Source organism: Hyperolius riggenbachi, chromosome 1 (assembly GCF_040937935.1).
Source record: "Hyperolius riggenbachi isolate aHypRig1 chromosome 1, aHypRig1.pri, whole genome shotgun sequence".
NCBI lineage: Eukaryota > Metazoa > Chordata > Amphibia > Anura > Hyperoliidae > Hyperolius > Hyperolius riggenbachi.
The window spans coordinates 229,182,177-229,326,355 of record NC_090646.1 but is presented as its reverse complement, the minus strand read 5'-3'; the positions used below and the strand labels follow the sequence as shown (position 1 = coordinate 229,326,355).

The 144,179-nt window shown below is 45.1% G+C and overlaps 1 protein-coding gene across 1 annotated transcript; it reads left to right on the top strand.

Moving 5' to 3' along the window:
- The first annotated feature begins 53,208 nt into the window (after nucleotides 1-53,208).
- CYP2U1 (cytochrome P450 family 2 subfamily U member 1) lies at nucleotides 53,209-118,009 on the top strand. Its single transcript, XM_068231222.1, has 5 exons — nucleotides 53,209-53,777; nucleotides 100,312-100,947; nucleotides 107,548-107,709; nucleotides 110,156-110,323; nucleotides 112,933-118,009. Exons 1-5 carry the CDS (start codon nucleotides 53,273-53,275, stop codon nucleotides 113,109-113,111), a joined length of 1,650 nt encoding a protein of 549 aa, XP_068087323.1. The 5' UTR covers nucleotides 53,209-53,272; the 3' UTR covers nucleotides 113,112-118,009.
- Nucleotides 118,010-144,179: the final 26,170 nt, after the last annotated feature.

The window sequence follows — 144,179 nt, the reverse complement described above, 5'->3', positions numbered from 1 at the left end:
TTATCCACCGAAGTGGCAAGCACAGTCAGAGGATCAGTGCGTGATTCCATAGTTTTGGTGGTCTGGCGTTCTGTAACGCTCGGTGAAGCACAGAGAGGTCTGATTACCGGTGACCTGCAGCGTCACGGGGAATACAGACGTATACTAGATTATATGTGATCTGCAGTATCACCGATAATCCAATATACTAGCTAACCTCTGTTCACCGGAGTAGAGTGTAGTGTTTAGGTGTAACAGTAACACTTAGAGGACTAGGCCTCAGTACAGTAAGACGTACTGTACAGATTACTTCCGCAACCCTGAGCTCTCCAAGACGGGAGGAGTCAGACTGCTAGCAGGAAGTATCTTCTGAAAGTCACCCTCAGGCGGAAGGGTTACTAACAGAACGAGGAACCTCCTCCAATGGTGAGGTCGGTTCTCGAGGTCGGACAAGCCAGGTCGTACACACACAGACAGATAAAGTACAAGATCGAGAGGCAGAGGCGGAGTCAAAGTACAGGCAGGGTTCGGCAACGGGGTATCAGAAATATCGGAGTACAAAATCAGGAGGCAGAGGCGGAGTCAAGGTACAGGCTGGGTTCAGCAACGGAGTATCAGAGATAACGAGGTACAAGGTCAAGGTTCAGAAGGATAGTCGAGGCAGGCAAAGGTCATAACAAATAATCACAATCAAACTAGTACTTTAAGCTATCAACAAATCTAGCTTAGTGTAGGATTACAGCTCCAGCTGGTCCCGGCACACTAACGGATCTGACTAACGGATCTGGGTGCTCCCACGTATGTGAACGCAACGCCAGACAAGGAACAAATGAACAGCTAGCAGTATAAATACATATCCTCTCTCCAGCACCTCCCTAAGTGCTGGACCAATGAGGTGTGGAGCCAGGATCAGCTGACCAGCCTGGTCAGCTGACCCCTTCCTTGCTGCCATATATCCCCTGCCTGAGTGCGCGCGCGCGCGTCACTCTAAAACTAGAGGGACTACGAGTCCCAGCCAGCGCAGCCCCGCTCAGCGGTGACTCCGCAGCGGGGACCTGCGGGCTACTCGCCGCACCCAACGCGGCGGTTTCGCCGCGTTCTGCGGCCTCATGCACGGAGGCAGCCGCCTCATGATGCGAGGAGGCGGCTGCCTCTCCGTGCGAGACAAGGCTGAGTGCGGAAGGAGCCGCCCGCCGCCGGCTCATGGCGGCGGCTCCTCCGCGCTTTCTCACACTAGGCTTTCTTCTTCCATTTGGAGTCTCTAGTTGCCATTGAGGCCCTAGGTGATCTCATGCCTGCAGTAATGAAGCAATGAAACACACCCGAGTACAGTAATCGGCTAATCGCAAACACCTGTGAGGATAATTATCTCAAACATTATAGTGTCCAGAAATGAAGGGGACTATGTACAATAAAGTGTTGTAATTTCTATATTGTAAATGCAAACACTATTTAAGTATGGAATGTGCACCTTAATTACGTCTAAATTATTTCTTTTAAACCTTTACACTGAGGGGAAATGGGCTAAATTAAAGAAAAAAAATCATTTTTGTACCAAATATTATGGAGGTCACTGTATGTAATTTTTCTATGTAAATTGTTTATGCACAGTAATTTTGTAAGTTTTAGTTTACCATACAAAGCAAAAACTGGACGTTTGCGGGATCTTCAAATTAAGCCTATAAATGTGAGAATCATAATAGTGATAAGTCCAATACGGTATCACATCAGTTTCCTCTGTGCAGATGGATCATTTTAAAAAAATTGGTTTGCTAAGCCCTTTCTACACTCTGCAACATTTTTTAAAAAATCCTAAGATTGGGTTTTATTTTCCAAGTGTATTTCGCTTTGATATTCAGAAGTTGATAAAGCTATCAAGTCAGCAGACACAGAATAAATAGAAAGTGAAAATAAAATTAAGCCTGGTACACCCAGAGAGTACAACTAACACTTAATTTACTGATTCTGTCTGCAAAATGTTAGCCTATAATTGTAGTAAATAATCTTATGATCCATCTGCTCCCTCTAGTGGTAAAATGAGCACACTACTATAAATTGTACAGTTCTTAAATAATACTAATGTCATGGTGACCCAGAACCTCTAGGAGATAATTTACATATTCAGGAGTGATGCATTGTGGAAACCACAAATGCATTCTGTTTTAAGAAGGCACAAATACTGAAATACATTTTAGTTTTGCTTTTTAAATAGAGGGCTTTTTGGTTTCTTTTAGCCTTTATTACTTTTCTAGTGGTTCTGGTTCACCATGAGCTATCTTGTTATTAGGCCTCTTTTCCACGAACTGTTTACAGGCAGTGAAATGCCTCTCAAACTCTCACAACTGCTTGCTGCTGTCTGGTAACTGCTCACTGCTGCCTGGCAACTGCTTCCTGAGCACACAGCTCAACAGTTCATGGAAAAGAAGCCTTACTTAGGACTGGTCCATGTCCATTTGAATATCAAACATGACACCTACTGTTAAGGACCTGAAAGTCCAAAACAGCTGTGTGCATGTTAGATTGCTGTGTAAAATTCATTAGCAATAGGCTCACAATACACCAGTGGTTCTGGATGTGCAGGTTTGCTTTCAAGGCCATAAAGAGATGATTTGCATATTTAGGAGTGATGCATCATGGGAGACCACAGTTGCTCACTTAAAGCTGAATCATTGCAAATACCTTTGTTTTAGTGGCTGGATAGTGTAATTGTTAAAGGAGTCATCAGGTGGTTTTAAAGGATACCCAAACTGACATGTGACATGATGAGATAGACATGTGTATGTACAGTGCCTAGCACACAAATAACTATGCTGTGTTCCTTTTTTCCTTTCTCTGCCTGAAAGAGTTAAATATCAGTTATGTAAGTAAATCGTTCAGAAACAGCCTTATCAGTCCACCGACAGCGCGTACACACGCGCATACTGTCGACTAAAGACCGCCCAGCGGCAGGGTCCGTAACCCGTCGTTACATTTGGTAGTGCGTGTGTCTGCACCTTAAGAGCATGAAAGAGATAAAAAGGGAAATTTCTTATCAGTGAGGGTCACACTGTAGTCACTTCCTGTCGGGACTGAGTCAGCCGCTTACATACATGATATTTAACTCTTTCAGGCAGAGAAAGAAAAACAGGAACACAGCATAGTTATTAGTGTGTTTGGCAATGTACATACCCAAGTCTATCTCATCATGTCACATGTCATTTCGGGTATCCTTTAAGAACAATAAGTGCTACTTACCCAGGGCTTCGTCCAGCTCCAAGCTTCCAGCATGTCCCTCGCTGCAGCTCCGCGGTGAGCCATTCGCCTGTGAAGCTTTCCGGTCCCCAGCGATGACGTCAGGCCGACCTGGAGGTTGTAGGCGCTGTACAGGCCGACCTCCAGGACTTATTGTTCTTAAAACCCCCTGATGACTCCTTTAAGGGCTCTGCCTCTAACACAGGAGACCTGGGTTCAAATCTTGACTCTTCCTGTTCAGTAAGTTGACACCTATTCAGCAAGGAGTCCTTGGGCTAGACTCCCTAACACTGCTACAGTACTACTGTCTACTAAGTATGCCCTTGTGGCTGCAGCTCTGGAGCTTTGAGTCCACCAGGAGAAAAGCACAATATAAAAGTTATTTGTCTTGTCTTGTTAAGAAACAAAAAATATATTTAAGAAGCCAAAATTACAGTAAAAGTGAAGTAAATCAGGCCGATCCAAAACACAATTTATACTTATTCAACAAAATACAAATTGATATGTATCAGTCCCAGTCCTGCTACAAAATGACCCACTGTTATGGTATTGTATAGCACTGTAAAGGAGCCTAATATCTTTTTTTTATTGAACACAAATACAAATTCCATCATGCTTAGTTATGGTCAGTGCTACGTTTGTGTCCATTTGTGCTGCAACAACCTACAGACATGAAACTGGTATGGGTGGGTAGTGCTGTACATGTGCTCATTTGTGCTGTAAAAATCATCTTTCTATCTTTTATAGTTTTTGAGATATTCACGTTTTTATAAAGGTCAAACGTTCGCCCCTTACAACATCGCAAAGGCTGAGTGAGCCTGAGTGAACTTTTGACCTCTATAAAAACTTGAATATCTCAAAAACTATAAAAGATGGATGATTTTTGCAGCACAAATGAGCACATGCACAGCACTACCCACCCATACCCGTTTCAGTACGGGGGATGGGTGGTGATGTTATTGTTTTGGAAATAATAAATGCTATTATCTTCAAAATGAAAGCAGCACAAATCTGTACTGGGGGCACATGCATCTACTATCTACTGGTATACTGAGAAGAGCTACCTATACTGGGGGGGCATGGTACATTTGCTACCTATACTGATGGGGCTATCTTGTATTGTGGGCACATCCAGTTACCTACAGCATCTTTAAGATCATGCCATTCATATAATCCTAAGCCTGTACCCATGTTACAGCATACTGAAGGGCACATCTAACTACCTATACTGAGGTGGGGGCACATCTGCTAATTATACTGGGAGAGGCCACATCTGCCTGTGTTGGTGGGGGAGGTTTATGCTACCTATATTGGGGGCGGGTACATAATACTGGGGTCAGTGGCGTAGCTAAGGAGCTGTGGGCCCCGGTGCAAGTTTTACATGGGCCCCCCCCAAGCACTCTAAACATAACAATTAATACGGCGCACCAAAACCTGCCAAGGACAACCCCAGTGTCAGAGGTGCAAGAAGGGGTTGGGGAACAGTGTGTTAAGGATTACTACTATTCAAAGCATCTATAGAAATGATTATTACCAGCACAGGACCAATAGAGAGCTAATACTGTGATAGAGGGTGGACCCTTCGGGGCCCCTCTGACCCAAGGGCCCCGATGCGGTCGCTACCTCTGCACCCCCTATTGCTACGCCCCTGACTGGGGTCACATCTGCTACCTTATCTGGTGGGAATTAACTGATACCAGGGGCACGTCTGCTACCTATACTGGGAGGAGCAAACTAATATTGGATTCAACTCTAGTTACCTAATATTTTTGGACACCTCTGGCTACTCAAAGTAACCAAGGAAGTCAAAGGTAGCCCCCAGTATGTACACCACTAGTATTAAAGTGACCTGAGCACTAAAGAACCTCCCCATAAAGGAGATTCGTAATGGTGTGTATCACGAGAGGGCAGAGGTTATGGGGGGATGAGGGAGCATCATTATTTACCCATGGGGTGCTGCTCCTCTGGATAGCAATCTTGCCTTGCAGCCAGGGCACTATCTGCATGGAGTTAGTATGATCTCCCTGTGTCTGTGTGGGTTTCCTCTGGGAACTCTAATTTCCTCCCACATCCTAAAAACATACAGAAAAGTTAATTGGCTCCCCCCTAAATAGGCCCTAAACTATGATACATACACTATGTGATGCATACACAGACATGTGACTATGGTAGGGATTAGATTGGGAGCTCCTCTAAGGGACAGTTAAGACAAGACAATAGTACATTACTATACAGTGCTGCAGAAGATGTCAGCGCTATATAAATACCAAAAAGTAATAATATGTATAATAGTCTGTGGATGGAAGTGCACTTGCATTCATGCATGTTATAATCCAAACATTTGTATAGCACTTTTCTCCTGTTGGACTCAAAGCGCTCAAGAGCTGCAGCCACTAAGGATACGCTTAAGAGGCCACCCTACAATGTTAGAAAGTCTTGCCCAAGGACTTCTTACTGAATAGATACTGACCCTAGCCAGATTTGTTTTTTTGTTGTTTTTTTTTTTTTTTTGTAATTGAGATCTTCTATTGTCGCTGCTTCAGGTAGCTGTAGGTGACACATGCTGAGTTGTCTAAAGACTTGTTTACACCACGTTCCAAATTATTATGCAAATTATTATGCAAATTATAATTCCCTCTGATTTTTACAAAATAATGGATGCAAGTAGCAGTCAGCATCATCTTTTAGTCATCAACTATATCATTAGAGCATAAAACAAATGTTACTGAACAAACCTCCTCATGATAACAGGATTTATAAAAAAAAAAAAAAAAAAAAAACTAAAAATCCACTGTTCCAAATTATTACATAGTTTAACTGAGTTTTAAAACATTTTATAGGCTGTAGGGAACTGAAAATGGTGATTTGTTGAATTTGCAGCATTGGGAGGTTTACATTAGGTAAATTGACTATAATCAAAAGCTATTTTAACCACTTCACCACTAAGGGGTTTTACCCCCTGAGCACCAGAGCAATTTTCACCTTTCAGCGCTCCTTCCATTCATTCGTCTATAACTTTATCATTACTTATCGCAATGAAATGAACTATATCTTGTTTTTTCCGCCACCAATTAGGCTTTCTTTAGGTGGGACATTATGCCAATAATTATTTTTTTCTAAATGTGTTTTAATGGGAAAATAGGAAAAATGTGGGTAAAAAAATAATTATTTTTCAGTTTTCGGCCATTATAGTTTTTAAATAATGCATGCTACTGTAATTAAAACCCATGAAACGTATTTGCCCTTTTGTCCCGGTTATAAAACCATTTAAATTATGTCCCTATCACAATGTTTGGCGCCAATATTTTATTTGGAAATAAAGGTGCATTTTTTTCATTTTTGCGTCCATCCCTAATTACAAGCCCATAGTTTATAAAGTAACAGTGTTATACCCTCTTGACATAAATATTTAAAAAGTTCAGTCCCTAAGGTAACTATTTATGTATTTTTTTTAATTGTAAATTTTTTAATTTTTTTTTAATTACAAAAAAAAAAAAAATAGGGAGTGTGGGAGGTAATGAGTTAATTTTATGTGTAAAAGTCATTTATTTGTATGTGAAAAATGTGTAGGGTGTAGTTTACTATTTGGCCACAAGATGGCCACAGTAACTTTTTGTTTTAATGCGACCTCCAAGCTTCCTTCCGGAAGCTTGGAGGAAGTATAACGAGGCTGGACACGTGAGTTTTTTCTCACAATGATCGCGCTGCCCATAGGAGAGCAGCTGATCATTGCGGGGCTTAGATCAACGAACGGGAATGGATTTTCCCGTTCATTGATCTCTGGGCGAGCGGGCGGCGGCGTGTTTACTAGCGGCGGGCGGCGTGTTTACGAGCGGGAGCGCGGGCAGCGTCGGGAACGCGGAAAGTACGTGTTTCTCCGTCCCTGGTTGTTAAAGGATGGAAAAAGGGGCGGAGAAATACGTACGCGCGGGGGTAAAGTGGTTAATCAAAAACGTCTCAACAGGTCAAATTGTTTATTAACATAGGACCAGCACTGTTTCTAGGGGCGGGCCAGGTGTGGGACCGCCATGAGCGCTGTGAGGGAGGAGGGCACAGTGATGGAGGGGGAAGCCGCGGCCACACTAAGACTCTGCCACGTGGAGGGGAGCCCAACTTCTCCCTCCTTCTGCCCGGGGTCCCCCTCCATACTTCCCCCTCTTTGCAGAGTTTAGCACAGCAGGAAGCCCCGTATGCGCCACTCACCTCCTTGCCTGCTCCAGTCGCTGCTCACTTGCCACTGATCTCCATCTGCATAGCCGCTGATACACTCTGCGGCAATGCAGCCGGAAATCAGTGGCTAGTGAGCATCGTTTGGAGCGGGCAGGGAGGTGAGTTGCGCATACGAGACTTCCTGCTGCTCATACTCTGCAAAGAGGGGGGAGCATGGAAGGGGACCCCGGGTAAAAGGAGGGAGAAGTCGGGGCTCCCCTCTAAGCGTCTGAGTCTCAGAGTGTCTGCAATTTAGCCTAGAAACTGCCCTGCATAGGACCCTTATTTGATAGCAGCTTCAGAATTCTTGCATCCATTGATCTTGTGAGGTTTTTGAGCGTTTCTGCTTGAATTTCTTTGTAGGATGTCAGAAAAGCCTCTCAGAGCTGATGTTTGGATGTTCACAAATCACATAAACAGCAAAGCACAGTCCTTTCCCAGGGATGACAATACTCTACTGAGCACTCCAATATTAGCAATCCTCTCCTCAGATGATCACCATCACCACACCCAATAAGAAAGGGTCTCACTCTCTGTTGAGACCACCAATATGGTCTAGTTGCACTTTGGGGTTATTCCCTGGTCACCCCTGACCACCTCGACCTTTGTGCCAAATCTCAGATGATCAACCTTAAAATCCTTCTTCTATATGACCGGTGCCAATACCTTCAAAGAAATACTTAACATAGCGTAATACTCGATTGCACTTACAATTTTACACAAGTTAAAACGGGCATTAGTTTTATCACGGGCTCTCCCCCGTTTCGCTGGCATCTGGAGGGCTGTCTCGATAGCTGCAAGCGTGAGGTGGATACCGTCTTCCACGCGCACAGCTGCCCACTCCTCACTGGCGTCCGATTGTATTCCCTGCACTCCGCTGCCACTTCCTGGGTACCACCCGACTAGTTTCGTCTTTACAACTCATCAGGAGCTGGTGCCCAGAGTGGCTAGGAGTGCTTATGATGGCATCATGGCCCTCCCCTTCCTCTTTCCCGCCGTCCAATTGTAGAGAGCAAATATTGTGCGTAACAATGAGGCGCAATGCTCAAAGTCGCTCATTCTCATGCGTATACCGCCTACACCCCATTAAAAAATGTATTTTAAAATTATACATGATTGTGCATACCCAGCCTGCTCTATATTACCTACATACAGTGTCCTATTATACTTAATTACACACAGTTTACACTACGCCCCAATCTAATATATACACTCATTTGTTTTCCTGCTGCCATTCTATACCCTACACATATAATTTTGATCTGACCATGCATGGTCATATTTAGAGCCCAGCATTCACCAAAATGAGTCCGTTTACAATATTCCTAAACATACATAGCCAAAATATACCCCTCACATCAGGCATTTACATTATGTACACTGTACATACGTAAAAACTTACTGGATCTACCAATTTCATATCTTAGCATTAGCCATACCCATTCACCTTAAACCCCTATAGCTCCATATTAAAATATTCATGCAATCAACATATGTTCTAATTGTGGAAACCCTTTACAATATCATTACAGTATATATAAAAACTATAAACCTTTACAGGGTAGTTTTCCTATGATTCTCCCAGAAAGTATACCAAATCCATATCAATATTTAACCACCCCGGTCTCAATGTTCCCATCTCATATATGTATCTAATTTCTTCTTGTGATATCTTTCTAACCATATCAGTCCACTCCATGCTGGTTTGATTTTCTTCAATGCCCAAAAACGACATAAGCATTTGGTCACAGCTGTGTGATTGTTTGAAGTGTGTAGGGACGCTATGATTTTCTTTTCCTTTTTGTATGTTTCTTGCATGCCCCCCCCCCCCCCGCCCCCAGTCTTTCTTTAAGCTGTATGGTGGTCCTGCCGATATATCAATACCTGCAGGGGCACCAGAGTAGGTAGATTACATACCTATCATTACATGTTATGAACTGTTTGATTTTTATTTGTCGGCCATTAGCATTTGACATAATCTCTTCAGTTCTTACTGGGTTGCATTACTTATATGCCTTACATTTGCGGCATGGGTAGAAACCCTCCTCCTGCCACCGCTGCATTTCCCATGTTTTTCTGGGCGGCTCCAAACAGCTAGGGACCATCAAGTCCCTCAAATCAGGTGCTCTTCTGTAAATGAATCTTGGTGTAAGGAAACGCGGAAATGCCGCCGTCTCTCAAGGTGAGGCGGCTGTTTCCGCGTCCAGCATGGCGTCACAACGCGGAAAAAACGCTGCATGCCGCATAGGCAGTGCGGCGGAATCCGCATTGGGAACGGCGGAATCCGCATCAGAGGCGGCCCCCGCACTAGATACATTGCATGACAGTACTGATGTGGCTGGGACTGATAGTCCACCAAGATTCAGACTTACACGCGCGCGAGCAGAGAGGCAGAGTTTAAATAGCAGTTAGAAGGGTGTCGGCTGACCAGCTGGGTCAGCTGACAAATTCCACTGCTCTCATTGGACCAGCAATTAGGGAGGTCCTGGAAAGGTCCTAGAGTATATATACTGCTGGCTGTTCACTTGCTCTTTGTCTGGCGTGCGATCACATATGTGGGAGCACCCAGATCCGTAGTCAGATCCTTAAGTGTGCCGGGACCAGCTGGAGCTGTAATCCTACACTTAGCTAGATTATTGATAGCTAAAGTACTAGTTTGATTGTGATTATCTGTTATGACTTTTGCCTGCCTCGACTATCCTCCTGAACTCTGACCTTGTACCTCGATATTTCTGATACTCTGTTGCCGAACCTTGGCTCGTTCCTAGACTCTGTTTCTGCCTCCTGATTTTGTACCCCGATATATCTGATACCCCGTTGCCGAACCCTGCCTGTACTTTGACTCTGCCTTTGCCTACTGTATTTGTACTTTATCTGTCCGTGTGTGTACGACCTGGCTTGTCCGACCTCGAGAACCGACCTCACGATTGGAGGCGGTTCCCAGTCCTGTTAGTGACACTTCTTCCTGAGTGTCACCCTCGGACTTTCCTTCCTACTGTCAGTCTGACTCCTCCCGTCTTGGAGAGCTCAGGTCTGCGGAAGGAATCCGTGCAGTTCTCCTTGCTGCACTGAGGCCTAGGCCTCCTAGTGTTACTGTTACACCAAAACACTACACTCTACTCAGGCGAACAGAGGTTAGTTTGTATATCGGATTATCGGTGAGACTGCAGATCACTTATAATCTGGTATATATCTGTATTTCCGGTGATACTGCAGATCACCGGTAATCAGATACTCTCTGCGCCCACCGATCGTTACAGAACGCCAGACCCAAAAAATGCAAATGGACGCACATACTGACCGTCTGGGCGCACTTGCCACTTCGGTGGAAAGCATCAACCAAGTGCTGGGTAGCCACAAGACTATGATTAATGTCCTGTCAGGCTCTGTGCAAACCCTCCAGACGTCAGTTGATTCAGTGCGATCCTCTCCTAGTACTGACATACGTATGCCTGTACCTGATAAATTTTCCGGCCACAAGTCTGACTTCCGGAATTTCAGGAGTAGAGTGTTATCGTATTTCGAGTTGAGACCCCGATCCTCGGGTACTGAGACCCAACGGGTCACCTTTATTAAAACTTTGCTGTCTGGTGACTCCCAGTCATGGGCATACAACCTGCCTTCTACCGATACTGCTCTGACCTCGGTAGAGGAATTTTTTAAGGCCATGGCCGTAATCTACGACGACCCTGACCTTGCTGCATCCTCTGAGCGGAAGCTCAAACTTTTACGGCAAGGCAGGGGTCCAGTCGAGGATTACGCGGCCGAATTTCGTAGGTGGTCAGTTACGGCCAGGTTTGGCACTTATGCCCTGTTAGATTACTTCCTCTCTGGGTTGTCGGATGAGGTCTCCGACCTAATGTTAAGCCAACCCGAACCCAAAACAGTCGACGAGGCCATCTCATCGGCCATTCGAATCGACCGTAGGCTACGCCATCAGAGACAGACTAGGGGCAGTCATCGGCTTAGGCCGACCTCTTACACAGTGCCTCCCGCTGCACCCCTAGTAACTCCGTCTCCTTCTGTCTCATCATCTCCGGTCTTGCCTCCACCTGAGCCGATGTAGATCGGTCGGTCTAAGTTGACCCAAGTGGAGAGAAGACGGAGATTGTCGGAACAACTATGTTTATACTGTGGTGAAGGGGGGCATAGGGTACGAGACTGTCTCATTAAGCCTAATAAGGATAAGCCGGGAAACGCTACCGCCTAGGAGTGATAAGGGGTGACACCCTAGGCGCCCAGCTCGCACCCCTGAAAGAAAGACGATTGCTCCTCCCCTGTACGATTACATGGGGGGACAAATCTGAAGCCACGGAGGCCTTTATTGATTCAGGCTCCGTGGCTAACTTCATGAGTTCCGAATTTGCAGAGAAGTTGGACATTCCTCTCACCCCAGTAAAACCACCTATCCAGGTTACTGCCGTGGACGACTCCCCGTTACAAAGGGACCGTCCGCTGTCCCAGACACCAGAGGTGGAAGTCATTACTGGGGTACTGCATAGGGAGAATTTACGTTTTTTTGTGTTACATATGACCACCTCCACCATTGTCCTAGGTATGCCTTGGCTGCAGCTTCATTCGCCACAGATTAATTGGGCGACAGGACAATTAACCAGTTGGTCAGACTTCTGTTCCCAACAGTGCCTAGGAAAAGTGGTATTAGGTCAGACCAAGGTACATGTGGAGGGTGTTCCCGAGCAATACTCCGAGTTCTCGGATGTATTCTGTCCCAAGGCTGCTGATAGGTTACCTCCTCATCGCCCTTTCGATTGCCCCATCGATCTCCGTGCCGGTTGTATGCCCCCTAGGGGTCACCTGTATAATTTGTCTGGACCAGAGAAGGTGGCTATGCAGGAGTACATCCGTGACAATCTGGCCAAGGGGTTCATTCGCCCCTCCCGCTCGCCTGCAGGGGCCGGTTTCTTTTTTGTTAAGAAAAAAGACGGAGGTCTTCGACCTTGCATCGATTATCGGGGCCTAAATAAAATCACGGTGAAGAATCGTTATCCGTTGCCATTAATAGACGATTTATTCACGCAGGTCACAGACGCTAAGATCTTTTCAAAATTGGATCTGAGGGGTGCATACAACCTGATCCGCATTAGAGAGGGCGATGAATGGAAGACGGCCTTCAACACACCCGATGGGCATTACGAGTACTTAGTGATGCCCTTCGGGTTGTGCAATGCGCCAGCCGTCTTCCAGGAATTGATTAACGAGGTATTCAGGGAGGTGTTGGGTAGGTTTGTGCTTGTATACCTTGACGATATACTAATTTACTCCAACAACCTCTCCGAGCACAGGGTCCATGTCAGATTTGTGCTAAACAAGTTGAGACAAAATCTGCTGTACGCCAAGTTGGAAAAATGTATTTTTGAAGTTACATCTGTCGCCTTTCTGGGGTACATAATCTCCACCTCGGGCCTGTCTATGGACCCTGCCAAGGTATCCGCTGTTCTGGAGTGGCCTCAGCCGGTGGGGTTAAAGTCGTTGCAACGTTTTCTGGGTTTTGCAAACTATTATAGGAGGTTCATAAAGGGGTACTCCACCGTTATTGCACCTCTCACCAGTCTCACTAGGAAAGGGGCGGATACTACTCACTGGTCGCCTGAGGCCCTACAGGCATTTTCGACCTTGAAGGAGCTGTTCTGCACAGCACCCATACTAAGACACGTAGACACTTCCTTCCCTTTTATTGTTGAGGTAGACGCCTCAGAAGTCGGGGTGGGGGCTGTGCTGTCTCAACGTTCAGGCTTACAGGGTAGATTGCACCCATGTGCCTATTTTTCTCGGAGATTCTCTCCAGCAGAGAGAAACTACGATATAGGCAACAGGGAACTCTTAGCCATTAAACTAGCCTTTGAAGAATGGCGTCATTGGTTAGAAGGAGCGGAGCATACTATCACGGTTTTTACCGACCACAAGAATCTGGAATACATCGAGGGGGCTAAGAGGTTAAGCCCTCGTCAGGCTCGATGGTCCCTGTTTTTTTCAAGGTTCACATTCGTGATTACGTACACCCCGGGCAGTAAGAATACTGAGGCAGATGCGCTATCCAGGTGCTTTGAGCCAGAAACAGCACGCGCCTCCGTCCCGGAGACAATTGTTCCGCGAAAATTGGTGCTGGCTGCAATTGAGACTTGGGAAGACTGGAAGGAGACGTTGAGCCCCTTCCAGCAGGACATCCCGGAAGGGAAGCCTGAAGGGGTCATGTTTATTCCCTTGCCCTTTCGTCTTCAGATCCTTGAAATGTTCCACGCACATAAAAATGCTGGACATCCTGGAGTTGCCAGAACACAGGATCTTGTAGCCAGGTGTGCCTGGTGGCCTTCCCTGTCTGTTGATTGCAGGGAATTTGTTAGGGAATGCGCAGTATGTGCTAAGAGTAAACCCTCCCGGCTGGCACCTGTCGGTACCTTACAGCCTTTGCCCGCCCCAAGTGAGCCATGGACCCACTTGTCCATGGATTTCGTGGGTGAGCTCCCCAGGTCTGAAGGCATGTCGGTCATTTGGGTGGTAGTCGACCGCTTCAGCAAGATGGCCCATTTCGTGCCCTTGAAAGGACTCCCCTCGGCTCAGGAATTGGCCGACCTATTCATCATCCACATTTTCCGGCTGCATGGCATTCCGGAAAACATAGTGTCGGATAGGGGAGTCCAATTCATTTCTAGATTCTGGAGGGCATTTTGCCACCAAATGGGCATGAAGCTGTCTTTCTCGTCCGGCTACCACCCACAGACTAATGGCCAGACTGAAAGGATAAATCAGTCTCTAGAACAATTTTTGAGATGTTATGTTGCGGAGGCACAAGACGACTGGGTCAGATTTTTGCCCTTCGCAGAATTTGCTCAAAATAACTTGAGAAATTCCTCCTCCGGATTTTCGCCTTTTCAGGTGGTAACGGGGAGATCGCCCAAGTTCTCCCCCTTGCCAGTTGCCTCCTCTCCGTTTCCAACCCTGGAAGCCTGGCACAGGGCATTTAAAGTCATCTGGGGGAAGGTGAAGAGTAATCTGGAAAGGGCATTCCAGAGTCAAAAGGGTCAGGCTGACAAAAGACGCTCATTGGAGTGGAAGTTCCAGCCAGGAGACTTGGTCTGGGTGTCCACACGTCACTTAACCCTGAGACAGCCCTCAGATAAACTGGGCCCCAGGTTTGTGGGTCCATTTTCAGTGGCCAAGAAGATCAACAACGTTACGTATTCCGTTGATCTTCCCGCCAGCATGCGTGGGGTAAAGTCCTTCCACGTATCCCTGCTTAAACCAGCAGTCCATGTGGGTCCCATTCCTCCTCCTCCTGTGGTGGTGGACGACCAACCTGAGTACGAGGTAGAAAAGATATTGGATTCACGCATGGTACAGAATTCGGTACAGTACCTCGTACATTGGAAAGGGTACGGCATTGAGGAGAGACAGTGGGTACCGGGTTCACGCATGCATGCAGACGAGTTAAGGAGGGAGTTTCATGCCTTACATCCCGAGAAACCTGGTAGGAGTTGTCCGGAGTCCACTCCTCGGGGGGGGGGGGGGTACTGTAAAGAAACGCGGAAATGCCGCCGTCTCTCAAGGTGAGGCGGCTGTTTCCGCGTCCAGCATGGCGTCACAACGCGGAAAAAACGCTGCATGCCGCATAGGCAGTGCGGCGGAATCCGCATTGGGAACGGCGGAATCCGCATCAGAGGCGGCCCCCGCACTAGATACATTGCATGACAGTACTGATGTGGCTGGGACTGATAGTCCACCAAGATTCAGACTTACACGCGCGCGAGCAGAGAGGCAGAGTTTAAATAGCAGTTAGAAGGGTGTCGGCTGACCAGCTGGGTCAGCTGACAAATTCCACTGCTCTCATTGGACCAGCAATTAGGGAGGTCCTGGAAAGGTCCTAGAGTATATATACTGCTGGCTGTTCACTTGCTCTTTGTCTGGCGTGCGATCACATATGTGGGAGCACCCAGATCCGTAGTCAGATCCTTAAGTGTGCCGGGACCAGCTGGAGCTGTAATCCTACACTTAGCTAGATTATTGATAGCTAAAGTACTAGTTTGATTGTGATTATCTGTTATGACTTTTGCCTGCCTCGACTATCCTCCTGAACTCTGACCTTGTACCTCGATATTTCTGATACTCTGTTGCCGAACCTCGGCTCGTTCCTAGACTCTGTTTCTGCCTCCTGATTTTGTACCCCGATATATCTGATACCCCGTTGCCGAACCCTGCCTGTACTTTGACTCCGCCTTTGCCTACTATATTTGTACTTTATCTGTCCGTGTGTGTACGACCTGGCTTGTCCGACCTCGAGAACCGACCTCACGATTGGAGGCGGTTCCCAGTCCTGTTAGTGACACTTCTTCCTGAGTGTCACCCTCGGACTTTCCTTCCTACTGTCAGTCTGACTCCTCCCGTCTTGGAGAGCTCAGGTCTGCGGAAGGAATCCGTGCAGTTCTCCTTGCTGCACTGAGGCCTAGGCCTCCTAGTGTTACTGTTACACCAAAACACTACACTCTACTCAGGCGAACAGAGGTTAGTTTGTATATCGGATTATCGGTGAGACTGCAGATCACTTATAATCTGGTATATATCTGTATTTCCGGTGATACTGCAGATCACCGGTAATCAGATACTCTCTGCGCCCACCGATCGTTACACTTGGATGGTCAGGTATGATGTCCCTCAGAACATGGTCAGCCCCCCGTATACCCCAATGCTTCTTTACTATCCTCTGGAAATTTCTATATTGACTTATGATGGCTGCCTGATTATTCCTTTCTTCAACCCCCCTTCCCTCCCCAAAAACCAACTCCCTTCTTTCTCTCTGTGCAACTCTATCTATTTCCCTATTTAATTCCTGCTCCCCATATCCCCTTTCCAGAAATCTACGCTTCAATATCCTGCTTTGTTGTTCAAAATCTTCCTGTGTAGTGCAGTTCCTTCTCATACAAAGGAACTGCCCCCTAAGGACATTTTTTATCCAATTAGTGTGATGGTTACTGCTGCTAGTAGGAATATATACATTTCTATATGTGGGTTTAAAAACACTTTTAGACCTCAATTCACTACCCCCTTTGTTAAGTTCCAGATCCAGAAAGAAGATTTTGTGGGATCAGATTTCACCGTTAGTGTTATATTCTTATCATTCATATTGAGTTTTTCAATAAATGTGTGCAATTCCCTTTCACCTACCCCCCATATCAAAATCAAACCATCTATAAATCTTACCCATATTTTTATATTCTCCCCATGCTCCCCACTTACAAATGATTCCTCCCACCTTCCCATAAACATATTCACCAAACTTGGGGCATAACTGGCCCTCATTGCACATCCCTTATGCTGTTTATAGAATACCCATTGGTGCCAAAAATAATTTTTTTCCAAAGCAAAATCCAACAGCTTTAATATATAGTCTATCTCATCCTTATGCATTCCTGTTTTTGAGGGTGTGATGCGCTGACAATGGTTTCTGATGTAAAACCAGCCTTCCTCATTTTGCTTTTATCTATGCTATGAGTCAGCCACAAATCCTTTAACAGTATGAAGATCATGCTTAAAGAGGAACTCCAGTGAAAATAATGTAATAAAAAAGTGCTTCACTTTTACAATAATTATGTATAAATGATTTAGTCAGTGATTTAGCCCATTGTAAAATCTTTTAAATCCCTGATTTACATTCTGACATTTATTACATGGTGACATTTTTACTGTTGGCAGGTGATGTAGCTGCTGCATGCTTTTTTGGCAGTTGGAAACAGCTGTAAACAGCCATTTCCCACAATGCAACATGGGTCACAGACAGGAAACTGCCAGGAGTACGTACTCAGAGTTTCTTGTGGGCAGGGTTTCACCCCAATATCAGCCATACAGTTCCCCCTGATGGTCTGTCTGTTTGTGAAAAGGAATACATTTCTCATGTAAAAGGGGGTATCAGCTACTGATTGGGATAAAGTTAAATTCTTGGTCGGAGTTTCTCTTTAAGTTTTCGTGAAATATAAAGGATTTCATGCACCTTGTCCAAGGCATTACACTATTTCACACTTTCTGGCAGTAGAGAGATCGTTTTTCTTTCTTATATTGCTTAAAAATGGTGGTCTGCTTAATAATGTGGAACACCCTTTTTTAGTATTTTTTTCTTTAATTGGGCTCACCTGGCAAACTAGTTATCAGAGGTGCCTGATATTGATTTCAGTGATCAAAAGAGCCCTGAGACACAATACCATCCATGAGTTTAATTGAAGAACAAAAGTTTAATCTTTTGGACACAAATACAATTTGCATAATAATTTGGAACACAGTGTATTTATTCAAATAATGGCCTTGCTGGAAACTTCTGTAGCCTCAGATAGGACCATTGTGATCTAGGCTTTTCACTCACCTAATGACGCAGGAAGATGGATCACAGCAGCGTTCCCGGATCCATCCTCCTGCCGCCAGGTACAAGAGGCAGCACACGATGGGCACGAACGAGATTTCATACGATCGCGGCACTTTCACCAATTTTGTTAGAAAGCACTACAGTTTATAAGTTAACCATGTGGAATTTAAGTCAGGTTAAAATAAACAACATAGGAGTGTGCTATTCCTCTGGTTGGTACTATACAATCAATACATAAAATAGTTATAGTGCTCATCCAAAAAAAGGTCCCTTTTCATATAGAAGTTCTTGCACAATTTAATGCTCATCTTATGCACTCTGATCCAGGTTAATTCAACCACTCACCCAGTCGGTGTGACCACTATTAGGGCCCTTTTCCACCAGCGCGTTTGCGCTGGCTGAATCGCAAAAACGCAAACCGCTAGCGATTTTACAATCGCTACGGTTTGCTTTTTAACATAGGAATCGCGGTAGGTCATTTCCACTACCGCGATTCGTTTTTGTCAGGAACGCGAACGCGCGGCGGAGCGATATTTGCCGCGATTTTGCTATGCAGTGCATAGCATACCAAAATCACGGCGGCGAACGTCGGGGAATCGCCGGTAATTGCGATTCAGCAATCGCTAGCGTTCAGCGTGAACGCTAGCGATTGCTGGTGGAAAAGGGCCCTTAGACTGGTCAAAGTGTGTGCTATGCCAGAATATCTCAAGCACAGCCCCAGTTGATTGTACTGCTTCAGTGTGTGCAGGATGGCCTCAGGGTGAAACAATGTGGCTCCAATGTGAGCAAGAGCAGGGGCGTCTCTAGCCATTTTGTCACTCCAGGCGAGAATACCTGTGGCGCCCCCCCCCCCCCCAAATGAAAATAATCATAAGGCAGCAATGTTTCACCATGAAATAATCGTAATGCGCCAATGTTTCACCAAAAAATAATCGTAATGCAGCAATGTTTAACCATAAAATAATCGTAATGCAGCAATCTTTCACCAGAAAATAATCATAATGCAGCAATCTATTATCAGAAAATAATCGTAATACAGCAATCTTTCACCAGAAAATAATCGTAATGCAGCAATGTTTCACCATAAAATAATCGTAATGCAGCAATCTATTACCAGAAAATAATTGTAATGCAGCAATCTATCACCAGAAAATAATCATAATACAGCAATCTTTCACCAGAAAATAATCACTATGTGGGGAGCAGTCACCAGAAAATAATCGCTATGTGGGGAGCATTCACTAGAAAATAATCGCTATGTGGGGAGCAGTCACCAGAAAATAATCGCTATGTGGGGAGCAGTCACCAGAAAATAATCGCTATGTGGGAGCAGTCACCAGATAATAATCGCTATGTGGGGAGCATTCACCAGATAATCGCTATGTGGGGAGCAGTCACCAGATAATCGCTATGTGGGGAGCAGTCACCAGAAAATAATCGCTATGTGGGAGCAGTCACCAGATAATAATCGCTATGTGGGGAGCAGTCACCAGAAAATAATCGCTATGTGGGAGCAGTCACCAGATAATAATCGCTATGTGGGGAGCAGTCACCAGATAATAATCGCTATGTGGGGAGCAGTCATCAGATAATCGCTATGTGGGAGCAGTCACCAGATATTCGCTATGTGGGGAGCATTCACCAGATAATAATCATTATGTGGGGAGCAGTCACCAGATAATTGCTATGTGGGGAGCATTCACCAGAAAATAATCGCTATGTTGGAGCAGTCACCAGATATTCGCTATGTGGGAGCAGTCACCAGATAATCGCTATGTGGGAGCAGTCACCAGATAATCGCTATGTGGGAGCAGTCACCAGATAATCGCTATGTGGGAGCAGTCACCAGATAATCGCTATGTGGGAGCAGTCACCAGATAATCACTATGTGGGGAGCAGTCACCAGATAATCGCTATGTGGGAGCAGTCACCAGATATTCGCTATGTGGGAGCAGTCACCAGATAATCGCTATGTGGGGAGCAGTCACCAGATAATCGCTATGTGGGGAGCAGTCACCAGATATTCGCTATGTGGGAGCAGTCACCAGATAATCGCTATGTGGGAGCAGTCACCAGATAATCGCTATGTGGGAGCAGTCACCAGATAATCGCTATGTGGGGAGCAGTCACCAGATAATCGCTATGTGGGAGCAGTCACCAGATATTCGCTATGTGGGAGCAGTCACCAGATAATCGCTATGTGGGAGCAGTCACCAGATAATCGCTATGTGGGAGCAGTCACCAGATAATCGCTATGTGGGGAGCAGTCACCAGATAATCGCTATGTGGGAGCAGTCACCAGATATTCGCTATGTGGGAGCAGTCACCAGATAATCGCTATGTGGGAGCAGTCACCAGATAATCGCTATGTGGGGAGCAGCCACCAGATAATCGCTATGTGGGAGCAGTCACCAGATAATCGCTATGTGGGGAGCAGTCACCAGATAATCGCTATGTGGGAGCAGTCACCAGATATTCGCTATGTGGGAGTGTTCACCAGATAATCGCTATGTGGGGAGCAGTCACCAGATAATCGCTATGTGGGAGCAGTCACCAGATAATCGCTATGTGGGGAGCAGTCACCAGATAATCGCTATGTGGGAGCAGTCACCAGATATTCGCTATGTGGGAGCAGTCACCAGATAATCGCTATGTGGGAGCAGTCACCAGATAATCGCTATGTGGGGAGCAGTCACCAGATAATCGCTATGTGGGAGCAGTCACCAGATAATCGCTATGTGGGAGCAGTCACCAGATAATCGCTATGTGGGGGGCAGTCACCAGATATTCGCTATGTGGGAGCAGTCACCAGATAATCGCTATGTGGGAGCAGTCACCAGATATTCGCTATGTGGGAGCAGTCACCAGATAATCACTATGTGGGAGCAGTCACCAGATAATCACTATGTGGGAGCAGTCACCAGATAATCGCTATGTGGGAGCAGTCACCAGATAATCGCTATGTGGGGAGCAGTCACCAGATAATCGCTATGTGGGAGCAGTCACCAGATAATCGCTATGTGGGAGCAGTCACCAGATAATCGCTATGTGGGGAGCAGTCACCAGATAATCGCTATGTGGGAGCAGTCACCAGATATTCGCTATGTGGGAGCAGTCACCAGATAATCGCTATGTGGGAGCAGTCACCAGATAATCGCTATGTGGGGAGCAGCCACCAGATAATCGCTATGTGGGAGCAGTCACCAGATAATCGCTATGTGGGGAGCAGTCACCAGATAATCGCTATGTGGGAGCAGTCACCAGATATTCGCTATGTGGGAGTGTTCACCAGATAATCGCTATGTGGGGAGCAGTCACCAGATAATCGCTATGTGGGAGCAGTCACCAGATAATCGCTATGTGGGGAGCAGTCACCAGATAATCGCTATGTGGGAGCAGTCACCAGATATTCGCTATGTGGGAGCAGTCACCAGATAATCGCTATGTGGGAGCAGTCACCAGATAATCGCTATGTGGGGAGCAGTCACCAGATAATCGCTATGTGGGAGCAGTCACCAGATAATCGCTATGTGGGAGCAGTCACCAGATAATCGCTATGTGGGGGGCAGTCACCAGATATTCGCTATGTGGGAGCAGTCACCAGATAATCGCTATGTGGGAGCAGTCACCAGATATTCGCTATGTGGGAGCAGTCACCAGATAATCACTATGTGGGAGCAGTCACCAGATAATCACTATGTGGGAGCAGTCACCAGATAATCGCTATGTGGGAGCAGTCACCAGATATTCGCTATGTGGGAGCAGTCACCAGATAATCGCTATGTGGGAGCAGTCACCAGATAATCACTATGTGGGAGCAGTCACCAGATAATCACTATGTGGGAGCAGTCACCAGATAATCGCTATGTGGGAGCAGTCACCAGATATTCGCTATGTGGGAGCAGTCACCAGATAATCGCTATGTGGGGAACAGTCACCAGATAATCGCTATGTGGGAGCAGTCACCAGATATTCGCTATGTGGGGAGCAGTCACCAGAAAATAAACCTGTAAAATGAGGAAAAAAATAACTCACCTGGCCGGCCCCTGACGATCCTCCAGCGACGATCCTCCTGCAGCGGCAGCCAGTGTGAATCTCCCACGCTGACAGGCTACGGCAAGATGGCGCCCGAAGCCCTGTACTGGAGACACAAATAGTCTCCAGTGCAGGGCTTCGGCAGCCATCTTGCCGTAGCCCTGCTCAGCTTCCGGGAGTGGGTTGCGGGGATTTCACCCGGACTTAAAAAAAAAAACGTCCGGACACCCCGGACAGGTCAGAAAAAAAGGAACTTTCCGGGGAAAAGAGGACGCCTACGCCTGGTCACCCTAGCCAGGGGGAACCAAGGATGCTGCACAGAGCCGCAGACAAGCCAGGGGGCTCAGCAGGAGGGCAATTAGGATCCGGCGGCGAGTCATGCTTGCGGGGGCGGAGCTCAAGAGAATCAGAGGACCCGAGTCATGCGGCTGGCCGGCTGCTGCTATGAAGAGGGGGCTGGCCAGGCTAGAGGAGGAGGAAAAGGGTGGGACCAGAGCTTGCCAGCGTCATGCCTATTGGCTGGGGGAAAGCATAGAGGCGGCATCAGCGGCGGAGCTCGTGGTTCATCATGTAAACAAACCATGGGCTCCAAGTTGTCACACACAGTGTGTAGTAGCGGCGAAACCTCCCCCCGCGGCGGCGCTCCCCCCCCCCCCCCTTCTTGCCGCTCCAAGCTGTTGCCTGGCTTGCCTTACGCTAGGAGCGCCCCTGAGCAAGAGGACCTCAGAATGAAACACAACCTCTCATAGCGTGATTCCATATTAAAACTTAAAATTTTATTATAAATCATGGCACTTTGTGAGGGAGTCGTCAGGGATTTTAAAGATCTGATCCACCATAACGGACGGTTGTTATCGACACGTGTCACCAAACGTCATTCGTGTAATTGTGCTGTGGGCACATCTGGCTACCCACACTGGGTGGGGGGGGGGGGGGCAGCACACCTTCAAACAGTCCTCTGTGCAAGATCACGTCTGTCTGACACTGACAGACCTCTTCTTCACAAAGAAGTTTTAGAGAAATTTAGGTACAGCCCTTCCCTCGTCACATCACATCAGGCATGGCCTCCAAAGGACAACGGAATGTCACCATTTCGGACGTACAACACGTCCTTTCTCAAGTGGTAGGTAGGTACCTACTATTAGCACATCTGGGTACCTAAGCTAATGGTGGGACATGTACTTATGTGGGGGAAACCTATTGCTGGAGGCACAGCTGGCTACCTATACTGGGGGGCACATCTGCTACCTATACTGGGGGACGCACATCTACTACTTATACTGGGGGAGGAACATCTGTCTACCTATGTTGGGGGAGGGATCCGCTACCTGTACTGGGTGGGGTACCTAACACTGGGGCCATGTCTGCTACCTTATCTGTGGGGGGGGGGGGGGGGGTGTCTAATACTAAGGGCACATTTGCTACCCATACTGGGTGGAGCAAACCAATACTGGGGTCAACTCTAGTTGATTGTGAGTGGATTGTACTGTATGGTGCAACAAGCAGTGAGAGGAGCTGGAGATACTGCCTGAGGCCGTGCTACGCAAATCATTCCTGTCCTGAAGGTAAACAGAAGGATGAACTGATACATTTTGTATCACATTTTTTTTTAAAGCAAAAGAGACTGAAAGTATTGCATCTAATGCAGTGGGTTCCCTAGTGAGAGATAATCAGGAACCAGCCGTGGCCCCTGCCCAGTCCATCACTATTCCTCAAGGAGCAAGTTTTGGACTGCTGTAGCCAGGATGTCAGAGAGTGGGTGTTGGACTGTAAATCACAGACCATTGAGGAAGTTGCAAGGTTAGCGGATAGTTTTATTGTATCGCAGATGTTTTACGGCAAAGAAAGCCCACCTTGGAGAAGAAAGGCAGCAGGAAACACAGCTATTAGAGATCAACTAGCAACCTCTCAGATGACCAGTTTTTCCAGAGGAAAATTCGAACCAGGGACCCAGCGCTGCAAGGCGAGAGCGCTAACCACAACGCCACTTTACTCTATGGCAGTGATGTGCCGCGACTGGCGCCGATCGTGGGCGTTTTGCTATTAGCACCAATCGCAAAACACGTTACACCCTAGGCGGGTTTTTTAAGAGGACACAGAGGCATGTTCTGTGCACAATCACATGCCGCCGTGTCTCTCTATTGCTGCCGCTACTCCCCCTGGGGTCTGCTGTGCCCCCCTGAAAATACTGCCAGCTCTTCTTCTTCTAGCTAGCCTGATGTTTATGTGGCAGCCTGTCAATAATTTTTTCCAGCATTGCCTCCCCCGCCTCCTCCATAGCGTAGCTCCCCCTGCTGCTCTCCGCCTTGCTGGCTTCCTCCTATCAGAAGCTAAGCCGCGAAAGAGGAGTACTTCCTGGGTTGAGGCTTAGCTTCGGATTGGAGGAAGCTAGCGAAGTGGAGAGCGGTGGGAGAAGCTCAGATTTAATAAATCCGCCTTAGGTTATCTTTAAAGGGACACTTAAGTCAAACAAAAAAAATGAGTTTTACTCACCTGGGGCTTGCAATAGCTCCCTGCAGCTGTCCAGTGCCCTCGCCGTCTCCCTCCGATCCTCCTGGCCCCACCGGCAGCCACTTCCTGTTTCGGTGACAGGAGCTGACAGGCTGGGGACGCGAGTGATTCTTCGCGTTCCTGGCCACAATAGCGCCATCTATGCTGCTATAGCATATATCATATACCATATAGCAGCATAGAGGGTGCTAATGTGTCTGGGAACGCGAAGAATCACTCGCGTCCCCAGCCTGTCAGCTCCTGTCACCGAAACAGGAAGTGGCTGCCGGTGGGGCCAGGAGGATCGGAGGGAGACGGCGAGGGCACTGGACTGCTGCAGGGGGCTATTGGAAGCCCTAGGTGAGTAAAACTCATTTTTTTTGTTTGACTTAAGTGTCCCTTTAATAAAGCGATGATCGCGATCGCTCTGGAAGTGTCTAGTGATTTTAACGTGTTAATCGCGGTAAAATCACTTGCGCAACACTAGCTTTTTGTGCTTTTCAGATGTGAATGTGGCCTAGGCTCTCACTCCGAGGTCCAACTCACTAGGCAGGAAGACCAGTCTATTTGTGCCCCTCCTTTTCCCCAGCCCTCCCTGTTTATTGGCTGAAAGGATTTTAGGGCAAGTTGGAATATTTTAGTCCACATTTTAATACTGCTGGAGTGCTGGAGAGGCAGTTTAACTTTTATCTGCAGGCTGCACTACTGTAATTCTGGGTACACACGGTACGATTTTTCGTGAGATTTTCCGACCCAAACGTTTTTTCCCGCTTGATTTCGCGCTTGATTCTGCACTCGATTCTCTTATCTTCACTCGTTTTTCTTATCTTTTTCCATTGTTAAATCGAGAATCGATCAGGAGTAATATCGGACGTGAGGGATTTTATCAATTGGATGCATCTATCGCACGGAAAATTGTACCGTGTGTACCCAGCATAACACAATTGCGTTGTCCCTAGATAACAGAGTTTAATATGCCCCTGGATACATAAACCTAGAAACCATGGTCCCCTAGATATTAGGATTAAGTAGTCATGTTCTTCAAAATCAAATAAATCAATAGTCACCTGCTTCCAGATGAAAGAATAAAGTAGTCACATGATTCCAGATAAAATAATCAAATATTTCCATGCCTCCAGATCAAAGAATCAAGTAGACACGTGCCTCCATATAACTCCTCAACTTGTTAAGTAGTTACAAGCATCCAGATAAAATGTTTAAATAGTCACACACCTTCAGATAACATAATCAAGTGATCAAGTAGCCATGTGCCTCATGATAAACAAATTAAATAGCCAGGTGCGTCAATATAAAAATAATTAGATAGCCCTATGTACATAAATTGAGTAGCCATGTTCCCCTGATAACAGTATTAATCTGATCTGAGGTCTGGGTGATGGGAAAGCACAGAGGCATCACTGGGTTCACCTGTTGGTCTAAAGAGCTATAGGGGGAGGGGTTTGGCAAACCAGTAATATTACTATGCAATGTCTTGTACAGTTTGATGTTTCTGTAATGTATCATGTTTATTTTATATCCTGTTTTGATGCCAGCTATTTTAATTGAGATCTTCTATAGATGCTGCTTCAGATAGCTGTAGGTGACACATGCTGAGTTGTCTATAGACTTGTTTACTTATTGAAACAATGGCCTTGCAGGAAACTTCTGAAGCCTCATGCTGGGAACACATGATGAGATTTTTTTTCGGCAGATTTACAGGCCGATCGTTTTTCTGATCAAATTCCATTCACTTCTATGAGAAAATTGATCAGAAAAATAATTAGACCTGTCGGAAAGTATCTATCGAGCCATCTATCTGCCCCCCAAAAAACCCATTGGGCTTGATTCACTATGCGGTGCTAACCTACTTAGCACGTCTAAAGTCTTTAGGCGCGCTAACCAGGGTGCTAAGTAGGTTAGCACCGGTTTTCTCAATCAGATCGCGCGCAAAGTGTTGCGCGCGCAAAGTCCTATGCGTGCACTAAGTCCCATAGGCTTTAATGGGCACTTCGCGCGGAGCGCCCTGCGCAGTACGCGCATAAAGTTTTACGCGCGTAAAGTTTTGCGCGCGAAAAGATTGTTTAGACGTGCTAAGGGGGTTTTCACAGGCGTGCTAACAGTTAGCACCGCTTTGTGAATCAAGCCCATTATGTATTACCAGCATCGAGTAAGACCATTGTGGTCTAGGCTTTTCTGGAAGCCTCTGTGTAATGTTGGGAATACACAAAGGGCTTGATTCACAAAAGAGTGCTAACTGTTAGCACGACCGTTTTCGCGCAAATTTTCGCATTGCGCTCGCTCACGAATTTTTGCACGAAACGATACCGGTTTTGCGTGCAAACGCGAACGTTTTGCGTGAAAATGATATCGATTGTGCACGAAAATTCACGTTTGCGCACGAAAAACGTTATCGTTTCGTGCAAAAAATTGCGATCGTGCGCAATGCAAAAATTTGTGCGAAAACGGCCGTGCTAACAGTTAGCACTCTTTTGTGAATCAAGCCCAAAGAGTGTTTTTGGTAGATAACTAAAAAAATCCAATCAGACCTGTCAGAAATTTGAGGGAGAATTTTGCTGGAGTTGTTAGTAAACAGGTCTTTTTTTAGTCTTCTATGGAGTCTTGGAGTTTTTACTACTGTGCAGGGCTGGCTTTACCATAAGGCACTTTAGGCACGTGCCTACAGGCGCCTGATGATGGAAAGGTGGCTCAATGCCCTCCCCTAGTGCCTCCCTTATGCAGGGTCTCGAACTGATCCAAAATGAGGTTACTCACCCAGCTCTCGGCATTCCACTGATGAGATCTCCCTTCAGTAGGGGGCACCAATAGCTACTTAATACTGAGGGTACCTGTGACTACGTAATGCTAAGGGACACCTGTAGCTACCTATGACGGGTAAGGGAAGTAGAGGAAAAGTGACAGCCGGGCCAGCCAGCCAGCACACTTGTGTTGCATTCAGCTGGGGTTTGTAGATTCATGGAGGGCGAAGTCTAGGGTGCCAGGACATCTGTGCCTATAGGCTCCTGTAAATCCGGGCCTGCTACTGTGTGGTATGATATGGAGTTTTTCTACTGCTTGGAAAGGAATAAATGATTATTACCCAGCTGTCGGTCTGCTCACGGTGTGTGAACCCTCATCCGTTCACATGGGGAGGTGTTTCTTTTTTTTTTTTTAAACAGTGCTCAGGTCACTTTAATACTAGGGGGTGTACATCTGGCTAATCCTGGGGCTACCTTTTACTTCCTAATTCTTGGGAACATCACTAGCTACCTAATATTCTGAGGCACCTCTGGCTAGTTAATGTAATTACCTGGCTGGTGTACTGGAACAGCTGACGGTATTCTTTGACCAGATTATTGTCTCTGATGGACAAGTCTTTAAAAATAAAGTAATGGATGTAAGTTCTAAAGTGTACCGAGGCGTTTAAAAAAAAGTTACTTACCCAGGTAGAAGGAAGTCCTCATTGCTCCCATCATTGTCACACACGGACTCTCTGAACATATCAACGAGGGCCGTACTGTGCCTGAGTGAGTATGGCTGCACCTGTGCAGTGGGCCAAAGCCACTTGTCCACATCCACACAATCCTTGTCCAGGCAGGTGCGCCCATACTCACTAAGGGCCTGTACACACTGCTGTGCTTGCGCTGCGCTTTTCAAATCGCATGCGTTTTTTAATCACAAGGTCTTTTGAAAAATAATGAAAATCGTGAAGACCTGTACACACTGGTCCGATGTGCTTGTTCTATGCTCATGAAGGCTTGCGATTTAAAAATTGCATGCGATTTTAAAAGCGCAGAGCAAGTGCAGCAGTGTGTACAGGCCCTAAGGTGTAGTATGGCCGCGCTCATGCACAAAGAGGAGCATGGCTACAAACTTTCAGAGGGTTTCAGGCAGCCGTGGTCTCGAGGAGGACCTATAAAGCCTCTTGAGAATAGAGAGGTTTCCCATTTTCTTAGGTAGTTATTGTTTTTTCTTCCTTTTAAATGCCTGAGGGCCCTTTCGCACTGGGTGATGGGGTGCTGTAAATTTACTGCACCCCACCGTAGCAGAATTAAAGTTTATGGAGTAGTTCACACTCCCCACGTTGCAGTACGCTGTTCCGGAAGTGCCCTAATGCACGTCCATACCTACGTTGCCGCGCAGATCCTGTGGCGACCTGTGGCGATCTGCATCAGACTGGAAATCATGTAAGTTAATGGTAACGTGTGTGTATTTTAAAAAACTGCCATTTTTAGCATGTGCGCAAGCATATATTAGCAATCATCATCAATTGCCCAACAGGAAGTGTGTCACTTTCTGCTTGGCCAGATGCCAGATGGGGATTACCGCTTACTAACGCGGTAAACCTCGGAAGGCCTGTTTTTGTCGCTGCAGTGGCCGCACTGCACCGCACCGCCAATCTGCAGTGTGAAGCTGGCCTCGGGTTCACATTAAAGCATGAATTACAGTTTTTATTGAAAATGAAATAATTCTGTATTTTTTAAGAATCCAAGAAAAACTTATATTTTAATGGACTTCAAAGACATTACATCCATCTGAAACCTCTATTGTTGTTGTAATTGCTATATTGTTTCAATTTTGGGACCCTGAAACTATTTAACTACTTGAGGACCGCGGTGTTAAACCCCCCTAAAGATCAGGCCATTTTTCCCTAATTAGGCAACTGCAGCTTTAAAGAGAATCTGTATTGTTAAAATCGCACAAAAGTAAACATACCAGTGCGTTAGGGGACATCTCCTATTACCCTCTGTCACAATTTCGCTGCTCCTCGCCGCATTAAAAGTGGTTAAAAACAGTTTTAAAAAGTTTGTTTATAAACAAACAAAATGGCCACCAAAACAGGAAGTAGGTTGATGTACAGTATGGCCACACATAGAAAATACATCCATACACAAGCAGGCTGTATACAGCCTTCCTTTTGAATCTCAAGAGATCATTTGTGTGTTTCTTTCCCCCTGTTCTCATGCACTGAAGTTTCAGGCTGCTCGTTTCTTCCTGCAAACAGCTTTGCCCTTGTCTGTAATTCTTCAGTATGTGAAAGCCCAGCCAGCTCAGAGGACGATTTATCCAGCTTGTAAAAGATAAGAGAGAAGCTGCTCTAATCATAAATAACACACAGGCAGTGTGCATAGAGGGGCCTGGAAGGGGGAGTTCATAGCAGAACCACAACACTGAAGAACTTGGCAGCCTTCCAGACACAGGCTGACAAGTCTGACAGGGGAAAGATACATTGATTTATTACAGAGACAGTGATAGTATAAAGTGCTGCAGTAAGCCAGAACACATTAGAATAGCTTTTTGAACTTGTAGGATGATAAAAAACAGGATGCAATTTTTGTTACGGAGTCTCTTTAACCTCCTTGGTGATACATTTCTGTCTGGAATTATGTGTCAAAAGCGGTACATTTTTTTCAAGAATTTTAAACCTCCAATTCTTAAAGCTAGTGGGAATCCACACCTAAAAATAAAATAAGTCAGATACTCACCTAAGGAGAGGGAAGGCTTGGGTCCTAATGAGCCTTCCCTCTCCTCTGCCGGTGCATCGGTGCTGCTCTGGCTCCCCCGTTCACATCCCCCGCCGAGGGGACTTCTGAAGTCTTTCAGAGCCGAGTCCTCCCGAAGACAGGCGGCTCCATACTGCGCACGCTAGAGTTCGTCATAGAGGGCGCTCGCGCATGCGCAGTGTAGAGCGACCTGTCTTCGGGAGCACTAGGGCTCCCGAAGCATTTCCGAAGCCTTCGTTCGGCGGGAAACAGTGGTATTTGACCGAAACGGTCGAATACCGCTACGGGGGAACCAGCGCAAAAGCGGGAACCGGGACAGGTGAGGGAATGCTCTATGGGACCCAGAGCCTCCCTCTCCTTAGGCGAGTATCTGACTTTTTTATTTAATTACGGGTTCCCATTCACTTTAAGTCATAACTCACCAAAATATATCAGAATAGGCCTGGTAGACATTCTTCATATAAATAAAATACTGGAACACAATTTTGTTTAAATAATTTACTTTATCAATAAACTGAAATAATAGCAAAACTATACAAATAAGGCAGCAGATTATATATACAGTATGTACATGCAGTACAGTATATACCTAGTACACCTCCCGTGTGTGGTATATTTTAAAACGAACGAAACAGTGCGACATTACAATCCGGGCAGTAGAATCTGGTTTCTTTCCGGACTTTCTTGCCCTTGCTATCAGTCTTGCTGCAGCCTACAACGCACATCCTCGTTAGTGTAGCTTTTTTTGAAGTGGGAGGTATGTGCTCCGTAAAATGACAGCCAGTGAGGCGCTCAGGATTCACAATGTACGATGCACGGCGCCCAACTCTTGCATCTGCTGTTGTCGTCTGGTACTTGATGCAGATGCATTCACACATTTTCCAAATAAAATCTGCATGCGTAACTGGCCTGTCACTGCGTTGTTTGAACAAAAGGAACGCATTCCAAAGGCTCTGTTCTAGCAGATGACGAAATATTTTTTCATAATATTTCTTCTGCTGTTTGCGGACTGCAGGGTAGAACGTCATCGCCGGGTCAGCTCTGTCCACCCCACCCATTGTATTGTTGTAGTCCAGGATGACTTGGGGCTTGTCAAGGACTTTGCCTCCTCGCGTTCTGGTGGTGATAGATGATGCATCATGGACAGTGCTAAGCACACAAACGTCCTTCTTGTCATGTCAGCGGAGTGCCAACATTTTTCCTTTCTGCCAAGTCACAATGTCCCCAGTTTCTAGTTTTAGCTTGGCGAAGGCTGTTGGCATTTCTCGCCGGTTGGGCCGAACAGTGCCGTAGGCATCAGTTTTGTTTCTGATGACGATGTCAAAAAGTTCAGGGGAAGTATAGAAGTTGTCTGTGGTCCCAGTATCCCTTGTTCATCAAAGGCTCCACCAAAGTCAGCACAGATTAAGTCGCCAGTCCAAAGCTGTTGAAAGCAGGTTTACATTTTGTCCCTTTTCCGGTATAGATGACGCTATTCCATATGTATCCCGTTGATGCCTCGCAAAGCATATAGGACTTGACTCCAAAGCGGGCCCTCTTTAATGATATGTACTGTATCCGGGATAGTCTGCCCTTGTAGGCCATCAAACTTTCATCCACACTTATGTCCCTCTCGGGTACATACAGTAAGTGTTCCTGAAGTTTTCCACCGCCAGCTGGTAAACCTCCCAAATTTTTTTCAGCTTTGGTGCAGGGTGGGTGGACTCGTCGAAGTTGGTGTTGTCCGCAAAGTGCAAATACTTCATGAGTCCAAAACAGTACTCCGACATTACCGTGCCAAAGAAGGGGGTAGTGATAATCTTGTTTGTAGAGCAATACCACTTCTGCAGGGGCTTCCCCACCACCCCTTGCAGAATAATTAGTCCAAGGAATAGCCACAGGTCCTCCTTGGTGACCGGCTCCCACGTCCTGCTCCGTGAAAAGGGCCCTTGTGGAGCACCCAGTTCTTCTGTGGCGTACCGGTTCGTCTCCACCACGATTTTGTCAATGACAGCGACATTGAAGAATAGCTGCAAGTACACCAGGTAGTGTCTATTGCGCACCACACCCGTGCATCACTAACCTCAGTGTCGGTGGTGATGAAGTCACTGTCGCTCTCCGACTCAGACGACAACACGTTACCAGGTGTGTCACTGTCAGTGGAGTCCGCCAGCGACTGCAAATCAGGATTGCTGTCCTTGAACTCCATCAGCTCTCCTGGGGAGAGACGCCTTGAGGCTGACGCCATAGCCAGGGGCGTAGCAATAGGGGGTGCAGAGGTAGCGACCGCATCGGGGCCCTTGGGCCAGAGGGGCCCAGAAGGGCCCTCCCTCAACTACAATATTAGCTCTCTATTGATCCTGTGCTCATAATAATCACTTCTATAGATACTTTGAATAGTGGTAATCCTTAACAAAGTGCTCCCCATCCCCTTATTGCACCTTTGACACTGTAGTTGCCATTGGCAGATTTTGGTGCACCGTATCAATTGTTATGTTTAGAGTGCTGGGGGGGGGGGGGCCCATTGTAAAACTTGCATCGGGGCCCACAGCTCCTTAGCTACGCCACTGGCCATAGCAGGTGAGGGGCAGGTGACAGGCAGTGAGAAATCAAATCCAATGCAGAGGCAGCAGGCAAAGAGAGTCGTTGTAATCCAGGCAGAGGTTGGTACAGGCAGCAGGCAAATAGAATAGTCGTAATCCAAGCAGAGCTCAGTTCAGGCAGCAGTCAAAAAGAATAGTCGTAATCAAGGCAGAGGTCAGTTCAGGCAGCAGGCAAAGAGAGTAGTCAAGATCCAGGCAAAAATCGGTACACGGGTAATTAATCAAAAAACAGCACATCAGCAGATCAAAGAGCTCACAGGTCACAAGCAGGGAAGCAAATGGCTACTATGCATTGGATACACATGTATTTCATACATGTGTATCCAATACATGCACAATTAGGGCCAATCAGAGCCTGTCATTTTAAAAATGTTAAATTTCCCTCCGCCATGACGTCACGACACCCAACGTCACACCGCTGACACCGCCGCTCCGCTCCTCTGATTGGCCGCCGGGTCCCCGGATGAAGAGCGGGGCTATGGGGATCCCGGCGGCCGGAGAATGCCCGCAGATCCTGGGGGAGAGAGGCTGGATTTCCTGGAGTCTCGCTGCACAGAGCTGATGGCGCGCGGGACTCAACAACTACAGGTACAGCGCTGACTGCACTGCCCCGACCTGAGTTCAGGCTTACCAGTTGCAGCACTTTTTTACTACCCCGAGCTCAGGTCGGGGTTGCCGCCAAGCTAGCTGCAGGGCCGCACAACTCAGCACAGAAGTGATCACCCGCCGTTTTCTCCCCACCAACAGAGCTCTCTGTTGGTGGGGTCAGATCGCCCCCCAGTAGTTTATTTATTTTTTATAAATATTTATTTTCTTATTTTTTATTACATTTTCTTGTTTTTTTTATTTATTTTTGTTTCCCCCCCTCCCTCCATCCCAGAGTCAGCCTATCACAGCGATTGGCTGTGATAGGCTTCAGCCTTTCACAACAGATCACTCCTGTGTCCCCCAGGGGGACAGCTGTGTCCCACGGCTGTCCCTAGTACAGTGCTGTCTTAGATCGCAGCACTGTACAGCCTAATTAGACAGCAGTTTCGTCGTCTAAAAGTCTCTGAGCGGTGATCGCTGCTGGGAGATTGAAGGCTGAGCGGAGCTCCGCCTTCCAAGCGAAGATGCCCCATAGAAGGCCGTTTACGTCTAAAGGCCTGCCCCTGGCCCATAAATGGCAACTTCAATACAACTCATAAAATGTAATTTTGCCTTCTTAAAGGGAAGGTCCAAGCAATTTAAAAATAAAAAATCCACTTACCTGGGGCTTCTTCCAGCCGCCTGCATCCGTCCTGTGCCCTCGCCACAGCTCCAGTCCTCTCTGGTGGAGATGCCGACCTCACCAGTTCGGCTTCTTCTGCGCTCCAGCATGCGGCTCACTGGTCACGCTGATGTCATCCGGACTGCATAGCGCAGGTGCAGAACTACTGCGCCGGCGCAGTACAGGCGGGATGATGCCAGTGCGACTTGCGCAGGCGCAGTGGACATCCCGCGCCGGAGGGGACCCCCAGCCATTGGCGATGAGCGGAGCTGTGGCGAGGGCACAGGACGGCTGGCAGGGGCTGGAGGAAGCCCCAGGTAAGTGGATTTTATTTAATTTTAAATATCTTGGATGAATCCTTCAAAACAGTAGGTATTTGCAATAACTCAGCTGTGAGCAACTGTGGTTTCCCAGGATGCATCACACCCGGATATGCAAATCATCACCCCTGAAAGCCAGACTACACCTCCAGAACTGCTGGTTTATAGTGAACCTGTAGCTAATGAAATACAACTCAGAGTTATTTCCCTCAGAAATACCACTTTGTCCAAACTTGAAACCCAATGCACATTCAACAAACAATAGAGGAAGGCACAGACTGGAACTCCCTGAGAAGGTCACAGCCTGTGATACTGGGAATGGGCAATGAGAATTTTTTTACATCCATCCACTTATCAAGGAGTTTACACACAGACAAAAGCAAGCTTTGCAACTCATTTCCTGCAGAGGAGTAGGAAAACATTTAACCACTTGAGGACCCACCCTTTACCCCCCCTTAAGGACCAGCGCTAGTTTGATTGATCTGTGCTGGGTGGGCTCTGCAGCCCCCAGCACAGATCAGGGTGCAGGCAGGGAGATCAGATTGCCCCCCTTTTTTCCCCCCTATGGGGATGATGTGCTGGGGGGGTCTGATCTCTGCTGCCTGCGAGTGGCTGGCGGGGGGGGGCACCTCAAAGCCCCCCTCCGCGGCGAAATGCTCCCCCTCCCTCTCCTACCTGGCCCCCTTTGGTAAGCCGGGCTGCACAGGACGCTATCCGTCCTGTGCAGCCAGTGACAGGCTGTCTCCTGTCACATGGCGGCGATCCCCGGCCGCTGATTGGCCGGGGATCGCCGATCTGCCTTACGGCGCTGCTGCGCAGCAGCGCCGTACAAATGTAAACAAAGCGGATTATTTCCGCTTGTGTTTACATCTAGCCTGCGAGCCGCCATCGGCGGACCGCAGGCTATTCACGGAGCCCCCCGCCGTGATTTGACAGGAAGCAGCCGCTCGTACGAGCGGCTGCTTCCTGATTAATTAGGCTGCAGCTGGCGACGCAGTACTGCGTCGCTGGTCCTGCAGCTGCCACTTTGCCGACGCACGTTATGAGTGTGCGGTCGGCAAGTGGTTAAAGGGAATGTCCAAGCAAAATAAAAAAATGTGTTTCACTTACCTGGGGCTTCTGCCAGCCCCATGCAGCCATCCTGTGCCCTCGTAGTCTCTCACTGCTGCTCCAGTGCCCCGCTGGCAGCTTTCTGACCTCGGAGGTCGGCGGGACGCATTGCGTACATTTTTACGCATTCCCGCTAATGCAGGAACATTAACACATACATTTTTACGCATTACTGGTTTAATGTGTAAAAATGTATGCATTAAACCAGTATTGCGTAAAATGTATGTGTTAATGTTCCTGCACTAGCGGGAATGCGTAAAAATGTACGCAATGCGTCCCGCCGACCTCCGAGGTCAGAAACCTGCCAGCGGGGGACTGGAGCAGCAGTGAGAGACTACGAGGGCACAGGATGGCTGCATGGGGCTGGCAGAAGCCCCAGGTAAGTGAAACACATTTTTTTATTTTGCTTGAACCTTCCCTTTAAGCCCGAGGATTTAATTTAAGTTTATACTCAGACCATGAAAATTACCAAACCACTGTTACAAATAACAAGCTAGTCTTGTGACATGCACAATCTTCTAACAGGAATTGTAAAGAGAAAGACAAGCACAACTTTGCAGATACCGTATATTCATTTCTCTGATCAGGAAGTTTGCAGTGGGAGGGCTTGTTATGAGCCAATCATTGTTCAGTGTATTGTTTGGCAACACACAAAATATCAAATGGGCATCCTCAGCATCCCCTTACATGTGCACATCCCTTGCTTGCACTCCAGTACAAGCTAGTCTGACTGTCTGCAAGCTGACACATCATTGCATTCCGGCCGTTCTGGAAGAGTGTTTAGCAATCACGGACAACAAAGACGATTTGCATATTCAGCTATGATGCACTAGGAGACACCTCAGAGCTCACTCCAATCTGAATTATCGCAAATACCTTCTGTTTTAAAGGACCACTATTGCAAAAAATGGTAAAATTTAAAATACATGTAAACACTTTTAAATAAGAAGTACATTTCTTCCAGAGTAAAATGAGCCGCAAATTAAGTTTCTGCTATGTTGCTGTCACTCAGTGGCGTACCTAGGGCATTTGACACCCGGTGCTGGGTATTAAAAGACACCCCCCCCCCAAAAAAAAAAAAAGTGGGTGTGGCTATAACCTGCGGCGCGTGCTATGGGAAAATGGCGCCTGAAGCCCTGCACTGCAGACTCAAAGTCTCCAGAGCAGGGCTTCAGACGCCATTTTACTGTAGCCCTGCTCTGCCGCAGCTGTGGGCTGCTGCTGTCAGTGAACTGACACGGCGTCTATTAGACGCCGAAAGTCAATTCACGCTGGGGGGTGCTTTAGGGGTGCTTGGAGAATGGCGCTGCCATTGCCCCAGTATAGTTGCCCCCAATATAGCTAGTATAGTTGCCCTTAGTGTAGGTAATATAGTTGCCCCCAGTATAGCTAGTACAGTTGCCCACAGTATAGCTAGTATAGTTGCCCCCAATGAAGTTAGTATAGTTGCCCCAGTATAGCTAGTATGGTCGCCCCCAGCCAGTATAGCTAGTATAGTTGCCCCCAGACAGTATAGCTAGTATAGTTGCCCCCAGCCAGTACAGTTAGTATAGTTGCCCCAGCCAGTATAGCTAGTATAGTTGCCCCCAGCCAGGATAGCTGCCCCCAGTATAGCTAGTATAGTTGCCCCAGCCAGTATAGCTATATAGTTGCCCCCAGTATAGCTAGTATAGTTGCCCCCAGTATAGTTGCCCCCAGTATGGCTAGTATAGTTGCCCCCAGTATGGCTAGTATAGTTGTCCCCAGTAAGGTAGTATAGATGCCCCCAGTAAGCTAGTATAGTTGCCCCCAGTGTAGGTGCCCCCAGTATGGCTAGTATAGTTGCCCCCAGTAAATTAGTATAGTTGCCCCCAGTAAGCTAGTATAGTTGCCCCCAGTGTAGGTGCCCCAGGAGTGGAAAGCAGGGCTAGATGGAGGGGTTGTGGAGGGGTCCCTCACCTGGGACCCCTCCTTCTGTCTCTCTCCCCCCTCCAGCATAGCGGCTACAAGTGCGGGGCGGCCGGAGGCGTACAGATAATTACTCACCTAATCTCCGAGATCCAAGCGTCATGACATTACAGGTCTCCGCCTCCAATGCCGCCCACTGTGCTTCCGCTAATCAGGAAGCACAGTGGGCGGCATTGAAGACGGAGACCTGTAACGTCATGACGCTGCGCTCCACGCTTGGAACGCGGAAATCAGGTGAGTAATTGTCCATACGCCCCCGGCCGTCCCGCACTTGTCGCCGCTAATTTTTGGAGGGGGAGAGAGAGGCAGAAGGAGAGGTCCCAGGTGAGGGAGGGGGGGGATATTTCCCCCCCTCCCCACCGCTGCCTCCACAGCCCCTCCTTCTAGCCCTGCTTCCCCCTCCTGCTGTGCTGCTGTGGGGGGTCGTGGCGACACCCCCCTGGGTGTCTGTCACCCGGTGCGCCCCGCCCCCTGCGCTCTATGGTAGGGACGCCACTGCTGTCACTTATAGTAAGTAGTAGAAATCTGACAGGACCGACAGGTTTTGAACTAGCCCATCTCCTCATGGGGGATCCTCAGGGTTTTATTTATTTTCAAAAGCACTGAGTGAACGGCAGTTGCTCCGTTTAGCTGCCAAAAGAGTGTTCAGTGAGCAGGGAGGCTAGCCACAGTGAGTGTCTTTATAAAGAATAAAGGCCATGCTGAGAATCCCCCATGAAGAGATGGACTAGTCCAAAACGTGTCGGTTCTGTCAGATTTATACTACCTACTGTGAGGGCCCATTTCCACTATCGCGAATTCGCATGCAAATTCGCATAGCAATACAAGTGAATGGGACTGTTTCCACTTGTCAGGATTCCTTTGCGTTTTTCTGTGCAGAAAAAATTCGCATGGCAGAGCCATCAGAATTCGCATACCGCTATGCGAATCACATACAATGTATTTAATAGGAAATTCGCATGCGGTTTGGGTGTGCGAATTTTCATGCGAATTCGCATAGAAACAATGGAAAATCACACCAGCACTGCCATGGTTAATTTCGCATACATCGTCATCCATGCGAATTCGCATGAAAATTCGCATAGATTCGCATGCAAATTTTTACTGCGGCGATTCGCATCGTACAAGTGGAAATGCAGCCTTAGTGACAGCAACATAGGAGAAAAGTAATTTATGGCTCATTTTACTCTGGAAAAAGTGTACTTCTTATTCATATGTCTTTACAAGTATTTTAAATTTGATGATTTATGCGATAGTGGTCCTTTAAGAAAGCAAACCTCTGCTTTTGTACACCAGTGTACACTAAAACCCCCATTAATCAGCGCCAACGCAGATTAGCGGATGCTGGATATTGGAGGTTTTACTGTATTTATATTTATGTATGGTTAAAATTGGGCCCAGACAGTGGCGTAGCAGAGGTTATGCAGAGGATGTGAATGCACCAGGGCCCCTGGAGCTGAGGGGCCCTCCTCCAGTCACTGCATTAGTTTTTTATCTGTGCTATTGTGGTAATGATGACCTCTATATGTGTTTTCAGTAGTAGTAATGATTAACCTCTTGCCGACCGCGTCACGCCGAAGGGCGTGGACGCGGAGGCAGCCCCAGGACTGTCTAACGCCGATCAGTGTAAGGTCCTTGGGGCGTGGTTTGTGGGCGATCGCGCGCGCCAAACATCCCAGCTCTGATGGCGGACACTTGTTACTGTAAATAACGGGTTGACATGTCTCCATTTTAACAACAGTATTGCAATTATATTGGATTATGATTTGAGACGCATATAAGAGATTTTAACAACTTACCAGTAAGTAAAAGCACACTTTTCCTCCTGACCACAAACAAGTTTTAATGCAGGAATCTTAACCTCTTGAGGACCATGGTGCTAAAACCTCCTAGTGACCGGGCTAATTTAAGTTTAATTGGCCACTGCAGCTTTAACTGCAGGGCCATACAACTCTGCACACAAGTGATTTCCCCCCTCCTTTTCTCCCCACCAACAGAGCTCTGGTTTTTTTGCTATTTTATTGCTATTTTACTTCTATTTTTTTTCTAAATCCCCTCCCTCCCCCCAGCCGGCCAATCACGGCAATCGGCTGTCATAGGCTTCTGCCTATGAGAGCCGATCGCTCTCTTGTCCCCCAGGGGGACAGCTGTGTCACACGGCTGTCCCCAGTACAGCGCTGCTGCTGATCGCAGCACTGTACATGTAAATACACGGCGGCAGGGGAGCCTCTAGGCATAAGCAGTACAGGCCATTGCCTGGAGTGCCATTGGTCCTGGGGGCGCCATGTTGCTGGATTAAGCCACGCCCCTGACAGAAGCCACACCCCATGACTAAGCCCCACATCCATGGGTGTTCTGCTTAGCGTAAGTTGCAGGCAGCTGCCACTGTGTCCTTCTGTGCCTTGTACATTCTCCCCCCCCCCCCTTTGTGCCTCCTTCTGTCCCTTTTGTGTCTCCTTGTGCCTCCTTCAGTCCCTTGGGCCGTGTCTGACCCCCTGTTTGTCCTTCTGTCTCCCTTTATGCCTCCTGTCTCCCTTTGTGCCTCCTTCTGTCTTCATGTGGCTCCTTCAGTCCCCCTGTGCCACCTCTGCTTCTTTCTGTCCCTGTTATGATCATGTCTGCAGCGTTTACTGCTGGCTGCAGTGGTATTGTAACCCAAGCAGTTCTGATGTCATTGCATGCATTTTCTTGCATAGTTTGGTTTGCATTTAAACTAGTTGCTGATTCCATCTGCAGTCGCTCTGAAGTTAATGACAGTTTAATATGCTTTTGTGTAAACAAACATTGTCTGCTGCAATGGAGGGGCAATCCCTTTCCTGCAGGCTGCATATCATTGTCTGCCTTTTCCTGCTGTCAGCCTGTGATTAATTACCATTCACTTGTGTGGGAATCTGCAGGTCTGCTCCCATTGGATGACCTCAGTATAAAGAACTGCTTCCTGCAATGCTTGATGGGCTACCATAGTCTCAGATTCTGTCTGTTACTCTGCTTGTGCCCCACCTCGTTCCTAGACCGTGTGGACTGCGCTGACTCCTGCGAAGGGGTCAGCGAGTCCTCCTAGTTCTGCTCTTGTTTCTAGAAGTTGTTACTTTGCTTGTCTTGTGTCATATATTGGTTCATCGCCAATATATACGCATACTTGCACGTTTATTATTTTCCTTGTATTCGTGTTACGTTGATACATCAGTGTCGCTGATATATACGTACATGAACTGTTTATATCCTGTGTTCCATTAGTCAGCGTTCCAGCACGCTGAGCTAGTTATCCTGTTCCTGGTCCTGTTTGTGGATTGCGTTCATCTCTGCGAAGAGATAGCGAATCCTTCTGAGTCATGTTCCCTGTATTACTCCAGTCTTAGTCAGAGTTCCTGCTTATGTCATATATCGGTTCATTGCCGATATATACATATGTTAGTCAGACGTTACAAATAGTTTCATTGATAGCTGTAATTGTAATACGCTAGGAAATCATACTTATTGTATATTTATCTGTGTTACGTTCATCTATCTTGATCCTGCTATTTCCTGACTATCCTGTCCTGTCTTGGTGAGGCACGCCATCGCTGCAAACGCATTGGCTACCTCATTCCGGTCTGTTTTATTGTGGACGCTTGCTGTCACTAAGTAGTGGCTAGTTAAGCAAGCGTTCATTCTGTCTACCTGTCCTGATCTCCTCAGTCCTGGTTTATGCGCTCAGCGCTACTTTGCGCTGAGACGTTATTACGAAAGTGTTGTTTGTGGCTGTTCGGATCTGCACCGGCTCTGTGCACCACAATCTCCTATTGGAGTCAGTCCTCTCCTCCACTAAACTGGGGATATCCTGATTCCTTGTGCTGGTGTGTGTACCTCCTTCACGTCAGCGTATGTGTTGCATGCTGACTGTGGAGATTACACCTCCAAGCTTAACATTATGGTAGCCCCATTACCAATCCCTATTGTGGGGGGGATTTCCAGAAATTATGACACTGTTTGTCAGGGGTCCTGCTCCTTTAAAAAATTTGAAAAGCTTAGTCCTGAAGTTACAGACAAATTTATATCAGAATTGGTTAAAGTTCTGGCCAATCCCGACTTTCGGGCTTCTGCAATTTCTACCTGGTCTGATTGATTCATTTGTGCTCTTTTTAAGGGCAAACTTTTTGATTGGGCAATCGATGTCTTAGATCACACTCAGTTTAGACAAAGTCCTTTGCAATTTATAGCTTTTGTAATTCACAATTGGTTGCACATAGATCCATTGCCTTTTCCTCTTAATGAACTCCTGGCAGCAGGCCAATCAGCTGCTCCTTCAATTGCTTGCAAAAATGACCAGCAAGCAGAAAGTGTTACTGATAATTTTCCTGCAGCTTTGAATAAATCACCAAAAACAGCAAGGTCAAAGGCAAAACGCAAACGTTCTAGGAAACGTGTCCAATCTGCAGAATCGTTATCTTTAGCGACTGCGCATCAGACCTGCAATGAGATTCTGCCATTAACAGATAATGAAATGCAATTGTCTTTCAGGGGAGTTAAATGGACTTATGAAACTACTAATGAACTTTCATCACTGGCTAGGGAAAATAAAGATTTTTGTTTAAAAGAATTATCTGAGTATGATTATGAGGATATATTACAGAGTATTGAACAAATCAATCTATTCGTGCAGCAAGAAAAATTTGCATACACTACAGTCCAACACTTGCTACAGGTATTGGAGATCCTTAGGAATAAGAAATCTGCCAATCGCCTGCTAAATAATCCAATGTATGTTTCTGCCATAACCACATTTGCAAACTGTGATCTGCCTGTTAAGTATGCTTGGAATCCTCCATTTGAGAAAGGAGAGATGGAAGCTCTGGTCAATGAATGGAAGAATGATTCAAGTTCATTTTGTCAATTTTACAGTGCAAAAAGTGAATTAGTATTGAATGCATGCATTAAGTCTGCCTATAACCTAATAAAAACTGGTGTGTGTGGGTATGACTTTGTGGCTCCATTGATCGATGTGTGGAAGATGATTTTGGACGATTTTTATACGATTCAATCAGTTGATACCAGGGAAGACACACTGTCAATTGGAGACTGTCCCACTTCTCCAGTTACTGAGTCCCTGCCATGTTTTGTGAATGTTCCTGTAACTCCACCCTGTACCATGGATAACTCAGTGTTACTTCCCAGTAAAACAGAAGCCACTGATACTTTCTTAACTTTGCCCTGCACAAATTTCTCAGCAGAGAATCCAGAGGTCCTGCTGACTTCTGAGTCCAGCCTAGCCAGTACTCATGAGTCTTTGTTCAGTGAAACAGACACCAGAAAAATCTTGCCTGTCTCTGCAAACACTTCTGCAGAAATTACCTGTGTTAATAAAGTTCAACTCCTGTCTGATCCAGCAGATGCCAATAGATGCACTACATCAGTTTCCGAGTCCCAGCAATCTTGTCCAGAAACCTCAGAACCCCAGCATCTGAATTTTCCAATTTCACAATTGAATGGTGATTTAGATGCGCAAACATTGTGTTTTGATCTTCCTGTTTCTACACCTCACTCTAGCTTCGTGAATAACTCAGAGCGTCTGCTATGTGAATCCGAAATCGCAGAATTATTACCGTGTTCAGAAAATGTTCCAGTAAATTTGCCCTGTACCATGAATTGTGCAGTAGATCTCTCCAATGAAACTCAGGTCACAGAATTATTATGCTGTCCAGCAGGTGCTTCCATGGTTTTGCCCTGCAATATGGACTGTTCAGTGATCCTGTCCAGTGAAACTGTGGTCGCAGAGTCTTATGCTTCACCCAGTACTTTGGATACTTCAAACCCTCTAGCAGAGGAGTCTGAGGCACTGCTTACCTCAGTTGGTGTTGCAGTAATATTCACTTGTCTAGCAGCTGTTTTGGAATTACAGTCTGCTCTAATAAAACTTGATGAATTTCTGCCCAGCGAAGCAGAAGCCATTGAAATATTGTCCTCGTCAGCAAGTGTGTTAGATACCTTGCCCTGTACACAGTCTGATTTGACCAATGTTGTTGAGTCCCTCTCCAGTGTTGTAACAGCCGAGGAACTCCAGCCCTGTCCTCTGAATGTTTCAAAAGTCTTGCCCTGTAACATGGATAATTCTGACTCGCTGGAAAAAATAATAGAAATCTCAGAATTTCAGTCCGGGTTAATGAGTGTTTCTGAAACCCAGCCCTGTATCCTGGAAAATTCTGGTTCTCTGGCCGGTGTGGCAGAAGTTCCAGAGTCCCCTTTCTGTCCAGTGAGTTACTCAGTTTTGCCTAGTTCAGTGGGGATTGCTGCACTACTGACTTGTTTTGCAGCCCTTCATGAGCTCCAATCCAGTGTATTTGATGAGTCTCTGTCTAGTCCAGAAGAAGTTATGGGAACCCTGTCTAGTTCGGTGCATACATCAGAAGATTTGTCCTGTCTTGTAAATGCCCCTGAACATGATTTGTTAATAACCTTGCTGGAATCAGAGACATCTAAGTCTGATCCTGCATTTTTTAGTGAGAATCCAGTAACTGTGAAGTCTAGTCATGATGATTTTTTTTTGCCCAGTCCTGGTTTCGGTCCTACCTTGACTGACTTTGAGGTTTGCAGTTCCTTGACATGCCCAGAAGTCTCTCTTGTGCCGGTGTGCCCAGATGTGCTTCGTATGTCAGAGTGCCCAAGTGTGTCTGTGTTGGCGTGCTCACACGCTTCCCTAGTGGAGACATGTTCTGATGTTGCCGGTTGGCCTGCATGCCCGGAGATGGTTCTGGTCCCTAAAAGCCCTGATCTTGATGTTTGTCCTTGTGACCCTGACTCTGGAGTTGCCCTGGGTTCTATAGGGGTTCTTGATAGTTCTCCATATGAGCCTAAGGGGCGTTCTGACCTGTGGGGATCTCTTTGGAGCTTCCAAGTGTTCTGGGAGATCTCTGAGGAAACTTGTCCTGGTACCTTGGACTGGTTCAACGGTGGGTTTTGTGTTGGTAGGGACAGTTCCGGTGGGCATTGCAAAGGCTTTGGTGTTTTTGGACAGTCCCTGGAAGGCGGTGGGTATCGCTCAGAGAGTTTCTGGGGGCTTTTTTCTGGAAGTCGTGGTTCTGATGGGTGTCACACTGAGGCTTGTAGTGCTGACGGGCATGGTTCTGTAGGTTCTGGTTCTGATGGGTCCAGTCTTGTGGGGACTGATTCTGGAATTTGGTCTTGCTGGGCTGTCCCGGTCATCATGAATTATCAGTCAGATTGTTTTGTTGGGAATTTCAGTTTTGAAAAGCGTCTGGTATCCGCTTTTAAGGGGGGGGGGGGGGGTAATGTTATGATCATGTCTGCAGCGTTTACTGCTGGCTGCAGTGGTATTGTAACCCAAGCAGTTCTGGTGTCATTGCATGCATTTTCTTGCATAGTTTGGTTTGCATTTAAACTAGTTGCTGATTCCATCTGCAGTCGCTCTGAAGTTAATGACAGTTTAATATGCTTTTGTGTAAACAAACATTGTCTGCTGCAATGGAGGGGCAATCCCTTTCCTGCAGGCTGCATATCATTGTCTGCCTTTTCCTGCTGTCAGCCTGTGATTAATTACCATTCACTTGTGTGGGAATCTGCAGGTCTGCTCCCATTGGATGACCTCAGTATAAAGAACTGCTTCCTGCAATGCTTGATGGGCTACTATAGTCTCAGATTCTGTCTGTTACTCTGCTTGTGCCCCACCTCGTTCCTAGACCGTGTGGACTGCGCTGACTACTGCGAAGGGGTCAGCGAGTCCTCCTAGTTCTGCTCTTGTTTCTAGAAGTTGTTACTTTGCTTGTCTTGTGTCATATATTGGTTCATCGCCAATATATACGCATACTTGCACGTTTATTATTTTCCTTGTATTCGTGTTCCGTTGATACATCAGTGTCGCTGATATATACGTACATGAACTGTTTATATCCTGTGTTCCGTTAGTCAGCGTTCCAGCACGCTGAGCTAGTTATCCTGTTCCTGGTCCTGTTTGTGGATTGCGTTCATCTCTGCGAAGAGATAGCGAATCCTTCTGAGTCCTGTTCCCTGTATTACTCCAGTCTTAGTCAGAGTTCCTGCTTATGTCATATATCGGTTCATTGCCGATATATACATATGTTAGTCAGACGTTACAAATAGTTTCATTGATAGCTGTAATTGTAATACGCTAGGAAATCATACTTATTGTATATTTATCTGTGTTACGTTCATCTATCTTGATCCTGCTATTTCCTGACTATCCTGTCCTGTCTTGGTGAGGCACGCCATCGCTGCAAACGCATTGGCTACCTCATTCCGGTCTGTTTTATTGTGGACGCTTGCTGTCACTAAGTAGTGGCTAGTTAAGCAAGCGTTCATTCTGTCTACCTGTCCTGATCTCCTCAGTCCTGGTTTATGCGCTCAGCGCTACTTTGCGCTGAGACGTTATTACGAAAGTGTTGTTTGTGGCTGTTCGGATCTGCACCGGCTCTGTGCACCACAATCTCCTATTGGAGTCAGTCCTCTCCTCCACTAAACTGGGGATATCCTGATTCCTTGTGCTGGTGTGTGTACCTCCTTCACGTCAGCTTATGTGTTGCATGCTGACTGTGGAGATTACACCTCCAAGCTTAACAGTCCCCCTGTGCCTCTTTATGTCCCCTTGTGCCTTTCTTTATCCCCCTGTGCTACCTCTGCCCCCCTGTTCCTCCTTCAGTCCCACTCTGCCTCCTTCTGTCCTCATGTGCCTCCTTCTGTCTCCCTTTGTGCCTCATTCTGTTCCCCTTTGTGCCTCCTACAGTCTCCCTGTGCCTCCCTTTGTGTTTTTTTCTGCCCCCCCCCCCCCCCACCGTGCCTCCTTCTGCCACTTTTTGTGCCTCCTTATTTCCTCCTGTGCCTTCTTTTGTCTCCCTTTGTGCCTTAATCTGTCCTACATTGTGCCTCACTCTGTCCCCCATTGTGCCTCAATCTGTCCCCCTTTGTGCCTAATTCTGTCCCCGTGTGTCTCCTTCACTCCCCCTGTGCCTCCTTCTGTCCTTTTTTGTGCCTCCTTCTGGCCCTCATGCCTTCTTCTGTCCCCCTGTACCACCCGCTGCCCCTCTGTGTACCTCCTTCTGTCCTCCTGTGCCTCCTTCTGTCCTCCTTTGTGTCTCATTCTGTCCCCCATTGTGCCTCCTTTTGTTGCCCATGTGCCTCCTTGTGTCCCCCTGTGTGCCTCCTTCTATTCCCTTGTGCCTCCTTATGTCCTCCTTTATGACTTCTTCTGACCCTCTTGCCTCCTTCTGTCCCCCTGTGCCTCCCTATGCCACCCTGTGTGCCATATTCAGTCCCCCTGTGCCTCCTTCTGTCCCCCTTTGTGCCTCATAAAAGTGGAGCCCTGCCTATGTGTATTTTCTGGTGAAACACTGCCCGCATTGTGTAATTTCTGGTGAAACACTGCCGCATTATGATAATTTTCTGGTGAAACATTGCCGCATTACGATTATTTTCGTGTGAACCGCTGCTGCAATATGATTCGTTTTGGGTGAAACACTGCTGCAATACGATTATTTTCTGGTGAAACGCTTCTGCATTATGATTATTTTTGTTGAAACGCTGCTGCATTACGATAATTTTCTAGTGAAACGCTGCCGCATTACGATTATTTTTTTGGGGGGGGGGCACCACAGGTTTTCTCGCCTGGAGTGACAAAATGGCTAGAGGCACCCCTGCTCGGAAACTGAAAGCGGAGCTCCACTCCGCCCACCAAGCAGGAGATGCGCGCGATCTCCTGCAAACTGCCGCCCCAGGACTTTACGCCAATCGGCGTTAGCTGGTCCTGGGGCTGCCGCCGTGGCCACGCCCATCGGCGTGACGCGGTCGGCAAGCGGTTAACTACTTTGCACCTGAGACAAAAGGGCTGAAAATGTTCATACATACCTGGGGCTTCTTACAGCCCCCTCCATGCAGATTACTTCCTCGCCACCACCTACCGCCTCCTGGATGGTCTGGTAGGTGCCCCGTTATCTTTGACCAGTCGGGGCCACTCAACACAGTCCGGCTGCACACGCTCCCCATCCCGCTCCTGGCGACAGGCCGCACATGCACAGTATGCCAGACTGGCTGAAGATAACGGAGCTTCTCCCAGGCCATTCAGGATGCGGAAGGGTGTGGTAAGGGAATGATCTGCATGGAGGGGGCTGGAGGAAGCCCTCGGTATGAATAAAAATGTTCAGCCCGTTCGTCTTAGGTTTACTTTAAGATTCCTGACAATTTTGACATTTAGCTGTGTGACTATTGATACAGCAATAATCTTTTCATTACTTTTGACATCCAAGTATCAATATATATATATATATATATATATATATATATATATATATATATATATATATATATATATATATACAGTGGTGTGAAAAACTATTTGCCCCCTTCCTGATTTCTTATTCTTTTGCATGTTTGTCACACTTAAATGTTTCTGCTCATCAAAAACCGTTAACTATTAGTCAAAGATAACATAATTGAACACAAAATGCAGTTTTAAATGATGGTTTTTATTATTTAGTGAGGAAAAAAAACTCAAAACCTGCATGGCCCTGTGTGAAAAAGTGATTGCCCCCCTTGTTAAAAAATAACTTAACTGTGGTTTATCACACCTGAGTTAAATTTCTGTAGTCACCCCCAGGCCTGATTACTGCCACACCTGTTTCAATCAAGAAATCACTTAAATAGGAGCTATCTGACACAGAGAAGTAGACCAAAAGTACCTCAAAAGCTAGACACCATGCCAAGATCCAAAGAAATTCAGGAACAAATGAGAACAAAAGTACTGTAATTGAGTTCTATCAGTCTGGTAAAGGTTATAAAGCCATTTCTAAAGCTTTGGGACTCCAGCGAACCACAGTAAGAGCCATTATCCCCAAATGGCAAAAACATGGAACAGTGATGAACCTTCCCAGGAGTGGCGGGCCGACCAAAATTACCCCAAGAGCGCAGAGAAAACTCATCCGAGAGGCCACAAAAGACCCCAGGACAACATCTAAAGAACTGCAGGCCTCACTTGCCTCAATTAAAGAGACTCTGTAACATTAAAAAGATCCCCGGGGGGTACTCACCTCGGGTGGGGGAAGCCTCCGGATCCTAATGAGGCTTCCCACGCCGTCCTCTGTCCCACGGGGGTCTCACCGCAGCCCTCCGAACAGCCGGCGACTGTGCCGACTGTCAGTTCAATATTTACCTTTCCTGGCTCCAGCGGGGGCGCTGTGGCGGCTTTCCGTTCCGAACTACACGGAAATACCCGATCTCATTCGGGTCCGCTCTACTGCGCAGGCGCAGGAAACTTGCGCCTGCGCAGTAGAGCAGATCCGACGGCGATCGGGTATTTCCGTGTAGTTCGGAGCCGTCAGAGCACCTGCGCAGGAGCCAGGAAGGTAAATATTGACGTCACCGCTGCACGGACTCCACGGAGGGCTGCAGCGAGACCCCTGACGGATGGAGGACGGCGTGGGAAGCCTCATTAGGATCCGGAGGCTTCCCCCACCCGAGGTGAGTACCCCCCAGGGGATCTTTTCATGTTACAGATCCTCTTTAAGGTCAGTGTTCACAACTCCACCATAAGAAAGAGACTGGGCAAAAACGGCCTGCATGGCAGATATCCAAGGCGCAAACCACTTTTAAGCAAAAAGAACATTAAGGCTCGTCTCAATTTTGCTAAAAAAACATCTCAATGATTGCCAAGACTTGTGGGAAAATACCCTGTGGACCGCCGAGACAAAAGTTGAACTTTTTTGGAAGGTGCGTGTCCTGTTAAATCTGTCGTAGAAGTAACACAGCATTTCATCAAAAGAACATCATACCAACAGTAAAATATGGTGGTGGTAGTGTGATGGTCTGAGGTTGTTTTGCTGCTTCAGGACCTGGAAGGCTTGCTGTGATAGATGGAACCATGAATTCTACTGTCTACCAAAAAATCCTGAAGGAGAATGTCCGGCCATCTGTTCGTCAACTGAAGCTGAAGCGATCTTGGGTGCTGCAGCAGGACAATGACCCAAAACACACCAGCAAATCCACCTCTGAATGGCTGAAGAAAAACAAAATGAAGACTTTGAAGTGGCCTAGTCAAAGCCCTGACCTGAATCCTATTGAGATGTTGTGGCATGACCTTAAAAAGGCAGTTCATGCTAGAAAACCCTCAAATAAAGCTGAATTACAACAATTCTGCAAAGATGAGTGGGCCAAAATTCCTCCAGAGCGCTGTAAAAGACTTGTTGCAAGTTATCGCAAACGCTTGATTGCAGTTATTGCTGCTAAGGGTGGCCCAACCAGTTATTAGGTTTAGGGGGCAATTTCTTTTTCACACAGGGCCATGTAGGTTTTGAGCTTTTTTTCTCACTAAATAATAAAAACCATCATTTAAAACTGCATTTTGTGTTCAGTTATGTTATCTTTAACTAATGGTTAACGGTTTTTGATGAGCAGAAACATTTAAGTGTGACAAGCATGCAAAAGAATAAGAAATCAGGAAGGGGGGCAAATAGTTTTTCACACCACTTAATTCATTACTAGTATGGGACCAATACAACCCAGACTGCAAATCTGTAGCGATCTGATCGCTGGGAAGACCGTTTTGGGGGGCCCTGATACTGTACAGATACATCACTAGGCATCTGTAGAGTGATACATCTCTACAGCATTGGGGCCTTAAACTGTCACCTTAGCGATCGCCTCTGATCGCAACAGGAGGCAGTCATTAGAGGTGTACAGTCCAGGCATGGTCGGAATAGCCAATTTCCGATTCCGTGGTAATTCCGCATACCGCCACTACCGAAATTCCGCTACCGTTTCATTCCGAGGGAATTCCTGAGCTGTTCCGCGGAATTCCGCCAGAAAATTTTTAAAATTCCTCCTCCTCCTCTCCATCCATCCATCCTCTTATATCATCCAGTAGGGAATTGCAGATTTTCAAAACAGCTTACACACCATAGCTGGGATTTGAACCCAGTATGCAGTGTGTAGTAGCTAGTAGGTATCTGTCTTAACCTCTAGACCATGAACCACACTACATGGTAAAGCTGTCCTAGCATAAATTATACTACCATTATGATCAATGCAATAGAAAAAGTAGCATGATTAAGGATTGTAACTTTTTGAAAAGCATGCTTATATACCATAGCTGGGATTTGAACCCAGGACACAGTGTGTAGTAGGTATCTGTCTTACCCTCTAGACCATGAACACACTACATGGTAGTAGGTATCTGTCTTACCCCCTAGACCATCAACCACACTCAGGTCCGGGCCGAGGCAGAGGCTGGAGAGGCTCCAGCCTCAGGGCGCAGTGTAGGAGGGGGTGCACAATTCATTCAGCTGTCATTCCCCAATTGTGTTTGAAGCAGAAAGTAATAAGAAAAGGTGATACATGGCAGCGACTGCAAGCCAGATAAGTAGCGATTAAGGTGTTGAAGGGGTTGGGGGCCCTGGGGCACCTCTTAGTGTAATAGCAATCAGTGTGTGATGGCTGGGGTGGGAGGGATGGGGGGGGGCGCACTTTGCTGTCTCAGCCTTGGGTGCTGAAGGACCTTGTCCCACCTCTACATGCTAAAGCTGGCCTAGCATGTACCATACTACCATTATGATCAATTCAATAGATATGCTATGGTATATAAGCATGCTTTTCAAAAAGTACAAATCCTTAATCATGCTACTTTTTCTATTGCATTGATCATAATGGTAGTATGGTTTATGCTAGGACAGCTTTACCATGTAGTGTGGTTCATGGTCTAGAGGTTAAGACAGATACCTACCAGCTACTACACACTGCATCCTGGGTTCAATTTCCAGCTATGGTATATAAGCATGCTTTTCAAAAAGTACCAATCCTTAATCATGCTACTTTTTCTATTGAATTGATCATAATGGTAGTATGGTTTATGCTAGGACAGCTTTACCATGTAGTGTGGTTCATGGTCTAGAGGTTAAGACAGATACCTCCTGGCTACTACACACTGCATACTGGGTTAAAATCCCAGCTATGGTATATAAGCATGCTTTTCAAAAAGTACCAATCCTTAATCATGCTACTTTTTCTATTGCATTGATCATAATGGTAGTATGGTTTATGCTAGGACAGCTTTACCATGTAGTGTGGTTCATGGTCTAGAGGTTAAGACAGATACCTACCAGCTACTACACACTGCATACTGGGTTCAAATCCCAGCTATGGTATATAAGCATGCTTTTCAAAAAGTACCAATCCTTAATCATGCTACTTTTTCTATTGCATTGATCATAATGGTAGTATGGTTTATGCTAGGACAGCTTTACCATGTAGTGTGGTTCATGGTCTAGAGGTTAAGACAGATACCTACTAGCTACTACACACTGCATACTGGGTTCAAATCCCAGCTATGGTATATAAGCATGCTTTTCAAAAAGTACCAATCCTTAATCATGCTACTTTTTCTATTGCATTGATCATAATGGTAGTATGGTTTATGCTAGGACAGCTTTACCATGTAGTGTGGTTCATGGTCTAGAGGTTAGGACAGATACCTACTAGCTACTACACACTGCATACTGGGTTCAAATCCCAGCTATGGTATATAAGCATGCTTTTCAAAAAGTACCAATCCTTAATCATGCTACTTTTTCTATTGCATTGATCATAATGGTAGTATGGTTTATGCTAGGACAGCTTTACCATGTAGTGTGGTTCATGGTCTAGAGGTTAAGACAGATACCTACTAGCTATTACACACTGCATACTGGGTTCAAATCCCAGCTATGGTATATAAGCTGTTTTGAAAATCTGCAATTCCCTACTGGATGATATAAGTGAGAGAGAGAGAGAGAGAGAGAGAGAGAGAGAGAGAGAGAGAGAGAGAGAGAGAGAGAGAGAGAGAGAGAGAGAGAGAGAGAGAGAGAGAGAGAGAGAGAGAGAGAGAGAGAGAGAGAGAGAGAGAGAGAGAGAGAGAGAGAGAGTTGTTATTGTGCAAAATTCTGTCGGAATTATAAAATTTCCACGGAATTCCGTTCGAGATATATATAGAAATTACGTTCCGACTAACAAAATCGGAATTATTAATTCCAACCGGAATCACGGAATTAATAATTCCGCGGAATTTTCCGACCATGCCTAGTGTACACTCATCTTAAACAGAAACCATAACCAAGAATTTAACTTTATCCCAATCAGTAGCTGATACCCCGTTTCCCATGAGAAATGTTTTCCTTTTCTCAAACGGATCATCAGGGGGCTCGGTATGGCTGATTTTGTGGTGAAATCCCTCCCACAGTGATGTCAGCGCCTCACAGCTCTGAGGTCCTGACATCACACTGTGGGAGCCTTGTTGCATTGTGGGAAATAACAGCTGTTTACAACTGCCAGCAGCATCTCCTTCCAGTGACATCACCTACCAGCAGTAAAAATGTCACCATGTGATAAATGTCTGAATATAAATCAGGGAGAGGAAAGATTTTACAATGAGAAAACACTGACTAAATAATTTATACATAATTATTGTAAAAAAATAAGGACTTTTTTATTACATTATTTTCACTGCAGTACCTCTTTAGGTAGTTAACTAACCATTTTAAAACGCTAAAAAATAAAAATCAAAATGAAGTGTGGCAGCGAGGTATAGCCTTTTTTAATCTTCAAATGATGATTTCAAATCAATTATTTAAAATTTAACAAATCAATCACAATTTAGAATTGTTCATAAAAATTGTACTGTTAATGGGCACCTTTAGGAATTAATGTAAACAATGATTAGTCTATTCAGTAATATTTAATTTATAATCTACATACTGGACATTTTCTGTGGGCAACCTGAAGTGGAGACAATGGACCTGCCTGGAAGGAAAATCAAGATTAGTACTGACAGACTGTTAACTCAAATAGAAAGACCTGTTCCTGGAACATTGGTAGCTGTGTTAGTGCAGGAGGCATGAAAATAAAGTTTGCAAACTGTATATAATATTTTTTTTATTTGCACTTACAAAAATAATTTCATGCGCAGCTATGGAAAACGAATTCTCTGAGCTGTTGCATCAGAAATCTTAACATTTGTTAACAAACAGTGCTTTTTGAACCTCGAAGAATTCATTGAAAAATACTCAGGTGCGCAGACAGCTCTGTTAGAAGTGAATGACAGTATGTTCAGTATTACAGCCTGAGTTTGCGCCACCTGGTGGTCAGCTGAAAGAGCAAGAAACGTGCACGTCTAAAGGGATGTCAGGGATACTTTCCTGCATGTATTTTTCCTGCATATATTTGTCCTGCACAGTCAGGACAGCAGTGACAATCTGCATAAGCTGTTTGGTGCCTGGAGTCTCAGCATGGATGCGATGGAGAAGAGCTTGGCTTGGAAGGAATACATATACACTTGGCTACCATTTGATAAGAACGAGTCCTGGACAGTGCTCCTCTCCTGCACCTTCCTCTTCTTGGTACTATGTTGGTTTGTGCATTCTCTGTGGGCCTATTATCAAATCATGTCCAGGAACACACCACCTGGCCCCACGCCTCTACCCTTCCTAGGGAACTTTGGCTTCATGCTTTTGCCTTCATGGCTTACTCAGATACTGCAGTTTAGGATGGACACCAGTAAACTCAGAAAGGCGTCAGGTGGGGCCACCAGACAAGGGGCGCTCTTATTTCCTCACATTGTTCTCACCAACTTGTCTGAAATCTATGGCAAGATCTATGGCTTGTTCATTGGCACCCGTCTTATTGTTGTCCTCAACGACTTTGACACTGTGAAAGATGCCATGGTTAACCATTCTGAGGTGTTCTCCGACCGACCTAGTGTACCGGTGGTCAACATCATCACCCAGAGGAAAGGTACAGACTTGGGATGCTGTATGAGATCTAACACACTACTGTGTTTTGCTGTGACATGTGTAACTACTGACTACAAACAACCAATTAGAATGGCAACCTGTTACCTGCATGCACCATCACTCGGACTGATGTCCACCCAAACTAGTCTCTGACATGAGCACACTTCAAATATTATATTTTTATTATTAATATTTGTAGTAGTATTTTTAGTATTTATATAGCTCCAACATCTTCAGAATATATTAACTTGTCACTTAAATGTCCCTGAGAGGGGCTCAAAATCTAATCCCTACCATAGTCATATGTCTATGTATGTAGCGTGTAGTGTATGTATCGTAGTCTAGGGACATTTTTTTAGGGGGAAGCCAATTACCTTATCTGTATGTTTTTGGGATGTGTGAGGAAACCGGAGACACAGGGAGAACATATAAACTCCGTGTAGATACCAGGGACCCAGCGCTGCAAGGCAAGAGTGCTAACCACTATGCCACCATGCTGCCCGATTTTTATCATCATTATTGTTCTTGTGTATTTATATATGCTCTCTTCCATAATTACTTACTTTGTACATAGTCACGCTACTAACTGCCCCTCAGAGGCACTCACATCCTTAAAGAGAACCTGTACTGAGTAAAATTATTTAAAATAAACACATGAGGTAACTTCAAATGAACATTACATAGTTACCTTGCCATCAGTTCCTCTCAGAAGCTCACCATTTTCTTAACTGTAACTGTCTGATTGATTTCCTGTTAAACAATACCAGTTGCCTGATTGTCCTGCTGATCTTTCATGCATAAGTAGTGTCTGAATCACACTCCTGAAACCAGCATGCGGCTAATCTAGTCAAACTTGAGTCAAACATCTGCATGCTTGTTCAGGGTCTATGGTCTACAGCTAAAAGGATTAGAGGCAGAGGATCAGCATGACAGCCAGGCAATGTGCATTTTTTTAAAAGGAAATAAATATGTCAGCCTCTATATTCTTCTTATTTATGTTGTCCAGATATTTATAATAGATTAGGTATTACATTTTTGAACCAACATCTGTTCAGAAATTAAAGCTCTCTTTATCAGTTTGATAGAGATGAAATCTGATCAGAGAGAGATCTGTTGCCTGCCCACACACCGCAGACCATTTTCCGATAGACTTTATTATAAAATCTATCCGGAATCGGCCTAGTAATGCTGTGTCCTGCATCTGCCTGGCCACCCCTCAAGTGTCCTACCCAGAGGGATATGAAGGCTGTCAAATGTATTTCCTTAAACAATACCAGTTGCCTGGCTGTCCTGCTGATCACTAGCATCAGTAGTGTCTGAATCACACCCCTAAAACAAGCATAAAGTTAATCCAGTCAGATTTGAGTCAAACATCTGATCTGTTGCCTGCCCATACACCAGTGACCGATTTCCGATCGATTTTATCATGAAATCTATCTGGAATCTGCCTAGCTCTTCCACCACCTGCCTGGCTCCCGGCGACACTGGGCCCGAGTGTCGCTCCTTCTTCCGCAAAGATGATGTCAGTCGTCACCACGCCGGCCGCCTCGCGTCATCACGGCGGCTGGCGTGACAGTACTGCGCATGCAAGGTTTAATTGCGCATGCGCCGTACTGTCACGCCGGCTGCCGTGACAGTACAGCGCATGCGCGATTAAACCGCGCATGCACAGTACTGTCACGCCGGCCGCCGTGATCACAGTACTGTGCATGTGCTGTTTAATTGCGCATGCGCCGTACTGACATGGTGGCCGGTGTGACAGTATGGCGCATGCACGATTAAACCGCGCATGCACAGTACTGTCACTCCAGCCGCCGTGATGACGACTGACGTCATCTTTGCGGAAGAAGGAGCCCGACACTCGGGCTCAGTGTCGCCAGGAGCCATTTCTGAGCAGGGCCTGGAAGAAGAGCTAGAAGGACGCCGAGGGACCTCCCGACCTACGGTGGGCTGGAGAAAGCCCCAGGTAAGTTCAGATTTTGATTGTATTTACTGCTCGGAGTCCCTTTAAGGTCAATTTTGCCATATCAGCTGTGTCACTATTGATACAGTAATAATTTTTTATTACCTATTTCTTTGGGTAATATTTTTTTCCTAGTATTTTTTTTTATTTCACAGGCACTTTATCGAGGACATTTTTTCATGTTTTTCCCTTCCTAACTTTTACATAACAAATGCCACAGTTGTAAAAAACCTCAAAATGCATTACTTGGCTCGTCCTGGCTAAACAATATCATACATGCCAGATTTCATCACTAGTCAGGCATGTAGCGCTAGCCTGCACGTCTGTAGCGGTTGCATGTGACCACTAGGGCACACAGTTTTGGGGCCCCAGTGCTGTACAGCTGTATTGCTAGGCAACAACATTTCAATGCATCTACATAGCGTTGAGTCCCCAAGCTGTTGCCCTAGTGATCGCATCCGATCGCAATGGGCGACGGCCATTACAGGTGTTCGTGAACCTAATGGCCAAGGAGTTTATAAGTCTGGTAGGGGGTAAAAACACTTTATTTTTGAATGGCTTATTTTTTATTGTACACGCACGATCGTGGCGGCGGATTTTAGTGATGGACACGAGTCTCACGTTCAGTAACTGGTAGTGTAGTTAGTTTGGACCTGAGACTCACGTCCAGAAACCACAAGTGGTTAAACATACATTCTTGTGGTGAATACATGCATACAAATAAAATAGCACAAATTAAGATTCACTGATCTTTCTGTAGATTGTCCTCTATTCTGATATGACCCAGGTGGGAGTTGCAAACTTTTGTTTTGTAAGGCCCATTTTGCACTTGTGTGTTGCTGATCGTGTTTTCAGCAATGCAGCAGTTTGTATGATACGCAAAACATCAGAAGTGCATAGACTTCACTGTCTGATGTTTCCAACTATGCGTTGTGATTCAGCACATGGTTGCATTCAGTTTTGCACAAAGGCAGTTCAGTCTTTCACAAACTGGGAGGAGGCGCCCCAAAGGTTGTGTGCAATCAACTCTAAAGGGACAACAAAACAGTCTTACCCCAGACTGAGGGTATAGAAATTAATTTTATTTTGTACCTAAAATAATACCACAAACAAAAAAATTGGCTCTTGGGAGCATGCTGATATTCCAAAAATAGCTTTAAAGGGAACCCGAGGTGAGAGGGATATGGAGGCCATATTTATTTCCTTTTAAACAATACCAGTTGCCTGGCAGCCCTGCTGTTTCTGTGTCTCTAAGGGCTCGTATCCACTGTTGCGGTGCGGAATCGCCTGGATTCCACCGCGGACGAAATCGCATGCGGATGCGTTTCTGCATGCGGTTTTCCCCGTGATTTCGCATGCGATTTCGCATGGCTAAGAAGCAGGTGAATTTAACCATGTCACTGCCTGTGTAAATTTCTATAACATTACATGCGAAATCGCGGGGAAAACCGCATGACAAAGCCGCATGCGATTTCCCTATTAAGAGCATTGGGGGCGATTCGCCCGCATTCCAGCCGCACGGGAAATCTGACGGCTCCGCCGTGCAGATTTTCCCCGCACACCAAAACGCACCCGCACGACACACAAGTGGAAACAATCCCATCCACTTGTATTGCCTATGCGAATCCGCATGCGGTGCCTGCATGCGGATTCGCTATAGTGGAAACGAGCCCTAATACTTTTACCACAGGTCCTGAACAAGCATGCAGCAGATCAGGTACTCTGACTTCACTGACTCCAGCTTGTTCCAGGGTTTTGACTCAGACACTATGTATCCCAGAAGATCAACAGGACTGCCAGGCAACTGGCATGGTTTACAAGGAAATAAATATTACAGCCTCCATATCCCTCTCACCTTGGGTTTCTTTTAATATAAAATGCAACACAAATCCAAATAAATCACATATTCCCACCTACAAAATCCATCACATCCACTAAAACAAAAGAGGCCAACTAGCTGCACAATTGTGATTGGTTGAGTCTGTGTCCTCAAACCTATAGAAAGCAATACTTATTTTGAGGACTGCAGCCTCAACCAGTCACAGCTGTGCAGCTAGTTGGTGTCTTTTGTTTGTAGGGAATGTGATGGGTTTTGTAGTTGTGAACATGTGATTTTATTGGTTATAATAAAAGCTAATTTTTTAAATTCTTTTAGTTTGTGATATTAATATTGCAAATGAATAGTATCCGCAATGCAAGTCCCGCTTGTACTATATATTATGCAGGCCACCTGAGTTGCAAGCAGTGATCAAGTGGGGAAAGGGTCTAATGGTGCCCATACACTATACAATAAAAACGTTTGATTTTCCTGTTTATTCGATCTAAATGATCAAATCGAATGAAAGTTGAAAATATTTTTTTTTTTATCAAGAAATTTGAACGGTTATCCCGTTTTTTTGAGAAAAATCTGATCGGCCATGCTAGAAAAATCTTTATATTCGATCTAAAGGAATAATCAAACTAAATTATCTAATCGAAAAAAAATGAAAAATTGTACCATGTATGGCCACCTTAAGACCACTTTCACACAGGAGACAGAACTGGGCACTTGTCAGATTGGCCAGCTCCCTGTCTGCAGGCCACCCAGTGCCTTCCATTAAATGACAGCATTTGTAACCCTATGCGTGTCACCGCATTAAATTATGCAAGCTTTGTGTGATGTCGTCCCCTTGTTCATGCAAATATGCCTGCCTTTCTTCATGCAAATATGCCTGAAGAAGGGGACTTGATCCCAGAAAGCTTGCGTCATTTTTATCAGTTAGCCATTAAAAGGTATTACTTTTACAAAACTTTGTTTTTTCTACCTACATTCCTCCAGTTTAAAGCGGAGGTGTCACCATAAAAATCAAATTTCAACAGCAACTGGTCAGTGTATTAAGTGATAAAGATGCTAATCCTGCATTTAAAACTTGTTCTGCTGTTATGGTTTGGAGTTATCAAATACCTTAGGAGCACTGGCTCTTTAATAGCCATTGCCATTCAGTTGCATGCTGGGGGTTCTTTTTATCTATAATATATCCCTTCTCTTCCATTTATTTCCCTGCCTAGTTGAAACTTGATCCTCTGCTCACTTGTGTTTACAAGCAAGGCTGAGGTGACTCAGTGATTGGAGGAGAAAAGAAAAAAAGTTAAGGGAAGAAATGACATCAGCATTTAGCCTCAAACTGGGCAAAAGACATGGTTCCCCCCAGGAACAGAAATCTCTTCATTTACTATATAAAATTCACTGAAATCAAAACGTGGACAGTACAATACATGTGTTATGCAAGTAAATCAAGTATTTATCCACTTATATATGTGTTTTTTTCCCCCCCTGGCATAGTATGGCTAATCCTCTTGCTGTAACACGTTTTATGAGTTGGCAGCAATTAAACTTGGCTGAGGCTCCAAGTTCTGGATCTTTAGTGACGTCTGTCCACACTTTAGTGCATTGTTCTCACCCCACACCCCAGAAGCCACTCCGTCATGCAATGTACATTGTCCAGCCTCCCACAGCCCCGAACTGTTACCCGATGGATCAATTCCCTATCCCTGCTGATGACAGTACTAACTGTATATGGGACTTTAGGCTGTACTTAATGACATTATAGTATATGGGCCATATACTATAATGTCATTAAAGTGGATCCGAGATGAACTTTTATTCATTGCATAATTGTGTTCCTTTCATATAGTTTATAGGGCATTCCTCAAGCCAAATACTTTTTTTTTTTAATACTCTAATTTCCTATAAACTAAACAAGCCCCGCCCACAGCTTCTCTAAAACACCAAGGCACTCAGACCTATGTTTCAAGGGCTTATGGGAGCTCAGTCTGGGCAGGAGGAGGAGGTTACTAGCCAGAGATTTCAGAGGCAGAGGGGAGAGTGCATTTTTCAGAGGCTGAGGGGTGGAGATGCAGTTGCATATTACCTGTATAATGATGACAAACAGAACATGGCTGCCCTCATTGTATCACAGGAATAAATAATCATAAACCGTTGAAGCTGTATGCAGCTAGATTTACTGTGTAAACTATCTAAACTTTTGATAAGATATATAGACAATTTACATGTTATAGTTAGTTTTTCATCTTGGATGCGTACAGCCTAAAGTCCCACATTAGCATAATGTTAAGTTAGGACTTTTTTTATCACTTATGAATCAAAAACTGCCTAGCCCTAGTGGTGCTAGTATTGGATCTAAGCTTGCAGCAGCAGACACCCAAAAGTGTGAATATTCCATCAGATCTGCCAGGAGTCTGGCAAGAATCAAATAGGAAATCAATGCGTTTGTTCTGCTGAAGCCAACCTCCCTGGTCCCTTAACTTTTCCCAATGCAGTTTGAAAGACTTTTTGTATAATATGGACAACAACAGGGCTGGTTCTCACTAGAGCAGATGCAAAACGGCACGGTAAGCGCATCCACCAAACAGTTACACTTTTTAAGCAAGTGTGAATCGGCTCTAATAGGACAAATCTTTCCTTTGATGCCAGAGTTCTTTCAGCTGCTGAAACAACATTTATTTTCTTTTATGCATACAAAAGCTACAAACAGGACATGTCTGGATCCACTTTTGTATAATTGTAATGATCGGTGTCAGCACACAGAGAGAATCTGATTATTGGTGATCTGCCGTATCACCAAGAATGCAGATATATACCTGATTATTGATGATCTGCAGAATCACCGATAATCCAAGTATAACTAACCTCTGGACACCTAGATAGTGTGAGTGTTTGGTGCAACAGTAATGACTTTGAGTAAAACCACCCGAAGAGCAGGTGGCTTTTTGGCAGTATGGGCGATACTGCCTTTTTGAAAAGTACAAGAGCCTTTCAGCAACCTGAGACCTCCAAAGGGGTGGAGTCCCAGACTGAAGGTAGGAGGGACCTGTGAGTGAGTGACATTTGAAGGTAGATGTCACTAGCAGGTCTGGAGACTCTCTCTAAAAGGAGAGAGATAGCTCTCGAGGTCGGGCAAGCCAGGTCGGCAACACACAGACAGATAAGGTACAGAGACAGTAAGCTGTCAGATATGCGTAGGTACCGAATCAGAGAGCAGAGGGATAGTCAGGAAAGCAGTAGGTCATAACAGACAGGGGCGTAGCAATAGGGGTTGCAGAGGTAGCGACCGCATCGGGGCCCTTGGACCAGAGGGGCCCTCCATCAACTACAGTATTATCTCTCTATTGGTCCTGTGCTCATAGTAATCACTTCTATAGATACTTTAAATATTAGTAATTATTAACAAACTATTCCCCATCCCTTTCTTGCACCTCTGACACAGTAGTTGTCATTGGCAGGTTTTGGTGCACCGTATCAATTGCTATGTATAGAGTGCTTGGGGGGGCCCTCTTGTAAAACTTGCATCGAGGCCCACAATTCCTTAGCTACGCCACTGATAACAGATATCAAATAATGCCTAGTCTTGGGTGTGAGGTCCGTGGTCTCTACACCCTGGAACTAGTCTGAAGTATAACAGAATGATAACACAAGTCCCTAAGCTTGGGTGTGAGGTCCGTGGTCTCGACACCCTGGAACTAGTCTGAATAATAGCACAATGATAACACAAGTTCCCTAATCTTGGGTGTGAGCTCCTTGGTCTCGACACCCTGGAACTAGTCTGAATAATAGCACAATGATAACACAAGTTCCCTAATCTTGGGTGTGAGGTCCGTGGTCTCGACACCCTGGAACTAGTCTGAATAATAACACAATGATAACACAAGTTCCCTAATCTTGGGTGTGAGGTCCGTGGTCTCGACACCCTGGAACTAGTCTGAATAATAGCACAATGATAACACAAGTTCCCTAATTTTGGGTGTGAGGTCCGTGGTCTCAACACCCTGGAACTAGTCTGAATAATAACACAATGATAAACAGAAGTAATCTGGCTCAGTGTGAATTCCCAGGTCCTCCTGGTTCAAACACACTGTAGGATCTGACTAAGGTCTGAGTGCTTCCACGTAGTGTTCGCAACGGCAGACAATTTGAGACTGAGCAGCAGTAACTATATATAGAGCAGCGCTCTCCGGCGCCACCCATAAGTGATTGACCAATAGTCACTTGCTCTGAGGTCAGCTGACCCGCTTGGTCAGCTGATCCCTCCTTGGCTGTCATAAATGTTCTGCCTCTCAGCGCGCGTGCGCGTATTCCTGAATCTGTGTGAAATAACAGACCCAGCCACACCAGACGCACGCTGCTGCGTGCAAACCGCCGCGCTGGACGCGGAATCAGCTGCCTTGCTGTCAGTACACGCGGCGGCTTTTCCGCGTTTCCTTACAATAATAAAAAAAGATCCCTGAGGCCATGTTCACAGTGATTGTTGTATTCCCTGTGACAGCAGGAACGCAATGCAACAGATCGGAAATGCACGTTGCACCACATACAGTAAATGAAAGTGAAAGGAAAAGTTAAGTCAAAAATAAAAAATGATATTTACTCACCCAGGGCATCCCTCAGCCCCCCCCCCCTCCCCCCCGAAGCTGGATGGTGCCCTCGCAGCCCCGCTCCGATCGTCCTGTCCCCGCCAGCGGCTACTTCCGGGTGCGGCAACAGCCGCCGACAGGCTGGGAACGCGGCTGATTTTCCGCGTTCCCAGCCGCTATATCACCCTCTATGTTGCTATAGCGTATATGAGACTGTCTCACTTGATACAATGAAGTAAACACAAGATAACTTTATCTACATTTCGGATGCGTCCAGATTTCTCTGCACTGAACTTTCAAGTCCTGTGTGTAACCCTTTGAATGCTGTTCTAGTAAAAAAAATGCTGGTTGTATATAATATGCTGTAAATAATTCTTTTAGAGCAAAGAAGAAATGCTGGGTTTCATTTTGCTTTAACATCATTGATAATAAGAGCACAATATGCTGTTAGCCCATGTGGATTTCTTTAGGCAATACTTTATTATGAATAAGATCATGCTTTTCTATTTATTACTACACTGAGTGACTACATTATTGTTTAAAAAAACTTTGCAACCTACGGTACCTCTGTAATAACCTTGTCCTTTCATGTTTGATATGGAACAAGATGTGGTATTATTGTTCTGGTATCCAAAGGTCATAACTTGTGAACATTGGCAGTATCACAATACCTGCTGACATGATGTATTTCTGATTCTGCATATCAAGAATTTATTCCAGACTATCTCAGAAGTACTGCAATAGGAAAACACAAATGGTAACCAAACACAGGAAAACCAGCCAGGGGAAGATAGCATATGCTATCTTTTTTAAAGCCCCTTACACACTACAATGAGTTCTGGGTAGGGTTGCAACGGTATGAAAATTCACGGTATGATAACCGTCAAAAAAAATACCACGGTATGACGGTATTACGGTATACGGTATTCCGCAATTATTCTCATTCCAATCTACCTATAAAAATGTCAAAAAAACAACAATCCCAAACAGTACCAAAAGTAAATCTCATTCTCCCCGTGTCACATGACTGCCTATGGCAGAGAGGGCAGATAATAAGGCCATTTGAAAGCACAGTAGGTTAATATGTGTGCTTCCATGAATCAGGAAGTAGAAACTGTGCAGATTTATTTTAGGATTTGTATCAGCTGTATCAGCTGTAACTAAGAAAGAAATTGCTGTTGCATATCTTTTTGAGCAGAGAGGACGTTTTGAGTTCAGGTCCACTTTAAAAATGCTGGTGGTGCACTTTACTATACACCTTAAAGTGTACCAGAGATGAAGCATTGTGAAAGTTTTATATATGCCTGCGGCTTCCTCCAGCCTCATCATGCGCACGGATCCCTCCCACACCGCCATCCTCAGCCTTTTCTATCGCTGGTATTGAGTCCGGTAACTTGAGCCAGTTGCGGCCAGTGCGTTCTCTGCAGCAGAGAATAATACTACGCAGGCATAGTAATATTTTCTGCCAGAGACGGAGGGAGTGCACTGCGCATGCGTAAAACTGGCAGCGACTGGCCAAAGTTACGGGACTCAGTAACAGCGATAGAAAAGGCTGATGATGGCGGCGTGGGAGGGATCTGTGCGCATGATCGGGCTGGAGGAAGCCGCAGTTACCTATAAAACTTTTACTTTGCTGCGTCTCTGATACCAGAGCTGAAAAATAAAATGCAAATGGGTGGAGCGGACATGAATTAGGTGAAGTCCTGTGCTAAGCCACTGCGGACGATTTCTTTTAAAAGTAGGGGGACAGAGTAGAACGGGGGGAGCGGTGGGCATGAGGACACATGACATCACACAAACACACGTACATCAGGCAGACGCACACACACACTCACACACTGTACACACACACACACACACACACACACACACACACACACACACACACTATACACACACACACTATACACACACACACAACATCACAAACATATACATCAGGCAGACATTTATCCATCAGGCAGACATAGCTCAGGCATCACACACACATGCCATACATTACACACTGGCTGCATTCAAACACAGCACCTCTCACACAGCAACATTGCTTATCTTGTGTCATAAGCTTCAGCTTGTCCACGTGCAGTGTGTCTCTCGCTCCTTCTCCCGGGCGGGCGGGCGGCATACTCATTTTCATGGGGGAGGAGAGCTGGACATTCCTTTGAACACTGATCTGTATCAGTGTTTATGTCAGCTCTGCAGTCGGGGGAGGCAGGGGGCTGCATACATCTAGCAGGAGGGAGAACGGGCTGTTGCTTTTTCTCATTTCCCGTATTTATTTAGGTAGGAATGACCTGGTGACTCCCCCTCTGCCTTTGTGGTACAGTCCACAATAAAAAACCACAAGCGGAAACATTGCGGGCGGGCGGGGGAAGGAAAGATCTCTGTGTGCTCTCCAGCCGTGGCCGCCCGCGTCATCACAGGACGCGTATCACCACCCAGCTCCTGCACTCATGTCGGCAAGCCTCCCGCAATCAGGAACTAGCTTTGGGAGCTTGCCTTCCTAACGGAGGGAGACGGAGAGCAGGACAATGCCGGAGCGGTGGCGGGGGAAACGGAAATGCAGCCTAAACCGGTATTTCCTAAAAGTGCTTACCGTGATTACCGTGCATTGTAAAACCATGGTATACCGTGATACCGGTAAATCGCGGCAACCCTAGTTCTGGGTCACCATGAGCGTGCTGGTTAGTCTGTACCTCTATCTTTTTTGTACAACCCTATTTCCCAAAAAGCTGGGATACGTTGAAAAATGTAACACAAAACAAAATATAAATCATTTATACCCTATATTTAATTTAATTTAAAGAGAGTCTGAAGCGAGAATAAATCTCGCTTCAGAGCTCATAGTTAGCAGGGGCATGTGTGCCCTTGCTAAAATGCCGCTATCCCCCGGCTAAACGGGGGTCCCTTACCCCCAAACCCACCCCCGCAAAAGTTGGTCGCAAAGTTGGTCGTAGATTTTGTCTTCCTAGAGGCAGGGCTAACGGCTGCAGCCCTGCCTCTAGTCGCGTCTATCAAACGCGCATCGCCACCTCTCCCCCGCCCCTCTCAGTGAAGGAAGACTGAGAGGGGCGGGGGAGAGGCGGAGGTACGCGTCTGACAGACGCGCGTGGAGCAGGGCTGCGGCGGTTAGCCCTGCCCCAATGCGGAAGCGCTCCCCGACTGCACGGAGGGGATTTGGGGGTGAAGGGACCCCCGTTTAGCCGCGGGATAGCGGCGTTTTAGCAGGGGCACACATGCCCCTGCTATGAGGTCTGAAGCGAGATTTATTCTCGCTTCAGACTCTCTTTAATGTAGTACAAAGACGATCATACTACATGTAAACTGGTAAATGTCATTGTTTAATGAAAAATGTGCTCATTTTGAATTTGATGTCAGAAGCATATTTAACCCCTTCAGTACCAGGGGTCTCTGACCTCTCTCTTAAAGGGAACCAGAGACGAAGACTAACTAAAAAATGAAAAAATCTTTTATACATACCTGGGGATTCCTCCAGCCCCATTCGCCTGGATCGCTCCCACGCCGCCATCCTCCACTGCCTCTATCGCCGATACCGGGTCCTTTCACTTACCTTCACTTCATGCGCAGGGGCTCCTTCCGGCTCTTTACGCATGCGCCTGCGCAGTACGGAGGGAGCGCACTGCGCTTGCATCGACTGGCTCCACTGGCCAAATTGACGGGACCCGGTACCGGCGGACAGAGGCAGTGGAGAAAGGTGGCGTGGGAACGATCCAGGCTGATGGGGCTGGAGGAAGCCCCAGGTATGTCTAAAACTGTTATGCTCTTCGTCTCTGGTTCTCTTTAAGGACCAGAGACCAATGGTATAAAAAACCGTAGCATACTGACAAATCGTCGCTACTGCTGTCCACCCGTCACCTCAACCCACTTGCTCTGCCGTATCTATGAGGGCAGAGCTCTGTGAGGCGGTCAGGAGCCGATCAGTGTGAGCCAATGAGCCAATTGGCTCCCATTAATGACAGGGTCAGGAGCCAATGAAATTGGCTCCTGACCGGCTCACGGAGCTGTGCTGTCATACCGACAGCAGGGCAAGTGATCTGTGGCGGGGAGACAGCGACTAGATCGGCGGGAGCGGCTAGAGCGCACAGCAGCTGTTGAGTGAAATCTATGCTCTGGCAGGAATAACAGCCTCCGAACAAGGCATAGATTGCAATTAGGCCCGTTCACACTTGCGTTTTGGCAAGTAAACGGACCAGGTCCTGATCGGATCCTGATCGGATCCTGACCTGATCCTGATCAGAACCATACGGTTCCGATCCCGATCCGATTCGGATCCGGTCCGTTTGTATCAGGCATGCATCAGGCTGCCATCCGGATCCGTGGGCAAAAAATAGTTAAATATACATAAAAAAATGTTCAGGTCAGCAGAAGGTGCACCTGGTGCACATGTACAATCAGGTTCCTCCGCTGTAGGCCTCACCTCCACCTCCGACATTCTGCCAAACAGCTCCAGCACGTCTGTCACTGCTGCTCCACTCCAGACATGCTTGGCCTATGTGTCCCCATCCGAAATGGCCGCTTGGATACGCATAGGAAGTGGGGTAGAACTTTAGGTTTTTGTAGGCAGTGTGTTCTGTGCCTTCCGTTTCCCATTGGTTTCTGTGTTCTGGAAGGTGCTGTCAGGCTCCGGTCAGGATGCGTGGGCCGGAGATCCGGACACAAAAAATAGCGCATGTTGGAAAAGAGTCCGGAGTCCGGATCCGGTCCGGCTCCGTACTGTACGGAACGTACTTATGTGAACGTCCGCATAGCCTTTGCATTGCTATGCGGAACGTACGTTCCGTTTGTACAGTATGCGGTCCGGATCAGATCCGGAAAATCCGGATAGCGAACGCTAATGTGAACCGGGCCTAAGTGTAGTCCAAAACAGGTTTAAAAAAAATTGAGTTGGGCATTAAAACATTGCAAAAAGTTATGGAATACTAAAAAAGAAAACTCCTGTCGGATAATCACACAGTTACTGTAATTAGCTTAATAAGAAACAGTCAGCAAGATGAGTATAAAAAGAACACCCCAAAGTCCATCAAGAATAAGGCAGGGGAGGAATGCCTCACTCGTGTGTGTGTGTGTGTGTGTGCGCCACGATCATTCAAACGATTTCAACAAAACTTGGTATACAGATCCCTTACTACAGGGGCTGATATGTTCTGGGGGTCTCACGCCCCCCCCCCCCCCCCCCCCCTGCACACCTGGGCAGAACCAAAAACTGCCAATCAGATTTCACCCATTCGTGTCAATGGGAAAAATGTAAAAGGCAGCAATTCTCACAGTAATAAAGCCAGAGTCCCCAAACCTGGCACAGCTGGTCACTTGGTGACCGAGGTTAAAAACTCAGGGAAAGTGGGCAGAGCATAAAACAACCAATCAAATTATCAAATGTAAACTTTACATTCTTACACTTTTAATGGCATGGTTGTCAAACTTGGTTCAGTTGGCCACTGGGTGACTGGGATTAATATTCAGGAAAGTGGGTGGAGCCTACAATAGCCAATCAGAATTCACCTACTGGTTTTCAAGGGGGAAAATTTAAATTGCTGTCATTCTTACACTGTTAATGGCAGAGGCCTAAAACCTGGTACAGTCAGTCATTGGCATTCAAATTCACTAAAGGGGCGGAGCCAAAACAGCCAATCAAATTTATTTGCTTGATAAACCGCTTCCATTCGTACATTCCTGATGTCAGGAACCCCAAAGCTCACAGACTTGGTCATTGAGTGACTGTGTGTCAAGGTTACAAAAAGTGGGCAGAGCAAAATAAAAATGTTCACAGGGAATATTGATTTTCAAGGGAAATAATTAAATTGCTGCCATTCTTACACTGTTAATGGCAGAGGCCTCAAACCTGGTAGAGTGGGTTATTAGGTGACTGGGGTTCAAATTCAGAAAAAGGCAGAGCCACAAACAGCTAATCAGATTTGTTTACCTTCAATGAAAAAAATTATATTATTGATGCCAAGGACCTCAAAGCTCATAAACTTGGTCACTGAGTGACTGTGTGTCAAGATTAGCAAAGAAATGAACAGCGCTACTTAAAAACAGATGAGTGCTTACCTGCAAAAAAGTGCACACCCCACTCATGGGATTCAAATACACAATGAGCATACACATGACCTGTCTACCACTTGGAGGATGTTAGTTTCACTAACAATTTGCAATTTGTTAGGTACTTGTCCCTCCCACTGTCGAAGAAGTCTTTCCTCCATGAAACTAACATCCTCCAAGTGGTAGACAGGTCATGTGTATGCTCATTGTGTATTTGAATCCCATGAGTGGGGTGTGCACTTTTTTGCAGGTAAGCACTCATCTGTTTTTAAGTAGCGCTGTTCATTTCTTTGCTATGTTTGATTGATTTATTTCTGGTCAGCTGCTCCCACTTAATAGTTTTCCTTTGGTGTATATGCAGAGCCTCTGTTTGGGTTCAAGGTGCGTTTGCAGTTTCTGGGGGGGCTCAGCGCATCTCTGAGCTGAGGCCATTCAGAGGCGGCCTGGTGATGCGCTGATCCCACTTTTTTTGTGTCAAGATTAGAAAAAGTGAGCAGAGCCAAAAACAACCAAAAACATCCCTGGCAACGCCGGATCTTCAGCTAGTTAAAACAAAAAAATTCTAACATCTATGATACATAACATGAATGCAAGATTCAGAAGATCCAAAGACATATGTGTGCTCAAGGGAAAAGGCCAAAAGTCAATACTGAAAGGTCATAATCTTTGGGCCTTCTGACAACACCTTTGGTGGAAAATTCACAGATACAATGGTCCCCCAGGGTAAGGATGTAACCACTGAAGCTGCCTGCCTGATAAACTAATACATGTGGCCTACTCAGTGCCTGGACATACAGTATATGTCCAGCTGTTCCATGCTTTCTGACCACAGTGCATTACCGGAGTGGTACAGAGTAGGGATATGGGACTGCTCTGGCAGGGTCTGTTATAGCCTAAGGCTACTTGCACACCAAGACGTTGCGTTAGGTGCTACGTTAAGGTCGCATAACGTGCACCTAACACAACGTATGGTGCTGCAAGTGAGGACGGTAGAGTGAGCCGCGTTAGGCGGCTCGATTCCTATAATGTCTCCCAGAGGGGCGCTGATTGGCCAGCGGGACCACGTGATGCGGAGCGAGACACTCCGCATCACGTGGTCCCGCCGGCCAATCAGCGGCCGCCAGTGCAGTGAATATTAAGTAGCCATGTGCGCGGCTACTGTAGCTGGCTCTCCCCGCCTCCTCTCTGTCCCCCACTGCGCATGTGCAAACAGTCTAACGCGGCTATAGCCGCTGTAACGCCGTAGCATGCTGCACTTTCCGGAGAACGTGCAGCGTTACATGTAACACAACGTGGGCTGTGTGAACAGCCCACTTGTGTTACATTGCTGTGCGTTGGGGGAGCGTTACAGGCACACTAACGTGCGCCTGTAACGTCTTAGTGTGTAAGCAGCCTAAAAGTATACATTAACCACCTTTGCGGTATGGACGAGCTCAGCTCGTCCATTACCGCCAGAGGGTGCCGCTCAGGCCCTGCTGGGCCGATTTTGTTCAAATAAAAAGCAGCACACGCAGCCGGCACTTTGCCAGCCGCGTGTGCTGCCTGATCGCCGCCGCTCTGCGGCGATTAGCCGCGAGCAGCGGCGAAAGAGGGTCCCCCCAGCCGCCCGAGCCCTGCGCAGCCGGAACAAATAGTTCCGGCCAGCGCTAAGGGCTGGATCGGAGGTGGCTGACGTCAGGGCGTCGGCTGACGTCCATGACGTCACTCCGCTCGTCGCCATGGCGACGAGGAAAGCCAAACAAGGAAGGCTGCTCATTGCAGCCTTCCTTGTTACTTATGCTTGCCGGAGGCGATCGGAAGAACGCCTCCGGAGCGCCCTCTAGTGGGCTTTCATGCAGCCAACTTTCAGTTGGCTGCATGAAATAGTTTTTTTTTTATTAAAAAAAAACCCTCCCGCAGCCGCCCTGGCGATCTCAATAGAACGCCAGGGTGGTTAAATGTATATGCATTTTTATGTGTAGTTATCTGAGATTCTATTTTTTTTTTGTGTGTGTGTTTTGAAGACTGCACATATTTTTTTAACTTTTCAAAGAAAAATTAGAACTTATTGAAAATTAGATATGCCATTGTACTGGCACTCAAGATTACAATGGTGAATGGTGAATACAGCCCTGGGTTCCCTCTATATCTACTATATACATGCTCTCTTACAATTTCTATTACTTACCCATTTATCATATACTGAAAAAATAAAATACTGATTAGCGTTCAGGGCATTTTAGTAAAAAACTGTACAAGGTTTTGGACTAGTCCATCTACTCATGCTGGACTCATGCAGCATGCGCGGCACAGTATATCCGGGTTTGTAGTCGCTGAGGATAATGGGACTGAGTGTCGGAGAACGGCGAGTGATGGAGGGGAACGGGAGGCGCGGTAAGTATTTGCTTATACCCCCCTACCCACTGCACAGTCTTTTGGCTCTGGCATGCTTTAAGTATTATTTCTGTACATGATCTTCTTTTTATATATCTTTTTTATCTTCTTCATTCACATTTTCACTTCAGTAAATTTGTTTAGACCTTTCTGCTGAAAATTCTGTTAGCAAAACTTGTATATTCTGATTTTAAAAAGAATCATGGTTGTGTACAGAAATGTCAAGGCCATGTATTCCATGTGAAGGGGGAAGTCCAGGGAAGCTGGGTATGTATTCTGTTTTGTGCTGTGATGAATGGGAAGAACCAAGTCTCCTGTTTGGACTGTCACAAGACTAGGATTATGTTGCTGGCTAGTTGGTGACTTTTAATTTGGACTGCAGTTGCTTGTTTGTAACGCAAAGCTCATGGCAACAGTAGCACGTCATATTGTCAGCCAGCTTTCTTTCCAACAATGTGACCTTCTCCAAATCAAATCAACACTATTTTGATGGAGAGTTATACAATCTGATTATACAGTATATACTTGATGCTGCTTTACCACATCTACACATTTTGGGTGAACCAGCTGATGTGTACTACAGAAAGTGATTTGAAGTGGAACGGTAATGACATATTATAGAATGCAATAAATAATTATGGATATCGATTTTTCACTAAAAGGAAACTTACCTGGGGGTTCTTATAGCCCCCTGGAGTTGGCTACTGTGCATGCGCAGCCCTGAACAGCATGCGCAATTCCCATGTACTGCGCATGCGCAGAACACTCCCGTCCAAGGCAGTGTGATCTTGGTGCGCACGGCTCTGGGCCATGCATGTGCAATGGCCGGAGACTCACGGTGGCAGCCCAGCTTTCCGGGGGACGCCGCTGCTGACCGGAGGACGTCAGAAGCACGTTGTGGGCACAGATTGACTCCAGGGGCTGCAAGAAGCCCCAGGTAAGGTAAACTTTTTTTTTCACTTAAACCTAAACTGAGAAGGATATGGATTTTTCCATTTAAAATAATACCAATTGCCTGACTCTCCTGCTGATCCTGTGTCTCTAATATTTTTAGCTACAGCCCCTCAACAAGCATGCAGATCAGGTGCTCTGACTGAAGTCAGACTGGATTAGCTGCATGCTTGTTTCAGGTGTGTGATTCAGCCACTACTGCAATCAAAGAGATCAGCAGGACTGACAAGCAACTGGTATTGTTTAAAAGGAAACATCCATATCCCTCTCAGTTTAGGTTCCCTTTAAATCTTCCTTTTACTTCAATAGTACTGAGCTGCTCTGCCCCCTTGAGGACAAGAACATTTTGAAATTCTTTGTCTCATAGTGATCACACGGTTAGGAGTCCATGAAAGTGGCTCCTGAATGGTGCATGGTACTCAGCTATCTAGCGGTGGTGTGAGTGATAGACCGGGACCGTTTGAAGCTAGTGTAGCTGTAGGTGGAAACTGTTCAGCTGTACAATAACCAACTCCTTCTTCAGTCACCACCATAACTGCTAATTACACTGTGACTGGAAAGGGAAGGGTTCAGATTATCATCTAAATAAGAAAATAAATCAAAGTGTGGTAGTCTGTGGGATAGGTCACGTAATCATAAAACACAAAGAAAGGTCTATTCTAGGATATAGACACTTTTTATACTTGCCTAAGTAGAGGGAAGGCTCTGGACAGCTTAGAAACTTTCTGTTTCTCCTTATGGGCCGTTGTTGCCTCACTGTCCCCAGGTGTAGCTATTCAAAGTGACAAGACTATATACTCTGTAATGCACCGTGGAAGATGTCAGCGCCACCTAAATGCTAAATAATTAAGGCCCTGTTCATACTGTCAGCATTTGCAGAACGCATAGAAAAGCAAATAAAACGCAAGTTGAAAAACGCATGCGTTTATATGTGTTTTTCTTGCGTTTTCTATTGCTTTTTTGCATGTTGAAAGGAAGTGTGTCACACAGGAAACAATGGGAAACACAGAGGGAAACGTACGCTAAAAACGCAATAGTACGCGTTTTTGATACGCGTCCTTAGACTTTAATTGCGTCCGTTTCTGTGCATGACGCACAGAACTGCGTGCAGCAATGCGGATGAGAAACGTATGCGTCTCATACGCATACATGTGAACGAGGCCATTAGAAAACATTAGTAGCCGTTTCTATGCGCAAAGTCTGCCCGTACGCGTTCTGGAAAAACGGCTAGGAACGCACATAGTCTGAACAGGGCCTAAGGCAAGGGTGAGGTTAGGATTACACTAGGCAGGGGAGTAAGGTTCAATACAAGACAAGCACAGCCTGCACATGCACACTTCAGAATTTAAAAGTTACTCTCTTCACCCAGTACCCTGTGTCCAGTGTTTTTGGAAACCCCTAGTACATTACCAAAATATACATATGCTAATCTTGTGACCTCCCTAAACGATACATTTACCCCTTGGCTCTTCACATATCATAGCTTTAGGTAGGACTTCATAAATACTGTACAATCAGACTAAAGTGTGCCAAACACGACAATATGATACAGCAATCTTTGGTCAGTTTTGTCACATTTACGAAGTATGAAGGCCTTCTAAATGGCCGATCCAAATCTGTCCAGGCGACCCTTGCATAACAGAGTGTTGGTAAGATTGGGAAGAGATTACGCCATCATCATGATACCATAACACTTGTCTTTCTACTTAAGTAGACAAGTATTTTTGCGGTAATTTGGCATATATTGAGTAATACATAGATTTTGGTCACTTAACTTATTTTGTGGGAGAATATATATATCTATATATATGTGTGTGTGTGTGTGTGTGTGTGTGTGTGTGTGTGTGTGTGTGTGTGTGTGTGTGTGTGTGTGTGTGTGTGTGACACAGGCACACTATTAATGATACCAAATCTGGACTCCCAGTTGCTGCACACTTTCGGTCCAACGGACACAGCATGGATGATCTTTGTGCCACTGCCCTGAAGGGTGGCTTCAAAACGTCAACCTGGAACTACATATATATATATATGTGTGTTTGCGTGTGTGCATATATACTGTGTATATATCTATATACAGTGGGTTGCAAAAGTATTCGGCCCCCTTGACGTTTTCCACATTTTGTCACATTACTGCCACAAACATGCATCAATTTTATTGGAATTCCACATGAAAGACCAATACAAAGTGGTGTACATGTAAGAAGTGGATCGAAAATCATACATCATTCCAAACATTTTTTACAAATAAATAACTGCAAAGTGGGGTGTGCGTAATTATTCGGCCCCCTGAGTCAATACTTTGTAGAACCACCTTTTGCTGCAATTACAGCTGCCAGTGTTTTAGGGTATGTCTCTACCAGCTTTGCACATCTAGAGACTGAAATCCTTGCCCATTCTTCTTTGCAAAACAGCCCCAGCTCAGTCAGATTAGATGGACAGCGTTTGTGAACAGCAGTTTTCAGATCTTGCCACAGATTCTCGATTGGATTTAGATCTGGACTTTGACTGGGCCATTGTAACACATAGATATGTTTTGTTTTAAACCATTCCATTGTTGCCCTGGCTTTATGTTTAGGGTCGTTGTCCTGCTGGAAGGTCAACCTCCGCCCCAGTCTCAAGTCTTTTGCAGTCTCCAAGAGGTTTTCTTCCAAGTTTGCCCTGTATTTGGCTCCATCCATCTTCCCATCAACTCTGACCAGCTTCCCTGTCCCTGACGAAGAGATGCACCCCCCGAGCATGATGCTGCCACCACCATATTTGACAGTGGGGATGGTGTGTTCAGAGTGATGTGCAGTGTTAGTTTTCTGCCACACATAGCGTTTTGCATTTTGGCCAAAAAGTTCCATTTTGGTCTCATCTGACCAGAGCACCTTCTTCCACATGGTTGCTATGCCCCCCACATGGCTTGTGGCAAACTGCAAACGGTACGTCTTATGCTTTCTGTTAACAATGCCTTTCTTCTTGCCACTCTTCCATAAAGGCCAACTTTGTACAGTGCATGACTAATAGTTGTCCTATGGACAGAGTCTCCCACCTGAGCTGTAGATCTCTGCAGCTCGTCCGGAGTCACCATGGGCCTCTTGACTGCATTTCTCATCAGCGCTCTCCTTGTTCGGCCTGTGAGTTTAGGTGGATGGCCTTGTCTTGGTAGGTTTACAGTTGTGCCATACTCCTTCCATTTCTGAATGATCGCTTGAACAGTGCTCCTTGGGATGTTCAAGGCTTTGGAAATCTTTTTGTAGCCTAAGCCTGCTTTAAATTTCTCAATAACTTGATCCCTGACCTGTCTTGTGTGTTCTTTGGACGTCACGGTGTTGTTGCTCCCAATATTGTCTTAGACAACCTATGAGGCCCTCACAGAGCAGCTGTATTTGTACTGACATTAGATTACACACAGGTGCACTCTATTTAGTCATTAGCACTCATCAGGCAATGTCTATAGGCAACTGACTGCACTTAGATCAAAGAGGGCCGAATAATTATGCACACACCACTTTGCAGTTATTTATTTGTAAAAAATGTTTGGAATCATGTATGATTTTCGTTCCACTTCTCATGTGTACACCACTTTGTGTTGGTCTTTCATGTGGAATTCCAATAAAATTAACTCGTGTTTGTGGCAGTAATATGACAATATGTGGAAAACTTCAAGGGGGCCAAATACTTTTGCAACCCACTGTATATAGATATATACACAGTATATATGCACACACGCAAACACACATATATATATATATATATGTAGTTCCAGGTTGACGTTTTGAAGCCACCCTTCAGGGCAGTGACACAAAGATCATCCATGCTGTGTCCGTTGGACCGAAAGTGTGTAGCAACTGGGAGTCCAGATTTGGTATCATTAATAGTGTGCCTGTGTCCATTCATACGTTTGCACAGAGTTTGTCCAGTTTCTCCCACATACATAACATTGGGGCATTTAGCACACATGATCATATATACCAGATTGGTGAACCACCAGCCTGCAAACTAACAGGATATAAGCCCGACGAAGGCTGCAAGGCCGAAAGCTTGCTTATTTTTATTCATTTTTAGCTAGCCAATAAATGGTATCATGCTGATTTATAACTTCTTGTATATGTTACGGCCAGAACCCGAAGTGTGGCCACTTCGCGTTCTGGCCAGCCACTTCGGGTTCTGGCCAGCCAATGTGCGAAGTGGCCGCAGCGCAGCGGGCAATGTTAGAAATGTAATGATTACACTAAGCTCAATGTATTTTACGGCCGTCTCGCTGCGGCCAAATGTATTACAACTTTAGTTAATTTAATTAAATATAGCCGGCGGCAATGTAATAGATGAAGCCGCCGGCTTTCGCACTGCCTCCTCCTCCCCCCCCCCCCTGCCTCTCTCCTCTCCCTGCCTCCTATACAATACGGAGCAGCTGGGGACATGTGTGTCCCCGAGAGTCGTTCGTCGCGGCAGGGGAATCCTGACGTTCCTGCAGAGCGGGTGCTGCAGCCTCCCCGCTCTGCTTCCCCTGCCGCGACGAACGACTCTCGGGGACACGCATGTCCCCGGCTGCTCCGTATTGTATAGGAGGCAGGGAGAGGAGAGAGGCAGGGGGGATTGGGGGAGGAGGAGGCAGTGCGAAAGCCGGCTGCTTCATCTATTACATTGCCACCGGCTTCATTTAATTAAATTAACTAAAGTTGTAATACATTTGGCCGCAGCGAGACGGCCGTAAAATACATTGAGCTTAGTGTAATCATTACATTTCTAACATTGGCCGCTGCACTGCGGCCACTTCGCACATTGACCGGCAAGAACCCGAAGTGGGTGGCCAGAACGCGAAGTGGCCAAACTTCGGGTTCTGGCCGTAACATACAGTGGTGTGAAAAACTATTTGCCCCCTAATAATAATTTTCTTCCTGTAAATCCTGCTCTTTTCCTGTTCGTAAGAGGGATTTATCCAAATGCTTTTACCCCACCCAACTGGCATCAAATCCCACCAAGGTTTATCAGAAGAAAATAATTCAAATACAATACAGAACAATTTACATTGTTACAATGAATCCAAGTGCTGGGCTTTCATTTCACAATATGGTGCTAAGGGAATACTCAAAACTGTATCACCCTCCTCTTGGGACAAATGGGATGTGTCCAAATGGTCAACAAATTAGGTATATATTAAATGGAAGTATTTGGCAATACAAACAGTGAAACACTGGAACTTTTTCTAAACAAAACAAAGAATCATTAAAAACCAAACTGGAGCCAAGTAAAGAGAGTAGCCCAGCAAATACAGTGGTGTGAAAAACTATTTGCCCCCTTCCTGATTTCTTATTCGTTTGCATGTTTGTCACACTTAAATGTTTCTGCTCATCAAAAACCGTTAACTATTAGTCAAAGATAACATAATTGAACACAAAATGCAGTTTTAAATGATGGTATTTATTATTTAGTGAGAAAAAAAACTCCAAATCTACATGGCCCTGTGTGAAAAAGTGATTGCCCCCCCTGTTAAAAAAAATAACTTAACTGTGGTTTATCACACCTGAGTTCAATTTCTGTAGTCACCCCCAGCCCTGATTACTGCCACACCTGTTTCAATCAAGAAATCACTTAAATAGGAGCTATCTGACACAGAGAAGTAGACCAAAAGCACCTCAAAAGCTAGACATCATGCCAAGATCCAAAGAAATTCAGGAACAAATGAGAACAAAGTACTGTAATTGAGATCTATCAGTCTGGTAAAGGTTATAAAGCCATTTCTAAAGCTTTGGGACTCCAGCGAACCACAGTGAGAGCCATTATCCACAAATGGCAAAAACATGGAACAGTGAAGAACCTTCCCAGGAGTGGCCAGCCGACCAAAATTACCCCAAGAGCGTGGAGAAAACTCATCCGAGAGGCCGCAGAAGACCCCAGGACAACATCTAAAGAGCTGCAGGCCTCACTTGCCTCAATTAAGGTCAGTGTTCACGACTCCACCATAAGAAAGAGACTGGGCAAAAACGGCCTGCATGGCAGATATCCAAGGCGCAAACCACTTTTAAGCAAAAAGAACATTAAGGCTCGTCTCAATTTTGCTAAAAAAACATCTCAATGATTGCCAAGACTTTTGGGAGAATACCTTGTGGACCGACGAGACAAAAGTTGAACTTTTTGGAAGGTGCGTGTCCCGTTACATTTGGCGTAGAAGTAATATAGCATTTCAGCAAAAGAATTATCATACCAACAGTAAAATATGGTGGTGGTAGTGTGATGGTCTGGGGTTGTTTTGCTGCTTCAGGACCTGGAAGGCTTGCTGTGATAGATGGAACCATGAATTCTACTGTCTACCAAAAAATCCTAAAGGAGAATGTCCGGCCATCTGTTCGTCAACTCAAGCTGAAGCGATCTTGGGTGCTGCAGCAGGACAATGACCCAAAACACACCAGCAAATCCACCTCTGAATGGCTGAAGAAAAACAAAATGAAGACTTTGGAGTGGCCTAGTCAAAGTCCTGACCTGAATTCTATTGAGATGTTGTGGCATGACCTTAAAAAGGCGGTTCATGCTAGAAAACCCTCAAATAAAGCTGAATTACAACAATTCTGCAAAGATGAGTGGGCCAAAATTCCTCCAGAGCGCTGTAAAAGATTTGTTGCAAGTTATCGCAAACGCTTGATTGCAGTTATTGCTGCTAAGGGTGGCCCAACCAGTTATTAGGTTCAGGGGCAATTTCTTTTTCACACAGGTCCATGTAGGTTTTGAGTTTTTTTTCTCACTAAATAATAAAAACCATCATTTAAAACTGCATTTTGTGTTCAATTATGTTATCTTTGACTAATAGTTAACGGTTTTTGATGAGCAGAAACATTTAAGTGTGACAAACATGCAAAAGAATAAGAAATCAGGAAGGGGGCAAATAGTTTTTCACACCACTGTATATATATATATATATATATATATATATATATATATATATATATATATATATATATATATATATACACACATATATATAGTCATACAACACTGTTTTTCCGATTGATTTATTGAATATCAATTGTTGCACTGGCTTTTTTTTTTTGCTTTATCTTGCACTAGATTTTCCTAACAATTACAGAAGCTTGCATCAATTCGCCTCTCTGCATTTAAGCCTCATCTACACCATACATTTTTTTGTGCGATTTGATTCAATTCATCGATTCGATTCAATCCAACATGTACGATTAGAATTCGATTAGATTTGCCATTGCATTGCAATGGCAAATCGAATCGAATCCTGATAGGACATGTCTGATTGAATCGCATCGCACAAAATTTTGTATGGTGTAGATGGGGCTTATGATCTTATGTGACACTGCATAATTGCTGCCGCCTAGTGCTTTATATGTATTGTATTACAGTTATTACATCCCCCCCCCCCCCCCTCCTTTTGACTGCTCAGTTGTTATGTGGTTTTGTTAACTTTGGGTACATCCCTTTAAATAGAAAATGTATACATTTTGATAAGATTATTTGGCTCTTTGTGATTGGGTAGATTATTTTCTTTCTAAATAATAGTTAAATAGCCGCAGAGTTGGCAGAAAATGCTTACTGAAAGTGCAAGTTTAATGTATTTATTCTAACACAACTGATCCTGTAGCATTCAGTGATTTTATAGGCTTATCTAATACAATACACAGTAATGGGCAGGAATTCATGGATAGTACCGTAGTCTAAAATTATTTAATTCGTTCTGCCTGATCTATATTAATAAAAAGAGCAAGTTTTACACAGTCCAGAAGTAAATCTATTTGTTTTTGAAAAGGTTGATACTTCCCTCGGTAATGGGAAACCTCTGGATTGTTTCAAGGTTTTCTTGGTCCTTCTACAAGGATCAGTCCCTCTATTCCTATTCAAGCCAGAGGGTTAAATTGTTTGCTGCTGGCCACGAGCGCAGCTTTGAAAGAGCACAACTGCATTAGGCATGTGTGCGCCCAGAAAACTGATCATCAGACCTAATGTACAGATAATGGAACTAATCCTGCCACGCACAGTATGGCAGCAATGGAGTATTACATCAAGAGAATGCGAGTCCTGTAGCAGTAAGCGGACCGCACTTCTGTGCAGTCCGCAATATTCCCGGGCCTGACGGATGCATTCCCCCAAAAAGCCTATGAGGAAGCGCATCTGCCCCGGGCTCCAGCCGCATCACTGCAGACCAGCAGAGCGGACATTATACTGCGATGCGGAAGTGGGAACACAGCCTGATCCTTTATAGCGGTCTATACAGAGAGATTTTGCTGTATGTCAGTGCTTTTGTACATGTCACTGCCTCTGACGAAGCAAGGCTAGTCCTTGCGAAACAGCTGTCAGGCTTTTTTTTCTTCTGCCACTGCTGTATGCCACTAACCCAACCACAATAGAGGGGTTCTAACTGGCAGTGCCCAGCCTCTCTGCTTTTTTCTTTTTTTATTGTTGGATTGCTGCATACGGAGCACACTGGATGTGAACTGTGGATCCCTGCTGCTTTTCTACTATTTTTTATGATCCTTTATAGTTGTCTATACATAGAGATTTTGCTGTATGTCAGTGCTTTTGGCTCCGCAGTGTAGGAGTAAACTGTCCTTTGAGCTGTTGGATAAATCCCAAGCATTCAGCAACTGTCTGGTGGCTCCAGGTAACCTCACGGGTATCAAGACGTGGCCGATTGCATCACATTTAGGTAATGCATCACTGTTTACATAGACAGAAAGTGTGTCTCATACAACAATAATTATTTCCGTACCATCACTGTGTGCTGAAGGTGAATTAAGTCAACAATCTATTTCATGGAACATATATCAGTATTATTTCATTAGATATAGGAGGTTATCAGATATGTGATATCAGAAAGTGACATAAACACTCTTCTACTTAATGGAATCAAATTCCATCGGCAAGGAGCTGATCAATCCATAGACTCTGAACTAGAGTATTATCTATTGCTGCTTCTTATCAAGGTCCTTGCCTGTTATAAGTAAATTATTTAGTTATTTTATCAACTTATTATTTTACAATCCCTCTATAAAACTGTTGTAATGCTGCCTGAAACAGCAGTCCTGTTACATTCTTGTTACATTAGTTATCACACAAATGTGTTTGCTCTTTAGACATTAAATTTAATGTTAATGTACTGAATGTTGCGGCTGTTAATATACACATTCATATGTTGAGATACAGGTTCAAACAGGTGAGGGAGCATGTCCACATCTGTAACCTCTTTGATTGTTATCAGTGTCTATATAAATAGTCGATTTAAAGTCATTCAGAGCTGCACTGACTGAGTTGTGAGGAACACAAAAGAACTATTTAAGTAAAGTTGTTTAATTTTATGAATCAGGAAAAGTATAACTAGTTAATCATTTAGGTTTTTTTCCCTTCTTATGGACCAGAGCTGTTTTCACCTTTTAGCGCTCCTCCCTTTCATTCGGCAATAACTTTATCACTACTTATCACAACAAAATGATCTACATCTTGTTTTTTTCGCCACCGATTAGGCTTTCTTTGAGTGGTATGTTTTGCTAATAATTATTTTATTCTAAATGCATTTTAATGGGAATAATAAGAAAAAATGGGAAAAAAATCATTATTTCTCAGTTTTCAGCCATTTTACTGGTATTTTTAAAATAAAACATGCTACTGTGGGTAAAAGCCACACATTTTATTTGCCCATTTGCCCTAGTTATAACAATGTTTAAATTATGTCCCTAGTACAATTTTTGGCGAAAAGATTTTATTTGGAATTAAAGGTGTATTTTTGCATCTGCCACTACTTACAAGCCCGTACTTGCAAAAATAGCAGTAATATACTTCCATGACATACATACTAAAAAAAAGTGGAGTTCCTAAGGTAAATATTTATGTATTTATTTATTTTTTTAATGACACTTTTTTTTTTTTTTTTAATAAAAATTGTTTTATTTTGGTAACTAAAGGATTAATTAATGGGGTATTTTATGCATTTTTATTTAATGGGATGTATGTAGATGTAATTTTACTATTTGGCCCCTATTCCCCCCTTCTCCCCCACACATACACTTTACTCCTAGTGTTTACTATTACAGGAAGTCACACATGTTTGTTTTGCTTTTACTGTATTTCATTGATGCCGGTGATCATTGAACTGTGTTCCCATTTACTAATCGGTTTATTAATGGGCAGTGACATAACTGCCCTAACTACAGCCAATTCCAAAACTTTGCACAAACCCTTATTGAAAAAGCCACAACTGATTTCAGACAAATGCACCCTCTCAGAACGGTATAAGCCTGCAACGAACCCCTCAAGGTCAACATGGTGGTTGGACTTACCCTTAATACTGGTCATAAAATGAGCTATCATCCCGTTAATGTGTCTTCTAAACGAGGGTTAACTAACCACAAGAAGTGAGGAACTATTTCTGAATAAACTAGCCGGGTGTCAGAAAACAATCCAGAAAACAACAAATAACTACTAAATGAAGAGTAAATCACCTACCTGCATCATTCCCACCAATATGAATCAGTAAAACACCAGGAGCAGGCCAGACCAATGCCTAATGCTTAAAGTGAACCCGAGGTTTGGGTGATATAGAGGGTGCCATATTTTACTTTTAAACAATACCAGTTGCCTGGCAGCCCTGCTGATCTATTTGACTGCAGTAGTGTCTGAAGTACATCAGAAACAAGCATGCAGCTAATGTTGTCAGATGTGACAGAAACACCTGATATACTGCATGCTTGTTCAGGGTTTGTGGCTGAAAGTTTTAAAGGCAGAGGATCTGTAGGACAGCCAGGAAACTGGTATTGTTTAAAAGGAAATAAATATGGCAGCCTCCATAATACTCTCACCTCAGGTTCACTTTAAGAGAAGTGGATAGCTGACCCCACTACATACCTCGAATCCCACACTCATAAAAGCCTGTCCTGTTATGGTATAAGTGCCCCACCAGCCACACCGCAAGGGGTGAACCTGCAAATTAGGATAAATTAGGCCGTACATATGGTATGTTCAATATTCTGTGAATCATTCTTTCACAAAAGCCCAATGTTGCTGATACAGAGGCCGCCCCAATCCAGAAAGAATGGGACATAAAAACGCTAACGCAGAAGATGACAAATATTTGCATAACACAGAGGAAAATCGCAACGATGATTAACCGTTTGCATGCAAAAAGAAGCTACACACCAAGTCAGGGCGAACAGGGCGATAGTATTACTAACGGAACATAAAAAGGAGAACCCAGCAAAGCAATGAGACTGAGTCAAGATCCCTGTGCCAGCTAATCAGGCTTAGATCTTGCAATGTAAAAGTATGCAAAATCATCCATCACCACCACATGAGACCATAATAATTGATACTCACCACTCCTTTTAGTCACCGTCAGACAGTCTGAGAGCTGCAAAACATACTTAGACTTACACAAAACAAAATAAAACTTCAAACGGTGACACAAAACTCTCTCGCCACCTGACATGACTTCAGCAGCAAAGTGAAAGAGACCAGTTGTCACCCATCAGGAACTGTATGAGCTTTCTTATAACATTTTGACTCACAAATAATCTTAGCATACAATGAACTTTGCTCTAGGAGGGAAAACACAAAAAAGACTCCTTAGAATACAAAACACCAGTCACCCCACACTCATGCAAAAAACATAATTATTTCAATTAAGCTGAGCAATAGGCCGGCCAGGTTGCAGATGCTACTGACCAGTGGCGTAGGTAGGGATCATGGGGCCCCACAGCAAACTTCTCCATCTGTCCACAACAAAACTCTCCTGCCACAAAGTATTCCCCTTGAATTCCCTTGAAAAGGGTGGTTTATAACCGGCCATGGCCCTGAAGTGACTCCTTGAACACACCCTGCCAACAAACTTTGAAGATCCTTCAACAACACTTTCTTATGTCTGATAAAAACAGCAGCCATCTGCAACACTTAATCAATTTTTCCCCGCTGGCAGTCTTAACTCCATCAAAACAGAGTCTATGGTGTTACTCAAAGAATCACATCCTTGATGGAGTCAGAAGATTTAAACTAGTCATTTCTATAACACAGGGATGTGTATAGATAATCTGGATGCTGGATAAACCAGGCTCGCCAGTCCCAGTGAATGTGGGTGACACTGAATCCAGTGTTCAACATTTGGCCATTAAATGTAAATAAAGTATAAACATAATTAGCAGTGGGTGGATAGGTGTACTGGTTAGCCTCTGATATAGGAGACCTGGGTTCAAATCTCAGCTCTTCATGTTCAGTTAGCCAGTACCTATTCAGTAAGGAATCATTGGGCAAGACTTGCTTACACTGCAATGTAGCCTATTAATCTTCCTGGCAGTAACCCCGAACATAGTTCGGGGTAAGCCGCGCAGGAGGTTTTCTCAGGCCCTGCTGGGCCGATTCACGTAATTTTTTTTTGCTGAACGCAGCTACCACTTTGCTAGCTGCGTCAGCATACCGATCGCCGCCGCCCCGTGCTCGATCGCCGCTATCCGTCGCGCCGTGCCGCCCCCCCCCCCTCCAGACCCCGTGCGCTGCCTGGCCAATCAGTGCCAGGCAGCGCTGAGGGGTGGGCCGGGACTCCCAATGACGCCACGACGTCGCTGACATCGGTGACGTCATCCTGCCCCGTCACCATGGCGACGAGGGAAGCCCTCTAGGAAATCCTGTTCTTTGAACGGGATCTCCTGATCGGAGATCGCCGAAGGCGATCGAAGAGGGCGGGGGGATGCCGCTGAGCAGCACCCAGGGCATCTCAATAGCACATGAAAAATGCAAGCCAACAATACGTCTCATTATTAAAATAAACTTCCATTTTACCTTTCCTTTTACATTCAAAGTAGTTTTATTAGCTTACTTCAGCAAGCCTGCCCATGCAGAGATTTCAGGAAGCGAATTTTTTATTGTAGTCATTACCAAGAAGTAAACAATACCTTTTCATCAATAGAGGGGGTGGGTAACTAGGACCATTTCTTCAAAGAGATTATCTAGAGTGAATGTATCAAGATAGCATCTCTGACTTCTGTAAATAAGGACTGTGAGAAAAGGTGGGGGGAACATGGCAGCTTGTATGCCAGGAGAAATTACGGTGAAAGAAAGGATGCCTAGTTCCCTTTAACTTTACATGCAAGTCCGGATACAATTACTGAAAAATTTTATAATGAAGATGTAAAGTGATAATGAGATTAGGTTGCTGTAATTCAACAAATCTGATAATCCAGGCCCTTCTGACTACTCTTGACATCTAGAATAATGCCCATTCTGTTGGATTTAGAGGTATTCTCAGGTCAATCACCAAACTAGCAGTTTGGTCACCTTTGTATGACTACTGTGTCACCATCTCAAAGTCTAGTGTTGTTTTTTTCCTGGCAAATGTCAGAAACTTGGGCAGCTCCTTATAATTTAGTGCTTTGAGACAAGACTCAGTTATCACATAGATTAGATGCATTAGATAGTAACGACCATAACATTCTTGTTTTGTGCCCTTTAGACCTGAACTATACCCTCTTAGGCCTCTTGCACACTGCAAGTGATTCCGATTCCGATTCCGCTTTTTAATTAGTTTTGACATCCGATTCCGATTTGCAGTTTGCTCCCTGCACACTGCAAATCGGAATCTGAATCGGATGTAAAAACTGATTAAAAAGCGGAATCTGAATCGGAATCACTTGCAATGTGCAAGAGGCCTTACACTGTCTGTAAGTGTTGCATATTGGACAGCATGTATTTATATAAATTCCACTTTGAATTGATTCCATTGAATCATTAGAAGTCCATTTCAAGCTGTATTAATTTGCATACAACATTTGCAGAATCCTGCCTCAACTGGGAATTATTAGCATCTCATTGACTATTCCTAATGATTAGTATGCTCAAAACTTTGATCTACATACTTGTTCTGGGTATGTGGTCTTAAAGGAGTCACCAGGCAAAGTAAAGGAAAGCCGATTAACTTACCCGGGGCTTTCTCCAGCACCTTGCAGATGTCTGTCTTTTTCTAACAGCTTCATTAGCAGCTGCCGGCCCGGGGTCCCCACACAGTGCAGAGGACAACCTCGAGGTCGTCCTTACTGCGCCTGCGTGAATCACCGCTGTGAACCAAGCCCACGGCATACTGCACAGGCGCAGTAGTTCGGTGCCTGTGCAGTACGCCATGGGCAATGTGGGCTTGATTGACAGTGGCACTTCACGCAGGCGCAGTAAGGATGACCTCGAGGTTGTCCTCTGCACTGTGTGGGGACCCCGGGCCGGCAGCTGCTAATGAAGCTGTTAGCAGGAGACAGACAGCTGCAAGGGGCTGGAGAAAGCCCCGGTTAAGTTAATCGGCTTCCCTTTACTTTGCCTGGTGACTTCTTTAAGCCACATACCCAGAACAAGTATTTAGATCAAAGTTTTGAGCATACTAATCATTAGAAATAGTCAATGAGATGCTAATAATTCCCAGTTGAGGCAGGATTCTGCAAATGTTGTATGCAAATTAATACAGCTTGAAATGGACTTCTATTGATTCAATGGAATCAATTCAAAGTGGAATTTGATTAGCCCATTTTCCATCTGCATAAATTTGCAAACACAATTTGCATAAACTTGCATCCGTTTAGAATTATTTGCATCTCACTGACCATCCTTACAAACAACATGCTGCCTGATTGGTTCAGGTGTGTGATTCAGATATTAATGAAGCAAGAAAGATTACCAGGACAGCCAGGTGACAGCATTTTTTAAAGACCATAAATGTCGCAGCCTTCATATTACTCTCAGTACAGGGTGAACCTGAAGCAAAGAAAAAAAAATATTTAGATACTTACCTATGGAAAAGAAATGCTCTGGATGACGTTGTTTCAGCACCATTCCCCAGTGAATTTCTTTGACCAGCTTGGTCAAATAAGACTTTGGTCCTCCTTGGGCTGTCTTTGGATGTACTTGCATCGCTGAGTACTTTCAAAGATGAACAGATCTGTACTGAGCAAAAAACGTTAGGCCTAGCGCTAATTAGAGCTCTTTGCCCAGCGAGATCAAAATAGCAAAAACAAGTATCAGCAGCATCTCTTAGAAGAAAAGTAGCTCTTTATTGAACATGCAATCAAAATCACAAGTCAGAAATGGGCTGAAGGCAACTACAGCCAGCTGTTTCAAAAGCAACCTGCTTCTTTTTCAAGTCGCAAGCTCATTCTTCAGATCTGTACTGAGCACATGTGAGTCTACACTCGTGCATGTGTGGCAAGGACGTGCCCGTCTTCAGAAGTACTTGGGGATGTGAGTACTTCCGAAGGCTGTCAAGGAGTACTGAAGGCAATGGTGGAACAAGTGGACATAGTGAGGACTGTAAAGGCTCTATAGGATCAAGAACTTTCCCTCTCCAGTTAAGTATTTAACCTGAAGCTTCCTTGTATCAGGTCTGCTTTATGCAAGTCATACACGATTCAATTTAGTCAATCTTTATCTGCCCATGAACTGTCACCCTTAATAGATCCATTTGATTAACATCTGATTGGTTTCAGAAATGTCATCAAAAGGAAGAGGGTTATTGGTGGAGGGGTGGAGATCAATGGCTATATAGTGTTGCACTGCAAAAGATGATGCACAATGCTAGCAGTCTGATCACATCTCCACTGAAATGTAGTTGAGTTCAAATGGGCACATTGATCATTCATAGCCAATTTATTATCATGGATTGATCAATAATAAGTTGCAAGCGGTCCCCTACTTACAAACAGGTTCCATTCTGGAAGATTGTTTGTAAGTTGAGTCCTGTGTTAAACATGGTGAAAAGTGGATAAATGATTTACGGTACTTTCAGACAACTCTGGATTTGGACATATAGTATGTTCTATTTTTGGGGGGTTGTTTTGAATGTGCTTTAAGAGTTTTGACTTAGGTACAGTATAACAGTTTATACTATATTTTAACATTTAACAAAAAAAATACAGTATGTAATAAAAAACCAGCATTGTATATTTTGTACATGAAAACAACTTTGTCTGTGCCAATTTTGATTGGCCAGTAAGTGACCAATTTTACCACCTCCATGTAGTATAGAGTTTACCTACACAATCTTTATAGTATTCAATCTGCTGACCCTCATACTACATGGAGGTGGTAGAATTGGTCAATGATTGGCCAATCATAATTGAAAGTGTGTATCAGGGCTCACTTGAGTTGTTTGTAAGTGGGGCCTGTCTGTATAGGTAATAATAGAAATACAGAAGAAAGTTGGACAGGCTCATTTCCTGATTTCTGTTAATCCTTTTTCTAAAAAAGAGGAAGGAACTGAGGAATAAACAGTTTCTTGCTGTCTACAGTGTACAATAGAACTAGTTGAGTTAGGTTTGGAATATTCTGCTTCCTTAATGTGGTATAAAAGAGGGTGAAAGCATAACGCTTGTGTCTGCGGGAACAAAAATAGAGAGACTTTTGATGGCTCTGGAATTTTTTTTTATGATTTTTTTTTTGTTGTTGTTGAATAATTTGATTGAAATCATAATAAACAATAATTAAATATGAACTAAATGTCCCAAAACTGATTAAAATTTTAGTAAAGATTCAGACAGTTTTGTGACAGATCCCCCTCTAGAATCACCTTTTGAAAACTATAGCTCCAATTCATCAAAGGCTGCTCGATAAAAAAAAATTCACAGGTGCGGTAAAAGTTTAGTAAGGTACCAAAAAAATGGGCTTCAATTCACAAACACCTGTTCGGTAAGGCCCGGTTCACATTGCGTTTTTGAGCCAAACGGATCCGGTAAGTGGATCCGGTCTCCTCTTCACAGGATCCGGATGGCTCTGTGCACACTTCAAATGGAAAGTGAAAGCGGATCTGATCAATGATTGATCGGATCAGTTTTCACTCAATTTCGGCAGCAAATACATACCTAATGCTCTGTAGCAGCCAGGGGTAGAGGGTTCCTCTTCTTCCGCTGTGACTACACAGCGTGTCATGTGACTAGTCACATGACGCGTCATGTAGTCACATGATGCAGAAAAAGATGGAGGCCTCTACCGCCGGCTGCTACAGAGCATTAGGTATGTATTTTACCCTCCCTCACCCGCCCGGCTGCTGCACCCTCCCTCACCCTCCCATTGCTCAGGTTCGCGTTGTCACATGCTCCCATCCCCCATGGAATGGTCCGTTTCTTCACTAGTGTGAAGAAACGTTCCGTTTTCCATTGCCTCAATGCTGCAGCATTTTTTGTCCGGATCTGTTCCGCTGCAATTTTTAGATCCGGGGACCGGAACGTACGGAACGTATCCATACCAATAGACGCATGTGAAGGGATCTATAGGTTAACATTGGATCCTTTCACATCCGTTCCGTTTGTACAAGATACGTTCCAGTTCCGATCTGCAAAAAAACCCTAATGTGAACCGGGCCTAATTGTAGAACAGAGTGTAGTTGTCTCTGTTTTGTTACATACTGTTCTCCGTGGTCTGCCGGCACTACACAAGTAAAAGTCATCCCCAACATCCTTTTGGAATATACATGTTTGTTATACTCCCTCTAAATCTGTCTATTAGTCTTTCTTACCATTTTATTTCATTGCCAACACTTAGATGAACTTCCAAGAAACATTAAACATGTCATGCTTAGATGATTTCCCCACTTGCTCCTCTGCATCTTCAAACAGAAATCTAAAGGGTTAAAGTCCAAAGGGCAGCAGGGGAAAACTCTTTTGTGGATCTCTCACTGCCTAGGGGGTAGAGAAGCTTGACCCTCCCGAGAAGGTGCCAAAGCCTATCAAAGGGAATTGCATGGGGACAGAGGCTGTTCCTATTGGCTCTCTGCTCCTGCCAGTCATGTCTTATCAGACAGTGAAGCTGTTTTTTGACACTTCAGAGCTGCCGATAATCAGCACACCTTTCTGTGCTTTACCGCATGCTATAATCTTCATGAATTGACATTTGCTAACATTTATTGAGGTGTTTACTGCACAAGTTGGTAATTTACCTCACTGCTTGGTAATTTCAGCTTGCCATGCTGTAACAGCCTTGATGTGATGAATTGACATTTTAGAAAATGCTCCATAAAATCAGCTGTTTTCAGCATTAGTGAACTGAAGCCTTTATTTTGCTTTTCAGGGGTCACTAATCCTTTGGCTAAAATTTTTGACAGATGGTTTTTTAGCAACTCCCAGCCAGTTGTGCCTTATGCTGGGAATACACGTTAAGTTTTTACTTTAGATAGATGGGTTCGCAGAGGCGTATCTGAGTAATATGGTGCCTATGGCAAACACTAAATTTGCGCCCACCCCCCCCCCCCTCAAATACTAGTTTAAAGTGTCCCTGTAACATAAATTGAGTAGCCATGGTCCCTTATATTTTAGATTTAAGTAGCCATGTGCCTCAAATGCCAATAAATAGTCTGGCTGCATGCTGAGGTGGATGGGGGCAGCATCCGGCTGTTTGCTGGGGTGGGTGGGTGTTAGCATGGATGGATGGCAGAATCTGGCTGGGGTGGGTGGGTGTTAGCATGGATGGATGGCAGAATCTGGCTGGGATGGATGGCAGAATCTGGCTGGGATGGATGGATGGATGGCAGAATCTGGCTGAGGTGGATGGATGACAGAACCTGGCTGGGATGGATGGGTTTGGGTGATGGCAGCATCTGGCTGTATGATGGGGTGGATGGATGGCAGAATCTGGCTGGGGTGGATGGATGGATGGAATAATCTTGCTGGGGTGGATGGATGGCAGAATCTGGCTGGGATGGATGGATGGATGGCAGAATCTGTCTGGGATGGATGGATGGCAGAATCTGGCTGAGGTGGATGGATGGATGGATGGCAGAATCTGGCTGGGGTAGATGGATGGATGGATGGATGGATGACAGAAACTGGCTGGGGTGGATGGATGGATGGATGGCAGAATTTGGCTGGGGTAGATGGATGGATGACAGAATCTGGCTGGGGTAGATGGATGGATGGATGACAGAATCTGGTTGGGGTGGATGGATGGATGGATAGATGGATGGATGGCAGAATCTGGCTGGGGTGGATGGATGGATGGATGGATGGAATAATCTGGCTGGGGTGGATGGATGGCAGAATCTGGCTGGGATGGATGGATGGCAGAATCTGTCTGGGATGGATGGATGGCAGAATCTGGCTGAGGTGGATGGATGGCAGAATCTGGCTGGGGTAAATGGATGGATGGATGACAGAAACTGGCTGGGGTGGATGGATGGCAGAATCTGGCTGGGATGGATAAATGGCAGAATCTGGCTGAGGTGGATGGATGGCAGAATCTGGCTGGGGTAAATGGATGGATGGATGACAGAAACTGGCTGGGGTGGATGGATGGATGACAGAATCTGGCTGGGGTAGATGGATGGATGACAGAATCTGGCTGGGGTAGATGTATGGATGACAGAATCTGGTTGGGGTGGATGGATGGATGGATGGCAGAATCTGGCTGGGGTGGATGGATGGATGGAATAATCTGGCTGGGGTGGATGGATGGCAGAATCGGGCTGGGATGGATGGATGGCAGAATCTGTCTGGGATGGATGGATGGCAGAATCTGGCTGAGGTGGATGGATGGATGGATGGCAGAATCTGGCTGGGGTAAATGGATGGATGGATGACAGAAACTGGCTGGCAGGGGCGTAGCAATAGGGGGTGCAGAGGTAGCGACCGCATCGGGGCCCTTGGGCAAGAGGGGCCCCGTAGGGCCCTCCCTGAACTTCAGTATTTGCTCTCTATTGGTCCTGTGCTCATAATAATCACTTCTATAGATACTTTTAATTGTGGTAATCATTAACACACGGTTCCCCATCCCCTTCTTGCACCTCTGACACTGAAGTTGGCATTGGCAGGTTTTGGTGCGCCGTATCAATTGTTATGTAGAGAGTGCTTGGGGGGCCCATTGTAAAACTTGCATCGGGGCCCACAGCTCCTACGCTACGCCACTGCTGGCTGGGGTGGATGGATGGATGACAGAATCTGGCTGGGGTAGATGGATGGATGACAGAATCTGGCTGGGGTAGATGGATGGATGGATGGATGACAGAATCTGGTTGGGGTGGATGGATGGATGGCAGAATCTGGCTGGGATAGATGGATGAATGACAGAATCTGGCTGGGGTAGATGGATGGATGGATGGATGACAGAATCTGGCTGGGGTGGATGGATGGCAGAATCTGGCTGGGGTGGATGGATGGATGGATGGATGGCAGAATCTGGCTAGGGTGGGGTGGGTACTCACAATGTTTCAGCACTCATTGCTCCACCACGTGTAGCACAGAAGTTCAGTCAATGACCAGCAGATCTGCATCTCTCCCCTTCCTGCAGCCACTCTGTAATCCACCGGCTGGGTCTGTTCAGAGAAGCAGGAAGACCAGCCAGGCGATTGTAGAGCAGCTGTGGAGGGGGAGAGATGTCGATCTGCATGTCACTAACTTTCTGTGTTCTTCTGGTGGGGAAACGACTGCTGGACAGGGGCGTAGCAATAGGGGTTGCAGAGGTAGCGACCGCATCGGGGCCCTTGGGCCATAGGGGCCCCGAGGGGCCCTCCTTCAAGCAAAATATTCGCTCTTTATTGGCCCTGTGTTGATAATAATCACTTCTATAGATGCTTAAAATAGTAGTAATCATTAACAACCTGCTTCCCATCCCCTACTTGCACCTCTGACACTGTGGAAATCCTTGGCAGGTTTTGTTGCGCCGTATCAATTGTTATGTATAGAGTGCTTGGGGGGGGGGGGCCCATGTAAAACTTGCACCGGGGCCCATAGCTCCTTAGCTACGCCACTGCTGCTGGAATGTTACTGTCCCCAGCAGCTTAAGAGGGAGGGAGAGCAGACATGGAGCTACAGCATTCCACAGCCTAGAAGCCCTGAGCAGCCATCACTGATCTTCGGTGCTCAGGCAGAGGTGATGGCTGCAGGACATGAGGTAATATAGTCGCTGAAACAGCTGAATGGAAGGGGAGGGAAGCTGTAATGATCCCTGCCCACTTGATTTACACAGAGCGAGCGGAGGGCAGAAGCAAAGCATTGATTCACAGCACAGGGAGAAGGAAGAGGGAACTGCGCCCCCCCTAGTAGCTGGAAGGAGGCGGCGCCCAGGGCATTAGCCACACCTGCACGTCTGTAGATACGCCTCTGTGGGTTCGATAGATAAATTCCAACCTGTCGGATCTGGTCGATTCTACTTTCGTTTCGATTCTCCTCATTCAAGTGAATGTAATTGATAAGAAAAGATAAGGAATCGAGAGGGGAATCGAGCAGTGAATCGAGAGTAGAATCTATCGAAAGCGAAAACGACAGCAAAAACGAACGCAAAGACGCATCGTGTATTCCCAGCAATAGTGCTAGCTTTTAAAAGTGAAGTATGTGGCAGTTTGAAATATATTTACACTCCCAACACATCATATTCAAATAAAACAAAAATTACTATTGTTATATTTTCTTTATTCAGTTACAGTATTATCATTTAGTATTTATATAGTGCTTATATATTCAACAGCACTTGACAGAGTATGTAGTCTTGTTGCTTAACTGTCCCTCAAAGGGGGTCATAATCTAATCCCTACTGTAGTCATATGTCCAGCATAGTCTAAAGAAAATAAAATATGTACTCTAATTATTTTTAACTAGATATGAAAATGTATATAAGGCAAACTTGGTAAACCATAACACAACAAGGAAAAGCACAGTGCACATACATTTTACTGGGCATTATGCAAATTATGTAACATATGTTAAGTTTTTTACATAGCATGTGTACTACATACAGTGTGTAGGCTGCTTGTATAATGTGCATTAGGCTAGTTGTGTAGTCTGCATTATACTATACATGCAACATATGCAGTGTGTGCATAACTTGAGTTGCACAAGCTATGCTATGTAGTTTACATAACACAAGGTACAATTTTCGTACACTATGTGCTTATGTGACTAACTAATGATTCTTACTAATATGTATGTGATGTGATTCTAATAAATAACATATATATATATATATCCTATACTATAATCTCCCTGTGTCGCTGCGTCCAGCTGTCCCTGTGTCCCCCTACGGACAGCTGGACGGGACCAGGGAGCGAGGCAGGCGAGCTAGGTAGGCGGCGAGGGAGGCGGGCACGGGCGCGCGCATGCACACTGGCAGCGGCGCCGGTAGAAAAAAAACCTAGAGCCCGTTTTTAAACAGGCTTGGGTCTACTAGTATAATATATATATATATATATATATATATATATATATATATATATATATTTATATTTATATATATATATATATATATATATATATATACACACACACACTCTAGAAGCTGGTATGGCTTATCTCATCGTGAGTAAAAGTGCAGATGCCTGAAATGAGGCTCTGCGTAATCTGGACCAGTTAATTAGTCTGACTAAACCTTTGTTTGGAAAAGATCATCCAGTTAAAGTATTTCCGTAACAATAAGTGCATAATCTGTTCATGGTTATTACAAGCCAAGCTGAGACAGGTAGAATAAGTTGGCACTTCATGTGAAACTAATTTAATATAAAATTAAACTACCGTAATTTGATCTTTTGCTGCAGTCAATAGTGTATGTAGCAAAATGGTGCTGGATAATTTGGGTGCCTGTAATGTGAATTACGCAAAACCTGTAAACAAAGCACCAATTTGTCACCCAGGCACTTTTATTTATCATAGGTTCAGTTTCAGAGCATATAAAATAACTCACAGACAGCACTTATGTGTAAAAGATAATATTTAACGAATAAATACTTAACTACAGAATGATGGTCAAACGTCCAGATGTCTTTCAGCTCGATCAGATAAGTTCAAAATAGTCATGAGGGGCCCCATATGCCCTAATAGGCATCTCAGGTACAGGGGCCCAGGCAAAGCTGCTGGCATCAGCAATCCCGTCATTAGGCCAGAGATATAGAGCGTTGGGCCTTTTAAACCCATATTAAATAAAAACACTTTTACAGCTAAACCTAAGTGGTCTTTCGGACCATAGCCTTATGAGGCTGTATATACATGGTCACCTGCTCAGCAAGGTATATTACATGTTTTTTTAAAGAATGTTCCATATAAGGAAATGGTCAGTACGCAAGAAAATGGCTGAAGTAAAGGAATGTTAACTCTTCACATACTGGCAATGGCCACTATACTGTATATGTAATAACATGTATATACAATATCACTGGTAATTGGATGAGGCATGATTATATCACTGATTAAAACTACATCATCCTACAGTGCCTATTGGCAATACTGTTGATATTTTAAAAAGACATTTACCTACACCAATTCTACCCCATAGCTACTTCCTCATCTAGCCCCCTACTGTTAACCCTACGGTACCCGTCCCTTCTTGCTGTAATTTAGGCTCTTGCCTGCACCCAAAATACACAATTCTTAACATAATTTTCCTGCTCCAGCCGTTGCCCGCACCCAAAGTACACACTATAGCCACAAATAAAACTGCAGTCTATAGCGGTTCCCAAATTACCACTGACTATGCCTGCTTTGTTTTAAATACCCCTATGGTAGTTGCAGAAAGAGAAAGTGATAAATGAAGTGTAGGTACACACATTGAGATTTTCAGGCAGATTTCTTGCCAGATCGATTATTTCCAACATGTCCGATCTGATTTCCGATCGATTTTCCAATTGATTTTCTGTTCACCTCTATGGAAAACCAATCGTAAATCAGATCTGACATGAGCTGGAGGGGTAGCGGGCAGGACGGGGGTATTGAGCCTAGCGGCGGGGAGGGGGGTCGGACACCCCCCCCTCCCTCGCCTGGGTCCCCCGATCTGCGCTCCCCTCCAGCCTTAAATAGATCAGAAGCAGCCGCTACTCGTAAGAGGCACGGGCGGGGAGGACTCACCTCTTCCTCGTTCCAGGCCAGCGTGCGCTCCACTGACGTCACTTCCTTCAACGCCGCCCACTGTATTGTTAGTGGACGGCGTTGCAGGAAATGATGTCAGTGGAGCGCACGCTGGAATGAGGAAGAGGTGAGTCCTCCCCGCCCGTGCCTCTTACGAGTAGCGGCTGCTTCTGAACTATTTAAGGCTGGAGGGGAGCGCAGTTCGGGGGACCCAGGCGAGGAAGGGGGGTCTGACCCCCCTCCCCACCGCTAGGCCCAATACCCCCGTCCTGCCCGCTACCCCTCCAGCTCGGCGGCCGGCTCCCCGCACCTACCGGTGGGGGCAGATGCCGCCCCTAGAAATGTGCCGCCTGAGGCAAAAGTTTCACCCCGCCTCATGAGCGGGCCGGCCCTGCTCAGGTGAGCAAAACAACCTACACCAGGATTTGGCTATTTCCTCTGAGGTAATGGCTCAGCTAGGAAATAAAAGCCCAATCAACCCAGCATAGTGCAGCCTGACCTGGGAGAGGCACAGAGAAAACTCATGAGAAAAGTCCAATGAATCCTTATGGCATCTTTATCTCTAAGCAGCTGGCTGCAGGGCAGGTCCAAGGCTCCCACAGTCCCAGCCTCTCCATGCAGTAAAAGAGCTGAGTACTCTGATATTATAGCGACACTTTTAAGAAGATCCTTTTTAAATCTCAAGTACAGTATAAATTCCTGTACAATCAGTCCTTGGCTGCCAGAAGAAATCACATAGCTAAGGCCAAATGTTCTTGACAAAGGTCTTATGTGACACATGGAAATCTTGAAATATAAAACCAAGATATTGAATTTCCCTACACTCAAAGTGTGTACACAGAACAGTGGTAGATTTGTTTTAAGTTAACGTATGTCTGGAAGCCTAAAAGCAGCTTAGCTGTTTCATACACACACCTTACTACCAAACTTCTTTCATCAAACACAAATGATTCTGTGGCAGACTCAAGTATCTATATAGCGAACGATTCTGGTTGAAATGGCAGTGAATTTAAGTGTCACTATTATAGCCAGTAACCCACTGCCTGTACATCTAAAAATGGTTGTTTATAAATAATAATAATAATACCTTTTTTTGTATAGCGCTTTTCTCCTGTCGGACTCAAAGCGCTTGCGAGGCAGCCACTAGAGCACACTCAGTAGGCAGTAGCAGTGTTAGGGAGTCTTGCCCAAAGAACTCCTTACTGAATTACTGGCTTACTGAACAGGCAGAGCCGAGATTCGAACCCAGGTCTCCTGAGTCAGAGGCGAGCCCTTAACCAGTACACCATCCAGCCACTAAAGAATGTCCCACAAGCTCTAAATTTAAAGAGAATCTGTACTCTAAAGTTCTTACAATAAAAAGCCTACCATTCTATTCATTATGTTCTCCTGGGCCCCTCTGTGCTGTTTCTGCCACTCTCTGCTGCAATCCTGGCTTGTAATTGCCAGTTTTAGGCAGTGTTTACTAACAAAAAACATGGCTGCTAACCAGCATGTGATAAGCTGAGAGAAGCTCAGTCTGTGACTCATACAGAGCCTGGAGGGGGCATGGAGAGGGTGTGTATAACTTCTACCTATCACAGCAGAGCAGCACATTCCTGCCTGAGCCGACAAAGCTACAAAGGAAAGAATATTAGATTATATAACAGAGATAATAATACAGCCACTGTGCAACTAGGAAAGGCTGCAGTAAGACAGACCACATTAGAACAGATATAGGGACTTATTGGATAGAAGAAATAAGGCTGAACATTTTGTTACAGAGTCCACCTATAGATGTGCACAGCAACCTATGAATCTAACACTATGGAGACTATATAAAACTATATACTGTGATATGTATAAATAAATATACATCCTTCAATAAACAAAACTTAAAGAGAAACTGTGACCAAGAATTGAACTTCATCCCAATCAGTAGCTTATACCCCCTTTCCCATGAGAAATCTTTTCCTTTTCACAAACAGATCATCAGGGGGCTCTGTATGGCTGATATTGGTGTGAAACCCCTTCCACAGTGTGATGTCAGGACCATGGTCCTGACAGTTTCCTGTCTGAGAACCTCATTGCATTGTGGGAAATAACAGCTGTTTACAGCTAGGTCCAACCGCCAAAAAAGCAAGCAGCATCTCCTTCCAATGACATCACCTGCCAGCAGTAAAAATGTCACCATGTGATAAATGTCAGAATGTAAATCAGGCAGAGGAAAGATTTTACAATGGGAAAACACTGACTAAATCATTTATAAATAATTATTGCAAAAATGAAGCACTTTTTTGATTACATTATTTTCACTGGGGTTCCTCTTTAACTATAGTGAAAATAACATAATGAATAAAATTGTAATCGCATGTTGCAATTCCAAGTGTGAATAGGACCTACGGGCTGGTTCCAATAGGGGCGATTCAGAGTGATTTCTTGTATGCAAATTCGGATGGGGATTCGAAAGCCTGTTGAAATGTAAAATTAGCGCACAGGGAAAAATAAAAGGACGGTTGCTTGCATTTTTCCGCATCATGCCTGCAGATCCCATTAGCTGCACATGGTATGGCTAGAGGGACTTGGATGGGTACTCGCATACACAAACAGTACACATACATTTTACTGCTGCTTATGTAAACTACACAATGGTGTTGTGCAAATAGCACAGCTCATGTTATGTACGTAATGTGCATGTTTTTATAATGCGTGTTATACAAGTAATATGTGCATTGAGTACATAGCATGAGTTGCGCTTTTAGCATAACACCAATTTATGTACTTTGCTAGTAAAATGTATGTGCACAGTGCGTGTAAATTTAAGCAGTGTTTATACAATTTGAGAATTTGCCCCACGAAAAATCATGAGACTGGAGAGAAAAAGCCAGTATTGTTTTTTGATAAAGTAGATTTTTTTCAGATAAACAGATTTAGAAACATACCAAATACAGTATTAACAAGACCTACAATTTGTTTTAATTGAGTGCTTCATGGTATCTATATAGTTAAAAATATAATTTTACAATAATTGGCCTTTATCAAAAGTGGTCGTCTGACTAAGAGCCGGTTCACATGGCGTGCTGCTGCTGTCTCCTTTCTCCGTGGTCAAACGCTTTTCTGCTGCCGCGCAGAAAAACCGTTTGGCATTCTTTGCCGTTGATTCGTCATCATGTTTTAAGACCCAGGGGGATGCCATAACTGTGAACAATGTTGACTCCAGAAGCTGCATGCAGTCGCAATCAACGGTAAACGACGTGAGATGAACGCTTTCATTTCATTACATGACATGTTGGATCCCAGTGATAAACACCAGGGACAGCCATCTGAACCAGCCTTAAAGGAGTTATCAGGCAAAAAGAAAAAATGAGTTTCATTTACCTGGGGCTTCTACCAGCCCCATGCAGCCATCCTGTGCTGTCGTAGTCACTCACTGCTGCTCTGGTCCCCCTCCGTCAGCTAGTTTAGTTTTTGCGGACCTCGGGGTCGGCGGGCCGCATTGCGTACATTTTTATGCATTCCTGCTGGTGCAGGAATGTTAACACATATATATTTACTCGTTAGCGGTTCAACACGTAAATGTTTACGCATTGAACCACTAATGTGTAAAAACGTATGTGTTCCTGCACCAGCGGGAATGCGTAAAAATGTACGCAATGCGGCCAGCCGACCCCGAGGTCGGCAAAAACTAAACTAGCTGACGGAGGGGGACCAGAGCAGCAGTGAGTGACTACGACAGCACAAGATGGCTGCATGGGGCTGGTAGAAGCCCCAGGTGAGTGAAACTCTTTTTTTTTTTTTGTGCCTGATAACTCCTTTAAGTGAGCCTCTGTATCACTGAAATACTGTAGAGGCTTGAGATTGAAAGCTCCGTGGGGCAGTGACTGATGGTGTTCGACCTAATGCTGGGTACACACGATTATTTCCGACATGTTCGATTGGGTTTCGACCGATCCAGCCGTCGATTTTGCATGTTAAGTATGCAAAATCGACGGCTGTATCGATTGAAACCCGAACGAACATGTCAGAAATAATCGATCGATCCCGCTGATCGAGCGGGAAATCGCATCGTGTGTACCCAGCATAAGACCACTGCTATTAATATATTGAGTATGAAGGAAGTGATTTAGATAAAACTCGACTCTGAAAGACCTTTGCACAGAATATATCAAATGATTTTGTTTGAGATCCTGTTACAGCATTACCAAGTATCTGAACACATCAAGGCAAAACTTACAAATAGTAAAGAATTAGAAATGTAAAAAATAGAAAACATGTTAGCAGACCTAAAGCTAAAGAATATAAACTTGTTTTTCTGTACACACATATATACATGTGGTCAGTGTAGCCAAAAGTGACAGCTAGCCAGGGTTAGTGAGTAGCAGATGGAGCACAGCGGTTGGCCCGGGAGACCACGCAAACCATTCCAAAAACTAGATTCGCCTATAATGCCACGTGAGTGTAACTTTTGACAAAGATTTTAGAGTTTTTATACTGCACTGCGCAGTGAGAACCCCTTGCTTCATTTCAAGGTTTATGAAGGAGGCTTGATTAAATTTTGGTCTTATGAATGACAAAGTTTGGAGAAATCGAGGAAAAACAGATGTAACATCCAGGCGTGTGGAGGAGGCAAGGGGAGCCTATTTAATGCCCCACAAGTTATGCTAGCTTCTGTAATCGTAGTCTAGCAAATAGGCGAGTCCCACTCCATATGGGTGATAAGTCTTCTATTGGTGGAGGAAGATTATACAGTATGAGGAAGCGCTGCTGAATACATGTTGGTTATTGCACATTAGTTTTTTCACATTTTTGAGATGGTGTGACCTGGACTTTCCTATCTAGTGGATGGATATGCACCGTCATTTCATACAAGTTTGAACAGAAGTGGTGTCCTCTCTACACTGTATTTATCCACTGCAATCAACAGTTTCATAATTTGATCCTTATTTAAATTCACAACCCAATTTTAGTAAGACTCTTAGATCACACTTCTGTTTAACTAATTATGGTATTTTGCTTGTGTCTTGCAGGCATTGTGTTTGCCTCTTATGGCCCAATATGGAGACAGCAAAGACGATTCTCTCATTCCACTTTGAGACACTTTGGACTTGGAAAACTAAGTTTGGAACCCAAGATTATTGAAGAATTCAAATATGTTAAGAACCAAATGCTGGCCCATGGTGACAAGGGATTCAGCCCCTTTCAGATTATCAATAATGCAGTTTCTAATGTTATCTGCTCCATATGCTTTGGTAAACGTTTTAATTACGATGATGAGGAGTTTAAGTCCATGCTGAGGTTCATGTCACGTGGACTTGAAATTAGCTTAAACAGTGAAGCTATCATGAGTAATGTATTCTCTTGGCTGTACTATGTGCCTTTTGGGGCGTTTAAAGAGTTAAGGCAAATTGTGATAGACGTGACTGCCTTTCTGAAGAGAATAATAGAAGAACATAGGGTTTCCTTAAATCCTGAAAACCCCAGGGATTTTATTGATATGTATCTTCTACATATAAATGAAGAAACGAAGACCCAACTGGAAACGAGTTTTAACACAGATTACCTGTTCTACATTGTTGGTGATCTCTTCATTGCTGGTACAGATACCACCACAAACACACTGCTATGGTCTCTCTTGTATATGTGCCTTCATCCAGATGTGCAGGGTAAGTTCTAGTGTACAAAGACTCCTGAGCTTAGAAAACTGCTTGACTGCTTTTTCCTTAATGTTAATGGGTTCTTGAAGGGGTTCTGTGGCATGTTAAAAAAACAAAAAACTAACACTTACCTGGGGCTTCCTTCGGCCCTCCTGTAGCTGTCATGTTCCGCGCCGTCCTCCTACGATCATCTGGTCCTGGTCTAATTGGTCATATAACGTGACTGCGGCTGCGCTGCTTCTCCGGGAGCTTGTACCGGTGCCGGTGAAAGGAGGATTGTAGGAGGACGGCACAGGACATGACAGCTACAGGGGGCCGATAGAAGCCCCAGGTAAGTGTCAGTTTCTTTGTTTTTCAACATGCCACAGAACCCCTTAAATGCTGATAAGGAATTGAAAAGTGACAGTCTGCTAAATATGTCAATAGCTACAACATAAAGCAGTCAGGAATTACAATATTCAAAGTAAATGAGGATTAAAGGTGATTTTTAGCAGATCTGCAAAAGCACCAGTCTTTAACTTCCTCTAATAATTAATATAAACAAAGCACAAATTCACATGCTTAACACATTCACTAACTTAAATTATAGAACACTGTGGCTTAAAAAGTGTATTAACAATACAGTACTACAAATAGACAATATATATTGAGCTCACATGCTCATGCATGCCTGAACCTGGGGAGATGGAGGAGGTGTATGAGATGCTGGAGTTCAGGAAACAAGTCATCTTAAAACAGAAGGTATTTGCGATTATTTAGGTTAGAGGTCACCCACAATGCATCACTGCTGTATATGCAAATTGAAAGCAAATTTCTGTTTTGCATAGCATTTTTAGTAAGAGGGCGTTTTGGTCCTTTTTAGCACTCCTGGGAGATCTGGTTCACCATGAGCTTGCTGGACAATATATAACTTCAGAAAAGAGAAATTGAAAATTAGAGGGTATCCTAATAGAATGATCAAAAGGCCTTTGTTTGGGTTTTGAAAATCGAAAGGAGTGATAAGCTAAAAAAGAAGGAACCAGCATCAAGCTCAAGGGATGATGTAGTCAGAACCATAACCAGATATGGTAACCATTGGGGTTAATTGGTGAACATCTTAAAGGACACCTGAGGTGGGGGAAAAAGTGGAGTTGTACTTACCTGGAGTTTCTTCCAGCTCCCGCAGTCTATCAGGTCCCTTACAGTCTTACCGATCCCTACCAGTGTGCCACAGTCCCCTCTGAAAGACCTACTAGTCGTGGGCTACTGCGCATGTGTGGCCCTTGCCACGCACCTCCTTGATTACACTTCTGTGGCCGGAAGCATTCTGTGCATGCACAGTTTTTAAAGACTTAAATTGCACATGTGCAGCAATGGAGGAGAAATGTGGCTGGGACCGCACATGTGCAGTTGCCGATCTTACGTAGGTGGACAGCAGGACACTGGAGAGGATCAGGAGGACTCTAAGAGACCTGATAGACATGGATAATTTCCCTAGTGTGAGGGCACTGAGAGGTGGCTACCTGCGCTGCCCCTGGTGGTGTAACAAGTAGGGGGCTTCCAGGCGCTGGCAGCGCTTGGCACCCTGCCTGTACTGCTCACCTCTGTCAGAATTTTATAAAGGGAATACAGTAAAATGCAGCGGAATCGGGCTTGTATGAGTCTTCTTTGGATTTCACATGCATTTCTATTGACTAGAAAATGCTGTAAAATGCTGCATGCTGTGCGTTTGGATACTGTAAAGAAACTCACACATAAATGGTAAAGTCAAAATAGGAATATAACTTCTTTGCAAACAGCAAAACATGCGTTTTCCAAAGCATGGAAAAATTCACTAGTGGGAAGGAGTCCTGTTTTTCCTTTGTGTTAATCAGACAGAACTACTGAGTAAAGTACTCAGGAGCTAGATAGTTGATGTTTATTTCATAGGGTGGTTGATGTTTTTTTTGTTTTGTTTTGGGTAAACTTACAAATTAACTGCTACAAGCCGTCAGAATATAATTTTCCCTCTTTGCAGAACAGCTATATTTATCCTACTGTCTCTTACTGAGTATCAAATGCTGGTAATAAAATACTGTGGTGCCCACATAACGCACGGCATTATTACATTCACTACATTGCAATGTATGCCATTAACGTGACCATTGGTCCATATGGTAACACGCATTACTAACAGTAGCGCTCGCTAGTAACGGTTGTTACCGTAACAACGGTCACACTATTCTTGTACCATGAGTCACGTTAAGGGCGTAAGTTAAGGTAATATTGACGTGCGCTATGTGTGCATTTCAGTATTACCGGCGTTTGATGAATCATCAACCACATAGTAATTCCAATATTGCCTAAGGCTAGTTATACACCAGGACGTTGCGTTTAGGGGACGTTATAGGGCACATAACGTGCCCCTAACGCAATGCCTTGTGCTCTCTGGTGTGGACGTCGGAGTGAGCCGCGTTGTGCAGCTCACTCTGGCGTCCGTGATGCGTACTCTTGGACGCATGCGGCATCACGTGGTCCTGCCCGGCCAATCGCTGCACAGAGCGGCCGCTCCAGGAAGTAAACACTGCACGTCACTGAGTGCAGTGAATATTAATTAGCCATGTGCCTGCCCGCTCTCCCCTCCTCCCCAACATGACTGAGCATGTGCAAACAGTCGGAGAAAGCACAGCATGCAGCACTTTGCTGCATTACAATGTAACGCAACGTGGGCAGTGTGAACAGCCCACTTGTGTTACATTGCTGTGCGTTGGGGGAGCGTTACAGGCTGCACTAACGTGCGCCTGTAACGTCCCTGTGTGCAAGAAACCTAAAAGGAACCTGATGTGAGAAGTATATGGAGGCTGCCATATTTATTTCCTTAAATATGATGCAGGAGTAGCAACCGATCGGCTACATGAGTAGCTAATCGGATACTATATAGGTTCCTTGTAGAGTAGGCGATTGTCTACAAGCAGCGAGGGGGTGGGGGATTAGGTTTAGTTTTAAGAAGGCAATTATATTTTAAAAACAAAAAATTCCTTCCCTGCCTCGAATACTTATGGCAATCAGATTGATCATTATTATGCTCTTTATTTCTAAAAATTGTAGCAACCTGTTATATTTGACTCCTTTTCACCGCCTTCCATACCTTTAAGTGTCATGCATATATGCAAGGACTATTGTACTTTAATTGAATTTGTTAAACATGGAGTCTTGCTGAAAAATGTGGTATAATGGCTTTATAGTAATAGCATCATTTAAAGGATACCCGAAGTGACATGTGACATGATGAGATAGACATGGGTATGTACAGTGCCTAGCACACAAATAACTATGCTGTGTTCCTTTTTTAATTTCTCTGTCTGAAAGAGTTAAATATCAGGTTTATAAGTGGCTGAATCAGTCCTGACTCAGGCAGGAAGTGACTACAGTGTGACCCTCACTGATAAGAAATTCCAACTATAAAACACTTTCCTAGCAGAAAATGGCTTCTGAGAGCAAGAAAGAGATAAAAAAGGGGAATTTCTTATCAGTGAGGGTCACACTGTAGTCACTCAGTCAGAACTGAGTCAGCCACTTACATACCTGATATTTAACTCTTTCAGACAGAGAAAGAAAAAAGGGAACACAGCATAGTTATTTGTGTGCTAGGCACTGTACATACACATGTCCATCTCATCATGTCACACGTCACTTTGGGTATCCTTTAAGATCAGCATGATGGAAGCTACTGAATTTGGGACAAGCCAACCACCTGAACATAATATAACCATTAGGGGCGTCAATGATTCTGTATCCTCCACTCTCGTTTTTTTTATATAATTTATTGGAATCATCCACCCAATTTATACAATATATTCCTCAACATATCCCACCCATAATATAATACAAGAAAAAGGATATCCATCCTACAAAATACAGCATATCCCCGTCTTCCAATATAAATCACCCTTCACCTAACATGAGACCTCTCCCATACATCTCAACCATACTCCCATATTCCACCGTGTTTTGATACATAAACCATTTTTCCCATTTATCATTAAAGACCCCAACTTTATCCTGCTAAAGAAGAGCAATCTGGTTCTCCAGATCCTTCACCATATTGACTCTACCGAACCAATCTTTAAGAGTAGGAGGATCCTGGCATTTCCACTTGGCAGGTATTAAGCTTTTAGCAGCTATCAGTAGTTGAGTAACTATTGATCTCTTATATCTACTAATGGAGATTGACGTATAATTCAACAACACTTTCGCTGGATCCCAATCACCACATTCCTCACACAATCTCGCAATACATCCTAACACTCCATCCCAGAAATTAGAGAGCACTGAACACTCCCACACCAAATGTATCAATGTACCCTTAGCCCCACAACCTCTCCAACATCTATCACTTACACCCGGATATATAACAGCCAACCTATCCGGCATCCTATACCATCTAGTCAATCATTTAAAATGAACCTCCTTAATTCTAGAACTGACAGAAGTAGCATGAGCCAAAATACATACTTTCCTTTTTTAACTGTTGCTCAGAGAGATGCCAGAATCCTCCTCCCACCTATTCAGATACTCTGGGAAATCCCCACCATTTAACAAGGACACATTTTTATACAGGAATGATATAAAATGCATAGGAGAGGCCTCCAACACAAAAAGTTTTTCAAAATCAGATAAATCGATACTAGATTGAAAAATTCTCTTCTTCTCCGCCAAGAAATGCTCCAACTGTCTATGTCTCCAAAAGTCAAATGGAAACTGACCAAATTCCTCACGCAACCTATCCAATGATTTTAAATGATTGTTAATCAGAATGTCCCCCAAAGTTACTCCACCTCCAACTCCCCACAATCCAAACCCTTCTGCCTACCTGGCATCCTCCACTCTCAACGTGTGCTTTATAGCAGGAAGCCTCACTAAAGGACACCTGAAGTGAGATGGATATTGAGGCTGCCATATTTAGTTCCTTTTAAACAATACAAATTCCTGCATAGTCTGAATCACACCAGAAACAAGCATGCAGCTAATCTTGTCATATTTGACAATGTTAGAAATCCTTGATCTGCTGCATGCTTGTTCAGGGCCTATGCCTAAAAGTATTAGAAGAAGAGAATCAGCAGGATAGCCAGGCAACTGGTATTGCTTAAAAGGAAATAAATATGGCAGCCTCCATATACTCCTTGCTTCAGGTTCCCTTTAAAGTACATCCGAGGTGACAAATTATACTATCCTTTACTTACCTGGGGCTTCTTCCAGTCCCAACAGTCTGTGTGATGATTCGCTGCAGTTCCGCTGTGCTCCACAGCAGCGATAGACCCTCCGTAATGATCATCGACCCGTCTGGGTCGGCGTATTATGCACATGCACAAGAATGTGCACACCTCTTTCAACCGTGCTCCTTTTGCCATGAGCGTTCTGCACATGTGCAGTACTACTGCGCATGCGCAGAACAGGAGCACAATCAGCACATGTGCTTGCCCGAGCATGCGCAAAAGATGAGGGCCATTACGGAGGGGCTGTCACTGTACTGGAGCACAGCAGAACTGGGGGATGGGACCACATAGACTGTCTGAGCTGGAAGAAGTACCAGGCAAGTAAAGCATAATAGCCATTTGTCACCTCGAATGTCCTTTAAGTGCACTAACAGCATTTCATAAACATGAAAAGTTTAAAAAAGAGAACCCGAGGTGGGTTTGAAGAATATTATCTGCATACAGAGGCTGGATCTGCCTATACAGCCCAGCCTCTGTTGCTATCCCAAACCCCCCTAAGGTCCCCCTGCACTCTGCAATCCCTCATAAATCACAGCCACGCTGCTGACAAACAGCTTGTCAGAGCTGGCTGTGTTTATCTCTATAGTGTCAGTCTGCTGCTCTCCCCACCTCCTGCAGAACTCCGATCCCTGCCTGCATCCCTTCCCTCCCTGCTGATTGGAGGGAAGGGACGGGGGCAGGGACCGGAGCTATGCAGGAGGCGGGGGAGCAGCTGAGACTGACACTACAGATGTAAACACAGCCTCACAGCATGGCCGTGATTTATGAGGGATTGCAGAGTGCAGGGGGACCTTAGGGGGGGTTGGGATAGCAACAGAGGCTGGGCTGTATAGGCAGATCCAGCCTCTGTATGCAGATAACATTCTTTAAACACACCTCGGGTTCTCTTTAACAACCTGTCTATTTAGAAACCAGTAAACAACAGTCTATTATCACTAATAATATAATTTTCTGTCCTGCCAGTGACAGTCACAGATCCAAAGTGCACACTGTTGTCCTGAAAAGGTGATCTATTCCAAATTGTTAGTGCCCCTCTACTTCACTTTTGACCAAAATAAGAGGTCAAATAGATAACCGTTTACCAGGAGTACGAAATCAATATTACAGTATTAATACTGAAGCGAGCAAAGTCCTGAGGCATAAACATGCATGGCCAAAAACGATTAACAAATTTTTAAAGACATACTGCCACCTGCTGGACCAGAAAGGGTAGGATTGAAAGATGAAATTAAAGTAATTGATTAAATGACTTACGAATGTAAGCTTTATTTATACTTCTTGTATATAACACAATGTAAACTTTCTTACTGAGTGGTCTTAAAATTATTTCTGCATGTTTATTCAACTCAAAACACACTGTGTTTTACCTCAATAGAAAAAGTCCAAGATGAAATTGATGCAGTTATTGGACATGATCGGCCTCCATCTCTGACTGACAAGATTTCAATGCCATTTACGGAGGCCACTATTATGGAGGTGCAAAGAATGACCGTGGTTGTCCCTCTGTCTGTCCCACACATGGCTTCTGAAAGTACAGGTGAATTGCAAACAACGCCCAATAACATATTTTATTAGAGTGTGCAAATAAGAGAAAAAAAAACACATAAAATAGAGGTCATCAAACGATGTAGGCATAAACTATGTATTGTTGAAATACTATGCATACGTTTTGTAAATTGGCGTACAATCGCAGTGTACACTGTAATTTTACCAGCGTTCAGTGAATATGCCCCAAAGATTGGTTAAAGAGTAACTGTTAGGCATGAAAAACAAAATCAATTCTCTATTTCTATCTGTTGATCATATAAAAGAAATGCTAAAAAGGCAATGCATAACTTTAAAATCAATCTTACTTTTTTATTGCAGAGATTAATCCTCATATCCCCAGCCCCTTAGTACGCAGCCAGTAATCAGCCGCAAAAGAGAAGTTGCAGTGCAAGCTGGGGGGGGGAGTTTCTGCACAGACACAGCTAGTTCAGCCTGATTGGCTGCAGCCTGTGTTACTCTCACTCCTTTTCTTCTCATTGGCTGCCTCCCATGCTGTCCGTGCCTACCCCCTCTCCACACTCCAGCCCGACAGGCATCTCTGCCGATTCATGTGGGCTGTGGCTGCCAGCACCGCATCGCATCCATGGGAACCCCTGTCCCGGTACCATTTCCTTAGGGATTTCCTGCATTTACAATCAACGCTCGCTATTGGTGTGGGGAGGAGGGGGGAGTAAGAAAGGAAATAACCTCACCATTGGTTTCAGCTGGAGGGAATAAAGATGGCCCCTGCCAGCGAACAGAATTCTCTCCATTTACCTTTTTTTTATTTTATAAAGTTCCCTGAAATCAACACTTGAACCATGCAATACACATGTTATGTAAGTAGAGCTAGTATTTATCTACTTATATATGTCATTTTTTTATCTGGCATAGTATGGCTGACAGCTCCTCTTTAACACTATCCCTAACATTACCCATACTTTTACACTAACCTTCCTAATTTATTGAGTTAGTGCTAATGGCTCCATAATATTATGCTTGGTTCCCATCTGATGTCAGACCAATTGTGGCCAGCGGGAGCTCAGATGGTCCGCTGTGGTCCGGTTGTAGCCTGGGGCAGATGCGTTACCTCTATAGACTATATGGGGAACGCATCCACCTGCCTGGGATTATCACAGGCAGCACAGAAGTGTGGCCTGCTTACCGCAGCAGATCCATTGCACACTGAATGGCTCCTATATATAAAATAGGTGCCGTTCACTGTCATTTTTGCGATGAGCAGAGAATGGACAAAAAAAGTATAGGTTAGCTAGGTAGATTCCTCCAGTATAGGTAGCCATTATAGTTGTCCCCCAGAATAGGTTAGCTAGGTAGGTGCCCCCAGTGTAGGTTAATCAGGCATAGGTGCCCCCAATATAGGTTAGCTAGATAGGTGCCTCCAGTATAACTTAGCTAAGTAGGTTTCCCCAGTATAGGTTAGCTACAAAGGTGCACAGTATAGGCTACATAGGTAGGTGTCCCCACTAAAGGTTAGCTAGGTAGGTTGCCCTAGTATAGGTTAGCTAGGTAAGTGGCCCCAGTATAGGTTAGCTAGGTAAGTAGGTGCCCCCAGTAGGTAGCCAGCATTATCCTCCCCCTCCTTCCCCCGCGCCGCTCCTTCACCTCATGGAGTCGGTGGCCCGTCCTGCACCGAAGTCTGCTCCCTTCATCCTGTTCACTACATGCCTGGCACCCGGCATGCAGCACAGGAATCACCTGTGACGCGAAGACACCAGACCGGCTCCGTTGGTAACGTCGCGTATCCTGTATATGCAACGTTACAGAGGGAGCCGCTCTGGTGTCTTCGCGTCACAGGTGATTTCTGTGCTGCATGCTGGGGGCCGGGCATGTAGTGAACAGGATGAAGGGAGCAGACTTCGGTGCAGGATGGGCCGCCGACTCCATGAGGTAAAGGAGCGGCGGCCGAGGAAGGAGAGAGGGCGGGCTAGCAGGCCGAGGAGGAAGAGATAAGCCTTCCTTCCTTCCTTGAGAGGCGGAGCAAGGGAGTGATAGAGCGTAGCCACGCTCTATCACTCATACGAGGAGGGAGGGCAGAGGGGCAGAGCCAACCACCAGAAGAGCAGATCAGGGACGGGAGGGGGCGGAGCTGAGTATGTGGCCGCGGGCCAAAATCAATGTAAATCATAAAAGCACTGGCGGGCCAATTTTTATGGCTCTGCGGGCCAAATTTGGCCTGCGGGCCAGAGTTTGACACATGTGGTATAGACAGATGATGTTTTATTAGTGTACTGTAGCATGGTGTCACAGAATGACAGACTTTATCCTAACTGTATTTTTTAAATTTGTTTATAGCATTCACCAAATAATTTCTTCTATTTATAGTAAGCTTTTTAGTCAAGTTCTTTTAAACTGACTGTAATGTTTTGCATGTGATTGAATTTTAATGAATGAAATAAGGGTATAATTACAAGGTTTGTTGTGTGCTGTGTCTGCAGTGTTCCAAGGCTACACCATTCCTAAAGGCAGTGTTATCATGCCCAATCTGTGGGCAGTGCACCGAGATCCAAACGTCTGGGAGAAGCCCAATCTTTTCAACCCCAGCAGATTTTTGGATGAACATGGACAGATCCTTAAGAAAGAAGCATTTATTCCATTTGGCATTGGTAATCAGCTGTGTTAATCTTTAGAATTTATGTAATTTTTATTTCTATTTTGTCCCATCTGAAAAATGCTGACATGTAAAAATGGGCATGAAATAGTGGAAGTAGAACATAATGTTACCGATATTCTGTTATCCGCTGTAGTAGAATATCAGTAATTTTACAGATATTCTATAACCCTATGTACTCTTCCTTAATATGAACGGTTACCTATCTAAGCCTATCACTGACCTCCTCTCAGCTACTGCTAACATCAACCCTTCCCTGTCTATGCCTTACACTATCCACCCCACACCTACTCCCAACTTTAACCATTCCCATCTATGCCTAGCACTATTAAGCAAACTTATTTACAGATGTGCTCCCACTCACACCTAAAATAAAGATCAACATAGGCTTGCTGCACTTGCCAGTGTCGCATGCAAAACACCTCATAAAAATGTAAAAAAACAAATTAAAGTGTGCTTCCTGAACAAATAAAATTAGTTCACACTATATAGCTGGCCCAGCTGGCCACAAAAAAACAAAGACGGCTGGACATGATTTGATGTGGAGAACAAGTGAACAAGGGTCCCTTGGTTTTGGAGATCAGGATTCTGCAGATAATGCCCAGCTGGGCCGGCTATAGTGTGGACTAATTCTACTTGTTGAGGAAGCACACTTTAACTTTTTTTTATGCCTAAATTTAACCACCCCCACCTACTCCTAACACTAACCCTCCTTTATCTATGCCTAACACTAGCCACCTCCCACCTACTCCTAACACTAACCGCACTCTATCTATGTCGAACACTAACCACCACCCACCTGTTCCTAACACTAACCCTTCCCTATCTTTGCCTAACACAAAGCACCCCAACCTATTCCTTACAATAACCCTCCCCTATCTTTCCATAAAACTAATGGGCGCTGCCATAGGCGCCCACGTAAAAAGCTGCTAATAGGGGCTATATCAGTAAATTTGGGTACCGGCTTTTTGCATGGATGGTAATGGCCAGATTTTCTCGACCCATCTGAAAATACACTTTAGAGCAGTTTACTAAAGCCGCTGTATGCAACAACCTATGGTATACTGATTAAAATCCTGATGGCAGTATCTTAAAAACAAATGCATTGTGACATTGTGTGGACAGAGGGATCTTCTTAGAGATGCCATCACCTTTTTCAGATATGCATGCTGGATGCTGGCAGGATAAAGAGCCAGCGAGCATGTAGCTCTTCCCTGCCAAAAGAGCCAACCAACCAACTTGGCTTTCAGCATTGATAAGCACTGCATCCATATTGATGAGAGACGAGGGGGCCTTCCTCACTCCCTTGTCCCACAATAAGGAATGAGGAGTAACAGAATGGAAGGGACTTGTTCTCCTATCTGATCACCTCCTTAATAAACTCCAGGCGAACCTAAGGTGAAAAAAACTAGATACTTACCTAAGAAGAGGGAAGCCTCTAGATCATGGATGTCTAACTCAAATATGAAGTGGGCTGAAACTGAACACTGGGACCAAGTCGCGGGTCAACCTCAATGTCTATTGGTCACGTTATCCCCTATACAGTTCCCTGGTGTCTAGTAGTGGTCCTCCCCCCACATAGTTGCCTGGTGTCTAGTAGCCCTCGCCCTCCCCTATACAGTTCCCTAGTGCTTTCCCCAACCTCCCCCATATGGCTTCCCTGGTGTTCTATGGCTTCACTTCCAATATAGCTTCCCTGTTGGTCTACAGAGGGCCAAACATAAAGCAAAGTGGGGAAACCACTTGAGATGAGGGCCAAATTTAATGTCTCTGAGGGCCAGATTCAGCCCATGGGCCGGAGTTTTACATGTATGCTCTAGATCCTTCAGAGGCTTCCCATGTCCTCCTGGAGATTATGCAGCTGTCTGAGAGCCTCTTGAAGATTGCAACTGTGCTTCTCTCCATGCATGAGCAGCTCCAGCTTACTGCCCAGGTGCAGCTTTACTCGTGCAGCCATGTATGAAGAGAAGTGCAGTCACAATCACAAACCCCACAAGCTCTAGTTGGATTTCTTTTGGCAGTCCGCACACAACAACGGCGGGGGCCAGCAGTATGTGGTAAGCCTCTGCAGGATCCCCAAAAAATGTGGATTCCTACTTCTGGCAAGAATGATCAGTTGTGCAGGTTAAATGGACCCCGACAATCAACGGAAAAAAGCAAATCAGGACTTACCTGAGCCTTCTTGCAGCCCCCCATAGCCCCTTGGTGTCCTCTGTGTCCCTTCTGTGGTCGCAGTAGCGGCTCCGGTAGGTGCGCAACTTCAGCCTAAGTCGCCAGGTATATGGAGCAGCCAGCGGGACCACGCAGTAGACACCGTTTGACCTCGTGGGCTACGGGGGACTAGAGGAATCCTCAGGTAAGTCCAGATTTGCTTTTTTTGCCCACTGCTCAGGGTCCCTTTAAACAATAATAACGAAAACTATCTGAATGCAAATAGATTGGTAATATTTCTGAACAGTAACGCTTTTTCTCATGTCTTTGCCACTTTTTAACAACACAGTATTCAGAACAATACAGATGACTTTTCAGAGAAGGAATTTTCTTTTTTGTGAGTAGATATTACTTGGAGTGGATGGATTCTAAGCATGTGTTTTTAATCATCAGGTCGCAGAGTCTGCATGGGAGAACAGCTGGCCAAAATGGAGCTCTTCCTTATGTTTGTCAATCTCCTGCAGTCTTTCAGGTTTTCCTTTGCCGATGATACATTTGAACCAGCCCTGGAAGGACGCTTCGGTCTGACACTTGCTCCTTACCCATTTGACATCAAGATTGAAAAAAGATAACTGATGATAATGCTTTCTTGATGAAGCTGTTACTGTCCTGGAATGTATACAACTGTTGAAATTAAGAAATGTTCTGCACATTTGAAGCATTTTATGAAAGTTATGACAGCAGTTATAAAGACAGTTGTGCTGAACAAAATATGACAACTGAACTAGGATTGTATCATTGTACTGGGATTATTTGTCAGTGGATGACTCCTATGGCAGCAGTGTGCTCAGGGAACTGAAAAGTTGGTCTTTTTCATCACTTTTCAGTTCAGTGCAGTTTTACTTTACTTTTTAATTTTTGCAAGGGGTCTTCAGGACCTCTTTCCCACTTATGGCAATTGTAATACATTCCATTGTATATCAGATGGTTGTTTTCTCCATTAGCAAGGTGCATGTATACTTTGGGGTCACATTTACATGATGTGGTAAAAAAGTATAACTGTATAAATGCATTGCAGGTGGGAGAGCAGAGCCTGCGTGTCAGCTATGCATGGGCTTCCTTATTACTACCACCGAGGCGACATAACATCAGGGGCATAACTACAGGGGCACTGGCCTTGCAACTGCAGGGGGTCCCAGAGCTGGGAGGAGACCCCAACTACTAACTTTCCTTTCCTTAATCCATCAGATAAGGTGTTTTTGTGGCTGCACCTGTTATTGGTATAAAGATTATGGTGGCCACACTTGTTTTATGACTTTTCCAAGATAGGCCCCTGGGCTGAGAGTCACCAAGGGGAGGCCAGGGAAATGCTGTGAACATGAGGGGCCCTATCTATGTTTTGCTGGGGCCCCCCATGATTTGTAGTTACTCCCCTGCATGACATTATATATCAGGATTATGAATAGGAATGATCCCATTACCAGTTCACAATTAAATGTAAAGGCATCATTCACACTGATCAAAAATTGTGTCTGAATTGCGCATTGTCAAAAACATGATCGCTGCACATACAATGGAAGCCAATGGAGATTTGCATTTCTGATTACAAATTGTGGAATTCGTTTTATTATGCAAAAAAAAAGACATTTTGCAGCATAAATTTGCGCATTGCATTTTCTCATTGGCAATCAGTAACTACTGTGGTAAAATGCATGTGCGAAAAAATTGTTTGTGGTTTCTGCACTGACAAGTATGGACCCTGCCAGAGAAGAAATATTAAGATAAACCATAGGGGTTTATCCTAAGGCAGGCTCCTACTTGTACATGGAGTGTACTACAGTATGGATATTTTTTACCAGTACACAACTGGAGCTTATTTTACACATTCACATATTATTGAGAAGATTTATTTTTCCCTACCCAGTGTATCCGTCTATTGACATTTGCAGGAAAAAAAAATCACTTTTTTTAAAATGTTATTACGTATAAATGCTGCTTTCCTTCACACTATGCAATGCAAGTGGTCATGTGCTATATAGGCATGCGCTGCAGCTGCGTTCCTTTAGGCTGTGGCTCTGATCCCATTCAGTGGCACTGAATGGAACAGCACTGCATTTATAAGTGGGAACGTTAGTGTTTTCTATGCACTCTCTAGTGTTCCTTTTTATCGCCCATTTTACTCATTGCTGAAATCTGCACAGCAACATGTATAGTGTGAATGAGGGCAGAATTGTATTGTCTGTTTTTGTATTAATGTTTATAGGATGTTTTTACTTGGTTTGTGCATCTGGGTTTATACAGTAGTTTTAGTCATTAAAACATTTCCATCCTCAGCTTAGCTAACAGTGCTGCAATATTATTTCTAATCAACCTAATTTAAAAACCAAAACAACACACATTAATTGGGAAAACTAGGAGCATAAGTGCATATGAATAATACTGCCTTCATGACAGGAATAACCAAAGAGTGTCACTGTGTTTACCAGTAAGCTTCCAGTAATTTACATTTCTGATGTCACTGATGACAAATCTGCTGCTACTACTTTCGAGCTAATTTTATTTAAATATGTGCTGCTCTATTTAGGTTTTTGAGTTTTTGAGATGATCTTTGGAGGAATTATAAACAGATCAGCCTAGGTGTAGGTAGATTAAAAGATAAAAACAAAAAACCAAACAGACTTTATAGAAGAACATAATTTTAGCATTTTTCCCACAAAAAAATTATTAATCAATGTTGTCATGTTTCCTTAACCTTTTCGGGACCGGCCACCTATCCCCCCTTAAGGACCAGGCATTTTGCACGGGAAGGGGGTGCGCGCGTTTGGGGGGGTCAGGCGGCCGGATCCTGTGTGTGGCTGGCTAGAGTGGTGTCCCCCATGGTGGCCTGTGCCTCCCCCTTCTGCCCGCAGCCTTCACTTACCTTCCAGGCTCCAGCGATGAGCCGCACGGGACCCTCTTCTCCGGCCGGCATCTCCGTTCTGTCTGAAGATCAGTTCCGGGTCGCGGCTTGATGACGTCATCAAGCCGGGACCCGGCGCTGACGTCAGACGGAGCGGAGATGCCGGCCAGAGCGGAGGGGGGTGCCGATCGTCGCTGGAACGGCAGGGAGGTGAGTGGATCCTCTTCTTTCCCCCCTGCCGCCGCAGCTGTCAAACTGATCACTACGATCCGACGGCGATCGTAGTGATCGTGTGATCAGCAGCCATACGCGATGGCTGCTGATCACTCGGGGGAGATGTCGGCTGTCATATGACAGCTTAATCTCCCCTCCGGGTGCGCACGATCGCGTCGGGAGCGGAAATTGCGGGCCGGCGTAGATCCTACGCCGCATCAGGCTAGAACAGCCACAAGTGCGGCGTAGGATCTCATTAACATGGTCCCGAAAAGGTTAAAGGACAATTGAATCGAGAGGGATATGGAGGCTGCCATATTTATTTCCTTATAAGCAATAACAGTTGCCTGGTTGTTCTACTGATCCTCTGCCTCTAATATTTTTAGCCATATACCCTAAACAAGCATATGCAGATCAGGTGGACGGGCGGGTGCGGCAGGCCCGCAGAGACAGACCTAGCCCGTTTTTAAATGGGCTAAGGTCACTAGTGATAAATAAAATGCACATGTTTTATTTGCCAATTTGTTCCGGTTATTACAACGCTTAAACTGTCTCCCTAGTACAATGTATGGGGATAATATTTCATTTGGAAAGAAAGGTGTATTTTTTTCCGTTTAATGTTTTTTTTTATATTATATGAATAATTACAAGCCTTTATTTACAAAAATAGCAGTAATATACCCTCATTACATACATATCAAAAAGTCCCTAAGGTAACTATTTTTTTTTTTTTAAATTATGTCAATTTTTACTTTTGTGTTTTATTTTGGTAACCATAGGGTAGGGGTGTAAGGGGTTAAAAAATAATAAAAAATCTATGTATTACTATATACAATAGTGTATGAGGGTGCATTTTTTCTTTTTGGCCACAAGATGGCACTACACTAAATTCCGAGTACTGTAAACAGTATACGCCAAGTAGTTAAGAGTAATTGCTTACTTTTCCTTTGTTAGTGAATGTCAGCGTCTCACTGATGCTGGCTTTCATTCATCACAGGCACTGTGATCAGGTTTGGGAACAAGCTGTTCCCATTCATTGATCATGGAATGGATTTTGATGTAAACAAATGGCAGCGGCGAACGGGAAGTAAATAAAGCAGTATGTATGTCTACGCCCCGGTTGTGAAGGAGGGGCGTAAATATACGTACCAGCAGCAGGGAAATGGCTAAATTGCCTCTAAATACTTGCCAAATCTGTGAGGGGCTTTTTTGTATTTGTATGTAAACAAGGATAAAATGGACTGCCTAAAATGTTCCATTTTGAAGCACAGAGGAGAAGCCCTACTCCAATACCTATCCAGTGATTGGCAAAAGCTTTTCCACTTCAATTTAACAGGCCCTGTTAGGAACACTGAGGAATCGCTGTGTTTTGAATGCAATTAAGGTTTACAATTAATTGTAGCGTATATCCCTAAACTGAATGCATTGCTTGTTTCACAACAAAAAAGGGAAAACATAATTTTTTCATAAGCTAAATGCTGTATTTTACATATACAGTATCAATGCCAGCAAAACCAATATGACTTAAAACAAAGAAGCATTATATTACCCAGATTTTAATAGAATTCCATTCAAAATCTTTTGGAAAAGGTGGGAGCAATTCGATAAAAACGATCGTATCTCTTGAAAAAAATCGAAAGCTTTATTTTCATTCGACTGAAAAATCCGATCGGATTTCCCGTTTTCTTTTTTATTTAAATCGATCCGAAATGCCAGATATTTCTCTTCAATTTCTACTAAAAATTGTATGGTGTGTGTTGGATTGTCAATTTATTAATATACACACCCTAGCAATTTTCTCAGAGTTTCCAGTCATTTTTATCATAATTGAGGTGAAATTGAACATAGGTGTGTGGTACATTGGATATATTTTTGAAATATCACAATCAGTCAGAAAAATTGATTGCAATTCTTAAATTGAACAGATATTTAAAAAATGGTATGGTGTGTGGCCACCTTTAGGATGACGAGGGAGCAAACAGGCCAGAGGGGCCTGGAGGAAGCCCCTGTTATGTAAAAATTTTTAAAGGGGCCCTATCTCAAGTACACGTAATTGAACAGAACTGCTCAGCCAGTCTTTCATAATTTGTTTTTTCAGAAACAACAGATGTAAATTGAGTATAATGGGCTGCATGGTTCTATATTGTATAATAGGCTGCATGGTGCTATATACTCTACCAGTTCTATAAAGAGGGAGAAACAATTCAGGAAACTATAACTAATACTGATATGCTCAGCAATGCAAATGTCTGAATGTACATCTTTGTGCCTTAATGTATTGTAAATGAATGTAAAGCCATTCACATAGCAGTTGTATGTGTTTAAATGTGTCTAAAATAGTGATTTTATTAAACGTTTATACAACTGTAATCCTTTGTAATAAATATAGCAATTCAAATAAAAGTAACCCTAATAATATCTATAAATAATTTTTGCTCTGCTAAATACTCACATGGCACACAAGACCAAGCTATTCAGTATCACATTGTACAGACAGGTTCCCCCCAAAAAATAGTAATTGGAGTAAATGGATAAAGCAAATGATATGTTGTCATCGTTGCAGTGGACTTAGCATTCCAATTATACTTATACTTATATTCAGAAACTGTTGGAATGGCTACAAACAGCTGGGGCGGTTTCATTACCCTCTGTCGGAAGTATCGCGAGTAGAGCTGAATGAATGGCAAATATTTCCACATTGATGCAAATTTGTATGCAATTTGTATGCTCAGTAAAAATGAACCAATGAGATTCAATTTCTGACAGTTTGGATTGGTCCAGTTTAAGGCTCCTTGCACACTTGCGCTGCATCATTCCGCGGTACACTACCCAGCTGCAAGTGCCATGCAAGTCTATGGAGACTTGCACAGTTCATGCAATGCGACACAGTGCGTCGGAAGTATGCAAATGACTGCAATGCTGCAGAGTGTTACTGCATGATCCGCGCCTACAGCACAGATTATGTAGTCATGCAACTGAATGGGCGACGCAGCAAGTGTATAGGACGAGAGCGCATTGCGACATGGCTGACAGGAACCCCAGTGACATACTTTCTGCCACCAGAGGGGGGGCTATGTATATGACCCTGTTGCTGAACAGTGGCGCAGGGTCATATGAAGCCTAATTTAAACCTCAGGTGTGCAACTGTCCGCATACAAATTGCAGCCTAACGGCAGCATGGCGACAAGAGAACCCCATCAGGACACTTACAGGCTCAGTCGAGGCTTACTGCATGTCATAATTTAGTTACTTGCCCTCGCTGTTTTTTTTACCCCAAAATACTGGTCATAGGACCTGTGGATAGTTTTTTTAATCCAGGGGTGCCCAAACTTTTTCTGCTCGCGAGCTACTTTAAAATTCGCAGAGGCTAGGAGATCTACCAACGTTTCAAATGCTAAGCTTACCCCCCTATCCCGTATAGGTAGTTAGGTATATGTGCCTTCAGTATAGGTTAGCTAGGTATATGTGCCTTCAGTATAGGTTAGCTAGGTATATGTGCCTTCAGTCCAGGTTAGCTAGGTATACGTATGTGCTTTCAGTATAGGTTAGCTAGGTATATGTATGTGCCTTCAGTATAGGTTAGCTAGGTATATGTATGTGCCTTCTGTATAGGTTAGCTAGGTATATGTATGTGCCTTCAGTATAGGGTAGCTAGATATATGTGCCTTCAGTATAGGTTAGCTAGGTACAGTATATGTGCCTTCAGGATAGGTTAGCTAGGTATATGTGCCTTCAGGATAGGTTAGCTAGGTATATGTGCCTTCAGTATAGGTTAGCTCGGTATATGTGCCTTCAGGATAGGTTAGCTAATTATATGTGCCTTCAGTATAGGTTAGCTAGGTATATGTGCCTTCAGTATAGGTTAGCTAGGTATATTTGCCTTCAGTATAGGTTAGCTTGGTATACGTATATGCCTTCAGAATAGGTTAGCCAGGTATATGTGCCTTCAGGATAGGTTAGCTAGGTATATGTGCCTTCAGTATACATTAGCTAGGTACTGTATATGTGTCTTTAGTATAGGTTAGCTAGATAGGTACTGGTTATCACTTACCTCCCTCCAGCTTCAGTGGTGGTGTCTGCGGCTTGTGCTGGTCTCCACTCCCTCAGCCGCGCCTGCCTCGAGGGCAGATGTTCAATCCGGCGGCTGAGGAAGCACTCTGGCGGGCAAAGGGATGTGTTGTGCCCCGCGCCACCCCCAGCCATGACATCGCGGCCACGCCGCCTTCCCTATTGGCCAGCGGCCGGCAGGAAAACTTGATGGGACGCAGCCAAGCAGGCACTATCTACAGCTGCCAGCCGCAAAATTTAAAGGGAACCTAACTTGAGAAGGATGTGGATTTTTCCTTTTAAAATAATACCAGCTGCCCGACTCTGCTGCTGATCCTGTGTCTCTAATACTTTTAGCCACAGCCCCTCAATAAGTATGCATATCAGGTGCTCTGACTGAAGTCAGACTAGATTAGCTGCATGCTTGTTTCAGGTGTGTAATTCAGCCACTACTGATGTAAAAGAGATCAGCAGGACTGCCAAGCAACTGGTATTGTTTAAAAGGAAACATCCATATTACACTCAGTTAAGGTTCCCTTTAATGGGACGCGGCTGACCTATTGGGCAGCCCTTTTGTAAACCATTGAATTCATCTGCTATGGGAGTGTCAATCAGACAGCAGGGGACTCCCTCTTCTCATACATCCATTGGGAAGGTTATAGGGAGCCATGTGTCATAAGATCGAGTTAATGATCGTTATCTTCCTGATACCAATTGTATGCCTGCATACTAATATTCAGTTTGTTGCACCATCACTGTGGATAGCTTTGTACTGCTTGAAACAGGACAAAGCTAGGAGGTCACGCATTGTACACTGCTCCTATGGCCACTTATGTTCCCACTTCCCTCACTCGATCAGGAACATCTTTCCTGATCAATGTTTGATCAATATAACGATCAGGAAAGTCATCATTTTTCACAGATATTTGTTCAATTCTGATATATTCAAATATCCAATAGTGTATGGGTACCTTTACTCCCTCCCTCAGCTGTCCATCAACTTGTTGTTCCAACTTGAACGTAGAATGGACATTTTTTTGTCTGTTCTCCGCTAAACTGACATTGAACGACTTCTATTCTATAAAAATACTGCGACACTTGTCACACTTCAACAGATCCGCGGGATCCATTGCAGTAAGCGGACTGCACTTCTGTGCAGTCCACGATAATCCTGGCACAAGTGGGAACAGAGCTTCACTGTTGCTGGCTAAATCACAGAAGGCGATAGAGGCTTTGCTCACTTCACAAGGTGGTTATGTACACACAATCACACACACACAAAGATAAGATTAAAATGTATTTCACTGAGCTGCACATTCAGAAGCCTTGGAAGGAGTACTGAGAGTCCTGGGCCCATATGCAATTCACTATATCACCCGACTTCTCTCCTAGGTGATATTTTCACAACTTGTAAATAAAATGCCTTTTACACCACCAGCATGCAAACAAATACACAAAATAATTTTGACAGTACATTTTCACCTACTTTATGGTACTTTTTCTATTGCAAAGTGCTAAAAAGATAATTTAAATGTTAAGATGTAGAATTATCTCCTAGGAGAAAACTCAGGAGAAAAAGTGAATTGCATATAGGCTCTAGAATCATCAACAGCAGTTCTGAGCACATAAATGAGCTAACATTTGTAAAGTGCTAGAACTCACAATGCGCTCAAGTACATTACCCAAGTTATGTGCGCATGCTTTGTGTTTACCCAATCAGATGTGATAACCCTGCAAAGGTCTAGGGACAGTTTTGAGGGTAAAGGTGGTCATACACCACTCAATGTATGGCCAGATTGACCATTAGATAGATCCCTGTCTGATCAAATCTGATCAGAAAGGGATCTATTGCCTACCCACACACTGCACAGTGACTTCAACATGAAATCTATTGGAAATCGTAATGGCGACCCCCCATGCCTATGCTCAGTATTAAAGGCTCACCTCTCTGCCAGCGCGACCCCTGACCTCCTTCACTGTTTTGGTGATGCTGCAATGTCATGACATGCATCAGTGTCAAATGAAACAGGCGTTTGCAGTGATGTATGTATGTGCACAATGGTTCTTCCAACTAATCTTATGTTCCAAGCAAATTCCCATTGGCTCCCGTTATACTCATTGGTGCATCACTGGTACTCATTGGTGCACAGTCAGCCGACGTCCGCGGCCTACTGAGCAAGCAGAACTACTGTGCCTTCGCAGTAAGCCACGGATAATGTGGGCTTGATTGACAGCGGCGCTTCACGCAGGCGCAGTAAGGACAACCTCGCGGTCGGCCTCTGCACCATGCTGGGAGCCCGGGACGGCGGCAGAGAGCGGAGCGGTAAGCGCGGGACAGTCGGCTGCAAGGGGCTGGAGAAAGCCCAGGCAAATAAAGCGGATTTTTTTTATTTTGACTGATGATTCCTTTAATGCATTTTAACGGAAATAACAGGACTGTGGAGTCGGTACAAAAATCCACCGACTCCGACTCCTCAGGTTAGGATTCCACCGACTCCTCGACTCCGACTGCTCTAATTTGCAAATTACAATTTTGTTGATTGATTGAAAGTATGTAATATGAAATGCATCTCTTAACTGCCGACGCTTAGGAATTTTAAAATACAACTGAAGTGAGAGGGATATGGAGGCTGCCATATTTATTCCCTTTTAAACAATATCAGTTACCTGGCTAGCTGGCTGATCTTCTGCATCTAATACTTTTAGTCATAGACTAAAGCTAGTCCTTGGTAAGAGTACTTGTAGAAGACAGGAACAAAGAACATCTATCAGGCCCTAGGCAATGTGACTGTGGGTACATGTAAGAGTGATGTGCAGGTATTCTGCAGGGGAATGAGGGTATTATTCCTCTATTACACATTCTTCATGCACAATCTGAACATGGATCAGGCCCTAGGAAATATAACTATGGGTACATGTAAGAGTGATGTGCAGGTACTCTGCAGGAGAATGAGGGGATTCTTCTTCTATTACACATTCTTCATGCACAATCTGAACCAGGTTTATGGGTGATAGACAACACCTCTGTGTTCAATGTGCACAACATTCTCAGTGGATTCCCTGCAGCTCTGTGGAGAGTGCATATGTAGAGTATAGTACTACTGTGTAACAAAGTAAACCTGAGACATATGAAATTAAAGTTTTATACATTCCTGGGGCTTCTTCCAGCCCCCTTCAGGCTAATCAGTCCTTCACTTTCCTCCTCCGCCACCTGGATCTTAAAGAGCTACTTTTCACTTAAAGGGAACCTGAACTGAGTAAAAATGTTTAAAATAAACATGAGGTAGCTTCAAATGAACATTACATAGTTACCTTGCCATCAGTTCCTCTCAGAAGCTCACCATTTTCTTCTGACAATGATCCCTTCCAGTTCTGACAACATTTTGTCAGAACTGAAATATATCAGTTGCTGTCAGTTATATATTAGTTGCCAACAGTTATAGCTGAGAGGACCACTGATGTGTTAGGTAATGTCCATGCTTCCCTATGGCTCAAGTGGGTGATGTTACATTTTAACAGTGTGCTGACCAGAAAGCTGTTATGGGGTAATGGCCATTTTCAAAATGGAGGACGGAGAATTCCCTTGATCACAGTGGACAAACAGGACGCACAACAGGAGAAAGAGATTGAGGAGTAGACTACACGGGAGGTAAGTATGACTTGTATATGTGTATTTTGAATTTTAATTTTCAGTACAGGTTTTCTTTAAGCGGTGCTGCTGATATTTGGTTTTTGCTATTTTTCAACTCGGTGGGCAACGAGTTCTAATCAGCTATAGCACGTTGGTCTCCATTTCTGAGTGCTGGGTCCACCATGTTTGTATTATCTGAGAAATAAAACATTTTCTCATATTTTCTATTTTAACCACTTTAGGATCCTTGGTACGCATATCCACACCCCTTTAAACTACACGTGCGGATCAGGGGGGTAGATATGCGTACTGCTGCCTTATCGTCACGTTCACGATCCCCGCGCTGTTACCGTCGATCCACCATCGCAGCCCCCTCCATCTGTGATCAGGATGTGAGAATCTTTTGATTCTCAATCGCGATCACCATTCCCATGTCTTCGGAGAGCTTTAATGTCATACAAGCTCTGAGCAGACCCGACACTTGTTCGGCTGTGTTCTATTAACCACTTCACCACTGAGGGGTTTTACCCCTTGAACACCAGAGCAATTTTCACCTTTCAGCGCTCCTTCCATTCATCTATAACTTTATTATTACTTATCGCAATGAAGTGAACTATATCTTGTTTTTTTCGCCACCAATTAGGCTTTCTTTAGGTGGGACATTATGCCAAGAATTATTTTATTCTAAATGTGTTTTAATGGGAAAATAGGAAAAAATGTGGGAAAAAATTATTATTTTTCAGTTTTCGGCCATTATAGTTTTTAAATAACGCATGCTACTGTAATTAAAACCCATGACATTTGCCCATTTGTCCTGGTTATAAAACCATTTAAATTATGTCCCTATCACAATGTTTGGCGACAATATTTTATTTGGAAATAAAGGTGCATTTTTTCAGTTTTGCATCCATCCCTAATTACAAGCCCGCAGTTTATAAAGTAACAGTGTTATACCCTCTTGACATAAATATTTAAAAAGTTCAGTCCCTAAGGTAACTATTTATGTGTTTTTTTTTATTATTGTATTTTTTTTTTTTTATTACAAAAAAAAAAAAAATTGGGGAGTGTGGGAGGTAATGAATTTATTGTGTAAATGTAATGTTTGTATATGTAAAATACTTTAGGGTGTAGTTTTACTATTTGGCCACAAGATGGCCACAGTGTGTTTGTTTACATGCGACCTGTAAGCGTCCGGAAGGACGTTCAGGGCCCGTTTCCACTATCGCGAATCCGCATGCGGGCAACGCATGCGGATTCGCACAGTCAGTACAAGTGGATGGGACTGTTTCCACTTGTGCGTTTCCCCGCACGTTTTTCTGTGCAGAAAAAATCTGCAGGGTAGGGGCCCCAGAATTAGCCTGCGTGTGGAATGCAGGCGAATCGCACGCAATGTATTTAATAGGGAAATCGCATGCGGTTTCCCCATGCGTTTTTTGCCGCGATTTCGCATAGGTACCCATGTTAATTCACACAGGCAGTGACATGGTTAAAATCGCATACAGCCTTACCTATGCGAAATCGCATGCGAAATCGCGGCAAAAAACGCATGCGGAATCGCACCCGCATGCGATTTGCCTGCGGTGATTCGCCGGCGATTTCGTAACGCTATAGTGGAAACGGGCCCTTACAGGAAGCAGTAGGAGGCTGAGAAGATCACAATGATCGCTCTGTTTCTAATAGAAGCAGCGGATCATTGCGGGGGCTTAGATCAACGAATGGGAATGGATTTTCCCATTCATTGATCTCCGGGCGAGCGGGCGGCGGCGGCATGCACGACCGGCGGGTGCGCGCGCACGAGCAGCGGAAGCGCGGACAGCGGCGGTAGCGCGGAAGGTACGGATTTCTCCTTCCCTGGTTTTTTAGGGGAGAAAAAAGGGACGGAGAAATTCGTACCGCGGGGGGTTAAGTGGTTAATAGAAACAAGGTCTCAGTAGCACCATCTTGTGGCCAAAATGTAAAATACACCTATTTATGCCACTATACTGTTTTACATAGAAAGTTTATTATTCTTTTTTTTATTTTATTACTTTTAACCCCTTTCAACCCTGCCCCACAGTTATAGAAATAAAACACTTGTTAAAGAAAAAATAAAAAAAATTACATCATTTAATTTTTTTTGACATAAATAGTTACCTTAGGGACTTTTCTAATATGGATGTCATGAGAGTATATCACTGTTAATTTTGCAAAAAAAAGTTCTTGTAATAAGTGAAAAAGTATTAAAAAATCCCTAAATGGAAAAATGCTCCTTTATTTCCAGATAAAATATCTCCATACATTGTACTAGGGACACAATTTAAATGTTGTAAAAAAACAGACAAATGGGCAAATAAAATGTGTGGGTTTTATGTACCAAAGCACATTTTATTTTAAAACTATAATGGCTGAAAACTGAGAAATAATCTTTTTTTCTTTTTTTCCTTATTGTTCCTTTTACAATGCATATAAAATAAAATTCATAGCAAAAACTACCACCCAAAGAAAGCATAATTTGTGGTGAAAAAAAACTATATATAGATCATTTCAGTGTGATAAGTAACAATAAAGTTATCGCTGAATGAATCTGAGGAGCGCTGAAATGTGAAAGTTGTTTTGGTTTTTAAGGGAAAAAACCTGTGATCCTGAAGTGGTTATGTAACGATTGGCCATGCAGATCGTGGTCGTGACTGGAACCTGACTGGCAGATCCACGATCTCTGCATGGCAAACGTTTTGGTTTAAACAAAACCAGAAGATCACAATGGAAATACTGACGTCTGCACAACAGAGTAGAATAATAAATGTGTTTTATTTACAAAAATGCAAGTGAACAAATGCAGATCACCATACACATACAATATACAATCAAACAACGCGTGGTGCACCACAAATACCAGAACCCTGACTATCTAACTATCTATCTATACAAATCTATACAGCAACACACACAATATGAGAATATATACAGACACGTCTCAGCAGAATCAGCACACGGAAGAATAGTCATACAAGCCAAGATCAATAACCAGAGAATACAAGGTACAAGGGCAGAAGACAGAGAATAGTCAGACTAGCAAGGATCAAATACCAGGAATACAGAATATCAGAGCAGAGTTCAGGAGCACAGGACTGGATGGCCAGAGTCACAACTGCAGCGAGCAGACAAACGGAATGACCTAGCAATGTGCTGCTAGGAAGTCCGGCCTTAAATAAGCAGCACATTGCTCAGGTGACTGGCCAGAATCTCCCACAGTTCCATCTGCTGGTGAGCCGAGGAATTGCCCCGCTCCCAGCAATATGAGAGCCATCTGCTGGTAGACAGCGGAAGTCCACCTCAGTGCTGCCACCAGCAGGATGACACAGGCACAGATCCTCACAGTACCCCCCTCTTTAGGAGCGGGCTCCGAACGCTCCATACGATCTCCAGAGTTAGCCCCACCTGGGTCCCAATAGAAAAACCGAGGCTGGGTGGGCAGGGAGGGAGAGAAATCGAAAAACTTTTAGAACCCATCAGGATCAAGAAGAGCCAGAGCAGACTTGAGATCCGCAGGAACACCGTACTTGGAAGCAACAACTGGAACCGAAGACTTGGAAGCAACAACTGGAACCGAAGACTTGGAAGCAACAACTGGAACCGAAGACTGGATACCCTCAGAAGCGGCAGCAGACTGGATACCCTCAGAAGCGGCAGCAGACTGGATACCCTCAGAAGCGGCAGCAGACTGGATACCCTCAGAAGCGGCAGCAGACTGGATATCTTCAGAAGCGGCAGCAGACTGGATATCTTCAGAAGCAGCAGAAAAGTCACCAGACTTGGAAGCAACAGCAGAGTCGCCAGACTTGGAAGCAACAGCAGAGTCGCCAGACTTGGAAGCAACAGCAGAGTCGCCAGACTTGGAAGCAACAGCAGAGTCGCCAGACTTGGAAGCAACAGCAGAGTCGCCAGACTTGGAAGCAACAGCAGAGTCGCCAGACTTGGAAGCAACAGCAGAGTCGCCAGACTTGGAAGCAACAGCAGAGTCCTGTGACATCTGAGCAGTTAACTGGAAAACTTCAGGTAGTGCTGCAGGCAGATTAGCAACAGACTGAATAGTCTCGGGCAGGGCAGCAACAGGCTGGATTGTCTCGGACAGGGCAGCAACAGGCTGGATGGTAAACTGGGTGCCCTCAAGTAGTCCAGCAGACCAGGCACTACCAGGAGAAGCAAGAACAGTAGCAGGCCAGGCACCATCAGGAACATCAGTATGAGCACCATTAGGAGCAGGATCATCAACAGACTTGGCACCTACAGGAACAGCAGCAACAAAAGTCTGTGAAGGCTGGGCAGCAGCTTGCATAACCTCAGGCAAAACAGAAGACGGGATAACTTTAGGCAAGTTAACAGGTTGGGATGCTTCAGACAGGACAGCAGGCTCAGTAGTTTCAGACAGGACAGCAGCCTGTGTAACCTCATGGATCTGGACCTTTGGTTGAGCTCTTGGCTGGACCGTTGGCTGAGCGCTTGGCTGGACCGTTGGCTGAGCGCTTGGCTGGACCGTTGGCTGAGATCCCGATACAGTTTGTGCGGACTGGCACTGAAACGGTGTGAACTGAGCCTGTGCGGACTAGGAGCAAAGTTCCGCAGGCAAGGAGCAAAGTTCCGCAGGCAAGGAGCAAAGTTCCGCAGGCAAGGAGCAAAGTTCCGCAGGCAAGGAGCAAAGTTCCGCAGGCAAGGAGCAAAGTTCCGCAGGCAAGGAGCAAAGTTCCGCGGGCTGGATGCAACACTCTGCGGGCTGGATGCAACACTCTGCGGGCTGGATGCAACACTCTGCGGGCTGGATGCAACACTCTGCGGGCTGGATGCAACACTCTGCGGGCTGGATGCAACACTCTGCGGGCTGGATGCAACACTCTGCGGGCTGGATGCAACACTCTGCGGGCTGGATGCAACACTTTGCGGGCCTGGCAGGCTGACCCACTGTCAGCAAACCTAGTCCATGAAAGAGTCCACAAAGAAAGGCGAAGGACTGCTCAGGACAGACTGGAGATTGCTGAGGACACAAATCACCTGGAGTCTGCATGGACTTGGTTGAAGTCTGCATGGACATGGTTGAAGTCTGCATGGACATGGTTGAAGTCTGCATGGACATGGTTGAAGTCTGCACGGAGCTGGATGAAGTTTGTATGGAGCTGCAAGGAGTCTGCACCGACTTGGATGGAGGCTGCACACGACTGGAATCGGCTGGAGGCTGCACACGACTGGAATCGGCTGGAGGCTGCACACGACTGGAATCGGCTGGAGGCTGCACACGACTGGCATCGGCTGGAGGCTGCACACGACTGGCATCGGCTGGAGGCTGCACACGACTGGCATCGGCTGGAGGCTGCACACGACTGGCATCGGCTGGAGGCTGCACACGACTGGCATCGGCTGGAGGCTGCACACGACTGGCATCGGCTGGAGGCTGCACACGACTGGCATCGGCTGGAGGCTGCACACGACTGGCATCGGCTGGAGGCTGCACACGACTGGCATCGGCTGGAGGCTGCACACGACTGGCATCGGCTGGAGGCTGCACATGCTGAATGGAGTTGGTAGGAAAGATTTTTTTCTTTTTGGATGAGGATTTGTTTTCTAATGATTTTTGCCAGGACCAAGGTGTGGTTCTGACTGCAGTTTGCAATGGAGTTTGTACAGATAACTGACATGCACGTTGTGAACTCTGGACTAGTGATGGGCGAACAGTGTTCGCCACTGTTCGGGTTCTGCAGAACATCACCCTGTTCGGGTGATGTTCGAGTTCGGCCGAACACCTGACGGTGCTCGGCCAAACCGTTCGGCCACATGGCCGAACTAAGAGCGCATGGCCGAACGTTCCCCGAACGTTCGGCTAGCGCTGTGATTGGCCGAACGGGTCACGTGGTTCGGGCCCGAACGCGCTCTGATTGGCCGAACGGTCACGTGGTTCGGGTAAATAAATACCCGAACCACGTCATATCTCCGCCATTTCTCTGTGGGTTTAGCTTTGGGTAGGCAGGCAGGGTAGTTCGCTCTCCAGCCACGCTAGCCAGGGTCCCCCCCAGTCATTGTGTGTCGCTGCTGGGAACAGTAGTACACCGCTCGCTCAGCCACACTATATAGCATTCTGTTTACTGCCACTCTGTGTACCTCGCTCAGCCACACTATATAGCATTCTGTTTACTGTTCTGTGTCTGCTGGGAATAGTAGTACACCGCTCGCTCAGCCACACTATATAGCATTCTGTTCACTGTTCTGTGTCTGCTGGGAATAGTGGTACACCGCTCGCTCAGCCACACTATATAGCATTCTGTTTACTGTTCTGTGTCTGCTGGGAATAGTGGTACACCGCTCGTTCAGCCACACTATATAGCATTCTGTTTACTGTTCTGTGTCTGCTGGGAATAGTGGTACACCGCTCGCTCACCCACACTATATAGCATTGTGTTTACTGTTCTGTGTCTGCTGGGAATAGTAGTACACCGCTCGCTCAGCCACACTATATAGCATTGTGTGTACTGCCACTCTGTGTACACGGCTCAGCCTGACTATATAGCATTGTGTGTACTGCCACTGTGCACCTCGCTCAGCCACGCTATATATAGCATTGTGTTTACTGCCACTCTGTGTACACCGCTCAGCCAGACTACATAGCATTGTGTGTACTGCCACTCTGTGTACACCGCTCAGCCAGACTCTATAGCATTGTGTGTACTGCCACTCTGTGTACACCGCTCAGCCAGACTATATAGCATTGTGTGTACTGCCACTCTGTGTACACCGCTCAGCCAGACTATATACCATTGTTTACTGACACTCTGTGTACACCGCTCAGCCAGACTATATACCATTGTTTACTGACACTCTGTGTACACCGCTCAGCCAGACTATATACCATTGTTTACTGACACTCTGTGTACACCGCTCAGCCAGACTATATACCATTGTTTACTGACACTCTGTGTACACCGCTCAGCCAGACTATATACCATTGTTTACTGACACTCTGTGTACACCGCTCAGCCAGACTATATACCATTGTTTACTGACACTCGGTGTACACCGCTCAGCCAGACTATATACCATTGTTTACTGACACTCTGTGTACACCGCTCAGCCAGACTATATACCATTGTTTACTGACACTCTGTGTACACCGCTCAGCCAGACTATATACCATTGTTTACTGACACTCTGTGTACACCGCTCAGCCAGACTATATACCATTGTTTACTGACACTCTGTGTACACCGCTCAGCCAGACTATATACCATTGTTTACTGACACTCTGTGTACACCGCTCAGCCAGACTATATACCATTGTTTACTGACACTCGGTGTACACCGCTCAGCCAGACTATATACCATTGTTTACTGACACTCTGTGTACACCGCTCAGCCAGACTATATACCATTGTTTACTGACACTCTGTGTACACCGCTCAGCCAGACTATATACCATTGTTTACTGACACTCTGTGTACACCGCTCAGCCAGACTATATACCATTGTTTACTGCCACTCTGTGTACATGGCTCAGCCAGACTATATAGCATTGTGTGTACTGCCACTCTGTGTACACCGCTCAGCCAGACTATATAGCATTGTTCACTGCCACTCTGTGTACACGGCTCAGCCAGACTATATAGCATTGCGTACTCTGCCAGTCAGTGTGTATATTGCTGGGATCAGTAATACTCCACTCACCGTCAACCACTATATGAGCTCACCATGAGTTCCTCAGAGACCTCCGCTGTGAGCAGCACTCCCAACAACAGCAACAGCCAACGCCCCACGCAAGCTATAACATCCACCCCAGCAGCCAGTGGTCAGCAGCAGCCCTCCCCGGAGGAGAACGTTGTGTCCATCGGTCCGGCGCCAGAGCGATTAATGAGGGCTGCCATTGAGGGGATGATGGGGCCTGATGTGGAGGAGGAGGTCGGGCTCAGGCCAGCATCCCAAGTTAATGTTGAGGACGATGAGGGGTCTGTGACTGTGTCTGGGGATGTTGGGGTGGCAGAGGTGGTGGGTGGGTCAGACTCAGGAGAAGAGTTGTATGATGAGGATGATGATCGGGACCATCTGTATGTGCCTCAGAGTCCGACCCCGGAAAACATGTTGTATCGTGTGTTTAGGTACTAAAATCTGCGTTCCCAGTAGTGTTGGGCGAACAGTGTTCGCCACTGTTCGGGTGCTGCAGAACATCACCCCGTTCGGGGTGACTATATAGCAGACTATATAGCATTGTGTTTACTGCCACTCTGTGTACACGGCTCAGCCACACTATATAGCATTGTGTTTACTGCCACTCTTTGTCTGCTGGGAACAGTAGTACACCGCTCACCCGCCACTGTATAGCATTGTGCTCTGTGTCGCTGCTGGCAATAGTGGTACACCGCTCACCCACCACTGTATAGCATTTCTGTACTGCCACTGTACTGCTGCCAGTCAGCGTGTACTGTAAGGATAAGTGAAATGAGGAAGAAATCCGGTGAAAGAGGGAGGGGCAAGGGAAGAGGTGTTTCCCCTGACGGTTGTGCTGGGGAGCTGTACTCCACGGCGGCGGCCCCCCACAATGACATATGACGAGTTTGAGGAGATGGAAGAGGAGGGTATGGACAATGTGGACATAGACCCAGATTTTGTTTGTGAACGAGAACATCGCCGTCGTAGCAGCAGCACAGATGAGTCTGTTGAAGAACCCACTGCTGCACGAGTTCGCCTTGTGCCACAAGGTAGGCGGCGCGCAATTTCAGGCACCACAAGCGTGGAAGTTCAAGTGAGAGGCAAAAGAGGCGCAAACAGAAATCGCCAGCAAGGCAGGTGCTCCAAATTCTGGGCTTTCTTTGAAGACTGCACTGAGGATGTTACCATGGCGATTTGCAAGGTGTGCAAGACCCGCCTGAGCAGGGGGAAAAGTATTAACAACCTCTCCACCACCAGCATGAGCCGCCACATGCTATCCAAACATCCCACTCTGTGGGCAAACGCGGCAGGACAGGGTACCACCAGCAACACTGCCTCCCTTGGGTTCACCAGACTCACCACCAGACCCGCCTCAGCAGCAGCAGTAGCCCAGCCATTGCGTGGTTCAAAACATTCCAAAAAATCAGATGACGCTGACACTGTCACTTTCCGGAGTAGTGCTCTTGAGGTCTCCCAGTGTTCATCAAACACAACAACCAACAGCCCTTCGTTGTGCAGCCCTACGGTTCAGTTGTCTGTCTCGGAGATGTTTGAGCGCAAGAGGAAATTGCCAGCAAATGACCCCCGGGCCGTGGCAGTAAGAGCCAGCATAGCCAAGCTTCTGGCCTGCGAAATGCTGCCATATCGAGTGGTGGAGACAAACAGCTTCAAGGGCATGATGTCAGTGGCCATCCCACGTTACGTGGTTCCCAGCCGCTACCACTTTGCGCGCTCTGCAGTGCCTGAGTTGCATGAGCACGTGGTCAGCAAAATAACCCGAAGCTTGAAGAATGCCGTTGCCTGCAAGGTTCACGTATCCGCCTCTCCACAGAAAATGCAGACCGTCTGACTCAAATTAAAATGAATCAATCCTGGATTGGAAATGACTACGCAACACTCCAGGACCCCAACCAAGTAACATGACCAATGAACATCTGGGATGGTTTAGCGTTTCCGGTCCCTGTTTATTGAACCTCTCATCTGTATTACATTTATGACTGCATGGCGGCAAAAAGCATTGCTGCTATATCCGCACGCTTTTTGTCCTCATGCAAGGCCTGGGTTGTTGTGTCTCAAAAAGCATGGCCTTCTCCTCCTGCGCCTGCTCCTGTTCCATCACGTGTGCTGCTGCTGCTGGGTTAGCGTTTCCGGTCCCTGTTTATGGAACCTCTCATCTGTATTACATTTATGACTGCATGGCGGCAAAAAGCATTGCTATATCCGCACGCTTTTTGTCCTCATGCAAGGCCTGGGTTGCGTCTCAAAAAGCGTGGCCTTCTCCTCCTGCGCCTCCTCCTGTTCCATCACGTGTGCTCTGTGCTGCTGCTGCTGCTGGGTTAGCGTTACCGGTCCCTGTTTATTGAACCTCTCATCTGTATTACATTTATGACTGCATGGCGGCAAAAAGCATTGCTATATCCGCACGCTTTTTGTCCTCATGCAAGGCCTGGGTTGCGTCTCAAAAAGCGTGGCCTTCTCCTCCTGCGCCTCCTCCTGTTCCATCACGTGTGCTCTGTGCTGCTGCTGCTGCTGGGTTAGCGTTACCGGTCCCTGTTTATTGAACCTCTCATCTGTATTACATTTATGACTGCATGGCGGCAAAAAGCATTGCTATATCCGCACGCTTCTTGTCCTCATGCAAGGCCTGGGTTGTTGTGTCTCAAAGCGTAGCCTTCTCCTCCTGCGCCTCCTCCTGTTCCATCATGTGTGCTCTGTGCTGCTGCTGCTGCTGCTGGGTTAGCGTTACCGGTCCCTGTTTATTGAACCTCTTATCTTTATTACATTTATGACTGCATGGCGGTAAAAAGCATGCTATCTGCACGCTTCTTGTCCTCATGCAAGGCCTGGGTTGTTGTGTCTCAAAGCGTGGCCTTCTCCTCCTGCGCCTCCTCCTGTTCCGTCACGTGTGCTCTGTGCTGCTGCTGCTGCTGGGTTAGCGTTACCGGTCCCTGTTTATTGAGCCTCTTCTCTTTATTACATTTATGACTGCATGGCGGCAAAAAGCATTGCTGCTATATCCGCACGCTTCTTGTCCTCATGCAAGGCCTGGGTTGTTGTGTCTCAAAAAGCGTGGCCTTCTCCTCCTGCGCCTCCTCCTGTTCCATCACGTGTGCTGCTGCTGCTGCTGGGTTAGCGTTACCGGTCCCTGTTTATTGAACCTCTTATCTTTATTACATTTATGACTGCATGGCGGTAAAAAGCATGCTATCCGCACGCTTCTTGTCCTCATGCAAGGCCTGGGTTGTTGTGTCTCAAAAAGCGTGGCCTTCTCCTCCTGCGCCTCCTCCTGTTCCATCACGTGTGCTGCTGCTGCTGCTGGGTTAGCGTTACCGGTCCCTGTTTATGGAACCTCTTCTCTTTATTACATTTATGACTGCCTGGCGGTAAAAACCATGTTACCTGTGCAAAGAAACATGACATTTTCAGCATTTAAAAGACAATTTTTCCTTTGAAACTTTACAATCAATTTTCTCAAAAACTATAAGCTCTTTTTGCTAAATTTTTTTCCCTCTTGTACCCACTCCCAAGGTGCACATACCCTGTAAATTTGGGGTATGTAGCATGTAAGGAGGCTTTACAAAGCACAAAAGTTCGGGTCCCCATTGACTTCCATTATGTTCGGAGTTCGGGTCGAACACCCGAACATCGCGGCCATGTTCGGCCTGTTCGGCCCGAACCCGAACATCTAGATGTTCGCCCAACACTACTCTGGACATAAGGGTTATCAGAGAGAGGATGAGATTGAAATTTAGAGGAAAGAATTTCTTGCCAGATGGCAATCAAAGCAGAGGCAGATTCATTCTCACACAAGGCATTAACCATCAGAGATCTTACTCCACAGATACAATTCCTAATAAACTCCTCATTTTGTTGCGAATAGAATGACATAAACTGTTCCCTATCATTCTTCAAATAGCCATAATAAGCATTGATCTCTTCTGCAGTAAAATCAAAACTGACTCGATTCCTGCAACCTCTCCACTCATTTGATTCCTCAATCACATGCCTGCATGCATCAAATGACAAGATTTCCTCCCAAACTTGGATCAGGGCAGAGGCGGCTTTCTGCGGACACAATTTGTAACCACTCATCCTTTTCACTGCATGCACATATTTCAGCAGACAAGAACTTTCCATTTTAGAATAGTGGTTTACAAAACTTTTCCTATCCTTCTTTAAATGATCAAATAGATAGATAGTTAATATCTGCTGCACAAAAGACAGGCTCTAAACGAGATTGGTTCCTAACTGGCAGAGAATTTATTTGTCTATTAATAGAACTTGACTGAACTACCTCAGAAGCAGAATCAAGACTGGACTGGATTGTAACAGACAAAAAACCAGTTTGTATTTTATTCTTTGCTGTCACAGAACAAGGTTTGCATTGGGAAAACAACATCTCTTCCCAGGCAGACATTAAAGAGAATCTGTATTGTTAAAATCGCACAAAAGTAAACATACCAGTGCGTTAGGGGACATCTCCTATTACCCTCTGTCACAATTTTGCCGCTCCTCGCCGCATTAAAAGTGGTTAAAACAGTTTTAAAAAGTTTGTTTATAAACAAACAAAATGGCCACCAAAACAGGAAGTAGGTTGATGTACAGTATGTCCACACATAGAAAATACATTCATACACAAGCAGGCTGTATACACCCTTCCTTTTGAATCTCAAGAGATCATTTGTGTGTGTCTTTCCCCCTGCAGCTATCTTCCACTGAAGTGTCAGGCTGTTTCTTCCTGCAGAGTGCAGACAGCTCTGCCTGTATGTAATTCCTCAGTATGTGAAAGCCCAGCCAGCTCAGAGGAGGATTTATCCAGCTTGTAAAAGATAAGAGAGAAGAGAGAAGCTGTCCTAATCTAAATAATACACAGGCAGTGTGCAGAGAGGGGCCTGGAGGGGGGAGATGCATCACAGAACCACAACACTGAAGAACTTGGCAGCCTTCCAGACACAGGCTGACAAGTCTGACAAGAGAGAGATAAGTTGATTTATTACAGAGATGGTGATAGTAGAACGTGCTGCAGTAAGCCAGAACACATTAGAATAGCTTTTGGAACTTGTAGGATGATAAAAAACAGGATGAAATTTTTGTTACGGAGTCTCTTTAACAAGGAGGTTTTTTTCAAATTTGCATACTCTTAAATCAATTAATGATTGAAGGGATTGGACACAAGCTTGCATAATATTTTTGTCTTTCTTGGAGTAGAACTTAAAGAAAGATTCCCTGTCATTTTCCAAAATAGAAATCAAAACGGTAATATCAGATGGACTAAATGGAGGATCAAGAAAATTATCCTTGGATAATTTACTTTTAAACAACCATTGAAGGACCTGCAGCAGGTCCTGCACCTCTTCTGCAGACAAAATTTTCTGATTTACATAGTTTTGCACTAACTCCAATAACTGCTGAAGCTGCTTTCTGGAGTAAGCTGCAAAATACATGAAGGAATAACTTTTGTTATCCTCAGCGAGCAAGACATAGTAGTACACATCATCAAAACTCCAACTCTTTGTACAGATAGATGAATCTGCAGTATTTCTGTGATCAATATATGGGTAGGCTAGGTCATTCTGTAACGATTGGCCATGCAGATCGTGGTCGTGACTGGAACCTGACTGGCAGATCCACGATCTCTGCATGGCAAACGTTTTGGTTTAAACAAAACCAGAAGATCACAATGGAAATACTGACGTCTGCACAACAGAGTAGAATAATAAATGTGTTTTATTTACAAAAATGCAAGTGAACAAATGCAGATCACCATACACATACAATATACAATCAAACAACGCGTGGTGCACCACAAATACCAGAACCCTGACTATCTAACTATCTATCTATACAAATCTATACAGCAACACACACACAATGGGCTCTATTCTCAAAGAGCCAAAAGTACCGCAAAATTTTTCCGGTAAATTCCCGCCAGCGGTAAACTCCGCATTTTTTCAGCATTCACTAACATTTTCAGCATGTTTGCCGCATGCGGGAAAAAAGATGCGGAAACGGCCATTATTCATGCGGGAATCATGCGGTAAAAAGGTCGCATGAAAAAGTGTTTAAAAAAAAAAAGTTAAAGTCCACCAAGCACAGCCCTTAAGCCTCCACACTTCATTAAAGTCAATGGGATGCGGAATATATCACCTACTACTTGTAGGTGATAAAAATTCGGTAATTAACGAAGAAATTATGCGCCTGAACATCTTTGAGAATTGATCTTTTATTGCGGAAAATACCGACTTTTGCGGAAATTTTACCGCATGAATCCCGCACTTTTATCACACTTTTTCCGCCTGCGGAAAAAACATGCGGAACATTTTGAGAATCCCAACTTGCCGGTATTTTGGGTGCAAACTTCCCGCATGTACTTTACCGCATGCGGGAAGTCTTTGAGAATAGAGCCCAATATGAGAATATATACAGACACGTCTCAGCAGAATCAGCACACGGAAGAATAGTCATACAAGCCAAGATCAATAACCAGAGAATACAAAGTACAAGGGCAGAAGACAGAGAATAGTCAGACTAGCAAGGATCAAATACCAGGAATACAGAATATCAGAGCAGAGTTCAGGAGCACAGGACTGGATAGCCAGAGTCACAACTGCAGCGAGCAGACAAACGGAATGACCTAGCAATGTGCTGGTAGGAAGTCCGGCCTTAAATAAGCAGCACATTGCTCAGGTGACTGGCCAGAATCTCCCACAGTTCCATCTGCTGGTGAGCCGAGGAATTGCCCCGCTCCCAGCAATATGAGAGCCATCTGCTGGTAGACAGCGGAAGTCCACCTCAGTGCTGCCACCAGCAGGATGACACAGGCACAGATCCTCACAGGTTAATTACAGTTTAAATTCATTAGGAGTCGGAGCATTTTCTCCTGACTCCGACTCCAGGTACCCAAAAATTGCCCTGACTCCAACTCCTCGACTCCGACTCCACAGCCCTGGGAAATAATAGAAAAAATTATTATTTCTCATTTTTCAGCCATTATAGTTTAAAAATAAAATATACTACCATAATTAACCCATTCAGGTTCCGTCGTTTTCACGTGAGAAATGTTCACCTCCCATTCATTAGCCTATAACTTTATCACTACTTATCACAATGCACTGATCTATATCTTGTTTTTTCCGCCACCAATTAGGCTTTCTTTGGGGGGTACATTTTGCTAAGAGCCACTTTACCGTAAATGCATTTAAACAGGAAGAATAAAAAAAATGGAAAAATTCATTTTTTTTCAGTTTTCAGCCATTATAGTTTTAAAATAATACATGCCTCCATAATTAAAACTCACGTATTGTATTTGCCCATATGTCCCGGTTATTACACCATTAAAATGATGTCCCTATCACAATGTATGGCGACAATATTTTATTTGGAAATAAAGGTGCATTTTTTCCATTTTGCATCTATCACTATATACAAGTTTAAAATAAAAAAAATAGAAATATTTCATCTTTACATTGATATTTAAAAAGTTTAGACCCTTAGGTAAATATTTACATGTTTTTTTTTTTTTATTGTAATGGATTTTTTTTTATAGTAAACATTTTATTTGGGTACTTTTGGGAGGGTGGGAGGTAAACAATAGATTTATAATGTAAATGTGTGTTAGTTCTTTTTCTTTTTTTTTTTCAGGTGTAGTATTACTTTTTGGCCACAAGATGGCGGCCATGAGTTTGTTTACATGACGTCACTCTAAGCGTAGCACGCGCTTAGAGTGACACATTGGGAAGGGAACGGCCAGAAAAGGCGCAGCTTCCGAGAGAAGCTGTCGCTTTTTCAGCGGGGGAGAGGAATTAGTGATCGGGCTCCATAGCCTGATACATTGATTCCTTGGCTACCGAATCCGCGTCCGGGAGCGCGCGGTAGCGCGCATGGTTCCTGGACGTAGAAACTACGTCCAGGAACCAAAATAGGATAAAACCCACATATTTTATTTGCCCATTTGTCTCAGTTATTACACCAATTAAATTATGTCCCTATCACAATGTATGGCGACAATATATTATTTGGAAATATAGGTGATTTTACTATGTCGCCGCTAGATGCCGCTGCAAACACTATCTAAGGGGAATGCTACCGGTAGTTCCTTTTTATCAATCACGGATCTCTGTGTCCCGAGGTCTCTTTTCCACAGACAATTGAACTGTGTGCTCAGCGAGCAGTTACCAGACAGCAGTGAGCCGTTACCAGGAAGCAACAGCGTTTGAGAGGCATTTCACTGCTTAACAGTCTGTGGAAAAGAGGCCATAATAAGTTGTTTCTGATTTACTTCATTTCAATATTACTTTTCTTACCTTAATTATATAATTTTTTTTGCTCTTTGGGACCTTAAAAATATAGCATAGATAAGGTGAAAACAGCTGAAAAAAGCTTTGTGGATCATGCCAAAATAGAGGAATATTTTTATTTATCATTCCACCACAGCAGGATTTTATTAGTCTATTTTTTAAGCTGCATGAATTTGCATATAAAATATGAATAATTCTGCAAAAACTCAGAATGATTTCCATCTCATTGACTATCCTAAATAAAGCCTTATACACATGCTAGGTAAAACCAGTGGCGGTTCCACACTGGGGCTTACCCAGGCTCAAGCCCCAGCTGACATTTTCTAACAATACCCCTCCCCCCCGGCCCCCCACAGCGGCAGAGCAGGAGGGGAAGCAGCACTAGAAGGAGGAGCAGTGGGGCCAGAACCCCCCTCCCTTACGTGGGTCCCCTGAATCTGCTTCTCTCCCCCTTCATATATTGGTGGCAAACAGGCGGGCGGAGAATTACTCATCTCACTTCTGTGTTCCAAGCACTGGAGCGCAACGTCACCATCGCCACAGGTCTCCACCTTCAATGCTGCCTAAGGTGACTTTGAAGGCGGAGACCTGTGGCGACGTTGACGCTGTGCTCCAGCGCTTGGAACGCAGAAGTGAGGTAATTTTCTGCCCGCCTGCTTGTCGCCGATATACGGAGGGGGAAAGAATCAGAAGGGGACCCAGATGAGGGAGGGGGGTTCTGGCCCACCTCCATTCTTTCTTGTGCTGCTTCCCCCTCATGGGGCAACTATACTACCTTCACTGGGAGCAACTATACTTCCATCAATGGGGGCAACTATACTTCCATCACTGGGGGCAACTATACTTCCATCACTGGGGGCAACTACACTAGCTACACGGGGGTCAACTGTACTAGCTACACTGAAGGAAACTATACTAGCTATACTGGGGCAACTATACTACCTATACTGGGGCAACTATACTACCTATACTGGGGCAACTATACTACCTATACTGGGGACAACTTTATTACATATACTGTGGCAACTATGCTACCTATACTGGGGCAGCTATATTACCTATACTGGTGGCACCGATACCTGGCATTACCTGATGTGGTGCGCTTAGTATGCCTCACTTGCTCCTTTCCTTTTTAGGGGGGGGGGGGGTTGTCCCTGTGAGCCCTGCCTGCCAACCATTGTGCCCCTTTTGAGCCCCTGAAAATCTGAAGCTGGAGCTGCCACTGAGTAAAACTCGACCGAGGCGATTCTGCCAATAATATAGCATGTCTACAGTGGCTCCTGATGCCCCTCCCATGCCTCAGCCAATTAGCCTGTCGGATCTCCAGCTGAGAGCATTGTTTTCCCCACCCTCCTCTACCGCCATGTGACGTCTCTCCCGGCCCTCCTTTCTGCGAGCTAGCGATACATCTGTACATCCCCAGTCCTGCAATTAAGAAATGAACAACAATCTATCTTACATCCTTCAATTTTCATAAAAACTGATCAGAAAAACTCACCACTACGGATCAACTTAAATAAAAAAATAAATAAATTGGAAATTAGATTAGATTTCTCAAATAAATAAGAAAAAAAATGTTTTGAATTTGTCTGTACAGCAGATCATTTTTATCGAATTGCCATAAAATGGGATCATTTTATTGTATTGCGTATGGCCACATTACCTAACCTCCCCCTCTACAATCAATAAGTAATGCTAGGTGCACACCATACAAATTTCTGGCAAATTTACCTGCCAGATAAATTATTTCCGAAATGTCCGATCTTAATTTCCATCGATTTTTCGGTTTTCCGTTAGCTTTGTAATCTTTTTTTGATCGATTTTCATTCAGTTCTATGAAAATCGATACAAAAAAAAGATCTAAAAATAACACCAACCTCCCCTCTCCAATGTAAAACAAAACAATCGACAACACAACCATTCGCCCTACCTCCCAGGCCCTCTGTCTGGATGTCACCTTGGACTCTTACCTCTCCTTCATCCCACACATCCAAAACATCACCAGAGCCTGCAATTTCCACCTCCGTAATATCTCCAAGATCCGCCCCTTCTTAACCCTGGACACGACCAAACTGCTCATCCATGCCCTAATCATCTCCCGCCTTGATTACTGTAACTCCCTCCTTTCTGGCCTCCCCTTAAAATGCACTGCCCCCCCTTCAATCAGTGAGGAATGCGGCTGGAAGACTCATCCATTCTTCACACCGCTCCGCATCCACATCTCCGCTTTGTGAATCCCTGCACCGGCTCCCTATCCATTTCAGGATAACTTTCAAGATTCTATGCCTGGCGTATAAATCTGTGCACAAAGCCTGCCCTACCTACATCTCAGAGCTTGTTCACAAGTATACACCAGGTCGACCCCTCCGCTCCTCCAACGACCTTCGCCTCACCTCCCCACGCATTTCCCACTCCCATGCCCGCCTGCAGGATTTCTCAAGAGCCACCCCCACCCTCTGGAATGCCCTTCCACCACCCATCAGACTTGCTCCCTCTTTCAACACATTTAAGCAAGCCCTCAAAACCCACCTCTTTAGGATGGCCTACCCACCTCCTACCACACAGTAACTCTACTGAATATTTCACAGCCCCACCTAGTGTTTCCACCCCACCCTTTAGATTGTAAGCCTCTGACAGGGTCCTCCTTTCCCTAGTGTAATCTACAGGATCATGTGCTCCTCTCCTATGACAGCCTGTAGTTGTATTACTGGGCCTACCTAAAGCCCCGTCTACACGAGGCGATCCGGCGGCTCGAATAGCCGCCGGATCGCCTCTTCCGCATCCCCGCACGTACCCGCCACGTCCCCGCTCGCCCCCGCGCGTGCGTCGGATTCGATCCCCCGCTCGTCCCTGCCTATCTTCCGCTCGATTCCCTGCCATTGTCCCCTCGTGCGGAACGAGCAGGGAATCGGTGGTGGCAAAATCCGACCTGACGGATCTTATCAATCGAGCCGCTGATGATAAGTTACATTGCTGTAACATCGCTCCGTGTAGACGGAGCTTAACCAGCCCATATTGCATGATCATGTATTTTGTACAATTTGCATGTATAACTTTGTTCTATGTTGTATAACCTTGTTATTTCTGTCATCCTTGTATATTTATTGTCCAGCACTGCGTAATATGTTGGCGCTTTATAAATACAATAAATAATAATAGTAACACCTAATACAACAAGTGAATCACTGTCAACATACAGTAGACCTACTCAACACTGCTATGTCAGTTAGTGTTGTCCGGATCATGAACGATTCGGATCTGTGATCCAAATCTCTTTTGTGAGTTGAATCATCCGGATCATCAAAATGAACGATTCAGTTCACAAAGGGGGTGGAGCCAGGAGCAGCACGCCCCCCCCTCTCAGCGGGCAGGGGGGTCCTGGAAGCAAAGCAGAGATGGATCGCTCAGTAGGAGGGGAGACAGCCTTGCACAGAGACAGGTAGATGAGAGAGGAGACATGGGTGCCACTGCCAGATATGTGTAGAGCACAGTACTGGCTGGAATGTGCTGCTCATTTTAGGCTGTCTGTTCCGTAGTTGTGCATAGTGACCAAATGGGAAAGTTTTGGCTCAGAAGCACAGCTCAGTAACTTTGCAGACAGCATGCTGGGCTAGAATGACAGGGCAGGCACTGTGATTACAGTGCAATATGATCCTCCTGCCCTCTGCTCTAAACAGCTGCACTTAACTTCTCCCTACATTTATGATGAGTGTTCGAGGTAAGAAAAGGACACATTGGGGAATGTTTTCTTTCACTGTGAGAGACGTTTGCATTCAAAGTATACAGATGAACATATAGGCATACTCCCCATCCGTCCCGTTTTCGTCGGGATTCTCACGATTTGGGGGGGGCTATCCCGGTAACAGCCCCCCAAGTCCCGGGCGGCTGTCTGTATTGACAGCCGCCCTTAGCAGGAGGAGAGCAGCGCAGTGGAGGGAAAGCGGTGGGCAGCGGCGGAGAAGGGGGCCATCTTCCCCCCTTCTCTCACCTTAGGGTGCTCTCCCTCCCTCGCTCTCTCCTCCGATCTGTGTGTGCGGCAGCATTTGGCAGCGGGCGGGACTTACCTTCCGTGTCGCTCCATGCGCCGGCCGGAAGTTCTGGTGCCGCAGCCGCTGCTCAGGTGTGGATCAGACCAGAGTAGTGGCAAATCATCCCGCGCCGGCGACGAGACCAGACGGAGGACACGGAAGGTAAGTTCCGCCCCTCTGCCAGCCACCGCACTTCATTCCGGAGGGGACAGCGAGAGCACCCTAAGGTGAGGGAAGGGGGGGAGATGGCCCCCCTTCTCCACCACTCTCCTTCCCTCGCTCTCTCCTCCTGGGGGGGAAGGGACAACACCTGGCTACCTATTCTGGGCACATATACCGCTGGCTATACTGGGGCACATATACACCTGGCTACAATATACTGGGGAACATATACACCTGGCTACAATATACTGGGGCACATATACACCTGGCTACAATATACTGGGGCACGTATACACCTGGCTACAATATACTGGGGCACATATACACCTGGCTACAATATACTGGGGCACATATACACCTGGCTACATATACTGGGGACATATACCTCTGGCTACATATACTGGGCACATATACCCCTGGCTACATATACTGGGCACATATACCCCTGGCTACATATACTGGGCACATATACCCCTGCCTACATATACTGGGAATGTATACCTCTGGCTACATATACTGTGCACATATAACCCTGGCTACATATACTGGGGACAATTGGCTGTTTGTCATTATGTGCATTTACTGGTAAAAAGCTGTCTCTTATTATGTGCATTTACTGGTGAAAAGCTGTCTCTTATGTGCATTTACTGGTGAAAAGCTGTCTCTTATTATGTGCAATTACTGGTGAAAAGCTGTCTCTCATTATGTGCATTTACTAGTGAAAAGCTGTCTCTTATTATGTGCATTTACTGGTGAAAAGC

What these genes read in the sequence shown, in the direction of transcription:
- CYP2U1 (XM_068231222.1), top strand. Translation starts at nt 53,273, where the DNA reads ATGGATGCGATGGAGAAGAGCTTGGCTTGGAAGGAATACATATACACT. An exon ending in CCTTCATCCAGATGTGCAGG is followed by an intron (nt 100,948 to 107,547) that starts GTAAGTTCTAGT and finishes TTACCTCAATAG; the next exon opens with AAAAAGTCCAAGATGAAATT. An exon ending in CATGGCTTCTGAAAGTACAG is followed by an intron (nt 107,710 to 110,155) that starts GTGAATTGCAAA and finishes CTGTGTCTGCAG; the next exon opens with TGTTCCAAGGCTACACCATT.